The 144,179-nt window shown below is 40.3% G+C and overlaps 1 protein-coding gene across 1 annotated transcript; it reads left to right on the plus strand.

The window, feature by feature from the left end:
• Positions 1–29,608: 29,608 nt before the first annotated feature.
• Positions 29,609–96,846, plus strand: Rab2a (RAB2A, member RAS oncogene family). The gene is made up of 8 exons (XM_090338854.1): positions 29,609–29,895; positions 55,376–55,447; positions 59,852–59,919; positions 66,555–66,637; positions 67,256–67,348; positions 70,541–70,652; positions 93,273–93,341; positions 95,539–96,846. Exons 1-8 carry the CDS (start codon positions 29,850–29,852, stop codon positions 95,632–95,634), a joined length of 639 nt encoding a protein of 212 aa, XP_090194980.1. The 5' UTR covers positions 29,609–29,849; the 3' UTR covers positions 95,635–96,846.
• The last annotated feature ends 47,333 nt before the right edge of the window (positions 96,847–144,179 follow it).

Genomic DNA, 144,179 nt, shown 5'->3' on the forward strand with positions numbered 1-144,179 from the left:
AAGAGAGTGAGGAAAGGGGTGACATGGTCTTAAAAGAATTGTACTCTTGAAGTGGCACTGTGCTTCAAGGAGTAGGAGGTGGTAGCCTTGAGCTGAAGAACTCAGGGACAATGCCCAGGCCCTGAGTTCAAGTCCTAAGACAGACAAAAAACAAACAGCCATGGTAGCTCATTCCTGTAATCCTAATTACTCAGGAGGCTGAGATCTGAGGATCGAGGTTCAAAGCCAGCCCAGCAAATAAAATAAAAAGAGAAATGCACTCTTTATCTGACTTAGGTTATTGTAAACACTCTATACTTGCCTTTATAAGAACAATTATTTTAAGAATTCTGAGGCTTGGAGGTGGCACTATGGCTCAAGTGGTAGAGCACTAGCCTTGAACTGAAGATATCAGACAGTGCCCGGGCCCAGAGTTCAAGCCCCACAACCGAGAAAAAAAAAATGACTGAATGCAGTTTTCGAGTCATGTTTCGAAGTGTCCACAATCACACTGAGAGTATTAGAAGCTGTGGAATTTACATCTGGCTGTTCTCTTCCTACCAATTCTGTACAGTGTAAGAAATAGAATCAAGGCCAGGCAAGGTAGCTCACGCCACCTGTAATCCTAGCTATTAAGGAGACTGAGATCTGAGGATCAAAGCCAGTCCAAGTAATACAGAGCTTAGAGACTCTTATCTCTGATTAATCACTAGAAAACAGAAAACGGAAGTGAGGCTTTGGCTCAAGGGTAGAGTGGTAGCCTTGAGCTGAAGAGCTCAGGGACAGTGCCCAGGCCAGAGTTCAAGCCCTATCACCCACCCACCCCCCCCCAAAAAAATGGGAAGTGGGGCTTGGCTCAAGATAGGGTGGCCTTGAGCTGAAGTGCTCAAGGACACTGTTCAGTCCGAGTTCAAGCCACATCACACACACACACACACACACACACACACACAGAATCAAATACCTGGAATTTGTGTGAGTATAAAGCAGTACTGAGGCTTGAACTCAGATCTTAAGACACTATACCTTAGACTTTCAATTCAAGTTTGGTGCTCTACCGCTTGAACCACAACTCCACCTCTGGCTATTCTGGTAGTTAATTTGAGATAAGTCTCACAAATTTCTCTACCAATGTTAGCTTCAAACTGAAATCCTCAGATCAGCACTTGGCTACACCTGAAATTTTATCACAATTTTTTTTTTGTGTTTTAGGTATATTGTTCAAATGTTTGAGCTGAGCGTGTAATATTTGGAGTTTGAAATCCCACATTATTATTTGCTAACCCTGTTTCCCTTAAAAAAAAAAGAAAGTTACATAGCCTTATCACATAAGATTTCTGTAAAATGAAGATAATTGTGGCATTTCTCTCATAGGATTAAATGAGTATCAACTTAATCCAAAGTGCCAACAACAGTGGTAACTCTAAAGATTAAGTTGAAAAAACGTTCAGCTGAGTTTGGAAATCCTAACATTCAGAAGACTGAGGCAGGATGACTGGAAGTTCAAGGACAGTCTGAGCTAAATAACAATTCCTAGTCTCAAGTGTATAGAAGTACTAGCAAACTCAATACTAGCTTTAAGGAAATCTATGCCTAATTGTCACACAGAAGAAGTGGGCAATACTGGGCCAGGACTGTGGCCTAGTAGTAGAGTGCTTGCCTAGCCTGCACAAAGCTCTGAGTTTGAATCCTTGGTTCCACATACATAGCTGGAAGTGGTGCTGCGGCTCCATTGGCAGAGTGCTAGCCTTGAGCAAAATGTGTCCAAGGACAGTGTTCAGCCCTGATTTCAGTCCTTAGGACTGGAAACAGGAGAAGAAGAAGGAGGAGGTGGAGGAGAAGGAGGAGGAGGAGGATGTTGGCAGTACAACCAAGTTCACAAGCTACAGTGGTGCCCTTTAGACATGATTCTCTTGGCTCAGTGCATCTTATGTGTTTCACACAGACTTCTTTATAGTTGTCCCAGCAACCTTCTGCCCTGTAGTGTGAACACATAAAAGTTGCCTTTCGCACAGTTCAAACTAAGGTCTCACATTAGGCCCTTCCCAAAGGCAACCACAAAATGCATACAATGCTCTGATTAACTCTCCTTGAGTGTTGTGCCATCACCTGGAGCACATGCTCAGAAAGGAAAAGAAGGTGAGAACCTAAAGAACATTAAATTCTGATACCAAAGGGCATGGATGCTAGGCCAGTAAAGCTACACACATCAAACTATCATTGGTATACATTTTTCTTGATGGATATCTCATCCCTGGACTGAGGGCTTACTTGGCACCATCCAATGGCAGTCTATTCTTCCTTCCTTCCTTTCTTTTCTTTTCTTTCCTTTTTTTTTTTTTTTGCCAGTCCTGGGGCTTGAACTGAGGGCCCCTGCATTGTCCTTGGGCTTTCTCGAGGCTACAACTCTACGTATATAGTCCTGAAGAATTGAACCTGGGTCTTTGTGCATGCTAAGCAAGCACTTTACTGCTAGGCCAAATTCCAGGTCAGGTAGCGCTTTCTCATTTAAGGATAGAGCTTGGTGTTCGGGATCAGATGTGGTTCACTAAGTTGGATGGTCATCAGAGAGTCACTGAGTGGTTAACACCATGAGAGGATGGTACAAAAGGAAGCAGTATGGAGTAAGGGGAGAATTTAGGACACAATGCTATCCCAGGGCCTGCCTGCACAAACATCCAGCCCCCACCACTGTGAGGATCTCTGGAACTCTCTTCAACCAACTCCTAAGCTGGCACAAGAAGTGTTCTTTATATGCTAGCATCTATTAATTAGGTGTGCAAAAACTACTTTGAGATGTGAGTAAGATTTTGAGGAGGGCAATTGTCTTCTGCTGAGTACATTTTTAAAGAGACATACAGAATGGCAGTAGAGTGCTTGCGTAGCATGCACTAAGACCCAGGTTCGATTCCTCAGTACCACATATGTAGAAAAAAACCAGAAGTAGTGTTATGCCTCAAGTGATAGGGCTCTAGCCTTGAGAAAGCCCAAGGACAGGGCCCAGGCCCTGAGTCCAAGTCCCAGGACTGGCAAAGGAGGGGAGGGGGAGAGGGTAAGGGGGATGGGGAGGGAGAGAGAGAGGGAATGGGGGAGGAAGAGTTTCCTAAAAACAGCAGGGCCAGCGAGTGGGGATTCAATCCACTCTACCTGATGGAGGATCAAGGCCATAGGTTAAAAACCACTATGGGAACACAGAGGTAATAATGAGGTGGCAAAGCTTTGTCTCACACTACCAAAGTGCAGAGAATACCATTTTAAATCATTATTTTATGGTTGAATCTAATAATAAAAACTATAAGATTATAAAGCTTAGTTGCTGTTTCCTGCGGAAATTCTTAGTCATGGATGGTGGCTATCTGAGATCAATATGCCATTTTCAAGGAGATAAAGATGAGCTGAGTCCTCTGCAACCTGGACACCTGTGATTCCCAAAGCTGGAAGTAATAGCCAATACTTGGGGTACAGCTGTGGCATGTTATTCTGGTTGGGTTGTCTCTGGTTGATTGATAGGATGTTTAGTCAGAGAGTGGGCTGAATCTTTTCCACTGTGGTCCAGTATAACTCACAGATCTTCTGATATCAGCAGAAAAGCCAGGCCTTCTCATAGTGTGGGGATGGAGTAGGAGGTAGATATAAGAGTTGATTCCCAAGCTGTCACCAGTGGCTCATGCCTGGAATCTTAGCTACTCAAGAGGCTGAGATCTGAGGCTCCCCAGCCACCAGAAAACTGGAAGCAGTGCTTGGCTCAAGTGGTAAAGCACTAACCTTGAGCTGAAGAGCTCAGGGACAGCACCCAGGCACAGAGTTCGAGCCCCAAGACCAATCTCCCCCCCCCCCCCCCAAGAAAGAGAGAGCTGGGAGTTTGGCCTAGTGGTAGAATGCTTGCATAGCATGTACCAAGACCCAAGTTTGATTGATTCCTTGGTACTACATACATAGAAAAAGCAGGAAGTGGTGCTGTGGCTCAAGTAGTAGAGCTCTAGCCTTAAAAAAAAGTCCAAGGACAGAGCTCAGGGAGACAGAGAGAGAGAGAGAGAGAGAGAGAGAGAGAGAGAGAGAGAGAGAGAGAGAGAGAGAGAGAGAGAGAGAGAGAGAGAGAGAGATCCCTCAGTGTCTCCCTTCACCATCCAGGCATGTAATAATTCATGATCCCCACAGGTTGTCAATGAAAGGTCATTACACATAGAAAAAATGGCAAAAAGCCAGTGCAGAAATGAAATGAACTTGTAGAGGTAGAGGATAAAGAACAGCACCAGAACTTTGACATACTGGAAGCAGTTGGTTGGCCAGAAGCAGAAGTAGGAAAAATACTCAAATGCTGAGCCAGTAAGACTTAGAATAAATAGTTTTAAAGGCTTTGAGTTCATGTATGGATCTCTAGCTGATTAAGTAATTGGGCCATTTCCAAGTACTGAATGTCAGAGGTGAAAAACTGATTCAACAAACTACCACGAATCTGTGGTCCACCAATGCTTAGAAAGTATTTTTGCTTAGGAAAAAACTTGACATCCAAAGGTGCTTTGTGGATTGAGTTGTTGGTTTCTGGTTGTTTTTTGTTTTTGTTTTAGTTCTGGGGTGAAGCATACACCCTACCATCATTCCTAATGCCTAGTTTGTTTTCCTTTTTTTTTCCAGTTCTGGAGCTTGAACTCAGGGCCTGAACAATGTACGTGAGCTTTCTCAAGGCTGGCGCTCTACCACTTGAGCCACAGCACCACTTCCGGCTTTATCCGTGTATGTGGAACTGAGGAATTGAACCCAGAGCTTCATGCATGTTAGGAAAGCACTCTACCACTAGGCCAAACTTTTGGCCCCTGTTTTTTATTTTTTAAATCTGAAAATTCTAGCCAGGTACCAGTGGCTCACACCTGAAATCCTTCTAACCTGTTCAGTCATCTGTAATGTGCAAATATTATTTTATTGGGCTTGGGATGTAGTTCAGTGCAGAGTACCTATTTAGCATACCTAAGATTCTGGATTCAATAACCAACACCACCAGAGAAGGGGGTGGAGGAAATGGGAGGTGCTTCAAGCTTGGTAGGCAAATGCTCTGACACCTCCATCCTCCCCTGTTTTTTTGCACTAGTTATTTTAAGGTAGAGCCTCAGTTTTTGCTTGGCACCTAATCTATACAATAATCCTACTAATTTATGTTCCCTTACATGGAATGACAAGTGTGCATCACCCCAGCCAGGTTCTTCCATTACTAAGGAGTCGCACTTACCTTTTGCTCGGGCTAATCTAGAACTGCAATCGTCTCAATGCCAGATGCCAGCCGTCGATAGTACTATAGGAGTGAGAAACCATGTCTGCTCTGCCCTTTTTCTTCCTTGTATTCCTCTAGGAAATACCTTCACAGACACACCTAGAAGTCTGTTTCACTATTTAAGTTATCTTCACAATCCTATCAAGTTGATAACAAGATTAATCATCACTTGAGATGCTGAGGCAGAAAGATCAGCCACATAGTAAGGAAAAAATAAAACACTCACTCTCTATATGTATGTCCTATACTCATTTTGCATGTGTGTGCTGGTCCTGGAGCTAGGACTTGAACTTAGGGACTGGGCACTATTCTTGAGCAATTTTGCTCATGGCTACCACTCCACCATTTGAGCCACAGCTCCAATTCTGCATTTTTGTGTGGGCTTTCCTGCTCAGCTGGCTTTGATCCACTGTACTCAGATCCCTGCCTCCTGCATCAGTAGTTTTACAGGTGGTGGTCACCAGTGTCTGGCATGATAGATGAATGTTGGCTTTATATTTCTGATGATAGCATCTTCTAAATTTTCTTTTTCTTTTTCTTTTTTCCAGTCCTGGGGCCTGAACTAGGCCTGAGAGCTATCCTTGGGCTTCCTCAAGGCTAAAGGTCTATCACTTGAGCCACAACACCATTTCCAGCTTTTTTTCTGTGTATGTGGTACGGAGGAATGGAACTAGGCATGCATTACTAGGCAAGCACTCTACCATTAGGCCACACTCCTTGCCTAAATTTTATTTTATTTTTATTATTATTTGCCTGTCCTGGGCTTGAGCTCAGGGCCTGAGCTCTGTCCTTGTGCTTTTTCAAGGCTAGAGCTCTACCACTTGAGCCTCAGCACCACTTCAGGCTTTTTGCTACGTATGTAGTACTAAGGAATCGAACCCGGCACTTAGTTCATGCTAGGCAAGCACTCTACCACTAGGCCATATTCCTGGCCCACTAAATTTTCTTTTTTAAAACATATATAGGGACAGGAATGTGGCCTAGTGGTAGAGTGCTCACCTAGCATTCACGAAAGTCTTGGTTCCATTCCTTGGTACCACATACACAGGAAAAGCCAAAAGTGCTGTGGCTCAGTAGAGCACTAGCCTCAAGAAAGCTTAAGGATAATACCAAAGCCCTGAGTTCAAGCCCCAGATTGGAAAATGTGTGTGTGTGTGTGTGTGTGTAATTTTTATTGGTACAGCAAATCGAACTCAGGGCTTTCAGTCTTACTCACCTTTAAGGTCATAGCTGATGCTCTGCTACTTGTGTCATGTCTCCAGCTTAGGCTTTTTGCTAGTTAATTGGAAATTGTGTTTCTTAGATGTGTCTGTTCAGGCTAGCTTCAGTCTGTGGTCCTCCAGTCTCAGCCTCTTGAGTCTGTATGATTGTAGACATGAGGTTCCAAAACTTGGGTTTGGTTAATAGTAGTGGAATTGAGGGGTTTTGTGTTATTCTAGTGCTGATTGAACCTTTTTAGCCATACACACACACTCTTACAGAGGGTTTTTTAACTCTAGAGGGTTTTTAAAATTTATAAATCAGAACGAATGGAAAAATTATTGCCAGTATTCATCTAAAAGAAGACTGATATGGAAACAAGAGCCATATAATGTGTGATTGTTGTTCTTGATGTACTATGTTATTTCTCATCTCTTTTGTTGTCCCTTGTTTATTCTCATATTGTTACAGTATCTTACCTTGTAATCTGGTATATTGTAAATATGATTATTTGTTTATTTGAAATAGGAAAGGGAAGGGAGGAAACAAGATGAGGGGAGAGGGTGGGGGAGGGAAGTGGGGACAAAAATATGAGAAGGAATATCAATGTGTGTGAAGTAATGCACCTTCTAGATGGCAAATATAACTGTAACACTTCTATTAATTACAATAAAAAAGATTAATATTCATAATATGTAAAGAACTCAAAAATGAAAAACCTAAGTAATAAGATCCAATCAATAAATGGACAAATGAGCTACAAAGACACTTCTCAAAAGGAGTACAAATGGCAAATAAATACATGAAAAGTAATGTTCAACACCTCTACTCATCAGGGAAATGCCAAACCACATTGAAATTGCATCTCAGTCAGAATAGTATCTTCAAGAAAATCCCAAACAAGTGCTGACAAGAACTAGGCAAAAAGGAACACTTGTGTTATACACTCTTAGTGGGACATAAATTAGTAGAGCCACCATGGAAATCAGTACAGAGGTTTCTCAGAAGGCAAAAAAATAAAACTATGATGTAATCCAGCTACACCACTCCTGAGTATATGCCCAAATGACTCCAAGTCAGCATATGATAGTGGCACTGTAATGGCCCAGATAACAACCTAGTTATGGAATCAAACAGGTTCCCATCACCTGGATGAATGGCATATACACACAATGGAGTTTTATTCAACCATAAAAAATACTAAATTATTCCATGTGTAGGTAGAAAGATGCAACTAGAAATCTTCATGTCAAGCAAAAACAATCCGCAGTCAGACAAGCATTGCATGTTTTTCTCTCATAAGTAGAATCTAAAAAAATGGATGGGATGGGTCAGGAGTTCGGCCTAGTGGTAGAGTGCTTGCCTAGCATGCACAAAGACCCAGGTTCGATTCCTCGGTACCACATACATAGAAAAAAGCCAGAAGTGGTGCTGTGGCTCAAGTAGTAGAGGGGAAAGCCCAAGGACAATTCTCATGCCCTGAGTTCAAGCCCCAGAACTGGCAAAAAAAAGGGGGGTGAGGATATGAAAATAAGAGAGTATTTGGGGGGTGGGAGAAGAGGACCAGGAGGAGCAGGAGTAAGAGAGGGTACTGGGGGAATTAATATGAATAAAGTACATCATAATCATGTATGAAATGTCACAATGAAACTTTTTACTTTGTTCAATTTGCATACACCAATTTAAAAGAAAAAACCTTTTGGGGGGCTGGGAGTGCTAGTGTACTTGTCTAGCATGCACAAAGACTAGGGTTCCATTCTTCAATACCATTTATATATATATATATATATGAAAGGCCGGAAGTGGTGCTGTGACTCAAGTGGTAGAGCTCTAGCCTTGAGAAAGTCAAAGGACAGTGCTCAAGCCCTGAATTGTAGCCCAGGACCGGCAGGAAAAAAAATGTCAATTGTTTGAAATAAATGACATTCAAGGGGAAAGATGTATTAGAAGTAGGGGGATCAGAGACAGAGATTCTGGCCTATCGTGAGGAGGTGGCTACTTCTGGAGAAACTGCTAGAAGGGAACAGAGGCAGGATAGGGTTTGGTTTGTTTGTTTTTAAATGAGTTTTTTCTAATCAGGAAAGAGCATTACAAGACAGCATTATAAGACACCCACACAATGGAGCACTGACACAATACACCCGGGAGACAAGACTCCCATCATGGAGCCTCTGAGCAAGTCCCATTATCTTTAGAAGTTTCCATGAATCATCTCTCTCAGAAAGGTGACTCCACGATCCACCCTCCACTTTGTCCAGTTTTTCTTTGGCACTCACCCACGTATACTCCACATTACCCCAGACCTTATTCATCCATGCAAGCACAGTCTGATCTCTGCTGCTTCATTTCAGCTCCTTCCTCTCAGTCGGGACTATTGTGCATCCATCCTTCCCAGAACAGAAGCAGCTTAACTGCCCAGCACTCTACCATCTTTCTGGACTACTTGGACACCATAATCTAGCTCCATGGTCTTTCAGTTACCAGTGACTCGTCTTTCCCTGCATAATATTAACTCTCCTTATCCATCTTTATGTACTGTACAGCAGGGAGCACAGTGCTTTATAAATGTTTGTTGAATTTCACTGAAGATGGCCTCAGACTGAAGGTACCAAACAGTGATACATCCCGAATACTTGTACAATGGAGTGATCATTAAATTAACACCAGGTTCAGGTGAGTTACAGAAAAGAAACTGCATTTGTGATCTGTTCTAGAAATTCTCAGAAATGGTCTACCAACATAGAACTCCAGTATAAATATAGCCTAATTAAGATGTGTTTTACCTTGGCATTGTGGTGCACACCTGCAGTTCCAGCCCTTGGTAGAATGAAGTGGAAGCTAGAAGATGAAACAGAGGATGGAAAATTCCAAACAAGCTAGAGCTATGTATTGAGACTATCTCAGAAAAAAAATAGACAAATTTTTAAAAGATCTGTTCAAACCATGTTCACAGTTTCTTCTCTTTATTAGTTTCTTGTCTATATTAGTTTTGTTTGGGGGTGTTTCAATGTAACATGTCCACACATATATACAGTGAATCAACCATACCACTTCTATTGCTTTTTGCTGTCCCACTCCCCCTTTTCCAAAATATTTTCAACATATTTCATTGTTCTATTTTCATGTAAACTACTTCTACTATATTCATCCTTTATCATCCCTAACACCAGCCCTCCCCTCCCCTGCCACCAGTGGCATCTTCTTTCTTATTGAAGCATACGTCTTTCAAGTCTGTACCTGTTTTTAAGTAAGTTTACAAGAGCCAATTCTAGTTTATTTTTTATTTTTACTACTAAATATCATATTAACATACTCTGTGAGAAAAGATCTGGCCATATATGTGTGTGTGTGTGTGTGTGTGTGTGTGTGTGTGTGTGTGTGTGTACATATATACATATTTATATTCATGGGGTTCTGTGGATCACAAATTGGCCAACTGTGATATCTATTTCTTATTTATTGTAATTAATACAAGGGTTACAGTTATATTCGCCAGATAGAAGGTGCATTACTTCACACACATTGATACCCCTTCTCATGTTTTTGTTCCTATTCCCCTCCCCTCATCCCTCCCCTCATCTTGTTTTCCCACCTTCCCTTTCCTATTTCAAATAAACAAATTAAATATATACAATATACCAGATTACAAGGTAAGATACTGTATCAATATGAGAATAACCAAGGGACAACAAAAGAGATGAGAAATAACATAGTACATCAAGAACAACAATCACACATTATATAGCTTTTGTTTCTATATTCTGGAGGTCCTTTCATTTAGCCTCATCGTATATGGCCTTATGTATCTAGGTTTTGAGCTATTGTAATCCTCTGCTAGGAGAGTCTAAGGTCTGTACTAATTATTACCTGTGATATCTATTTCTTACCTATAAAAGTATAAGCAAGGTGCTGCTGCTGGTGGCTCATGTCTGTGATTCTAGCTATTCAGAAGACAAAGATCTAAAAATCTCAGTTTGAAGTCAGCCTAGACAGGAAAGTCCATGATTTATTTTTTTTTGGTTGGTCGTGGGACTTGAACTCTGGGCCTGGGCATTGTCCCTGAGCTCTTCAGCTCAAAGCTAGTGCCCTACCCCTTGAGTCACAGTGCCACTTCCAGTTTTCTAGTGGTTAATTGGAGATGAGTCTGAGAGACTTTAGTGCCTAGGCTGGCTTTGAACCTTGATCCTTAGATCTCAGCCTCCTGAGTAGCTAGGATTACAGGCATTGAGACACCATGCCCAGCCCCATGATACTCTTTATCTTAACTAGAAGAAAAGAAAAAAAAAAAGCTGGAAGTGGAGCTGTGACTCAAGTGGTTGAGTGCTAGTCTTTGGCAAAAAAGCTCAAGAACTGCTTCAAGGCCCTGAGTTCAAGCCTAGGACCAGCACACACACACACACACACACACACACACAGAGTACAATTGTGATGTCTAATGCATAGGCATAGAGACCCCATGTCTATACTTCCTATAGCTGAGTGACCTGGAATCACAAAATGTAGGCCATAAGTAAATCTTGTCTACCTTTTCATGCAAATCATTCTTACAATCATGTTATTCTGCAGCTTGTGGGAGAGGGGGAGGGTTGTTCACTTAGCCATATACAGAGTAAGCAAAGCTCAAAAATGTAATGAAGACTCTCACAGCAATCTGACCTTAGCTCCCAGTAGATGGCCTGCATGATCCACTGGCCTTGTGATTGTCTTAACTGCCTCAGCACAGCAACCCACACCAAGAGAATCAGCAACCCTCTTATCAGTCAAGAGTCATGAGAAGCAACCCCCTGTTATGCAGAGCGGTGTGTGACTCAGCAATAAAAAACACACACTTAGCTACAAGAACAAAACCAGAAAAATGAACACAGATTGGAAACTTGGAGAATCCTTTCCAGAGGAAATCTATTATTTACATGAAATCTGAAAAAAAAAAAAAAGAGAGAGCAAAAGCCTGTACTTGAAGAGAAGTCTTTAAAAAACAAATGAAGAAAATTTTCATCTTTTCCTAATGATGAATCATATAGAAAGGAAAACATGTATTATGCATACTGATATATTTTGTCCAGTAATAGTAGAAGGAAATGGAAGCCCAGAGCTAAAACTGTCTATTCTTGCTTATTAATATAGACTTGCTATTATGAGCCATCTGTGACACAAACACATTGTGCTGGGACCATCTGTGATGTTCTTAATCTAATGGTTGAAATAATGGCTCATGCCCTCATTAAAAGATATTAGCACCTCAAAATATATTGACTGGAAATGGCAGGACAAGGTATTACACTGTAAACCTAAGTGCTGGAAGAAAAGAAGCCGAAAGATCTTGAGGCCTTTCCACAAGCCAGGACAATTCTTTTATCCATCAATTGTCTCAAAAGTCTCACAAATAAGTATCATTACTTTTTTTTTTCTAAAAGAAAAAAGCTAGTGGTAGAGTGCTTGCCTAGCATACACGAAGCCCTGGGTTCGATTCCTTGGTACCACATACACAGAAAAAAAAAGCCGGAAATGGTGCTGTGGCTCAAATGGTAGAGCTCGAGCCTTGAAAAAGCCCAAGGACAGCGCTCAGGCCCTGAGGTCAAGCCCCAGGACTGGCCAAAAAAAAGAAAAAGAAAAGAAAAAAAAAGAAAGAAAGGTTTTCGGAGGTTCATTAACTTACCCATGATCACACAGCTCAAAAACGGCAGAGCCAAGATGTAAATCCTAGGCTCTCTGCCTCCAAAGTCTATGATCTAAGCACAAGTCCTTCGAGGACATATCTCTTGACTATAGCAGAATTTCTTAGGAACAGGTGCAACTGGTATTTCAGGCTGGCCCATTCTTCGCTATGTAGAGAGGTTTTACACATCTGGGAGATTTAGCATGAATGACCCTCATTAGAAATCATTCTAACAACTCAAAATGCCCAGTGCACAGATATATGCCAGTGTTCTGCTTGAAAACAGCTGTTCCACAGGGTGTGTTATATCTCATGACAATGATGGGTTTTACCCAGGAATTTACCCAGGGGTGGGTAAGCCAACCACTTGAAAGGAATGTCTGTGCCATAATGACTAGCCTAGGAATGGGAAAACAGCTTGGGCCAATGAAATCCCTGCCCAGGACCTAGAAGTACATATATTTGTGAAAAAAAATAATAACCTTACCCAATTTTCTGCTCAAAATTTCCACTGCTTTTTCTGCATCTGCCTTCCACATTACTCCCTCTTCTCTATAGTTGTTCCCTTTCTGATTCAGGGTACATTTCTTTGCCTGCCTATTTATTTGTTCCTGCCTCTTCTCACCTCCAAAAAATTCTCTGCCTCAGGTATTTTTGCTTTTCTTAATTCAGTAGGCTCTCCCTTTCTGCTGCTCTATACCAAAATTACAGGCATATTGCCAGACCCCTTTCCGTAGTAACCAGTCTTTCTCTCCCTGTCTTGCCTTTTATAGCCAAATCCCTACAAATGATATCTCCACTATCTTCTCCACTCCCTCCTCCATTCATTCTTACTGTTATCTCATTAAGGCCTCTAATTTGCCTGATGAAACTACATGCCAATGTTTACTGATTATCTATCTACCAAAGAAGAATTTTCATGTTTCCAGTATCTTCTACTGTGATAGCCAATTCTTCAGTCAACAATTCTTCGTTCCTGTAGTGTCTGTACCACCATTGCTCTGCATGGGGTTAAGCAACAATTATAGGAGGCATTACTTTTGGACTAAGCTCCTGCAGTGGGCCACAGGAGACCAGGCTACCAACCAAAATGGACTCTTTCATGCTAAACTGCCCATCACCAACTGCTAAATCCATCTTCAGGAAAATCAGGATTAGAAAGACAATAGCCAAATTCCCAAGTAGCCCAGTTGGAATTTACTTGGTATGAATGATTCCTCTACTTTAATTTTTATATAGACATAATCTGAAAAAAAATGAATCACTTATTTTTCTATTGTTCATTCTTCCTGCCCTATAGTAAAAAGAAAGTAACTTTGAAATGATCAGTTGGCTTTTTTTGGGGGGAGGGTCTTTTGTTTTGTGGTGCTTTGTAAAACTAGGTTGTCAATCACTTGAATCACACCACCAGTCCTTTTTACTCTAGTTATTTTTTGAGATAGGGTCTTGAGTTTATGCTTAGATTGATCTGGACTGTAATCCTGTTTCATAGCTGAGATGATAAGTATACACCAAACACCCAGGTATTGCTGTTCAGATGGATCTCTGTTACCTGTAAAGTTCAAGGCCCTGAATTCTGGCCTCAGTTCTGCAAATTTTAAGAAAAAGAAAAAACAAAGATGGATATCTGCAACTTTCCAGATATTATTTTTTTTCCAGTCCTGGGGCTTGAACTCAGGGGCTGAGCACTGTCCTTGGGCTTTCTCAAAGCTAGAGCTCTACCACTTGAGGCACAGCAACACTTCCAGCTTTTTCTATGTTTATGGTACCAAGGAGTAGAACCTGGGTCTTCATGCCTGCTAGACAAACACTCTTATCACTAGGTCAAACTTTCAGCCCCTCCAGATGTTTTTGTTTTTGTCGTTCTTGTGGTTGTTGCTTTTGGCTGAGGCTTGCCTGAAAACCTTGATCCTCCCAATTACAGAATGGCAGGTGTGAGCCATGACACGTGTTCTCTTCAAGATTTTTACTGTCTATAAAACCAACCTTTCCTCCTTGGATCACACTTGTGTTACCTCTACCAAAACAAAGGAAATAAATAAAACTAGGAAATTTTGAAGGAATGTATATAATTGCCTGATTTCAAGTATCACAAAATGCTTCTATAACCACAAGCCTGCACAGAGGCCACCACAATCTTATAAAAAGAACTTCTGCAAGGTCATTGCTCAACCTTGTTATTAACCAGTGTGAACAAAAATTGCTATTTCAAAATATCTTATGTGATGTTGTTCATTTTGTTATTAAAACCCTCCTCTGGATTAAGGATATGACTCAGGGGTAAAGTGTTTGCCCAACATGCACCAGGCCCTAGATCTAATCTTCAGAAACACACACACACACACACACACACACACACACACACAAACACATATATTATGCTGACACAAGATTCTGTGTTTTGAACCTCTCAATAATTTGCATATAATTTAATTGTCTTATAATATTCTGGTTTTATTTGGAACCTTAGTTATTCTTAGAAGATATCCAAGGACATTGCCAGATTGCCAAAGTATCTGTTGTTAAAAGATGGAAAATAATATAAACAAAAATATTGCCTAATGTTTTCTGCTTGGTGTTTTCTTTTGGTACTGGGGCTAGAAAGACTCTTTGCACTGTTAAGCATGTTCTTACCACTAGGCTACACCCAATTCCACTTTGGAATCTTTTAGAACAAGTCTTCTTGGCTTACTCGTTTTTAATCCAGATTTTGTTTCTTTTGATTTGTTTGTTTGGAGACAGGGTCTCATCCTGTAACCAAGTGGGGCCTGGAGCTATACACGCTCTTCCCCACCTTGTCTACGTGCTGCAATGACAGGCGTGCATCACCACATCCAACTGCTCCTTCCATTTTTTTTTTTTTTTTGCCAGTCCTGGGCTTGAGCTCAGGGCCTGAGCACGGTCCTTGGACTTTCTCAAGGCCAGAGCTCTACCACTTGAGCCTCAGCACCACTTCCAGCTTTTTTCTATATATGTGATACCAAGGAATCGAACCCAGGTCTTTGCGCATGCTAGGCAACCACTTTAACCACTAGGCCAAACTCCCGGCCCCTGTTCCTTCCATTTTTAAATGAGGGACCCCTTATCCCTTGCCTCCGCATCGTGTGTGTGTGTGTGTGTGCCAGTTCTGGGACTTGAGTTCAGGGCCTTCATCTCTCACTTGGCTTTTTTGTTCATGGCTGAACTCTACCACTTGAACCACATCTCTGTTTTGCATATTTTGCTTGTTACTGGAGATAAGAATCTCTCAGATTTGTTTACCTGGGCTGGCTTCAAACCTTGATCCCCAGATGTCAACCTCCTGAGTAGCTAAAATTACAGGTGAGAAGCACCAGCACCGAGCTGTTCTCCATCATTTTTAAATTTTCAAAGTCACCTTGGACTGATGTAATAGTCATTGGAATTTTTTTGCCAGTCTTGGGACTTGAACTCAGGGCCTGAGCACTCTCTTTGGGCTTTCTCAAGGCTAGAGCTATACAACTTGAGCTACAGCACCACTTCCAGTTTTTCTAGGTATGCGGTACTGAGGAATCGAACCCTGGTCTTCATGCATGTTAGGTAAGCACTCTACCACTAGGCCAAACTCCTGACCCTTAGCCATTATATTTTACAGCAGTGTTTGGGCTAAGAATTTTTTTAAAGTTTGTATGCTCAGAATTAATGTTACAAAATAGCGTATATATATACATATATACACAGATACACATAATACACAGATACGTAGATGCGTACATACACACATACATACATACATATATACATACATACATACACATGCATACATGCGCGTGTGTGTGTGTTTGTGTGTGTGTGCGTGTGTGTTGCATGCCTCCCACATCCTGCGAACTGAACAGAAATCTTACCACTGACAGGATTATGAAGGTTAAGAAACTGAAATACAAGCTGGGCACTGGTGGTTCATGTTGCAATCCTAGCTATTCGGGAGGCCGAGAGCTGAAAATCACAATTTGAAGACAGCCTGGAAAAAATGTCCAACTTACCAGCAAGAAGCCAAAAGTATAGGTATGGCTTATGTTGTGGAGTGACACCCTTGAGCAGAAAAGCAAAGCAAAAGTGTGAGGTTCTGAGTTCAAGACCTAGTACTGACACCAAAAAGAAAAGAATAAAAAAAACAACCCTGAGGCATAGATGGAATCCACAGCAGGCCACTTGGTCATTAATTAATTAAGTTAAATACTCACTAGACAGCAAAAATGAAGTTGTAGGCATGACTATAGTTCCAAACTGGCTTCAAAGACTAGAATTTGAGGATGATTGGATTAAATTTTTGAAAGTATTTAAATGTCGATTCAATAGTAATGAAATTATTCAGCCTTAGTGCTTACAAGAAAGATCTGAAGCTAGGTGCCAGTGGCTAATACCTATAATCCTAGCTACTCAGGAGGCAGAAAGATCTGAGGATCATGGTTCAAAGCCAGTCTGGGCAAAAAAAAAAAAAAAAAAAAATCGATGAAATTCTTATCTCCAATTAACCACCAAAAAGTTGAAAGTAGAGTTGTGGCTTAAGTTGTATTCAAGAACACTCTAGGCTTTTGCTTAAGCTCTGGAAGAGCACCCAGGCTCTGAGATCAAGCCACAGTACTGGCATAAAAATAAATAAATAAGTAAGTAAATATACTAGGAGCGTAGCTCAGCATAGAGCACTCGTTTAGCATGATCAGTGCCCTGAGTTCCGTTGTGAGCATAGAAAAACAAAAGCAGTTGAAATGTAGTCTGAAGCGCCCTTTTCTCTCCCTTCTTGGCTCTAAGGTCAGAAACACTGAACCTCACCTGCAGTCAGGGAAAGTATTTTATGCATCTGCCTATTGGGTACTGGATACAGCAATAGGGCCAAAGTTACAAATATTTTCAAAGGCCAAAAGTGTCAAAGTGAGATAATTGGGGCTAGTCACTCTTGATGAAATGAGAGAACAAATGAGCCAATTAAAGACATTGGCTGCATAGATTGTGTTCCCTACAAAAGTCATTTCAAAAGGACAATGGAGCCAAGCATTGTGGTGCATGCTTTTAATCTCTAGCACCTAGGAGGCTGTCAGGAGACTGAGTTTGAGACAAGCCTGGGCCACACAACAAGACGTTGTCTCCAAAAATGAATAAACAATTAGATAAATTACTCCAATTGTGTGCATTTATATTGTTAAATACTCCACACACTCTACTCTTCTCCAAGATTAAAAAGACAAAGAGAGAGAGAGAGAGAGAGAGAGAGAGAGAGAGAGAGAGAGAGAGAGAGAGAGAGAGAGAGAGAGAGAGAGAGAGAGGAGGGAGGGAGGGAGGGAGGGAGGGAAGGAAGGAAGGAAGGAAGGAAGGAAGGAAGGAAGGAAGGAAGGAAGGAAGGAAGGAAAGAAAGAACGAAGGAATGAAGGAAAAGAGGAAGGGAGAGAAGGAAAGGAGGGAGGGAGGAAAGAAAGAAGGAAAGAAAAGAAAAGCTAGTTGTGTGCATTTTGCCTATCTCTGCTTCTGTAACAGCGATTTCTCATTGCAATTTGACCTTCTGTTTTGAAAATGCAGTCTCATAAACCAGACTAATGTGAGTCCATTCTGAAAGATGGATTTGCTTCTACTGAACAGAGAAATCCAGTTTGTACACCTGATTTATGGCATGAACCATCCTGTGAGTTCTCTTGAGAGACTCAATACAGCCCTTCGTTTCCAACAGAAAGCGTACATCATTTCCTTCTGGAGGACAAGTGTATTCTTCTTCTGTGCTGTGTGCAGATAACTTCCAAATATGTCCATGGAGGTCAGAAGTCTCATTAAACTCCTGATCCAGCTTCCAGTGTTGTCGTGTCCTAGCTGTCTTGACAGGAAAAATTATGCGATCTCCTTAATCCTCAGTGTCTCTTTCTATATCCTAAAGATATTTTTAATATGTGAGGTTTACTGTGGAGATTAGATGATTCGAAGTAATTTCTTGCACATGTTTTTAGAATTGTTTTGAAAAACCACTAGCTTTTTTCCTTTGTTGGTTATGCCTTCAAAGTACATTCTTGATTCAACAATCCCAGAATTTCTTTTTAAGATGACTGTTGATGTATAAATATCACATTTATATCCAGAAATATACATGATAGATTATGAAAAAGATACCAACTTTCTTAGAGGCTGGAAGGAGGTATTTAGCTTACTAAATAAAAGAGACCTTAACCTAGACATGATTAAAATGTCTGACTTAATACAGAAGTACATCATTCAAAGTAAGGTTTAAATTCAGTGTGAAACTAGCATCACTCATCTATTCTATTGAAACAAGCAGAACATATTCTCATTTAAAAGGAAATACAAGAAGTCAGGCACTAAATACTAACTTGTAAATTTTACATATTTTAATTATATAGCCTATTGTTTTTACATATTTTGTATGTGTTTCAAATTTCTTTCAAGTTTACTTATGGTATAATTATGAGTAACAGATAATCTCTAGACTTCTTTTTTTTTTTTTTGCCAGTCCTGGGCTTGAGCTCAGGGCCTGAGCACTGTCCTTGGGCTTTTTTCAAGGCTACAGCTCTACCACTTGAGCCTCAGCACCACTTCCAGCTTTTTTCTATGTATGTGGTACCAAGGAATCGAACCCGGGTCTTTGTGCATGCTAGGCAAGCGCTCTACCACTAGGCCCAACTCCGGGCCCATAAACTTCTTATAATACAATTTGTAATTAAAATATCCAGACTCACTCTCCATTAAGAAGAAATGTATGAGACACACTTTCTAATGGCTGGCATCCTCTTCCAATTTCTTGCACATTTTAAACTATGTTAAATTTATTGGGAATTTTTGGCATTGCTCTAGTGGTAGATAGAGCAAATTCTTAATAGACCCTAGATCCTGCATGCCAAACGCTTACCCCCATACCACAAAGAAAAAGATAAAGAAAAAAAACTTTATAGGGAATTTTAAAAATAATTGGCAGAGGCTCAATAGAATACACAAACATATAATCCATAATTGAGGAACTGCAAACATCTATCAGATTTAACATTTCTTCCCCACCAAAAACATATATCAGCTTTCTAAAGCCTCAACTCTGTCTCCTTTCTCTTGTTGCCTTTGGGCTTCTGGGGTCCTTCATTACTTCTGTTACTCCTGTGTCCAATCACGTTTATATTTAATTAAAAAAAATTGAAGTGATGCTGTGGCTCAACAGTGCCAAAGCCCAGAGTTCAAGTCCATATGACCAAAAGAAAAAATAAATTTTAGGTTGGGCACCAGTGGCTCAAGCCTGTAACCCTAGCCAGTCAAGGCATGAAAGTCCATGAGACTCTTACCTCCAACTAGCCACCAGAAAACAGCAAGTGGAGATGTGGCTTAAGTGGTAGAGCACTAGCCTTCAGCTGAAGAGCTCAGGGACAAAGCCCAGGCCCAGAGTTCAAACCTTGTCAGCGACATAAAAAAAAAAAATTGGGTAGTGCCAGGGTTTGAACTCAGTACCTTGTGTTTATTAAGGCAACAATCTATCCCATAAGACTTATTTTTTTATCTAGCCACTGTCACAACTACCACTAGTTAGAGAAGAGCCTGCTTCTGCACGCAGCTTTGCTGTCCTGTGACTATGACCTTATGCTCACTATCACTGCTCTTGCTGCTAGCTGGGATTTGCCACCAATGTCAGCTATTGCTGCCAGGAGAATGGCTCCAGCTATGCCCACTGTTGCTCTCACCTCCCCAAATGCCTCTTCCCTTGTCTATGTGTTACCAGCTCAGCTGCTCTACTAATGATGAGAATTAAGAGTAGGCAAAAAAAGACCATTTTTTTAAAAGCCTTTATTGGATCTAACATTGACACCAGGAAGACAGCATGGGAGAGTCACAAAGTGAGCTGTGCAGTCTGCTTCTATAACCATAGTTTATGTAGCCATAGGAGTGTGGCCTAGTGATAGTGATTGCCTATCATGAACAAAGCCCTAGGATCGATTACTCAGTACCACATATAGAGAAAAAGGCAGAAGTGGTGTTGTGGCTCAAGTGGTAGAGTACTAGCTTTAAAAAAGCCCAAGAACAGTGCCCAGGCCCTGGGTTCAAGCCCTAGGACAGAAAAAAAAAATCTAGCTAGCTAGCTGGCCATAAGGGGACGGGGGTGCCACAATGACTGGACCAATCATGGCAGATATCTCATGTGAACAAAGGACCACTTGCACCAATCATGATATGGTCCCCAGGTAGGGGCCTTCTGCTGGGGAAGTGCTCTACCTCTGGCCTGAGTGGCCATAACTACAGGATCATTTAGAATTCCCTGAGTCTTGTCAGACAAAAGGGTCCTGTGTAAACTATTTGCTAGGGTAATACTTTCAAGAGCATGATTGTGTTTTGAGTTCAAAAGAGCAGGTACCCACACAAATACAGTCTAGATGCCCAGTTATATTAGTTCTTCAACTCAAGGCAGGCTGGGCCAGGAAAGGGTCTAACAGCTGTCAGAAAGTCAACTCTCCCTATAGGCCAACATCTCCATATATTTAAAGGAAAATAACTACACAAGGTTGGTTACTATAAAGTTTTGTCTTTCACATTATCACGGCAAGGTCTGTCTTTTGCAATGCTCTGACAACATGTAACACCTGCCACAATGCCCCAGGGAGAGCTGGGTCCACACCATCTGTAGAACATAATCTAAGCAGGTGTGATGATCTGGGTAAAATTCCTAGCACTAATGCCCAAACAAAAACAATACATATTTTTTAAAGAACCTAAGATTAATTGGCTTAAAATATTCATATTTGGGGCAGTTGACATTGATCCATGTGTCTAGCTAGAGAAGAATTCATGCAAGTCTAGAACATAGTAAGATGATATAGGAATATAGAAATATTTATTAGAAAAGCAATATGTCACAGAAAGAGGGTATGTGGTACAGACATGCCAGAAGACAGTATTTCTGGCCATTTCAGCCATCTTGTATCATCTTTGGGGTTACAGAGATTGGTTTTGAGCTAAACAGAAAGAATTGCATCCTTGAAGATGGCATTCTGTTGGAGGGTCTTCTTTCTGTTCCCTAGTAGTATGTGGCACCAAAGATTAGTATCTTACTTCCTCATTCCTTTTATTCCCATGACCACATTTCCTGGAAGAGGTTTTGGTTTATCAGCTTATCCTGCCATCTGCAAGTCTGATTAGACCTCACTTCCTGCTTGTCTACTATTTCCTATCATTTGCAAGGAAAAAAGAAAAGTCATTTCTAACATTGCTGATGGGTCACAAATAAGTCCAGAAAAGAGATATAAAGCATGGAATGGCACAAATGGAATACTACCCGACTGCAACAGAAACTAACAGATAAGGTAGATTGTTGAGGAAAACAAAACATACCAAGAGGGCGTTGATTTGCTTAGAAAGATTCCTGAAAGTCATTGCTATAAAAGAGAATGCTCCAGAGACACAGTGTAATTGGTTCTCTCTCTGTAAAATTTCTCTTATTTCCTAGACAAAATTCTTTCCTCTAAATAAAGCACATCTCCAGTAATCTCCATCTGGCCAAAGCTATTCACCACCCAGTACAATGAAACTAATCTCCTTTAAGTTGAGATCTTTGTTGGGCTCATTTCAGTCCTCTGAGATCTTAAGAACACAGGTTAAGTGGAGGACCAGGGGTGGGGACATGAGAATCAGGAACTGTCATCAATGCTTATCATCGACGGTGCACTCAGCAAGACAACTTACATATTTGATCTTATGCGGAAAACATAGACACAGAGACTTAAATGACTTATCTACTTTATTATCTAACTGATAAGATAGGAAAGCCAATATTTGAATCTAATTCTTTCTATCTCTAAATCTAGTACAGAGCTTATTAAGTATTTACTGGAAAATGAGTCTTGTCTTGCTACTTAGAAATGGCTGAGAGAAGGCATTTCACATTGGTTCTCCATTATTTCCAAATTACTGTTCCCAACAAGAATCTCTCTCATAAAATTGCACATATGCAAATACATACATCATTTTTCATATCATTTTGGGCAGACTAGTTACAGAACCATGTAGAACAACTTAAGAAATTCAACATTACAATCTTCCAATCTGGCATAATCAAGACAAGAAAAAAAAATGAAAATACATGGAAGTTCAGTTGGAAATAGGAAGTTCAAAACTCTAATATTGTCCTGTAGTTTTCAGTGTCATAAGAGAACTTGAATAAGGGACATTAAGAAATGTAGGTTTAGTAGACTTACACTTCACAGTTCTGACCATATAATGTAAAACTGCGAGATGAGGTTATTGGAATTCAACCCCAAGAGAATGAAAAGTAATTGGAAACAGAATTCAGTGGAAAACCCTACTAGGCATACTACCACTTAAGAAGAGAAGCGTTTATTTCTGTCACTTCATCTGGGAAATTTTTCCTGAAAAGTGTTTGAATTTTATGGATTTAATAAAATGTTTTAAATGGTATTTATGTGGTTTTTATTTATATCCTCTATTGTTTTTCAGAGATTTAAGAGAGTTTATAGGTTTAGAAGAAATATTATGAATTATATATAAAATGAGGCAAAAATAGAGCCAGGAAGGGGCTGATTTTAAAACATGAACCTATATAGTGATTATACATTACAAAGTAATTTCAAAAAATTATATAGCACTAACTTTTGTGTACTAAGTGTGTAGTTTTCATCATGTGTAAGAGAGTTTCAATACATTACCTTATTTGATCCTAAATTGACTGAGGCAGTTAGCATCTACATTTTCCAAATAAAGAAAATTGCACCTTGGGGAAGAATTGAAAACCAAGTGGTTGGTGTTTTCATTACATTAAGTGGTGCAGACATTCTTCTTTACAGTTCTTGGCACAAAGAAAAAAGAAGTCTGTGCAAGCATAGGGCACATTTGGTGTTTTCACATGGGAAGGATTATCACCTTTGCTATAGGTGGCTTTAGATCTAGAGGGTTAGACAAATACAAGAAAAAAGAAAATACTGTGTATATGGATTGATCAAAGTACATGCATGGAAACATCACAAGGCAACCTCTTTCTATAGATAATAATTTAACTATATACACATATGCATTTATACATGTTACATATAATATAGAATGGCCATTATCAAGAAATCTAATAACAACAAGTGCTTGCAGAGATGTGGCCAGGAGGGATCACTACTACACTGTTGGTGGGAGTGTAAACTCATTCAACCACTATGGAAAGCAGCATGGCGATTCTTCAGAACATAGAGCTCCCTTATGATCCAGCAATTCCACTACTTGGCATTTGCCCAATCATCCAGAAACAAGGTCATACTAAACCCACTAGCACAACAATGTTCATTGCAGCACTATTTACCATAGCGAAGATGTGGAACCAACCCAGATGCCCTTCAGTAGATGATTGGATCAAAAATATGTGGTATTTATACACAGTGGAATTCTATACTGCCATCAGAAAGAACAACATCGCCCCATTAGTAAGGAAATGGAAAGACTTGGAAAAAATCATACTAGTGAAGTAAGCCAGACTTCAAAGGAATATAGGTTCAATGGTTTCCCTCATTTGTAATAATCAGTACAAACCTTGGACTCTCCTAGCAGAGGATTACAATAGCTCAAAACCTAAATACATTAGGTCATATAGGATGAGGCTAAATGAAAGGACCTTCAGGACATGGAAACAAGGGCCATATAATATGTGATTGTTGTTCTTAATGTTCTATGTTAGTCTCATCTCTTTTGTTGTCTCGTTTATTCTCATATTGTTACAGTATCTTACCTTGTTATCTAGTATATTGTATATACGATTATTTTTTATTTGAAATAGGATAGGGAAGGGGGGAAAATGAGATGAGGAGAAGGGACAGAGGAGGGGAATGGGGACAAAAACATGAGAAGAGGTATCAATGTGTGTGAAGTAATGCACCTTCTATCTGGCGAATATAACTGTAACCCCTCTATTAATGCAATAAAAATAAAAGAGAGGAAAGCCGGGTGTGGTATCTCATACCTATAATCCTAGCTACTCAGGAGGCTGAGATCTGAGGATCATGGTTCAAAGTCAGCCTGGGCACTAAAGTCCGTGAGAGTCTTATCCCCACTTAACCACTAGAAAACCAGAAGTGGCTCTAGAGGTAGGGTGTCTCATGAGTAAAAACGGAAATTACCAAGATCCAGAGCATCATAAGGGAATACTTTTCAAACTCTATGCCAACAAATTTGAGAATCTAGAAAAGATGGACAAATTTCTAGCAAATATTGACATACCCAAACTAAACCAAGAAGTTCTAAACCAAATAAACAGACCTATTTCAAGTAAGGAAATAGGAATGGCAATAAGCAACCTCCCATCCAAGAAAAGCCCAGGATCTGATAGATTTACAGCTGAATTTTATAAGGCCTTCAAAGCAGAGCTCATACCAATATTCCTCAAACTCTTTAATGAAATTGAAAGGGCATAATCCTCATTTGAAAACCAGACAGGGACTCATCAAAAAAAAAAAAGAACTATAGACCCATTTCTTTGATGAATATTGATGCAAAACTTCTCAACAAAATACTGGCCAACTGTCTTGAGCAACTCATCAAAAAAATTATACACTATGATGAAACAGGATTTATAATAGGGATGCAAAGTGGTTCAATATAAGCAAGTCAATATAATTCATCACTTTAACAGGACCAAGGACAAAAATCACATGATTATCTCAATAGCTGCAGGAAAGTATTTGACAAGACCCAACACCCCTTTATTCTAAAAGCTCTGGAGAAACTAGTAATCCATGGAACATTCCTCAGTATAATAAAGGCTGCGTGGCTGTGTGTAATAAACCCACAGCCAGTATTATACTTAATGGCGAAAAGCTAAAGCCATTTCCTCTAAAATCAGGAACAAGGCAAGGATGCCCACTCTCTCCACTCCTCTTTAAGATAGTATTAGAATTCCTAATCAGAGCAATAAGGTAAGAAGCAAGCATAAAGGGATCCAAATAGGGAAATAGGAAGTGAAACTTTCCCTCTTTGCAGATGACATGATTCGGTATTTAAAGAAACCTATAGACTCCACTCCCAAGTTGCTTGAGCTGATTCGAAACTTTGACAAGGTAGCAGGGTATAAAATTAACCCTCAAAAATCAACTGCCTTCCTGCATGCCAACAACGAGAGGAGCAAAGAACCAATCAGGAAAGCAATTCCTTTTGCAATAGCCTCAAAGAAAATAAAGTACTTAGGAATTAACTAAGAAGGTAAAGGACCTTTATGATGAAAACTTTAAAAACCTGAAAAAGGAAATTAAAGCAGAACTGAGAAAGTGGAAAAACCTACCATGATCCTGAATTAGAAGACTTTAACATCATGAAAATGGCAATACAGCAAAAAACAATCCTTAGCAGAAAAGAACAACGCTGTAGGAATATCAATACCAAGACTTTATTAGACTCTATTACAGAGCTATAGTAACCAAAATACCTTGGTACTGGCACAAGAACAGGCCTGAGGACCAATGGAATAGAACTGAAGACCCAGAAATGAGCCACAGACCTATGGCCACCTAATCTTTGATAAGGGAGCCAAAAAAAAAAAAAAAAAGAAAATAGAATGGAAGAAAGACAGCCTCTTCAACAATTGGTACTGGCAGAATTGGTTAAGCACCTATAGAAAACTAGAGCTGGATCCTTATATGTCATCCTGCACCAGAAATAATTAATTCCAAATGGGTCAAAGACCTTGAGGCAAAAGCAAATAGCCTGAAAACTTTACAAGAAGGAATAGGAGACACACTAGGACTCCTTGGCACAGATTGAAACTTTCTTCATAAAGTCCCAGAAACACAACAAATTAAAGAAAGTTTGGACAACTGGGACTGCATTAAACGGATGGACAGATGGATAGACAGACAGACTGGCCAACCAACAGATGGATGACAGACAGACTGACAGACATATGACAAACGGATGGACAGATAGAGGGATGGATAAATAGATAACAGACAGACTGACAGATGAATGGGCAAATGGACAGACGGACAGATGGACAGACTGATAGATGAGAAGACAAATGGACAGACAACACACAGCTGGACAGACAGATGGACTGATGGACAGATGGGGGGAAAAAAGAAATTCTCCTCTATTCCTTTTCTTGTGGAATATAGTGTTTGTTTCCCTGCCATTTGTCACTCATGGAGTCATATGGAGAAAATAACATAGTCTGCCATCCTGCGTGGTCTCCTAATTTCAACTCATTTCAACTCAGTAAAGTTATACCCCTAGTCATAATACTGGTTATAGAAGTGGTGGGTGGGAGATTAAGAAATTTAGTGGCAAAAAGGAAAGTTGGGAATCCACAAGTTTGTTACTTTACTTGAGTCATTTTGCAAAATTGATTAACTTGTGTTATGGTTTTCAAAGGCTAGTAAGGTGTAGCAATAAATATTAGGAACAGATAAGCATTCTCCATGCTTCTTATACAGTTAAATATCATCAAGAATTTATTTCCAGGTGCTAGTGGCTGTCATCTGTAATCCTAGCTATACAGGATGGTGAAATCTAAGAACTATGGTTTGAAGCCAGCCTGTGCAGGAAAAAAAAAGTGCAACTATTATCTCCAGTTAACAGCAAAAATCTGTAAGTGGTAGAGTACCAGCAATGACTGAAAATTTCCAGAGAAAGTGAGAGGTCTTGAGTTTAATCCTTAGTCTCACAAAAGAATGGAAGAAAGGAAGAAGGGAAGAAGGGAAGGAAGAAAGAAGGAATAGAAGAAAGGGAAGGAAGGAATGAGGAACGAAGGAAGAAAAAGAAGGGCTGGCGCAGTGACGCATGCCTGTAATCCTAGTTATTCTGGAGGCTGAGATCTGAGGATCAAGGTTCAAAGCCAGCCTGGGCACAAAAGGATCTGAGACTCTTATCCCCAATTAATTTCTAGAAAATGGGAAGTGGGGCTTGGCTTAAGGGTAGAGTGGTAGCCTTGAGATGAAGAACTCAAGTACAGTGCCCAGATGAGTTCAAGCCCCATGACCTACAAAAAAGAAAAAAGAAGTGGAAGGAAGGAAAAAGGAATAAAAACAAAGAGAAAGGAATTTTCCTTTAAATAGTATTATAGCAGTAACCCTAAACTAGAGGTTTATGTGTTAATGATTTTATTAATATAGTCTCAATGTAAGTATTTTCTGATTTTGCACACCTAATATTTTACAGAATTAATGCAAAGTACAATATAGGTTACTTATATGTCCTGCTGCATTACAATTAGAATCGAGGGAGAACTCAAATAGTATAATTCTTTAGAAAGGCAAAGTCAAAGTTCAGCAAAAGGAAATACCAGAAGAAGAGAAGACAGGGAAAATGCAGTCAAGAATGTGATGTACATCCTACCAAATAAAGAAGCAAAGGGTAAGGGAAGGGGTGAGTGAGAATGTTGAAAGAGGTGACATTTATCAAGATACATTATGTTTATAGACTATCTTGTTAAATGACAACTTCATTGTACAACTATAATGATAATTTAAAAACTGAAAAAATAGGAAAAATTGATGAAAACTTTAAAATGTCAATGAAATGTGGCAGATAAGTAAAAATGTTATGCAATATTTGTAGCATAATAAATGAAAATATACATTGTATTAAAAAAAAACTTATCCTCTACCTTTTCCAAAACCTGACATTTTTTGTCAGTCATGGGACTTGAACAATGGGCTTAGGCCCTACCCTTTGAGCCACAGTGCCACTTCCGGTTTTTGGGTGGTTAATTGGAGATAAGAATCTCATGGACTTCAGTGCCCAGGCTGGCTTTGAACCTCAATCCTCAGATCTCAGCCTCCTGAGTAGATCAGATTACAGGCATGAGCCACCGTGCCCAGCAAAAACTGACATTTTTTATTTAAAAATAATTTTTTTAACCAGTCCTGATCCTTGAACTCAGGGCAGGAGAACTATCCTTGGGCTTTCTCAAGGCTAGAGCTCTACCACTTGAGCCACAGCACCACTTCTGGCTTTTTTTTTCTATGTAAATGGTACCAAGGAATCAAACCTGGATCTTCATGTATGCTCAGCAAGCACTCTACCACTAGGCAGAACTCCTGGCCCCCAAATCTAACATTTTTTATTAGCATAGATTAGTCGTACAAGGGGTTTCATTGTGACATTTCCATGTATGTGCATATGTATCCTAACTCAACCTGACATTCTCCCCATCCCACCACCCCTTAAACATTTTTAAAGGTTTCATTGTTCTGTTTTCATATGCCCAAATAAACTCCAACTATATTCATCCTCTTTGTTCATTCTGTCCACCCTCACAAACCACCTTATTCCTTTATGCTCCTGACCTGCAAAACTTGTGCTTCTTTAGAATGGGGCCTGACTCTAGTTGCAATAACTAGCAACACAGGAAACATAGTTTGTATTCAATTAATATTAGTTCAATGCATAGGTAACACTCTTTTCCTTTACCACTATTTTGAAGTAAGTGAATGCAGGAAAAGTTTTCTGAACTTGTACACACAAAAAGTAACTGAAGGGGCTGGTTATGCTCTATGACATATAACACGCAAATAAATACACACCGAATTTGAGTATGTATTTAGAAACAGAATTTTCCCTGTGCTGTCAGATTTACTTATTAATCTATCTGGTGGTACTGGTATTTGAACCAAGGTCTCTTGCAAGGCAAGAATTCTACTACTAATGGAGGCACACATCCGTCCGTCTCCTACTCAATGCCCTTTCGTTTTTTAATTTTGTGACATTTGATTCCTGCCCCATCCTCGCCCCACCCAGTCACACGGAGATCCTCGATCTACTCCTTTCACCCTGCCTGCTTGGCCTCTATTTAAGAGCAGTATAATATTCCACTGTATTCCACGCTATATTTTTTTTTTTTGCCAGTCCTGGGCTTGAGCTCAGGGCCTGAGTCCTGTCCTTGGATTTTTCTCAAGGCTAGAGCTCTACCACTTGAGCCTCAGCACCACTTCCGGCTTTTTGCTATGTATGTGGTACCGAGGAATCGAACCCGGGACTTCGTGCATGCCAGGCAAGCACTTTAACCACTAGGCCAAACTCCCGCTCCCCACGCTATAATTTATTTGCCGTCCGATTCCATTTTTGCAAAACTATTCTTGATGTCTACTGTGAAACTACACGGGCCCAGACACAAATGCCAATTCTCCCCCGCATCTCCCCTCTCCTCCAGCCCCAGCCACACCCAGCACCGCAGGCCTAGGCCGCCCTCTCGCTCGGGTCCCCTGGCCCCCCATCGCAGGGTCAAGGGCCTAGACGCCAGCGCGTGGGGCAGCGACGGAATCGAATCCTCATTCCTCCCCCCCACCTCCCCGTCGTCATCCGGGCCGCCGGGGCAGCCTGCTCAAACGTGCCAAAGGATCAGTGCTCGCCTCGCCGGGCCGGCAGGGAACGGGGCGCACGGGGAGGACCCGGCGCCGCAGGCTCCGCGGGGAGGGCGGGGCTCCGGCGTGGTGGGCGGGGCTCCGGGACCGGCGGGCGCGGCCGGCGTGCTGGGCTCCTCCCCTTTCCTCCGGCCGCGCCGGCGGCTGCACCACTTCCGGGTCGGCGCGGAGGCGGGGCGAAGGCGCCGCGGTGGCTGTTATTGTTCGGCTGGGCTCGGCCGGGCGCTGTCTGCCTGGTCTCCGCGCTTGTCAGTTTGTCGTGCTTCCTCTCGGCCTCGTACTCCCGGCGACTGACGGCGACGGCGGCGGGCGGGGCCTGGTGTTTCGCGGCTGAGCGGCGCCGGGGTGAGGGGCGCGGAGGAGGAGCAGCAGCAGGAGGAGGAGCCGTGTGCCCTGGCACGGAGCGGCCGCGGCCATGGCGTACGCCTATCTCTTCAAGTACATCATCATCGGAGATACAGGTGAGGGCCCTGGGCGCGGCCGGGCCAATGTCGGCGGCCTCCGGGTCGCAGCTGAGGGGCAAATGGCGCCGGGTGGCGGCGCCGCGGGCGCGGACTCCGCCCGGCGCCTCCCGCCCGCCCGCGTCGCTCCATTTCCGCAGTGCTGGAGCTGGTGACGTGGGCGCTGCGAGCGGCCGCGGCCTGGCCCAGGCCTGGCCTGCCACCTCCGCCCCGGCCGGGCCTGCAGCCCAGCCCCGCGGCAGCCGTTTGCCACTCGAGTCGGGAAAGTGTGTGCGACAGCACGGGTGACCCGGCCCAGAGGCGTCAGAGCCCGGACTCTGATGACTGGCACCCTGTCCCTGGGGCCGTCACCTTGGCCTCCTGCTGCGCCCCCTTTTCCCCCCTCTCTTCCCCCAGGGAAGAGGGAGGCCGGCCGAGTAGAGCAGGTGACAGGGCCGGGGCCGGATTTCCCAGCACGGTCCCACCTTTCTGCTACCTGCACCCACAAAGGCCTAGACCCGGCGCACCCGGATGAGAGCGAGCCAGCAGAGGGGAGAAACCTTTGAAATGGTTATTTTTAACCCCTTCTGTGCCCAAGTCAGACTGTCATATCACGTGACCTGCCGGCTGAGCAAGCCCTTTAAAACACTGTAGAGTTCTTCGACTTGCCACGTGTAACCTGGGGTTATTTGGTTTGGTGGTTAAAGCAAGGCCGCTCCGTGCTGTGCTCTGGGTGTGTGCGTGTATTGTGTATGTTGAGATTTTTTTAGTTAGTCTAGTCTGTGATCACAAGCTTGAAGCAGAAGAAAGAAAAACAACTCACAGATAAAGCAATTGTAAAATATTTTTTTTAAAATACCTGTGATTTGGATTTTACTTTGAATCTAATAATAAACCTAAGGCTTGTGCAGGTGTTACAACTATTAATATACCAGAGTCTGATTTCAGTGGTGACTCTTGCACAACTTTGGACCCTTTGCACAACTTTGGAAATGTAAGCAGCAGCTTTGTGGTTGCCCTAATGATAAAGCATGTTCTGTAAGTAACTGTGGAAGCAAGTTGGCCGCCAGCAAGAAGAAAATTTTTCTGCTGCCTAGTAGGGTTTTTCAGCAAGATTTTTCTGTGTGTGTGTGTGTTTGCATTAGGGACTGGACAGTTTTCTATACACAATGGTGAAATTCTGGATAAAGCAATGTTTTGCACATGTAGCAAATTTATAAACTTTTAAAAAAATATTGTGGTATATTTGGAAGGAAAAAGAGGAGAGTTCTAAAACCATGTAAGTTATTAAATTGAAGTTGCAGAGAGGTGTTGAGAAATAGAAGAGTGATTCTGGCCACTTGGTTATATGAGCAAGCAGTGACCTTAAATTTTGCAGATTGTCTTCCAATGTCTGTACAATGGGTAAATAAAGTATTGTTACAAGAGTACCAGGGTTCCATTTGCATGAACAGTGCTCTATGTCATTCAAATGGAAGACATTCTTTTCTTGGCAATGCTCCTGTTATGACCTAGTTCAGACGCTGAATACTTTTGACACTATACTGTGTAGGGTAGCAGTACTTCCCACTCCAGTTCAACCAGTACTCTTCACTCATTTTAATTTTCCTGAAGCATGGGTGTCAGGATGCAGCTCCTGGAATTTTTCTAGTTTACTCACATTTCTCTAGCTTGACCTTCAGTGAACTCCATATTTCAGTCTGTACTTTCCCTACTCCTCATCTTGCTTCTGCCAGTATAGTCTAGCCATTGGTTTCTGGAGATTTCCCTGGACCATGGTGCTCTCTGTACTAGAAATGCCTTCTGCCAGTTCTCCCTGCAAAACAGTACCTGTCCTTTAAATTCTTTTTTTTTTTTTTTTTTGCCAGTCCTGGGCTTGAACTCAGAGCTTCTTTTGCTTGAGCCTAGTGTGCTACCACTTGAGTCAGCACCACCACTTCAAGCTTTTTCTGTGTATGTAGTACCATGGAATCAAACCCAGAGCTTTGTGCATGCTAGGCAGGCATAAGGCACACTCCTGGCCCCTATCCATCAAATTTTTACACAAGATATGCAGATTGAACATACATCAAACTATGGCTGTATGCCAACATTTTCCTGGTATCCTAGCTGTCAGTGATTGTTTCTTTTCTGAGGTTAATATCTTTCAAGTTGTAGCACTCTTCTAATATTGTACTGAGTCTGCTTTATTTTGTGGATACTTATGTAGGCATCCATATTTGATCATAATCCTGATGGCTCTGGTTCAGAAAGAGCCAAGTTGAAAGTAGACCATATGGGCCAACAATGTGGCCTAGTGGTAGAGTGCACACCTAGCATGCACAGAGTCCTGCGTTTGATTCCTTGGTATCATATACACAGAAAAAACTGAAAGTGGTGCTAAAGCTCAAGAGGCAGGACACTAGCTTGAACAAAAGGAGCTCAAGGACAGTGCCCAGGTCCTGTCAAGCCCCAGAACTGGCACACAAAAAAAAGTAGACTATATAAATGTAGTTAAATTAATAACTGGATGCCACTGTGTTCCTGTTAATATACATGAATAACAGATTTCTGTAGCACACTTTTGTCATTTCCTTGTTTATTGATTGTGCTTAAAATCTTTTACTATATTTACTTAATTTTAAGTATACCTATAGTTGTAATGCCCTCTCCTGAAAAATATATTAAATCAGTAGTTTGTGACCCATTTTGATTTTTTAAAAATCATAATGTAAAAAAAGATGCTTTTTTTTTGCAAGTCCTGAGCTTAAGCTCAGGGCCTGAGCACTGTCCTTGGACTTTCTCAGGGCTAGAGCTCTACCATTTGAGCCTCAGCACCACTTCTGCCTTTTCTTCTATACATGTGATACCGAGGAATCAAAACTCGGTCTTTGTTCATGCTAGGCAAGCACTCTACCACTAAGCCCAACTCCCAGCCCAAAAGATGCATCTTAAATGGAAAAAAAATGCTAATTTTCCTATCACACATTTTTCCTTGCCTTTTTCTTGACTTTTCCTGCTGTTAGTAGTATGTGTTATGAAATGAGAATAAAAGTGTGACTATGTCTATTTTTCTTTACATAAGATCCCTCTTTCATAGAAACAGTTTAAAAACTTTTACAGGAACATGCTGATAACAATGTTCTTACTGTACAACTACATACAGTTTTAGTGTAGCTTTTATTAGTAGTATCTTAAAATCAATTAGGGTAGTATCATTTAAATCTAGATATAAAGTGCAAAGCTGGGGCCAGGAATGTGGCCTAGTGGTAGAGTGTTTGCCTAGCATGAATAAAGCCCTGGATTTGATTCCTTGGTACCACGTACGCAGAAAAAGCTGGAAATGGTGCTAAAGTACAAGTGGTAGAGCACTACCCTTGAAAAAGCCCAAGGACAGTGCCTAAGCCCTGAGTTCAAGTTCCCAGACTGGCAAAAAAAAAAAGGTGAACCCTTTTGCCCCTTTGCCAAGTACTTAAAAGGCACAAACTGATGATGCCTTTACTTCTATCTGTGATGTCCTTGCCCTGCTGCAAAAAAAAAGGAGAAAGATTGTAAAAACTTGATATTTATTCTTATATTTTTGTTCTCTATGTTTTATTGTTTTTTTTTTTATCTTGGTAGAGGGCAGGGTCTTATTATGTAGATAAGACTGTGAAGATTTTTTCCATCTCCTCCCATGTACTGGAATTAAAAGCTCTGGCTACATTGGCTGCCTTCTTTCATTTAAAATAATGACAAATTCCACCTTTCTCTCTTGTATTATACTAGTTTCTTTCTCTTTACCAGAATCTTGTGTTCCAGTGCTTTCCCTTCCCTATGCTTGGATTTTAAAATAATTTTTGTTTGAAATATTTTTGACTATGTTTTAGATAACAGTGATAGGCATTCAGTGATTTTTAAAAATAAGTCTATGTGCCTTTGGGGAGGTACTGCCAAACTTTATTGAGAAGGTGATGTTTGAGTTGAATTTGAGTGATGAGATGAATTTGTCATATGGTCATCAGTTCAGAGGAAGTATACATTTGGAGCTAGGAGAATAACCTGGGTTAGACATTCAGGTGCTAATAAAAGGAATACTCATCTGAGAGTTCATCCTCAGAACCATTGGAATTACAGAGGTTTATTTAGTAGGGTAATAAAAATTCTTCCAACAAGTAGTTATTAATAAGCTACTACTCTTAAGAAATTCCTCCCCAGATTTCTCTATCTGTCCTCTCCCCTTCTTTGGCATAGAGACTAGTTGATTCTAACATGTTTCAAATAGCTGCAGAGTGAAAATACATATCATGCTCCCAAAATGCAAGCTCCTGTTTATTTGACTAGAATAATTATGGCACCCATGGAAAACCATTGACAAATGGAGAACTGATGAATATTGACAGAGAAAGCTTGAGTGTGGATGGTAGGGAATGTTATCAGGTGAGGAGACTTAGAAGTATGAATCAAATAGAGAGAAACATCTGAAATTACAGTATTGAGTCGACAGAAGAGACTAATTCCAGAGAATGAATGGTCACATTGTCACATGCTCTGGAAGTCAGAGCCACTGGTTAAATGGCAGGAGTGCCATAGTATCTCACCACACTGTTGGCACCACCAGTGCATGGTGGTTCACTTCAGTAATCCCAGCCCTTGTGAGGCGGAACCAGGGGAGCCGTAGTGTAAAGTTAGTCTGGGCTACATAGTAAGTTACAAAAGTGTAGCATGTAGTTTAATTTGTGTTTTTAAAAGAATTATGGGTAGAATATGTAAAGTTAGTTACTTTTCGGGATGAAAAAATTCTACTTGTAGGAAAGCTGGTATTGGTGAGATGGGCCTTTCTGTATTGTAAGATTTCTTTTTGTTTAGAAGTTTTTAAGGAGTTTCAAATATAGCATCCATACTTTAATAAGAGATTGGAAAATTAATATGCAAAGCATGGGTTATTTCACTGAAGAGTGGGTGTGAAATTTAAAGAGTAGGAAGACTTAGTTGCAATATCAGTTAAGTAGTAGTGTGTTTGTATGTGCATGTATTTTAAAATAGAAAAGACTTGAGCTGGTGTGGATGGCTCATACCTGTAATCCTAGCTACTCAGGAGGCTGAGATCTGAGGATCAAGGTTCAAAGCCAACCAGGGCACTAAATTCCATGAGACTTACATCTCCACTTAACCACCAGAATACTGGAAGTGGTGTGGCTCGGAATGACAGCTGGACAGCTCCGGGATAGAGTACAGGCCCAGAGTTCAAGCCCCATTACCGAAAGGAAAAAAAAAAAAAAAAGACAAGACTTGAGATTGAAAATTTTAAAATAGACTCTTAGTGGGGGAGGAGCGAAATCCCTGGGGATTTGAGGAAGGAATGGGAGTAGATTAGATTATGGAGGGTGGGGGGTTTTGTTGTTACTTACAAAATAAATTCCTCTCTGTCTGGCCCCTCCGCCCTCCCCCTCTCTTCTTTCCCTCCCTTCCCTCTCTATTCCCCTCTCACTGGAGTTAAGAGTCTCTAGAATTTGTCTGCCAGGGCTGGCTTCAAACCTCTGTCTCAGGATTACAAGTGTGACTTGCTAGCACTCCTCCCACCAATAGCTCAGTAGAATTTTTCAAGAAAAAGGATTCTTGTGAAATACTCAAATTTGAAAATTTGAGGGTGTTTTGTTTTGTGAGTTAACTGGAAAAATAATTCTGAGGTAAATGTTGGTGATGATTGTACAAAGTCATAAATGCAGTTGTTACTTCTGAACTGTATTCCTAAAAGTGGTTGAGATATTTGAACTTTTATTTTGCATGTTTTACCGTAATTTAAAAAAATGCTTTGACTGAATCCCCAGAAAATTTCATTTGTTACACTTGAGATAGAGCTAATTGTTATATCTATAGTAAGAAACACTAATTGTTTTACTTATTATATGAGCAGATTTGTTAAAAGTATTTTTAGACAGTTGGAAAAAATGAACTGGGAAGTTTAGATCTACAAAATACCCATTTTTTTTATTCTAAGATACATCATGCATATAATAGAACAATAATATACATGCATAGTCTAATAGTTTTATAGAATACTTTTTAAAACCCTGTGTTTTAAGGAATATATGTTAACATACCTCTTCCTCATTTCTGCTGGTTCAAATTTTATATTGATACACCCAGGTCTTTCTCTTTTTTTAATGAGGTTTGGAGATTGAACTTAGTGCCTTGTTTATGCTAAGTAAACTTGCTAGCACTGAGCTACTTCCAAGACTTTGACTTCTTTTTTTTTTTTTTTTTTTCCCAGTCCTGGGGCATGAACTCAGGGCCTGAGCGTTGTCTTTGGGTTTTCCTTAAGGCTGGCGCTCTACCACTTGAGCTACAACATTATTTCCGGCTTTTTTATGTATGTGGTACCAAGGAATTAAACCCTGTTTTTTGTGCATGCTGAGCAAGCATTCTACCACTAGACCAAACTCCCAGCACCTTTGACGTTTTTGGTATGGTACTTCATAAGTGGCTGTGGCTGACATAGATTTCACTATGTTGAGAAAAGCTGACATCCTGTTGCCATTGCTTCCTGAGTGCAGAAATTACTCGAGTTCACTGCCATTTGTTAGCTCTATGCTGCTTTATAGTTTTACCTTCATTTACTGTATTTAGTTGTTTGCCTCATAAGATAAAAATTGAAACGTGCACTTGTTTGTTAAACTTGTCATTTGAAATATGATGTAAAAATCAATGTTAATAAATCCTTTAATAAAAAAAAATGCCTCTAAAAAAAATTGAAACATGTGGGGCCAGGAGCATGGCCTAGTGGTAGCTTTATGGCCTAGCATGCACAAAGCCCTGGATTCAATTCCCTATAACTACATACACCAAAAAGCCAGAACTGGTGCTGTGGCTCAAGTGGCAGAATGCTACTAGCCTTGAGCAAAAAATGTTCAAGGACAATGCCCAGGCCCCGAATTCAAGCCCCAGGACTGGCACCAAAAAAAAAAGAAAAAGAAAAATGTTTGAAACATACCTTTTAGTATCATCTTGACTTTAGTTAATATGCTTTTTTTATACTTGAATATCTACTATATGTATGTTTTGTATAGTCTGAGATTTTTGTTGTTTCTAAGGCATTTTTTTTGTAATTCCTAACTCAGTTATTTTGCTCCTTCTCTGCTTAATATTTGTTGCTCTTGGAACTTCATAGTGAACCACAGAGGCTGTTGTCCTTTCTCATTTCTTTTTACCTTTCCGCCCATAATGACCTTCACTTCAAATAATGTTCCTCCTCTTCCTTGTTGGTGTGCTTTTTCTTTTTGTCCTACTTGTTTCTGCTGCAGCAAGAAATTAAGTTTCTCCTTTATCTCCTTCCAGTCTCTTTTCTGATCTCTCTAAGTGCTCTAATTTTGTTGTTATGTTTGCCGAGACCCTGATTTTCACAACTCAGCTGTTTTTTGCTTTCCTTCTGGCCCAGCTGTGCTTGCTCCATTTTGTTATTCTCTGCTTATACTCTTGCTGTGAGGCTGTGTCCTTTTCTTTTAAAGAGGCAGCCATATGTGGATTTCCCTTGACTCCTTTTTAGTTTGTTTTCTGCATAAAATGTTCCCATTTGATTTTATCAGCTTTTCTTATTTTCTACTTTTAGCTATCATTTTTGACTTACAAGCAAAGGGTATCTCAAAAAGATGTTTGATTCTCTGTGATACCATACATAACTAGTTGTCCCCTTTTAGTTCCTGCCATATTTCTCACTGCAAATCACTTGCTGTCTTTGTAGCTCTACTGTAAGTTTCGGCCATCACTTTTTTTGGGGGGGGGGGGTCTTGGGGCTTGAACTCTGGGCCTGGGCTGTCCCTGAGCTCTTCAGCAATAGGCTACCACCCTACCCCTTGATCCACTATGCGACTTTCGGTTTTCTAGTGGTTCATTGGAGTTAAGAGTCTCACGGGCTAGCTTTGAACCTCTATCCTCCATCTCAGCCTCTTGAATAGCTAGGATTTACAGGCATGAGCTACCAGTGTCTGGCTAAAATACACATTTTTGTAATAGTAATACTATAACATTCATTTATTGTCAGTCCTTTTTGCCTGCTGTTCTAAAATTAGTTCTTCCTTTCCTAATGTCAAATTTTCTTCTTTCTGAGATTGTATTTAAGTAATCCTAAGGTATACCAAGCTGGCTTTATATGGAATTCTCCATCACAGTAGCTTTTGGCATTGTCTCAGTAGTAGATTCTCTTGGGAACTTGTTCATACTTTTTATAGTTCTTTATATACTGTCTGAGTTATATTAACTAATCCTTGTCCATGCTGGGGAAGTATTCTACTCTGGAGCTACATCCCTAGCCCTTGGTTTTATAAGTGAGGGTCTTGAAATGTAGTCCAGGCTGGCTGCAGATTTAACCTTGCCAGTTACTGGAAGTGCTTCCACTGCTTCCTAAACCAGGAACAAAGGATTGCTAAAATCCATTAATACTTCATGTATGAAGTTGTTCTTTTAAAGGTGAAAAAATTATTACTATTATTATTATTATTATTATTTTTTGCCAGTCCTGGGTTTGAGCTCAGGGTCCGAGCACTGTCCTTGGACTTTCTCAAGGCTAGAGCTCTACCATTTGAGCTTCAGCACCACTTCCGGCTTTTTTCTATGTATGTGGTACCGAGGCATCGAACCTGGGTCTTCATGCATGCTAGGCAAGCACTCCACCAGTAGGCCAAACTCCTGGCCCCTTAAAAAATTATTTTTACTCATTGGTAGAATGAAGAGTTAGGGCTGTCTATGCCAGGGCTATACCCTGACACTATAAGATAGCCTGTCTGTATTTCCCGTTGTCTTCCTTGCCCCTACCCCCTACCACTTAGCTTTTAATTTTTGTATCTATGATGAAGCTTATGCTTCCATTTCCCTTTTTAAAATGTTCCCCTTTCAGGTATGACTGACAGTTGCTGCTTTTATGGACAAATCTAAAGGAAAAAGGAAGAAATGCGTATTGATGGCTGCATGGTACAGCCAACTCTTTGAAAACAGGATAGTGCTTGGCATGGTTAATGCTTCAGTGAATGATGAATGGGTGCTAGGTAGCCTCTGATGAGTAGGCTTGCATGGCATTGACTAATCTGTTTCTCCTTATTTCCAGAAGGATTTAAGAGCATAAGAAAATTACCATTTTATGTAAATTAGGGAAGGAGACATTAATTTTCTGTTACTATAACAAAGTATGAGAAAATTAGCAGCTTCAATGGAGCTAAAATTAAGGTTTCAACAAGGTCAATTTCCTTCTAAGGAGTCTGATTTCATGTTGTCTAACAACTTTAGTTCCATATTGCTATAGAGCTTTGATTTGTTTCTTTGCTCCCTATCATTTGAGAACTCTTTCCCCATGCACAGGGTTTTGGTCACTGGTCCCCTTTCTCCATTTTCAAAGACAGTAACATGAACCATATTGGTCTTAATGTTTCATCTCTTGAACTCTTCTTAGGTCATCCTGCTTTTCTATAAGAAAGGTTCACTATGTGTAAGGATTAGATTGGACTCACCTGTATAATCCAGGATAATCTCTATCTCAAGGTGGTTTTATTGGTTTGGTTTGGTTTGGTTTTATTTGGTGGTGCCAGAAAAGGAAATGGAATCTAGGGATTTACCTGTGTTAGTCAAGTGCTTTGCCACTAAGCTACATACATAGCTCCTCAAGGTCTAGTCTTATATTTGCAAAGTTCTTTTACCCTTTAGGGCAACATATACATAGGTCCCGCTCTGTACTTTTTCATCCTTTTTTTTTTTTTTTTTTTTTTGGCCAGTCCTGGGGCTTGAACTCAGGGCCTAAGCACTGTCCTTGGGCTTTCTCAAGGCTACTACTTGAGCCACAGCACTACTCCTGGCTTTTTGTCTGTATATGTGGTACTGAAGAATCAAATCCAGGGCTTTGTGCATTAAGCAAGCACTCTACCACTAGGCTAACTTCCCAATCCCTTTCATCCTTTTTTCTTCCATTATTTTTAATTTGTTTTGATTGGGAAATAAACACTACATAAACCTCTCATATACCTTTCACCTCTCTTCTTCCCAGAGATATCGTTTGAATTTAGTGTTTATTATTCTTGTGAAGTTTCCATACACTTTACTACACATGTATGTATGTATATCTAAAATATGTACAGTGGTAGTTTTTGTTGTTGTTTTGGTTTTGGACAGTTATGGGGTTGAACTCTGGGCCTGGGCACTGTCCTTTGGCTATCTCAAAGCTATTGATTTACCAATTGAGCCACAGCACCATTTCTGGCTTTTTCTGTGTATGTGGTACTGAGGAATCGAAACCAGGGATTCATGCATATTAGGCAAGCACTCTATCACTAGGCCATCCTCCTGGCCCACTTCTTGATTTTGAGTGGTTAATTGAATATAAGAGTCTCACAGGTACTTTTCTGTCTTAGCTGGCTTCAAACCATGATCTTCAGATCTCAGCCTATTGAGTAGCTAGGATTACAGGCATGAGCCACCAGTGCCCAGGTGTATTTTTTTACTTAATGGAATGTTATGTTCTCTGAATCTTTCTTGTTCAGCATTTTGTATGCCTATATCTATTTTTCTCTAGTTCATCAATATTAATTGCTTGATTGGCTTAATTTTAATTATATTTATAGCTCTGCCATAGTTTTCTCTATTTCTTTGCTTAAGGAAATTTTAAGATTGTTATGTTGTTGCCAAAGACAATACTATGTAGAATTTATGTGTGTGTGTGTGTGTGTGTGTGTGTGTGTGTGTGTGTGTGTGTCTCATTGTGGGACTTGAATTCTGGACCTGGGTGTTGTTCCTGAGCTTTTCAGCTGAAGGATACAACCCTACCCTTTGAGCCACAGCACCACTTCCAGTTTTCTGGTGGCTAATTGGAGATAAAAGTCTCATGAACTTCAGTGCTCAGGCTGGCTTTGAACCACCATCCTCAGATCTTGGCATCCTGAGTAGCTAGCATTACAGGTGTGAGCCACTGCACCTTTCTCTCTGTGTGGAATATTTTTTATATTATAGAATTGATTAACATTGATTTTTACATCATATTTCAAATGATTTGTTTAACAAACAAGAATTCAAGAAGGGAATCTCTATATACAATCACTGGCACTTAGATTTTAGAACCAAATCAAAATTAGACTGAGGGTTTGTATATCATAGATACATATTAATCTATGTAATAAAACATTATGTCTATAGAGTCATAAGTTTTTATGTCTGTGTAGTTGTGTTTATATTTCCAGTACCATGTCCATAGCTTGGGTATGCAACTGTTCAGTCCTCGCTCTTGTACTGTTTGGATCTAATAGCCACACATATTAAGGATACCCATGCGCCTTTTTTTCCTTTGATCTTCACTTGTTTCACTCAACATAATTCACTGTAGATTCTATGTGGAATATTTTTGTATTGACTTCCTTGAGATGTGTGCTATAGTTTTGGAAATAGAGCCTGCAATGGAACTGGGGATAGGAGTATATGTACATTTTTAGTTTTTGCAGGTATTGGAAATCAATCTTTAAAATAGTTATCAGTTGACCCTCATTCCCATCCTGACTATCTTTCTCTGTTCTCTTTTAAACCTGTATTTTTTTTTTCAGTCTAATCTATTGCTATATATGGGTCTGACTATATGGCTCAGGCTGGCCTTGTGAGCTAGCTGTGTAGCCCAGGCTGGCCTGAATCTTGCCTGCCTCAGCCAATAAGGGCTGGGATTACAGAATGAACCAATACACAATACAGCTAGCTACCAGTGCTGTATTTCTTAAAAAATTAAATCAAGGGCCAGGAATTTGGCCTAATGGTAGAGTGCTTGCCTAGCACAAGGACCTGGGTTTGATTCCTTGGTACTACATGCATAGAAAAAAGCAATAAAGTTATTTCGTTTTTGCTGGTCCTAGTTTTTGCTGGTCCGGGAGCTTGAACTTAAGGCCTGGGCACTGCCCCTGAGCTTCTTTGTGCTCAAGGCTAGTGCACTGGAGCCACAGTGCCACTTCCACCCTTTTCTGGGTAGTTTTTTGGAGATAAAAAGCTCAGACTTTTCTGCCCAGGCTAGATTTAAACCACAATCCTCAGATCTTAGCCTCCTGAGTAGCTAGGATTACAGCCTTGAGCCACCTCAGAGCCAGCTCAGAGTTTGTATTTTATTGAGAAAATTTAATGCTATTGTATGTATTGTAATTATTAATTTTTATTGTAATTAATAGAAGGGTTACATTATATTCACATTCTTCACATTACGTATGTGCATTACTTCACATACATTGATACCCTTTCTCATGTCATGGTCCCCATTTCCCTCCCTCCACCCCCGCCCCTCATCTTGTTTTCCCTTTTCCCTATCCTATTTCAAATAACCAGATAAACATATGTACAATATATCAAATAACAAGGTAAAATGCTGTAACAATATGAGATAACCAAGGGACAGCAAAAGAGATGGGAGATAACATAGTACATTAAGGACAACAATCACTCATTATATGACTTTTGTTTCTATATCTTGGAGGTTCTTTCATTTAGTGTCATACTATATGGCCTTATGTATCTAGGTTTTGTTCTATTGTAAATCTCTGTTAGGAGAGCCCAAGGTTTCTACTGATTATGACAAATGAGCGAAACCATTGAACCTATGTTCTTTTGAGTGTGGCTTACTTCACTCAGTATGATTTTTTCTAAGTCTTTCCATATCCTTAAAAAAGGGGTGATGCTGTTCTTTCTGACAGCAGCATAGAATGCCATTATGTATAAATACCACATCTTGCTAATCCAATCATCAACTGAGGGGCATCTGGGTTGGTGACATTGGATTTATTTTTACAGTCAGGTGGCACTGTGGTTCAGTCAGATAGTCAGGGATCTAGCCATAGGCTGCAAAGACAGCCAATGAAATTGAACAATTAATTTAAATTCTTGAGACTAATCTTTGAAATTCAAGTTTTAGATTTTTGAAATTCAAGTGTAACACTTAAAGGGAATATTTAACTGATTTAATAACAATAAAGGGCTTCCCAATAGATAGATATACCTTACTTATAGTAGGTATGTCTGTGTAAGCAATGTAGTCATGCTTGCTTTGCTGCTCTCAGCATTATTAAAATAGATAAATAACTTTTACATTTGCCCATTTTTAGCTATGAATGATAATACCTGTGAATCAAATATTATTCCAAATCCTCTCTGGTTATTTTGCTTAGATAACATTCTTGGATATTTTCCAAGAGTCTGGTATTTGTAATTAGACTTATCTTGATTAGTGTTATGGCTCTAATTCTTATTTATGATGTTGGTAAAGATTAATCCTCTTCATCTTCAGTTTTCTTAAAGAGAAAAAGCAGTAGTAATGCCTGCCTTATCTACTTCACAGGGTTTTTGAGAACTTGGTGTAAATAATGTGCAGGTGTCTTGTAAGCTGCAAAGTGCTTTATTTACTACTAATAATGATTTTTTTCTTTCTGTTGAGCATCCTAAAATTAAGTTAGTGGGATAGGTTTTGATTATAGTCACTTTGCTGACTTTAGACTAATTGTTTGAAGTGAAAGAAATGAGATAATGTGTAAATTACAAAATTAGCAGCTTTTTAATTCTGATATCCTCCTGGACTCAGTAAAAGAAAAAAGTCCTTTCTGTCTTACATGAACCACTTGAAATTGAAAAGACTGTCAAAAAGAAAAAAAAAAATGAAGTGGTGCATTTTTAGGAAAGGTATGATGAGGCTAGTTAGTAGTCATCTTGTACCTTGATTTCCTGTTGCTACCATGTGATAGATATTGCTTAAGTGATCCTCCTCTCTCCTTTTTCCCCACTCCCCCTCTTTTTTTGTGTGCATGTCCTGGGGCTTGACCTCAGGGCCTTGGCACTGTCTCTCAGATTTTATACACCAGGGTAACACTCTTATCACTTTGAACCACAACTGTGTCTCCTGACTTTTTAGTAGTTAATTGTTGATAAAAGTTTCATGGACTTTCCTGCCTGGGTTGGTTTTATACTGTGATCCTCAGATCTCATGTCTCTGAGTAGCTAGGATTGCAGGAGTGAGCCGCTAGTACCTAGCTTCTCACAATTTTGAACCCCATTGGGAAAAGGTTTGTAGATCTACAAAAGAAAAATTTGTAGGTCAATGGTTATCGTATCACTTTGGATAAAGTATTATTAGTTTAGCTTCAGAGACTAAAGTTCACGCGTTCTAAATTACATAATATGAAGAGCTCTACTTGATACAAGAAATTAATAAGAATGAAGACTAGAAGTGTGTCTCAAGTAGTAGAGTCTTTGCTTAGCATGTGTGAGATCCTGAGTCCAGTCCCTTGTTAAATAATCATTCAAATTTAAAATAATAATGATTATATGACTGGAGAGTTGATTCACCAGTCCTATAAGAAAAGGTGTTAGTTACATCCTTTCAAGATTAACCTTGGATTTAAGGTGAAGAAGTTCTACTGGTTTTACAGCTATGGAGATATTTAACTGATTTAATAACAATAGATAAAGTGTTGCCCAATAGATAGAGGCAAGCTAGAGGAAGCTAGCTGCCACTTGAAGTCCTGGATTTTTGCATTTAATATTAGCAAATTGGATAAAATCACATTTGGGTGAAAGAAATAATGCACGATGTGCATTATAACAGATAATCCAAAATGACATTGATAGTCTGACTGATTGGCTAAATTTAGCAAAGTAGAATTAAATAAAAGCGATGTTAAAGGCACGTATGTATGTATGTATGTATGTATGTATGTATGTACGTACGTACGTACGTACGTACGTACGTACGTATTTTTGTCAGTCCTGGGGCTTGAACTCTGGGCCTGGATGCTGTCCCTGAGCTCTTCAGCTCAAGGCTAGTGCTCTATCATTTGAGCCATCGAGCCACTTATAGTTTTTTGGTGGTTAATTGGAAGAGTCTCACAGACTTTTCGTGCCCAGGCTGGCTTTGAACCTTGATCCTCAGCTCAGCCTTCTGAGTAGCTAGGATTACAGGCTTGAGCCACGGTACCCAGCCCCTGTATTTATTTTTTAAACAACTATATTACACAAAAATACAAGATGAATGGCCCCTGGTTACATAGCAGTAGATGTCTAAAACTTATTCAAGTCTTACATACTTTGATTCATATGAGTTAGATTGGTAGTAAAACCAACAAAATAATAAATGTGGTGCTCAGTGAGTGAAAGTGTATCTCACACATATAAGGCAAAGTGACAGTTTTATCCTGCCAGGACCAACTGCAAATCAATTATAGAAACTCAAGTTTCAGTAGCGAAATCTACAAACTGGAGTCTGTTTTAGGAGTCTAGTAAGGATACCATGATGATTCTATCAATTATGACAGTGTAAAAACATAGTCAAAACTATTTTAAAGAAAAATACAGGGCCAAGAGTTTGGCCTAGTGGTAGAGTGCTTTGCCTACCATGCACAAAGACCCAGGTTTGATTCCTCAGTAACACAAACATAGAAAAAGCTGGAAATGGTGTTGTGACTCAAATTGTAGAGCTCTAGCTTTGAGAGAAAGCCCAAGGACAGTGCTCAGGCCCTGAGTTCAAACCCCAGGACTGGCAATAAAGAAAGAAAAATACAATGGCTCACATACTTGGGAAACTGTCATATAAAATGAAGCTTAGACTTTTACCCTACATGGCTTTTTGTGGGCAGAACCAGGACCATGAGTAGAAGGAAGATTATATACCTTACGAAATGGAAAGAGCTTGTTATGGGGTAAATTGGTTTATACTAGAGCTTTGCAAGCATGGATTTTTTAATTACTTATTAAGACTTATTAAGAGTGGCATATATAACATGTAGCGGGTTGGATTTGATTTTTTTTTTTCTGACCCGTTGTGGGGATTGAACTCAGGGACTGAGCACTGTCCTTAGACTTTCTCAAGGCTAGAGCTCTCCCACTTGAGCCAGAACACTACTTCTGACTTTTTCTATGTATGTGGTACTGAGGAATTGAACCCTGGTCTTCGTGCATGCTAGGCAAGCACTCTACCACTAGGCCAAACTCCCAGCCCTGATTTCTATTATTTTTTAAATAAATTTTAAGTCTATTCTCTTAAAAAGGGCTATTCATGAAGAAAAACATTGAACTTCACCTTGATGGGAAATGAAGGAATCATGGCATGGAAATCTTTTGGTAAAAACTTACTGGCTTAAAAAGTAAAATATATTCCTGTGAGTTAGAAAAATGAGCAAGACTTTAAAAGGAGAACAGTTTTTCACAATAGTTATAAGCAAATATGTTAGATATTGGAACAAAGTACTAAAGGATCATGAAGGGTACTATTTCTAACTGTGAATGACTCATAATAGATTTAGATTTTTTAGTAAACACAGTGCACATGGTTAGTTTGTTGGGGACAGACTTTTGTGTGTGTGCATGCCAGTCCTGGGGCTTGAATCCAGGGTCTGAGCACTATCCTTTGGCTTTCTCAAGGCTACATTTCTACCACTTGAGCCATAGCACCACTTCCAGCTTTTTCTATGTATGTGGTACCTAGGAATTAAACCCAGGTCTTCGTGCATGCTAGGCAAGCACTCTATCACTAGGCCAAACTCCTGGCCCCTGGAGAAAAATTCTTGCTAGATTTTCCCAGGCTGGCATAAAACCTGAAGTCTTCCTCCTCTACTTCAAATGCTAGGATTACAAGTGTGTACTACATACAGTCCCTGAATCTGTTGAGTATGTTTTTTATGCAAGTACTATACTGTGGCTATGATTCACATTCTTCAAGTAATCCTACTTACCATTAATCCATTTTACAAGCAAAACATGCAGATATAGTAATTCTCTTTTGGGTAATTTTCTACATAATAGTTTTATATGATTAGTTTGTGTTTTTGCCCCTCTTCATGATAGTTATGTAGTAGCAACTAAGCTGAGTTCCCACACTTATTTTATTTTACTATGAAAGTGTAATGACTTTAACAAGGGTTGTTATACAAAGTATGGTAGTAGTAAATAGTTCTTTTCTTAGAGGAATAGAGGGTACAAATACTAAAGGAATTGTGGAACTATATTATGAAGAACATTTTATGACATATATAGGCCAGTGGATTGGGTTTATTCTCTAAAACCCTTCAAAGAAGCTTTGTTCCCCATTTTCTAGAAAGGTGCTAGAAACTGTATAAATTTTTAGTCTTTGCTTTGGAAAAGTCTTTTTAAAAAGTAGTGGAATAATTGTTTTCAGAGACTTTTGGAGGAATGAAGGAAATCAAAATCTTCTCTGTCACTAGTTATAGGCATTTTTTTTTTGTAATTTTCTTAGCAGACCACCATTTAATGTAACCTCTTTTTTTGTCACAGAAAAGTAGGTGTTGGTTTTTTAAATGCCGTGTCCAAAGAAGGGAGTTAGATGTCAAAACAAGCATTGCGAATATACTTTTGACATTAAAATAGATCTTAGATGTTTTTAAAGTTCTTTATATTTTATATATGTAAACCTGGTAATTTTTCTGTGCATCTATAAGCCCAGGGTGTGAGAGGAAGTACATATATGTATGAATCCTAATCCCTCCAATAAATTATACAAGTAATGCTGTTCTGTGGCTTTATTTTTTCACTTAAGTAAGTTTTATGTGACCTCCTAGGTTACCACATATAGATCTGTCTTGTTCTTTCAAATAAATTCTTCCTAACTGAATCATAAATTAATCAGTTTCTTGTTCTGTTTGAGTTTGTGGACTCCAGTAACAGAAAACAGTTTAAGCCAGTTATATTGAAAATTAGTGATGGTTAACAGAATTGCTAGGTAGGGAGTACAATCAGGCTTGGAAATGGGCAAACTTACAGTTAAGTTGTTGTGTCAGTATAGCTTCCTTAAGATAACCCTGGGCATGTGCCATTGGATTCTGCTAGATCTTGTTGGACCCTGACATTGTAGCACCCTCTCAAAATTCCAAGTTCTGAACAGGAGCATCTGATTGGTCCAACTACTAGGCAGCTCTAAACCCAACTACTAGGCAGCTCAAAGAAGATTATTGTAGTACTTGGTTGCCGTAAACAGCAAATATTTACTTATATCTTTGGATGAATAACAACATTGTTGTTAGCATTCTTGCGTGTTTATGTAAGATGTCAAATTTCTGGGTCAACTCCTATTTATATGCATTTTGATAGTGCCAGGTAGTCCTTCATTAAAAACATACACTTAGCATATGTAAGTTTAGCTTACTACTTTTTTCATGTGTTTCAGTTCAACAGCCTAACCTTAACATCTGTGTATGTTAACTGAGGCCTGCTTTGTATAATTTAGCAGTTTAGTTTTGTCACTGTTAGTATATTACTGCTTTAGCTCTTACTGATTTAATCTGCCAATTGCATGAAATCATTCTTTCACTTGCAAAGTTAGCTCTGACACAAATCATTTATATCATAACATATTACTTAGAAGCCATGTGCAATACTGTGTAATAACATGTATGTATCTTACCATGGCATCATTGGAAGAAAGGAAATGTGTTTTTCAAGCCACTTCATCAAAATGTATTTCTGAGATGCTGTAGTTTTGGTGAATGGATGTATGCTGAGACCACAGTGTCTTATTATGGTCCAGTCTGGCTGACTGTTCACTGTCTTCCCGGGTGGTAGGATTACAGGCTTATACCACCATGCCTGGTAGAAATATTAATTAGAAAAAAAATTTTTTTCTGGCTGGGTTCTGGTGGCTCACACTTCCAATCCTAGCTACTCAGGAGGTTGAGATTGAAGGTTTGAGCTAGATTGAGCAGGAAAGTCTGTGAGACTTATCTCCAGTTAATGATCAAGAAACCCAACTCAAATGGCAGGGTGCTAGCCAAGCTCTGAGTTTGAGCCCCAGGACCAGCACAAACAAAAATAAAAACAAACAAAAAGAACTTCAAACTTCTTTTGTCAAATTTCTGCAATTATTTCTGTTATTTCATCAAAATTATTCTTTTTCCTCCAACAAAAATTTTCCAAATATCTGGGCATGCTTGCTCACACCTGTAATCCTAGTTACTCAGGTGGCTGAGATCTAAGGATCGCAGTTCAAAGCCAGCCCGGCACTACAAAGCCTGTGAGATTCTTATCTCCAATTAATCACCAGAAAACTGGAGGTGGCCCTGTGGCTCAAGGGGTAGGGTAGTAGCCTTGAGCTGAAGCGCTCAGGGACAATGCCCAGGTCTAGAGTTTAAGTCCCACAACCAATCAAAAAAAAAAAATCCCAATATTACTTTTTCTAGCCTCATGGAGCAAAGTTTAATGTTTGCTAATTTATTTTACCTTTTTTTGTGTGGTTGTTTTTGTTTTTATTTTGAAGTTCTGGGAAAGGGCTTCATATTTGCCCAGCAAGTATTCTACAACTTTAGCCACGCCCTAAATATTACCCATTTTTTTAATAGCAGAAAGAGTATACTCTAAAATAATGATGTTTTCTGCCATGTTTTGCTTAGATTTATTACAGTACTCTTACTATTAAAAACTTTGATCCTTGCTGGGTGCTCATGGCTTGGGCTTATAATGGCTAGCTACTTAAGATTAAATCTGTGATGTGGGGATTGTGGTTTAAAACTAGTATGGGCAGAAAGTCTTTGAGTCTCTATTCAATTTGGTAGAGCACTTCCCTTGAGCAAAAAAGCTTAGGGAAAGCACCTAGTCCATGAGTTCAAGCCCTAGGAAAGCTCACATATGCTGTACTTTTTTTTTTTTTTTTTTTTTTTTTGCCAGTCATGGGCTTGAGCTCAGGGCCTGAGCACTGTCCTTGGACTTTCTCAAGGCTAGAGCTCTACCACTTAAGCCTCGGCACCATTTCTGGCTTTTTTCTATGTATGTGGTACCGAGGAATTGAACCTCGGTCTACCTGCATGCTAGGCAAGCACTCTACCACTAGGCCAAACTCTCCGCCCCTGCTGGACTTTTTATACAACTGACAGTGCAGTGAGTGTCTAGCAGCATCACTGTAAATAAAGCACATGAACGATTGGTTGTACTTTTATCCTAGCTGCAATGTCTGAGATCTATGAAGTGATAGAAATTTTTCAGCTGTATTATAATTTTACAGCATCATTGACTTAATGTAGTCCATCATTCACTGAAACATTCTGTCATACATGACTGTGTATTCATGCTGTAATATAACAGCAGAGGTATATTAGGTATTAAAGCTATTTAGAGCCCAGGTGGGAGACTAGGCATGGTGACTTACATTTACAAATTTCAGCTACACTAAAGGTAAAGGTCAAGAGAATTTCTACTGAAAGCCAGCCAGGCAAAAAAGGTAGCAAGACCTCAACCAACAAGCCAGATGGTAATGAACATCTGTGAGGCTAGCTACTCAGTCATGGGTAGAAGGATCTTGGTCCTCAGACTGGACCCTGAGAAAAAATGAGACCTTACCTGGAAGTAAAACAAGGGCTAGGAGGCTAGGAGCATGGCCTAGCAAGCACAAAGTCCTGAGTTCAGATCAGTGCATGAACCACTTCAAGAAAAATGGTCATCTTTTTCCCTGTCTCCTTTATTCATCCATCTCTAATAAAGTCATAAGTGCTGGCGATTAGGAAGATGGTATGTAGTTATTATAATGGTCAAAAGAAGTCAAAGTAAGGGCCTTAACTAAGGTAACTATTCAAAATGAAAAGATCATAGTTAAGAGTTGGAATTAATAAAGGATGTTATAGGAAGTGATGAAACATTGAAAGTGAAAAGTTTTTAGGTGATTTTTCTACTTTTAAAGAATATATACTGGCCAGGTGCCAATGGTTCACATCTGTAATCCTAGCTACTCAGGAGGCTGAGATCTGAAGATCACAGTTCAAAGCCAACCCGGGCACAAAACTCCATGAGACTCTTATGTCCAATTAACCACCAGAAAACTGGAAGTGACACTGTGGCTCAAAGTGATAGAGTGCTAGCCTTGAGCTGGAAAGCTTAGGGACAACACCCAGAGTTCAAGCCCCATGACTACCATCATCACCACCAACAGCAAAAAAAATAGTGCATACTTAAAATACAAGCTCTTTTTCATTTATTTCTTAAAGAATTTTATGCATACACATGAAAATACTCAAAACATTATGAAGGGCTAAAGGGCAGATACGGGGATTGAAGATGAGTCTATGCTAAAAGTAGTAAATCAGGTTAAATATAGATGTTAAAATATTTAAGGAGATCAGTGTAAGTGTGAGCCGCACTGGTAAATTTCTCCAAAAATAGGGTAGTGGCAGGGGTTCTTTGGTAGAGACCCTGACAAACTGATCAGTCACGTTGATGATATGTACTCTTGATATGATAAAAAGAGCACTGTGTCTCTGCTTTGCTTCCCAAACATTGATAACACTAGTCTCATCATGAAAAAGAAAAGAAAAGTCTAGCACAGGACAGGCTATGAAATATCTTAGCAGTACTCCTCACAACTATCAAGATCAAGGGCAAAGACTGTCTTGAGAAACTCATCACAGAGGGAAAGGAAGGACATGACAACTAAATGTAATATAGTTTTCTAGATGGGATCATAATGGCAAAAAGTAAGGAAAAGAAAATGAGAACTTTGAGGAGTTAAAGACAAAGAATTTGTATAAAGAATATAGAAGACAATGGAGCATGTAGCTCAGTGGTAGAGTATTTGCCTCTAATATGTATAAAGAATATAGGAGACAGTGGAGCATGTAGCTCAGTGGTAGAGTACTTTCCTCTAATATGTATAAGATGCTTTATTTGATCTACTACAAAACATGGGGAGTAATGTAGGGGAATGACTAAACTACCAAATCCTTTTCAGTCATGAGTCTTTTATAGTTGCTCAGCACAGAGTTGCTGAATTCATAATGTTGATTACAGCTCGTTTTTTTTTTTTCTTTTTTTGCCAGTCCTAGGGCTTGAACTCAGGGCCTGAGCACTGTCCCTGGGCTTTCCTCAAGGCTAGAGCTCTACCACTTGAGCCATGACACCATTTCCAGCTTTTTTCTATGTATGTGGTACCAAGGAATCAAACCCAGGTATTTGTGCCTGCTAGGCAGGCATTCTAAAACTAGGCCAAACTCCTGGCCCCTAATTTTAAAGACTTTTAAAGGAAAAGTAGAGAATATTGATCTGAAAAGTAAGGGAATAACATTAGTGGTGCCAGCTTGAAAACAATTCTGAAATCAGTCTGTTTAAAAGAAAATGATAGATTATAGTTTTAAAATTCTTTTTTAAATATGTTAAAGTTTTTATTCAGGTCAGATGGGTTTGATTAGAGGTTTTTCTTTCAGCTGTGTTATTCTTAAAGATCTTTAGTTTTAACATTTGTGTTAAAATTGAATTTGTAGAATACTTGAACCTTTCAAGTAGGAACATCATGTTTTCTTTTCCTCATTTTATAAACAGAGCTCAGCTTCTTCCCGGTCCTCCCCACCCCACCCTAGAGAGAAGATCTTATGTCTAGACCAAGTTGGCCTTAAACTTCAGATGCACTTATCTCAGCCTCTCAAGTGCTAGGATAGTACATCCTACCTGGATGATAGTTGGTTTTGACCAAGGTCTCAGGTTATAAAGTAATCCAGATAGATTTTTGTTATTACACAGTAAAACCTTTATTCTTTTCATCCTTTCATTCTAAATTTGTTAATTTTGTAATTTAAAGGGGCAGGCTTTATTGTTTTTCATGTGCTACATTTTTTCCCCTCAATTTGTATGAAAACTAGTACAAGTCTCTGGTAGTTGTTAGGCACACTATCAGCACCTCCAGAGGCTGAGGCAGGTTAATCATGAATTTAGGTCTAACTTAGGCTACAGAGTCAGTGTGTTTTGTTTTGTTTTGTTAACGAATTTACTAACATTGATTTTTATATCATATTTCAAATGACTTGTTTAACAAACAAGTATTCAAGAAAGGAATCTATATATAATCACTGGCACTCAGATTTTAGAACATAATCAAAATTAGGCTGAGGGTTTGTATGTCAATACATATTAATCTATGTAATAAAACATTATATCTATAGAGTCATAAGTTTTTATGTCTATGTAGTTGTGTTTATATTTCCAATACCATGTCCATAGCATTGGATATGCAACTATTGAGTTCTCACTCTTGTACTGTTTGGATCTAACAGCCACATATTAAGGATACCATGCGCCTTTTGTTTCTTTGGTCTTGACTTGTCTCACTCAACATGATTCACTCTAGGTTCATCCACTTCCCTGCAAATGCCATTATTTTATCTTGTCTGTTGGCTATGTAGAATTCCATTGTGTGTGTGTGTGTATACATATATCACATTTTCTGTATCCATTCATCTTCAGTAAGGCATCTGGATTATTTCTATCCCTGGCTATTGTGAATAGTGCAGAGCTAAACATAGCTGAGCAGGTGTCCTTATCATATCTTGGGTCATGGTATGTTTTTTGTTTTTTTAATTTTGTGGTTGCAAAATAAACCAGGCTTGCCACTCTCTGTTTCAGTGCTGACTATTCTTTGGTATGAATTCAAAATACTGAAATTTTTTTTTACTGGTACCAAGGTTTGAATTCAAAGCCTCACTTTTGCTTGTCTTGCTTGCTGTACTGGGACTCTACCACTTGTCACACTTCTAACCAAAAACTTAGAATTCTCCATGATTATTTTTAGTCCCAAGACAGTGTTCAGTCACAGATTCCCTTTACTTCTTCTTTCCATTTTCTCCCTTTACTCACCTGTCAAAGATATTCACATAAAACTCATTGGCCCTGGCTCTATACCTTGTTTTTATCCCATATATTTCAAATGAAGGTTTGGGGTATTGGTTTTTTTTTGGTCTTGTGTTCATAAAAACAGGGCTACCAACCAATTTTTAAGGATCGTAGAATTGTCAGAAGACAAGGGAAAGGAAATTTAGCACATAATCTAGTGTTTCTTGTGGAGAAAGATCCTTTGCCTAAAAATCACTGGAGGACTTTCTAAAAATATCCTTCAAAGATTACTGGATCTCTGATACAGAGCTTCAAGTGAGTAGATTGAAGCCAGTCGAATAAGGCAATTAGCTGTTAACTAAGATTTTATAGGTTTAAATCCTGTCAGTCTAGAAAGACTTCTGCATTTCTAATGTATCGGACACCAGACACCGACTATATATTTGTCACTACACACTCATACCACTCTGTCCTATAGTTGGACAATAACTTCAGAAGTCTTCTTTAAGTCCATTCAGGGTAAAATTACATGCAGCTATTGGGAAGAACAAAATAAAACACCAGAAGTCTTCATGAAAAGTGATGACTGTGGGCTCAGGAAGAGATGGAGCCTAGGCAATAGTTTTCTTCAGGTTGTCTGAGGAAACAGACAACCTTTGCCCTCTGAATACTTCTGTAAAATCTTAAGACAGTTCTTTGTGTCAGACCCCCCCCACCCCCTTTTTTTTTTGCCAGTCCTGTGGCTTCAGAGCCTGGGCACTGTCCTTGGGCTTTCTCAAGACTAGTGCTCTACCACTTGAGCACTTGAGCAACTTCCGGCTTTTTCTGTGTATGTGGTACAAAGGAATCAAACCCAGGGCTTGCATGGTAGGCAAGTACTCTACCAATAGGCCATGCTTCGGGCCTCCTTTTCTTTTTCTTAAACCTTCTCAAATACAATTTTGATTTAAAGTGTAAGTTAATGATAGTTCTATTTGTAGAAGTTGACTGATCTTAACTTGAAAAAAGCTGGTATGTTTTAGAAGATGAGAGACTTGAGTATATGTGTCCACTAAGGAAAAGACTCAATAAGAGAAAGTACAAAAGATTCAGGCGGGAGAAAAAGGATTTGGAAGATCTAGAATGGGTGTAATTTTAATAGTAAAGGGCAGAATAGTTATAATAGATATGATGGACATTTGGAGAAAGCGCCGGAGGACGTAAAGAAATAAATGCTTGAAAAAAGTATGTTGAATTTCATCTCTTTTGTTGTTTATTACATAAGATATCAGTGCTTTTGTGTGTGTGTGTGTGTGTGTGTGTGTGCACGCGCACACGCACACACGTGTATATAAGCGCTCATGTGCCTATCCCCGCTCCTGTGTACCTGTGTGCCTGTGTGCCTGTCCTGGAGCTTGTACTCAGGGTTTGGGAGCTGTCCTTGAGCCACAACTCTATTTCTGGCTTTTTGGTGGTTAATCAGAGATGAGAGTCAATATCTGATGCCCATAGAGGTCAAATAAGATGAATATAGACACTATTCCCTTTGAAATTAGGAATTTAGAAGTTATCCAAGGTCAGATTTAGTAGAGCAAAGAAATGAAATTAAGATTGTTTTGGATTATGAACTGAATTTGCAATAAAACGAAGCATGCTGCTTTCCCCCAAACTACTACTGGCATGTATGTATGTATGATAAACTAAACTACAAGAATAAGAACTTGGTATTTTAAAAATATTTCCACTGTTACAAAGAAAATACTGTGGTAGAGGCTACAAGGAGGGACCTATCTAGATGTCTTCTAGGGTTAAGCTCTCACATCTGATTCTCACATTGAAATGCTGAGTGAATAAGGAAAAGAAAGCAAGTCATTATTCACAGTATAAAAACCTTGGCTGCTTATTTTCTATATGCCATTGGAAAAGAATTCTTCATTTCTGTGAGTTTTGGACCTTACTGTTTTCTTTTTTTTACTTCCAGGTGTAGGCAAATCATGCTTGTTGCTACAGTTTACAGACAAGAGGTTTCAGCCCGTGCATGACCTCACTATTGGTAAGTTTGTGCATGGACGTTTTTTGTTTTTTTATTATTATTTAGAGAATACTTTATTAGTTTCTGTAATCAAACGCACGTTAGATAAGACTTTACATATTTAATACAGTGTGTTTACCCCCATACAAATGGAAAAAAATTAAGTTTAACGTTTCTAGACCAAAATGGCTATTAATTTCTGTACAGTGCCAACTCAACACGGTAAACTGGGATACTTTTTTCCAAAGTTGACAGCACAGCTAAATTTTTCAAAAATTCAAATTATATGTATGTGTATATGTAAGGTCTGCCGAAAGGAAACTCCATGCAGTTCAGAAGAGGGTTTATTGCCTGAGGAAAGAGCAGACTCCTGCCGCCCAAGATGGAGTCCAGCGAGCAAGTGAGTTTAGGGCGGGAAGTGAGAGATTATATAGGGGGAGGGGTATAGACACAGCAGAAGTGGATGTGATCTAGGGGATGGGGAAATACCACAGTGGGGACCTCCCACTGTCCCCAGCATGCCAGTTGCCAGGGTTACAGGTGCTGGGCGGGGATTTCCAAGGTGCAGTGGGAGAGAGCCAAGGGAAGAAGTCATTTCTTCCAGTTGGACCTAACAATAAATATATTTATATAAAAAGATCAAGCAGTATGTTATGCATCAATAGCAGCAACAGCTTTTCCAGGTTCTGCAGTCATCTGAACAAAATTGGACATCCAGCACACTCCATTAATCAAAAGAAAAAGATAAAAAACAAAACCCCGAAGTTCTGTTACTGTTGTGGTAGCTGGCACCATTTTTTTTTTATTAATTTCTCAATCATCATATGGAAAGAAAACATTCTTGAGTAACATCATTAAAAACAGCTCTGATACCACTACTACATATCATAAAGCGGGTACAAGGTATTTTATATTCACAGAGGGATGATACAGTACTGTCCTACGTCTATAATACTAGAGGATACAATTAAAAAGGCATTGTTGAGACTTGATTCTATTTTTCCAGCAGAAGGCCCAAAGGATGGTATGACACAGCTCTGTAAAGAAATGCACTTTCTTAGATAGGATTTCCTTCCATTAGATGCACACGTTTTTTTGCCAGTCTTGGGGCTTGAACTCAGGGCCTGAGCACTGTCCTTGGGCTTTCTCAAGCCTACAGCTCTAGCACTTGAGCCAGAGCACCACTTTCAGCTTTTTTCGACCCAAGTCTTTTATACGTGCTAGATAGGCACTCTACCAGTGAGGCAAACTCCTGGCCCCAAGATTGGTAAGTTTCATAAAGAAGAAAAAGCATAAAAAATTTAAAGTAATTTTTTAAGCTGTGGGATCTATTCTGTTAATGTTGATTCCAAAATCAGAAAAACTAGATTTGTTCAGTTTAGTCTCTTATCATTTTTGTGTGTGTTGGTGGAGGGGGGGACGGGTCATGGGGATTGAACTCGGCCTGGGCACTGCCCCTGAGCTCTTCAGCTCAAGGCTTCCACCCAACCCTTGAGCCAAGCCCCACTTCCCATTTTCTATAGGTTAATTGGAGATAAGAGTCTCAGGTCCTTCTGTGCCCGGGCCGGCTTTGAACCTTGATCCTCAGATCTCAGACTCCTGAGTAACTAGGATTACAGCATGAGCCACTGCACCCGGCATCTCTATCGTTTTTTTATAAATAATATATAGTGTTCTCCACTCTATTCCTTCTCACAAGGTCTTGCTCTGTATTCCAGGCTAGCTTGGAACTCATTCCTCCTGCCATAGGCTTCTGAGTGCTAAGATTGCATGCACCATTATACAAAGCTTGAGAAATAATATTTAATAAAAATGAGTACTGCCCAACTTTTCACATCAGTTATAATGCAGTAGGCACTAAATTCTTTAAAAGTTTCAGTTGTATTTAATTAACAATAAAACAGACTTCCTCCACTTTCTCTAATGCTCCCACTGGGAGGATAGAATCCAGGGCTTCAGGAATGTTAGGCAAATATTCAAATATTTTAATTTTCCTAACAAGTTCAATTTGAGCCACACTCTCAATCTTTTGGAATTTTTAATTTTGTATTTGGGGTTGGGTCTTGGTAACTTGTCCAGGTTGGTCCTGAACTCTTTGTCCTACTGCTTCCACTTCCTAGTGGCTGGGATTATGGGCAAGAGTATTGAAACTATTGATAAACAATGTAACATTATCATGGGAGTAGAGATTCTGGATCAGCTCATTGGAAATTGAATCAAGTCCTTGATACTACTATCTGTGCAAGTCCCTTCACTCTTCCATCTTTGTTTTTATTATCTGTACAATAACAGTAGTGTCACGCCTACAAAATTATTGTGAGTATAAGTCACTGACAATTAAATGTAAAGCATTGGTACAGAGCTTGGCAACTTAAGAAATGTTGTAGGCTTACATATAATTATTAAACAAAAATTATTGTGAGGCTATTGTGAAGAATAAATAAGATACTTATAAGAAATACCTAAGCTGGGCGCAGTGGCTTACGTCTGTAATCCTGGCTACTCAGGAGGCTAAGATCTGACAGTTGCTGTTGAAAAGCCAGTCCAGGCACTAAAGTCTGTGAGACTCTTATCTCCAGTTAACCCCCAGAAAACTGGAAGTGGCACGGTGGCTCAAGGGTAGGATGGTGCTATTGAGCTGAAGAGCTCAGGGGCAATGCCTAGGCCCAGAGTCCATAAGCCTCATGGCTTACAAAAAAAGAAAAAAGAAAAACCTAGTAAGTAGTAGCTGTTGTTATTTAGAATAGTTACTGCCTACTTTTGTTAATTGGTATAAAATGTAATGAGTGAGTGGTACTCATTAGACTGTGTGTTAAAAGTGAACTGTACAACTTAGGGGTAGGATTGGGAGGAAAAAATTGGAAGAGCAAGGATAGGGTGACATTGTCTAAACGGAAGTGCTCTACCTGATTTATGTAACTGTAACTTTGGTAACCCTTTTTACATCACCTTTTAATATCAATTCAGAAATTAAATTTAAAAATTGAAATGAGTAAAAAAGTAAGTTTTCAGTATTCGCTCTGTTTGTTTAAAATTTGTATTTACCAGTTTGGTTTTTTGGTGCTTAACTAGAAATAAGAGTTGCATGGAGTTTCCTGCCCTGCTGGCCTTGAACCATTAATTCTCAGATCTCAGCTTCCTAAGTAGTTAAGATTGCAAGTATGAGCCACTAGCGCCCAGTAAGAAATGTATTCTTTACCTGACTTATGTAACTATAACCCTTCTATACATCACCTTAATAGTAGTAATAATAATCATAATAATAGTAAATATTGGTACCACACTCAGCCAGTTTTTTTTCTTCCAATATTTCATTATCATGTTATTGATAGGTGGTATGTTTAGGTGAGTCCCTACCATAAGGCCTTAGATGTAAATATATTTTATGTATGCATGTGTAGATAACTATATAGGTAAACATCATAAATGGTTTCATGTGACATATTCTGTAGTTTACCTTTTTCATTCTAGTACATGCTGACTCCTGAGTCACTCTTCTCTAGATTTTCTATCACGACCGTCACCATCAGTTTCTTGGCACTATAATCCAGGAACGAATAAGCATTGAAATGTAGAGTTTTGTATTATGGGCAGACAAATTACTTTTATTATGTCTAATTATAGTAGAAGGAATTATAAGAGAAGTTGTGATGGATTTTTTAAAATAAGATTTAACTGTAGTTTAAGCTGGCTTCAAACTGGGGATCCTTCTGTTTCAGCCTACAAAGTACTGACATAACATATGTGAACTACCACGTCCAGTTAACTGAAAGAGAACATGACGTAGAGCAGGATGTCCTTTTCTGGGAAGCTAGAAGCAGTTTTTCTCCTTGGGTTACTAACATCTGTAGGGACTATATGTGCATTGCCATCTTGACTTTTGATCTAAATGCTGGTAGAAACATATTTCAGGAAATAATGTTTTTATATAAGTGATAGCTTGCTTTCAGAATCTTCTCTTTTTCTGTTCTGAAATTACTCTATTCTGTTTTCATAATTAAAACTTTTCTTTAATGCTAAATACAAGTAATAAGAAGAAACTTGCACATTCTGTATTCCTCTAACCTGTAATCTTTGAAATATGTAGTAAGTTGAAAAAATGTATACAGAAAATTAATTTCAGCATTTACTACTAAAAATATGGAAACAACCTAAGTTTGAAGCAATTTTAAGCCTTGTTAGTGAAGACCACAGTAAATTGATATCTATTTTGTCAGACCTTTATATTTTAGCTTAAGTTTTATTAACACCTCTGCCATAACTTTGATAGTTTCTAAGAAGAGCGATTGCATTTGTCTGAGTTGATCTGTTATCATATAGCATAGCATATTCTGGAAATAAGCATTCTGTGTTTTAATCCCTGAGTGTGAGATATAGTCCAAGTATTCCAAGTATTTTATGTAACACATTTTCTGTTCTATGTAGGTGTCGAGTTTGGTGCTCGAATGATAACAATTGATGGGAAACAGATAAAACTTCAGATATGGGATACAGTAAGTATAGTAAAATTAATGTTTTATGACCACAATGAAAAGTACCTGGATGTTTGTTTTGTTAATTTTTTTTCCTACTACAACTTTTTGTTTTGTTTTAGGGTTTTTGTTTATGGTTTTGATTTTACTTATGTGGTACTTTCACAAAGTCTTCCCCAAGGTATTGGAAATGAGTTTTTTAATCTCAGGAAGTATTTCATTATGATGTCTAAATGGAAATGCTCTAGAAACTATCTTTAAGAAAAAGATAAGATGCCCAAAGTACATATGAAGTAAAATAAAATTATCAGTACCATAAATAACTTATCCTGAAGCTTATTAATTTAAGTATGGTTTGCCTAACCACTACTTAGAGCCACCTTGTTCCTAATCTAATGTCATAATTTTGTTACTACCCTGTTCAGTGAGTACCTGCTATAGGCCAGGCTATATGGGTATATGGTTTTTAATTGTGGTTTTTCATCTGAAGTTCAAAATAAGAAAATGTTTTTTCAGTGACTGTTTTTCTTTTCTCCCATTTTACATACGTAAGATTGCATTATACATACTCTAGACGCTCTTAAGGCAGCAGTTTTCAAACTTATTGATTTCAAAACTCAATAATGATCCCAAACAGTTTAGCTTATATGGCTTTATAGTTATAAGTATTTACTGTATTAAAAAGTAAAGCTGAGAAATGTTTTAGACATCCAATCTTTTATTTTTCCCTTTGTGATTCTGGAGATGTAGCCCCAAATATAGCTACATACATAGTAGGCAAGTGCCCTACCACTAAGCTATCCCCTCAGCCCCTATTCATTTAAAAATAACAATATTAAATTCATTACTTAATAAGGTAAACAGTACAATTTTTATAAAAATTAACTGTATTTTTCGAAAACAAAGAACAACTATATTTTGTAGTGAGAAGAGTGGTATCATGTTACGATTTTGAAATCTCTCTACTGTCTACCTAACACAAGACACTGGATTCTCGTATCTGCTTCTGCATTGAGTCTTACATGATTTTAGTTGAAGTATATGAAGAAAATCCAGCCTCATACAAATAGGTACGTAGGAAAAAGAACCACATGGACCCTTAATGATTCTCAGGGACTCCTGGGGGTTCTGAGATCACACTTTGATCATACCACTACTTTAGAGCATTAGGACTTTTTCAAAGACCCCCAGAGAAAGAAAACCAAAGTTCTTTTATCAGAGAAGATAATCTAATGAAATAGTAAAATATGGAGTATATACCTCTGATCTGTTTCTTACAGTGATTTAGTTTCTGATTTGTTTATACAGTAGCAATTAAAAGAAGGGACTGTGGGAAGTGCCTAGTGTCAGAGACAGGATATTTGAGACTCAGCAAGTTGCTAAAGGCAGTTGAAGAACCCTAGCTCTCTAATATTTCCTATGTATCCACCAGTTGTCCTTTAAATGGTAAACTATGTCTCTATACTGCTCTGGCTAGAGTTCTCTACTGAATTCTTAGTTTTATTGTTTTCTGACCTTTATCACCACCCCACTACCACCTCCTCCTCCTCCTCTCTAATGAAGACTCATGTTATTTCTTACCTAACCTCACTGGGCCTAAAGTACCTGAAAACTTCTTTGATTTTAGTTCTCTCAGAGGGGATTTCGAAACTGTTTGTATGGCTTAGGGTGGAGAGAGAAGATATATATTTCAGAAATAGAGTGCTTGCTTAGCATATTTCAGGTACTAGGTTCAATCCTCCAGTACTGCCAAAAAGAGAGCAAAGAGGAAAAAAAGAAAAGATACATACAAAATCATTTTCTTTTTTTAATTAAATAATTTATTAACATTGATTTTTACATCATATTTCAAATGATGGGTACAAAATCATTTTCTAGAGGTTTGATACTTGGATCTTCAGCCAAAGTTAAATATTTTCTACTTCTATATTAAGGGAGCGTTTGCTTTCAGAACTGATAGCTTTGTACCAAATACATTATTTAGGGTGGTGTAATATGAACTGGACTACTTGCTATGCTTAATAAACAGTTTTCATACAATAAGTACATGAATACTTGCTTTGCTTGACATACCTCTTTTTTTTTCTTTTTTCTTTTGCCAGTCCTGGGGCTTGCTCATTTATATAGGTTTCAAAATCATTTAATGATAGCAATTTTAGAAGTAACTGAGAGTTAATACTTAAGTAGTGAATAACTTGATTATCCACAATTTTTTGTTTTGTTCTTATTTCCTAACTTTTATATAGCTAGAGTTTTGAGATAAATAACTAGAAATGAGAAAGAAAAGTGTGATGGTAATATTGACTCACCTAACTTTAAATTTCTACCTTTATTGGCTTGTGGAGATTGATCATGATAACATATTTCATTTCCTACTATAAATGCACTTCATGATTGTCCTTCAAGGAAAACTGAAGAGGAAAAGCACATTTGAACAGTATGTTTCTTAAACACATTTGAAAAGTGTGTTCCTTTTTTCTAATCAGTAGCATTAGGACTAAAAGAACACATGAAAGTGCTTTTAGATTTGTGTGGAAAAAATGATAGCTGAAAATTATAATAGGCAAGCTACCTAGCTTGGTGAGAAAAAAAAAATTAGAGGTTGAAACTAATTCTTTAAGGGAATAAAAATCGTACAGGTGGAGGAAGAAGAATAGTTTTCAAGCAGGGAGTTAATGACATACATGAAAGCAAGAATAGTCAGGTACCAGTAGGGGGAAATAACTACATGAACAAGCATATTTATCCATTTACTTGTCTATTAGGGTTTTGGTTTTGTTTCGTTTGAAAGCTTCTCACTAGAGAATAAGGTAGATAGTACAGGGTAGCCTTAAACTTGTGATCTTGCAGGCTCCCACACCTGAGAGTACAGGTATATAATAGCTCACCTGACTGCAGAGTGTTTATTAAGTCAGAAAATAACAATTTTTTCCTTTCCTTTTCTTCTTCATTTCCCCCCCCCCCACTAGTCCTGGGGCTTTGACTCAGGGCCTGGACACTCTCCTTGGGCTTTTTCAAGGCTAGTGCTCTTCCACTTGAGTTACAGCACCATTTCTGGCTTTTTCTGTATATATGGTACAAGGGAATCGAACCTAGGGCTTTGTGCATGCTAGGCAAGCACTCTACAACTAGGCCATGCTCTCTGCCCCTTTGTTGGGATAATGTATAGAGGGGTTACAGTTACATTTGTCAGGTAACGCATACATTACTTCTGAAACCTTGATAATACTTCTCATGCTTTTATCCCCCTTTTTGCCCCCCTATCCCCTCTCAATCATCTAATTTTCCCCCTTCCCTTCCCTAAGTTAACATTCTTTCTCACAACATGGACGAGTCAGTTTAGACAGGCATGTATAAAACACCTTTTAAAAACCAAATTATTTTTAGTATGGTCAAGAAAATTCACCCCTGAATTACTTTTTTGCAGTAAGTTTGGATATGTTTATAGAGAAGCCATAACAAAACACAAGGCTTTTGTACAGGCTTTTTAAGCTTCTAATAGCATTACTAGAAATCAGGCCAAAATGTCTGATTCTCATATAAGAAGTCAGGCTTCTAAAATCTAGAAACTCTTCTAAGTATGGCTCTTCATTTACTATAAAGTAATCATAAATTTTAAGATTCATAGCTAAATTTATAGCTTTGGTTAGAAATACATTATTTTCTTTAATTTGCTTGTGTTTGATTTTCTAATAATAAGCAAACTGCAGATTCAGGACTGACATTGAGATGCATTGTACTCATAACATGACTCAGGGGATTGTAACTCCTTGTACAGTTGCTTAATACAACTTTTTTTTAATCCAGATTAATTGGATTCAGTATGAATTGGTGCATTGTAGAAATCTTCTCCATATTGAAACAAATTTTCTGTTCTTTCTTTGCAAAAGAATTTGAGAAGAATGTGAATGATTTATAGGAGTTTGCTTTTTTTTTCTCTTTTCCTAAGTTTATTTCCCTTTTTTGTTGTTTGTCATATCTGATCTATAAATACTAAAATTTTACAGTTTTACCTATAATTTTTATTGTTATTATAAAGGTCATGTACAGAGGGATTACAGTTTCATAACTATAGTAATATTTATCTAGCAATGTACTCTTTTTGACTCATTTGATAGAATTTGTTGTTGTTGTTGTTGTTGTCAATCGTGGGACTTGAACTCTGGGCCTGGGTGCTGTCCCTGTGCTCTTCAGCTCAAGGCTACTTCCCTGCCCCTTGAGACACAGCACCACTTCCAGTTTTCTGATGGTTAATTGGAGATGAGTCTCATGGGCTTTTCCTGCCCAGGCTAGCTTTGAACCATGATCCTCAGACCTCAGCCTCCTGAGTAGCTAGGATTACAGGTATGAGCCACTGACACCTGGCTTGGAGTCTTTGTTAAAAGGCCAATGACTTCATGATGAACTCATAAGACCAGCAGCCATAAAATAGGAAAGAGACCAGAGAGGAAAAAAAGAACAAAAAGAGTACCAACAAGCCAATTCAGCACTAATGGAGCTTTCCTTTGGAGCTGAATTGGGATGCCATAGTGCCAGGAGAATGGCCAGAACACAGGATGTGAACATGGGAAATGTGGGGCATGGCATAGTGGCACCTGAGCTGGTCCAGGCCTAAATAGGGTCAGGTCAAGGGGCAGGGTCACAGGAAACTCAGTCCCAGGCACTGGACTACCGAGGTCTTAGTAACCTATCAGTCAAGTGCCTGCCCCTGCCTCCAGGGATTCAGGCATGTCCATCACCTGGGAATCAGTGGGAGTCACTTTGCTCATCATAAAGACAAGTTGCCAGACCCTACCTTAGTCATGTGGCCAAGATGGAGCCTGCCAGATCTGACTTCCTTACCTCATTCCCATGTTAAGCAGTTTTTTTTTTTTTCATGCTTCAGTGTTTCATTAATTTTTTTGGTGGTGGGGGTTAGGGGGAGCTGTTCCTGAGGCTTGAACTCAGGGCCTTGGCTCTGTCCCTGCGCCTGTCTGTGCTCAACTATGTGGCTATACCACTTGAGCCACAGCTTCACATCTAGCTTTTTCTGAGTAGTTTATTGAATATAAAGTCCCACAGACTTTCCTGCCTTCAAACCTTGTTCCTCAGATCTCAGCCTCCTAAAGGAGCTCTGATCACAGGTGTGAGCCATCAGCACCTGGCTAGTATTGTTGATTTTTAACCTCAAAATGTGAAATAAGTTGGCTATTTTTGCAGCTTTTTATTTGATGGCTTTCTCACTCTAATTTAGAATAAAACGTTCTAAGGGCTAGCCTTTGTTGGGCTGGGATGTAGCTCAGTGGCAAAACACTTGCCTAGCAAGTACAACATCCTGGGTTCGATCCCAATACCAAAAAAAGGAAAGACAAAAAAAAAAAAAAATACAGTTTAAGGTTAGCCTTTGTTACCAAGACAGGGTTTAGTTGTGAATTTCTACATAATTATATTTATTGAGTTTTAGTATGACCACCTATTTAAGTAAAATAGAGGCTTGTCAATGTTGTGCAGGTAGTTAAGATATTTGGATTTATTCTTCCATTCAGTAAGCTTTCTATGTAGTAAGCCCAGTGCTAAGCACTGAGGATAGGTGATGCTAAAGGAAATTTAATTGGGAGAGGCAATAGGAACAGTTCTTAGTACTATTGGGGCAGAACTAGACTTTATATTTATATTGGAAAATCAGAACGGAGAGTATGTAAACCTGACAGTTTTTCAAGTCAATAGCCTTTGAAAAAGATGTTAAAACTGCCTTTATGTTTACCTAATCATTCTCAAAGATAAAAGTTAGTAGAGCCAGTGATGGTGGTTCATTGGTAGGTGCTTGCCTAGCATGTACTATCCCCAACACTACAAGAAAAACAATAGTGATTAAAAATATAAAATAACTTCTAATAGAAGCTGTCTTGGTTTTAAACTCAGGCAATAGTCATACCCCTTATCAATTTTTCTTAAAAGCAGAATGTTAGTACTGTGAGTTAGAAAAGAAAATTATTTGCATAATCTTTAGGGTCTGTTCATAAGTGCCTTTTGATGAGCATTGTATTATCAACTACAGGAGAAAATAAGTATACAGAAAAAATTCAGAATCATTTTCTTTTTTTATATTAAAGTGATTGCTCAAACGATTCCATCTTGTGACTATTGAAAGCTCACTGCAGCTTATGATATAACTGATAAAATCTGCATCCTTGGCCTTCCAACAACCTTTATACCAGCAGATGGTGGGCGTAAAGATGTCATTCATCATTTATTTACAATGGGCTTTATTTATTCTAGTGTCAACTGCTGCCCCAGGGAATTGGTTATTGAATTCAAATATGAGGCTCTGGGTTATTTGCTTCCTTTCAAATTTGTCTTCAGAGCCTAGTTGCTAGGAGTCCATTCTGTGCTTTAATAATGATTCATGTATTGTGAAGCCATTCAGTAAATTGGGTTGTCAGGGATTGCCAAAAAGGGTTAAGGGTCTTGTTTGAGGTTGTGAAGAGGATTGGAGGAATGGCTGCCTGTACATCTCAGTGACTTGAGCAGTGGTATTATGTGACTGCTGCGTAAGACTGATGAAGTCTTCTCCTTTATTCTTTCCTTCCCTTCCTCCTTATAGACTAACGTATGAATAACATGAAAATGTAGAGGATGTCATTTTAAGGGAAACTCAACCTTTTCTCTTCTCACAGGCAGGACAAGAGTCCTTTCGGTCTATCACAAGGTCATATTACAGAGGGGCAGCGGGGGCTTTACTAGTGTATGATATTACAAGGTGAGTACTAGTTTGCCAATTAAGTACAAGAGAATAAATAAGCATGGTTAATAGTAATAAGTACAGCTTTTCTTCTTTCCCATGCTTCTCATCTTTAAAACTGTGTGTCTTGAATCCAATTTAAATTTACTGTAGACTACTGCAACGAATTCCATTCGTTATTTATGCCCATTCTAGAGGTTGATAACTCACTCACAGCTGATAACTCTACCACTTGAACCATACTGCCAGTCTAGCATTTTTGCTCATTAACTGATGATAGTCTCAGGAACTTTTCTGCATATGCTGGCTTCAAACCATGATCCTTCAGATCTTGCCTTACTGAGTAGCTAAGATTATGAGAATGAGCCACTGGTGCTTGGCTCCTTATTTAAATAAGCACCCCTAAATTAATTGCTTTGATAAAACTTATTCATTGCAGTCTTCTCAATTGTGATTGTATATAATTTCCAAACTGATAAGTAATCAGTGTCCTCTAAGCCCAGACATGATGGGTAAGCTCTGCTTCTCATTAAATAAGTAAATATGACTAAAATTGGCTAATGTAATATACACTGTTTATTGTGCACTTCTAAGGGAATAGTTTGCAAAAGTAACCACTGTATTTCTTTTGTTTAGGAGAGATACATTCAACCACTTGACAACCTGGTTAGAAGATGCCCGCCAGCATTCCAATTCGAACATGGTCATTATGCTTATTGGAAATAAAAGGTAAAATGATAGACTTGGATCTTACTTGACATTAGTGATTAGTGACCACCATGTAAATCGCTATATATGTGAGGGTTTTTTTTTTTTTTTGTATGTTTGCCTACGTGGAATTGATTGACTTCAAAAAATTAGCTGAAGTATTTCTTTTTGTTTTTAAAATACATACAATAAACAATCTTAGAAATGACTGTTGCTATTATTATTTGACATAACTTTTGTTCAAAGGTATATTTTTAAAATAATCTGAAGGAGTTTTATTTGACTACTAATTTAAGATAAAGCTCATCTACCTATGAGGGAGTAAGTGTTAAGAATTATCCAAATTTGGGGGTTTTTTTGTTTTGTTTTGTTTTGCCAGTCTTGAGGACGGAACTCAGGGCCTGGGCACTCACTGTTCTTGGGCTTTCTCACAGCTAGCACTTTACCACTTAAGACACAGAACTACTTCTGGTTTTCTGGTGGTTAATTGAAGATAAGAGTCTCACAGACTTTCGTGCCAGGCTGCCTTTGAACTTCCAAGTTTAGAAATATGTTTGCAGAACTCATAACTTGCTACTTTTTATTATTTAATGTTCATTATTTCTATTATAACTATGTACAAAGAACAAGCAAGTATATTTTTAAAGTCCTAAGGCGCTATTGATGTTTAGTAATTATTAGCTGTATATTAGTGTCATCCTGATACTATTTATTTTTTTAATAATTGTATTTTATTGTCAGGGTAATGTATAGAGGGGTTACAGTTACATTTGTCAAGTAGTGGGTACACTGCTACTTGGACATTCATACCCTTTCTCATGTTTTTCTCCCAGCCAGTTTCTCTCTTTTCCCCACCCCAGCTTTTTTTTTTTAACCAGTCCTGGGCTTGAGCTTAGGGCATGAGCACTGTCCTTGGACTTTCTCAAGGCTAGAGCTCTACCACTTGAGCCTCAGCACCACTTCCGGCTTTTTTCTATGCATGTGGTTCTGAGGAATCGAACCCTGGTCTTCGTGCATGCTAGGCAAGCACTCTACCACTAGGCCAAACTCCCGGCCTATTTTTATTTATTTATTTTTTTAATGTTAGTTTACTTGCAGAGATTTTTTTAAAGGAAATGCTAGATGTTGATAAGGTGACTTTAAACTTTGTATAAAAATGCCAAAGCCAGGCCGGGAGTTTGGTCTAGTGATAGAGTGCTTGCCTAGCATGCACGAATATCCGGGTTTGATTCCTTGGTACCACATACATAGAAAAAAGCCGGAAGTGGTGCTGAGGCTCAAGTGGTAGAATGCTAGCCTTGAGAAAGTCCAAAGACAGTGCTCAGGCCCTGAGCCCAAGCCCAAGACTGGCGGGGGAAAAAAAAATGCCAAAACCATACACTATGAACTTTAAGGGGAACAGAATTGAAGGGTTTACTTATTTCAGTACTGTGGATTTTAAGATTTATTATATAAAACTACTAAATCCAGTATTGACAATAACTTTTAGCTTTCTGTTGCTGTGGCAGAATGTCTAAGAAAAAAGTATTTAAAAACAAAAGGTTTGTTTTAGCTCACAGTTTGATATCTCAGGCTTTGATGACTTTGCTCTGTTGCTTTTGGTTCTGTGGCAAGGCAGTACATCATGGCAGATGCACTTGACAGAGAAAACTCTCATAGTAATGTGAGAGGAAGAGGAGGTGGAGTGGGCCATGGGTCCCATAATTCCTTGAAGAGCCCACCCTTGCTGAAGTTTTCATCACCTCCCAGTAGCACCATCTGCTGGAGGCTAAACCCTTCAACACATGAACTTCTGGGGAGCAGTGACAATCCCAGTTTTATTTACAAAATATATCACTGAAACAACATTTGTGTCAGTAGCTCTCATCTGTAATACTAGCTACAAAGGAGGCTGAGATCTGAGGATTGCAGTTCAACACCAGCTTGGACAGGAAAGTCGGTGAAACTTATCTCCAGTAAACTACTCAGAGAAAGCTGTATATGGCACTGTAGCTCAAGCAAAAGAAGCATAAGGACAGAGCTCAGCCCCAGAGTTCAAGCCCCAGGACCAGAAGAAACTTAAAAAATAAAATAAATTGGATATATAAGAAATAGGAAGCAGAATGTAAAATGAAAGTTTTGGGGGGGGTTGTATTGTGGGCGGGCAATCTACAGCTTTAGACTCAGGATCTGATCAAGACCCTGAGCTTATGCTAAAGGTTGCCTGCCACTGTACCACTTGAGTCACAGGTCCGCTTCTGGATTTTGGGGGGGTTAAATTGAAGATAAAAGAGTCTCACATGCTTGCCTGCCCAGTCTGGCTTCAAACTGCTATTCTCAGATCTCAGCTTCTTGAGTAGATAGGATTATAGGCATGAGCCACCAGTGCCCAGCAAGGATGAAACTTTAATCGTAAATGTACTGCAATTGAATCTAAAGGAAAATAAGCAGAAAACAATAGCTTAAGAGGTAGATAAGATGAGATGAACGAAATCTGAAATTAATAAAATTGCATGTTAAATATAGATGGAATTTCACAGCAATTGTAAAATAATAAACAGTAAAGTTGTTTAAACTTTCACACACAGAAAAAACCAGTAGAAAAAGATTGCTACTTTTCCTTCTGTACTAATATAGTTGTAGTATTGTGAAACTGAGTAGTGTAGTTTCTTCTGAACTTCCTGGTTTGGCTCAGGCTTTGTCTCTCTGTCCTTACCCTTTGCCCATAGTTTTGCTCTAAAAAGAAACAGAATTAAACTAAGATTCATGATCTAATTGTTTCTTGAACACTTTGAATTGCATTGAGCAATTTCTAGGGCTTCTAGGAGTTGGATTGCTTACTTTTAGTCGTATTTCATAGAAACTCAGAATGATCAGAAGATGAAACGTTTAAGAGTCCTCATCTTTCAGATTCTTTATTTGAGCAGGATGTTTTTCTTTGGTAACCCACTGCTTGAAAGAAGAATGTTGGACTGGAGGTTCCCTTCAGGTGTTTGCATACTGCAACTAGGAATCATTCTTTGGCTGGATTGTTAGGTTTTTGTTTTTGTTTTTTAAAGTAGACAGTGTGTTCTAGGCTTTTTGGCCTTTGGAATGTATGAATAATGCATTTATGTGTTTAAAAACTAATTGAAAAGAATGATCAGCTTAACTTGGAATTCTGTGGTACACTTGCCAAAGAAGCCTTTGTTCCATGTTGGTTAATAATTCGGTCCTTTTGTATCCTGGGTTTAGTGATTTAGAATCTAGAAGAGAAGTAAAAAAAGAAGAAGGTGAAGCTTTTGCACGAGAACATGGACTCATCTTCATGGAAACTTCTGCCAAGACTGCTTCCAATGTAGAAGAGGTAAAAAATAAGAGGCCCTTTTAAATGTGTATTTTTTTACTTCTAGAAATGTTTCTTAACATTTATTTGCATTCATTTTCTATGAGATTGTTGTATTCTGAAGCTTTCTTAGAGCCTGTATGTGTTATATGTCTATATAATATTATTGCTGGGTAACACTATTCAAAGCATGGATATTCTGCCATCTATACTAGATGAAATTCACATTATCTCAATATTTCCACTAATTAACCTGCACAATTACAAGTTTTTAATGCATCATTTTATACTGTATATTTTAATACCGTGTGTGTGTGTGTGTGTATACATATATATATATGCTACCTAAGGTAAATTGTATTACTGTGTTCTTTATTTTAACAAAAGGAAAATAACCATTTTTTTACACACACACAAAAGTGAGGAGCTATATGTACCATCTGTAGATGGGTTTCTCACCATTATTTGACAGTAATGAAGTTACTGTCAAAGTCACTCCTTTGTTACAGAGCTGTCAGAGGAAGCAAGTTAGAAAGGGGGCTTAAATAAGATGCAGATCTTATAGCCTGAAAAATACTCAAGATTCCAATGAAAATGTCTCTAATTCCTAAAACCAGGAAGATCTCCAATCAAATGAAAAGAGCTGTAGATTCCAGTACCAAGATGAGAAAGATAGTAGAATTACTAGAGTATGATTTTGTTTTTAACTTTATAAAGAAAGATTTGTTGTAGTTCATGGTTCTAGAGGTCCAAGATTGAGTGGTTATAGTCCTATTAAGATAATAGGTGATAAGATACGGGGAGGATATATATGTGTTGTTCTTAAGCTAAGATTTTTTTTAAAAAATCTTTTATTAAAGAATTGATTAACATTGATTTTTACATCATATTTCAAATGACTTGTTTAACAAACAAGTATTCAAGAAGGGAATCTCTATATACAATCACTGGCACTTAGATTTTAGAACATAATCAAAATGAGGCTGAGGGTTTGTATGTCATAGATACATATTAATCTATGTAATAAAACATTATGTCTAAAGAGTCATAAATTTTTATGTCTATGTAGTTGTGTTTATATTTCCAGTACCATGTCCATAGTATTGTATATGCAATTATTCAGTCCTCGCTCTTGTACTGTTTGGATCTAATAGCCACATATTAAGAATACCATGTGATGGGCCGGGAGTTTGGCCTAGTGGTTAAAGTGCTTGCCTAGCATGCACGAAGACCCGGGTTCGATTCCTCGATACCACATACATAGAAAAAAGCCGGAAGTGGTGCTGAGGCTCAAGTGGTAGAGCTCTAGCCTTGAGAAAGTCCAAGGACAGTGCTCAGGCCCTGAGCTCAAGCCCAGGACTGGCAAAAAAAAAAAAAAGAATACCATGCGCCTTTTTTTCCTTTGGTCTTGACTTGTCTCACTCAACATGATTCGTTCTAGATTCATCCACTTCCCTGCAAATGCCATTATTTTATCTTGTCTGCTGGCTATGTAGAATTCCTATAAATACATATATACATATATATATATATATATATATATTACATTTTCTGTATCCATTCATCTGCAGTAGGGCATCAGGATTGTTTCCATCACCTGACTATGCACAGGTGAACATAGCTGAGCAGGTGTCCTTATCATATCTTGGGTCATGATGTTCAGGACAGATGCCCAGGAGTGGTGTGGCAGGATCGGAGGGAAGGTCAATTTTCAGTTCTTTAAGAAACCTCCACACTGCTTTCCAGAGTGGCTTTCCAGCAGTGTAGTAGGGTTCCTTTTTCTCCACAACCCCGCCAGTACCTGTCATTGTCTGAGTTCAAAATCTTGGCCATTCTTGTTGGGGTAAGGTAGTATCTTAGGGTTGTTTTTATTTGCATACCCTTTATGACCATGGATGATGAGCATTTTCTCATGCTTTTCTGTCATTTTAACCTCTTCTTTTGATAAGTCTCTCTTTAGTTCCCTTGCCTATTTATTTAGTGATTGGTTTGTTGGGTTTAGAGGAGATTTGTTTCTTAAGTTCCCTGTAGATACTGGATATTAAGCATTTGTCTGATGTATTATTGGTAAATAGCTTTTCCCAGTTGGCTAGCTGTCTCTCTACTTTAGTGGCTATGCTTTTATGTGTGCAGAAACTTTTTAGGTATTCCCATTGATCGAGTTTCTTTCCAATCTGTTGTGCCCCTGGGATTCTGTTCAGGAATCTTTTGCCTGTGCCTATGAGTTCCAGTGTCTCTCCAACTCTATCGTTTAGTAGTTTTTGTTAAATAATTCCTTTACATCTTTGGTTAAGTTAATTCCTAAGTATTTTATTCTTTTGGGGGCTTTTGCAAATGGGATCATTTTCTTGATTTGGCCTTCTGTTTGCATATTGTTGGCATACAAGAAGGCTACTGATTTTTGCAGGTTAATTTTTGTATCCTGCCACTTTGCTAAAGTGGTTTGTTAATCTAGGAGTTTGGGAGTGGAGCTTATTGGGTCACTCAGGTAGAGGATCATGTAATCTGCAAACAGGGATTGTTTAATTCCTTTTGATGTCCTCTTGCCTTGTTGTTGAGCTAAGATTTTTAAATGCCTCAATTAGAAACATACTTGAAACAAATGAAAAATACTCTCAGCAAAGGTAGAAAGTTTTAGCAAACGGAATGGTATACACATGTCCAGGTTCAAGAGGCATACCATATACAACCAGTCTTGAGAGCAGTCTAGAGCTAGCATAAGAAATTCTGAGCATGCAGATATGGCACATAGGATTACAGGCAAAAAGTTAGTTAGACCCTATCTCAAAATTAACAAGCCAGGAATGGTGCTACATGTCTGTAGTCTCTACTCTGCTGGAGGCTGGAGGTGAAGGTAGGATTCTGAGCTGAAGCAAGCCCAGGAAAAACATGTGGGCCACAGAAAAGTTGGCTAAAAGAAATGATTCAAATTGTAGAGCACTTGCTAAGGAGACTCAAGACCTAAAATGTGTAGTTACTGAATATAGTTATAAGATATTTAAAGCGGAGGGCTGATAGAATAACCGTGTCCATATTTACAGTTTGAGATTTTATCTACGGTACACTTAGAGCATGCACCAAAATGGACCACATGGGAGACCATAAAATAAACCACAATATGTTTCAAAGTATTCAGTCATAAGAGATAACTGGAGAAACCTATAAACACAGAATTCAAATATACTTCGAATGTATATGTCAAAGAAGAAATCTCAAAATACAGAAACATATAGAATTAATTGAAAATGCAGTATGTCTCTTTGACAAACTCTTGAGGTAGCCTTATAAAAGGGCAATTTATAGTATTAAATACACACAGTAGAAAAGTCTCATTATTTTCACTGCCTCAAAAATGAAAAGGAAAATAAAACTAAGGAAAATGAGAGAAATGAAAACATGTCAGTGAAGCTGAGAACAAAATCAGTGAAACAGGCCGGGAGTTTGGCCTAGTGGTTAAAGCGCTTGCCTAGCATGCATGAAGACCCAGGTTCGATTCTTCGGTACCACATACATAGAAAAAAAAGCCGGAAATGGTGCTGAGGCTCAAGCGGAAGAGCTCTAGCCTTGAGAAAGTCCAAGGACAGTGCTCAGGCCCTGAGCTCAAGCCCAGGACTGGCAAAAAAAAAAAAAAAAAAATCAGTGAAACAAAAAGCTGGATCAACAAATTTGAATCAACAAATTTGTAGCAAGACTGACAGGAGAGAAGTGCAGGTTATCAACATCAATAACAAACTGAAAATTTGGTCTTGTAGACACAAAGGAATTAAAAGAGAAGACTGTAAATAGGCCAATTTCTCAAAAAGAAAAGAAAAAACACCAACATATTAACCTTACCAAATGAATAACCAGGTCGTATTTTTTTTTCCTCAGCCATTACTGGCTATTTCATTATATCCCGTAAGTTCAAATATAGGGATTCAAAGGTTCTGCAGCCTGTACTGTCTTTAAGGACCTGATTTCTCTTCATCCTCTTCTGTGTTCAGCTTTCAGTTCTTTATATACCTATAATTACTACAAGGTGGATGCATTTATTTAGGCATCCCATAATCCTACAGTAACATCAGAAGCTTGCGTGTGACTTTGTAAAATCTAGTGAGCCAATGCAGACTTCGGACTTCTTAGGGAAATTACCCAGATCTGGTAAATACTTGTTAAATAGTGGGTACTTCGACCTCAGCTCTAATTAATTGAGTATCTTTTACTATGATTAACCTTACTAGTGAAATATAGATGAGATGGTAGGAAAATGAGTGGCTAGGTACGTGAAGAAATGGATAACTTGAGTGTAGGCAAAGGAGTTGTAGGGAGCTTCCCTGCCCCCTCAGGGCTCACCAACTCTCTACAATCTTCCATGTGTTCATCTGTCTGCAAGCTTCTGAAACAATCTGAATAGCCTATGAACTATTAAGGAAGTTGAATTGATAGTTTTGAAACTTCTCCCCTCTAGGTCCAGCTAGTTTCACCAGAGAACAATACCAGATATATGTATTTTTTCTTTTTTTGCTTGCTTGCTTGTTTTAATTTTTGTTGGTTGTGGGGCTTGAACTCTGTGCCTGGGCATCGTCCTTTAGCTCTTCAGCTCAAGGCTAGTGCTCTACCACTTGGGCCACAGCACCACTTCCCACTTTTTCTATATATGTATGGTACCAAGGAATCAAACCCAGATCTTTATGCATCTCGGCAAGCACTCTACCACTAGGCCAAACTCTATAGGTGTGCATGTGCGCTCGCACGCGCTCGCGCGCTCTCTCTCTCTCTCTCTCTCTCTCTCTCTCTCTCTCTCTCTCTCTCTCTCTCTCTCTCTCTCCTCTCCCCCTCCCCCTCCCCCTCCCCCTCCCCCTCCCCCTCCCCCTCCCCCTCCTCCTCTCCCTCTCCCTCTCCCTCTTTCCCTCTCCCTCTCCCTCCCTCCCTCCATCCCTCTCTTTCTTTCTCCCTCTCCCTCCCTCCTTCCCTCCCTCCCTCCCTCCCTTCCTTCCTCCCTTCCTCCTCCTCTGCCAGTTCTGGGCCTTGAACTCAGGTCTTGATTACTATCCTTGGGCTTTCTCAAAGCTAGCACGCTACCATTTGAGCCACAGCACCACTTCTGGCTTTTTCTGTGTATGGGGTACTGAGGAATTGGACTCAAGTCTGTGTATATCGTAGACAAGCACTCTACCACTAGGGCACGGTCCTGGGCCTTTCTTTTTCTTTTTTTTTTCCCCTCTAGTCCTGGAGCTTGAAATGAGTGCCTGGGCACTGTCCCTGACCTTCTTTTCTTTTGCTCAAGGCTAACACTCTAACAGTAGAGCCACAGCACCACTTCCAGCTTTTTCTGTTTATGTGGTTCTGAAGAATCAAACCTAGGGCTTCATATATATTTTTCATGTGTGTTTGTATATATAAAATATATACACTGTACACAGTTCCACTGCTGGCATTTTGGTAGTTAAATTGAGATGAGAGTCTCACAGACTTTGTTGTCTTGCCTGCCTTAGCCTCCTGAATAGCTGGGATTACAGGCATGAGCCATTGATGAAGAATCGAATCATAATGACAAACAGTGTGGTGGTGCATAGCTAGCCCATCTGTAACCCTGTCTAGAGAGGAGGAACAAGTCCAAGGCTGGCCCTGAGCAAAATGCACAGGGCCATGAAAAAACTGTTAAGCAAAAAGGGCTTGGTGCATGCCTCCAGCAGTAGAGCATTTGACTAGCAGGCTCAGCATTCTGAGTTCAAACCCCAGTATTGCCAAAAAAAAACAAAAAGGCATGTAACTCAAAGGAAGAAATAAAACTGTACTGGTGAATTGCATGATTGTTTCAATAGAAGATCTTGAGAATTTACAAAGAAAGGCCAATAGATAGTTCAGCAAAGTTAATAGACACAAGATACAAAAACTGTACTTATGTACGCTAGCAACTTATATATGAACAACAAAATGCAATGTAATGTATAGTCACAAAAGCAAGATGAAATATTTAGATGTAACCCTAGGAACATACACAGACAAGATATAAATATGCTGATAATTAGAAAACGCTAATGAAGAAAGAAAAGTACTAAATAGAAGGACCTACTATGTTCATTGTTTTGGATATTCAAACTTAGAAAGATGGCACTTCTTTACAAATTGACATAAAATTTTAATGTTATTCCTATTAAAAACAAAATTCCAATGTGTTTGTGGCCTCTCATAATATTATATTATATTATATTATAAAATGTATGTGGAAAGGCAAAAAATTATGGGAGATGAAACAACTCAGAAAAGGAGATTCAAATGAGATAAATCAGTCTCTTAGACTTTAAGGTGATAATTGGTAAAGGGTTTGCAACTTGAGTCTCACACGTGACATAAAAGCTAAGTCAAAAATGTATTGTGAGGTTAAATGTGAAACAGTGATCAGTGAGAGGGGGGAAAAATCTGGGGAAAGTCTTTGAGATCTGGTCCTATGCATTCTTGTCACAAAAAAAAAATTATAAGCAGAAAAAAATTGATAGATTAGTCTTTAAATTTTTTTGCATTTTGAAAGACTTGTTGTGTAGCTTAATCTGCAGATTGAGAGAAAATACATGCAAATCTCATATCCAACAAAGGTCTACTATCTAGAATATAAAACTCCCCAAACCCAGTGGTTACGATTTTTAATATAATGACTAGAAGTGGAACAAAAGACTGGGCAGCCATTATATCAAAGAAGATGTACAAATGTCAGATGAACACGTCAGCATCACTAATCATTGAAGGAATAGATGTGTTTGGGAGAGATGGAGAATGACAAAAGGGGTGACATTGATAAAAATGCATTGTACTCACAAACTGACATCTTGAATTGAAACACCTTTGTACAACTACTGAAAAGCAGTAGTTGTAAGTAGTAAATAAATCCTTAGTGAGATATCACTAAATGCCTGTCAGAATTGCTAAAATACTTTTTTTAAGTGACAGCATCCAATGGCTGGTGAGGAGGTGCAGAATCATTCATTGGTGATGGGAATGTAAAATTATGTATCCAATAGAAAGACTACCATTATGAGACCTAGAAGTTGTGCTCATGAATACTTACGAGAAATAGAGTGTTTATACAAAAACCTGTCAATGACCAAATTAGAGACATGGACACAGGGCCAAAGAGACCTTCCAATAGGAAGGAAGTGGGTGAGGCCCTAAAGAGACAAGCAGGTTCCTGTGGTAATAGTACTTACTAGTCATAACAGGGTACTTTAGCTTTCTAAATCCAGGTCATAGTCACACAGAATCCTTTGTATTATTTCTTAGACTTGCTTCTTTAAGAATCTGTAATTTTCTTAAAAAGTTTAGTAAAAAATAATAACCATGTGTAAGTAATTTGACTTGGATTTAATTCTTTAACACCACAATGGCAATTTATAATATAAAATTTCGTAATGAAGCCTTCCAGCCACAATTAAATATTAATGTAGGAATATGGTTATAAAGATGAAGTTGTTTTGTGACTTCATGAGGAGTACAGCATTTATTTTACAAGTATTTGTTATTAAATTTTTGTTGTGTAGCCTTTTAATGATCTTTCTGTCATATTTTTTGTACCAGCACATTTTATACAGTAATGTCTCTTAAATGTTAAGTGTTTAGCATATGCCTAACATAATAGAGTTAATGTTTTTCATTGTGCATACTTTCTTAACATTTTTTAGAAGTTGCTGAAGATGAAATGACCTAATATTCATTTTAAAAAATGAAGACAACTAGACCATATGGAGACACCTGGTTAGAAGATAAAACAAACTATTCATTCACAGTGTTTACACATGTCAGATGTTCAAGCACAGTTACTGATACCATTAAGTAAAAAGTGTTTTGTGACAGTATATTTCAATTCAGTAGCTTATTTCTCTATATTGTCTGCATAAGAAAGCATTTGGTAAGCTCACAGTGAAGTGATGTCTTAAATCTTTTTAGCCAGTGTTACCAAGTGTTGTTTTTTGTGTTGTTTTTTTAAAGAAACAGAAGCATATGTCTAGCATTCCCAAGGCTCTGGATTTATTCCCCAACCCAGTAAACAAACCCACAAACCTAGCTCTACTGATATTTTTTTAAACCATCAGTTTTCCAAACGTGATTTAGCCAATGTTCCCTACCTATGCCATGATTATCCCCAGATAAAAGGGGGAAATCCTGTGACAGCTGCTAACAAACCTTAGATTGATATCTCTGGTTTTGTTTATTCTTGTACTTCATAGTTGCATCTAAGGTTACTATAAGAACCACTTTAGCTCAGAATGTCTGAGAAGGTTTGTTTTTGTTTTTATCCTTTAGAAGAGTACTTCTCAAAGGTTAATGTATAAACAGATTAACTTAAGAATCCTGTTTTATAATTCAGTCTGATTCAGGAATTGTCTGGTACGGACTGGGAGCCTGAATATGAAACAGTCCATCTTCATTAATGCAGGTGCTGCTGACCTGGAATCACTTTGCTGAGTGGTAGAAACTGGAAGTTCAGAGGGCACTACTACCTAACAGGAAAATCTGGTGTGATGCTCTTCTGTGCAGTCCTCCCAGAAACATTTTTATAAGCCTCCACTCTTTCCTACTCTGTTGACTCTTGGCACCTACTGGATAATCATCCCATCAAGTTTTGACCATCTTAAAACCCTGCCACGCCTATAATCCTAGCTAATCAAGAGGCTGATAATCTGAGGATGTGTGAGATTCTTATCTCCAATAAGCACTAGAAAGCTGGAAGTAGTGGGTGTCTTCAGGGATAGGGCAGTAGCCTTGAGCTGAAGAGCTCAGGGATAATACTCAGGCCCAGAGTTCAAGTCCCATGCCTAACTAAAAGAAAAAAAGTCAGCACTCCTTTTTTGTTCTCTCACTAGCTGGCAAGTCTCACTACTTTCCTTTCATGGCTTTCCTTTCACTTTCAAATAAACTTTCTCTGTTTTCCTTAAAATTCAATGAAAACATCCTATTCCAAGCCAGGCATGATGACTCAGGCCTGTAATCCTAGCTACTCAGGATGCTGAGATCTGAGGATCAAGGTTCAAAGCCAGCCTGAGCACTAAAGAACCCGAGACTCTTATCTCCAATTAACCACCAGAAAACCAGAAGAGACACTGTAGTTCAAGGGGTAGGCCTTGAGCTGAAGACAGGGACAATGCCCAGACAGGCCCAGAGTTCAAGTCCCAGACTGACAAAAAAAAAAAAAAAAAAAAAAAAAAACATGCTATGCCAGTTCCCTCCAGCTTCCCTAAGGGCTGTTTTTTTTTTTTTCATGCCTCCAGTTCAGACTTAATGAACTTCTTGCCCCATGGCATAGGTCATTCTGGACTTCCTCTTTCCCTCACCTAACATAGTTTTTTTTTTTCTTTTGAAAGTCTGTCTGAGGCTATGTTTGATACTTTTGACCTCTCTTTTTTTTTTTTTTTTTTAATTTATTTTTGCCAGTTCTGGAGCTTGACCTCAGGGCCTGAGCACTATCCTTGGACATTTTCCTCAAGGAAAAAGCCACTTGAGCCACAGCACCACTTCCTGCTTTTTTCTATGTATGTGGTATTGAGGAATCGAACACGAGTCTTTGTACATGCTAGGCAAGCACTCTATCCCTAAGCCAAACTCCCAGCCCCTTTCTTTCTTTTTCTTTTTTCTTTTTCTTTTTTTCTTTTTTCTTCCAGTCCTGGGCCTTGAACTGAAGGCTTGGGCACTGTCCTTGGGCTTTCTCAAGGCTAGAGCTCTACCACTTGAGCCACAGCACCATTTCTGGCTTTTTGCTATGTATGTGGTACCAAGGAATCGAACCCAGGTCTTCATGCATGCTAGGCAAGCACTCTACCACTAGGCTAAACTCCCAGCCTCTCTCTTTTTCTTTTAAATAAAAGGAAAAAGTATGGTGGGGTACTAAGGGTTGAACTCGGGCTCATGCAACACTACCACTGGAGCCTCACTTCCAGCCGTTTTGGCTTCAGTTATTTTTTCATGTAGAATCTCAAGTAGGTCTGGACCTACTTGAATCCTTTTTGTGCTTCTTGAATAACATAGATGACAAGTGTGTGCCAACAGTTTTATTAGTTGAGATGGGATCTTACTAACTTTCTGCCCAGGGATGACTTTGAATTGTGACTAAACCGATCTCAGACTCTTGAGTAGGTAGAATTGCAGGTGTGAGCCCTGTGCTTAGCACCTTTGACTTTTTATTTTATTTTATTATAAAAAGCTTGTAGCTTTCTTCATTCATATCATTTTTCTAACACATCTTTGGATCTCTCAAGTCCTTTTCAAAGTTGATATGCCATATGGATCCATGTCTTTAGATACCCTTCAGTTCCATTCTGAAAGCTGCCATACAGCAAGCTCTATATGAGTATTCTTCAGACCTGTCTAGTATATTAACCCATCCAAACTGAACCCTACGGCTCTGTTTTACTCTAGTCTACAAGTTGGTGTCCCATATATTTCATTTTCCTTACTTCTTCATGTTGATGTATTCAATTTGCATCGCTTTTAACCTTATTGTTTTGACCTGTTAACTATCTTTCCCAGTTGTCATCTATCAGAATTGCTTCACAGTTGGACTTCCTATCTACACTGTTAGCTATAAGTTCTTTCAAACATTAAATTGAATGTCACTCTCCAGTGTTATTTGAATTCTTGCCCACAGCTTCAGCATCAAACACCTTATGTTGGTCAACCAGGCCCTTTGATTGCCAGCTTCCTATAATATGATCTGCATACTAAACTAAGAGTTGATAAGCTTGTAGTGCTTTTCCCCTCCTACACAAACTGTTCTCTGCTCTTGAAATGCCCTTATTTCTTGCCTTCAAGGATTTGGTCAAGTCTGAACCCCTCTGGGGTGTTTAAAATGAAACACTCTGTATTTCACCTCTGCTGACAGCCACTGCACATGTCACCTATATTCTGAATTGGTAGAATCTTTTCTGTGAAAAGATAGCTTGTCTTTTCATCTCTACATCCCCAACACCTAGTGCACTACCTCTCACATATTAGGTAACATAGGTTTTAGTGGTTACGTGTTTTGTTGTTGGGTTGCTTGTTTGTTTTATACCAATACTGGGGCTTGAACTCAAGGCCTAGCATTCTCGCTTGGGTTTTTCACTCAAGGCTCTGGCACTCCAGCATTTGAGCCACACCTTCACTTCTAGCATTTTGCTGGTTAACCAGGGATGAGAATCTCACAGTGCTTTCTGTCTGGGTTACCTTTGAGCTGCAATAGTCAGACCTCAACCTCCAGGGTAGGCAGGATTGAAACATGAGCTATGCCTACCTTTGTTGCTTCAGTTCTTTTAGTTGGGTAATGCTTGGTCCCATGTTAAGTGTAGGTGGAAGTCTATCACAGCATTGTCTTTGTTTTCAGCATTCATAAACATTTTAATGGTTGGGTATTTGGCCTACTGGTAGAGTGCTTGCCTAGCCTGCATGAAGACCTGGCTTCTATTCCTTGGTGCCACATACATAGAATAAGCCAGAAGTAGTTCTGTGGCTCAAGTGGTAGAACTCTAGCTTTGAGAAATCCCAAAGATAGTGCAAGACATTTTAGAAAATTTAGATAAGCATATTGACTCCTCCTTGAACAGGTAGCTCCTCATGTAGCTGCCTGCTTTTGCAGGGAGGTCTGTGTTGAAATGATTAACAAAAGTTATAGAAGGCATAGACAAACACCCTTCTCAGAAGACTCATGCCATCTTTATGAAGATACTAAAAATACCCTAGAAGTAATACGTTTCCTTCCAAAATTCTGCCTATGGGGGGAAGGAGGTGTTGTTTTGTTTTGACTGGTCCTGGGGATTGAACTTAGAACTTAGGGCCTTGACATTGTCCCTGAGCTATAGTGAGTACTGTACTACCTGAGCCACAGTTCCACTTCTGGTTTTCTCGTGTGTGTGTGTGTGTGTGTGTGTGTGTGTGTGTGTGTGTGTGTAAATTGGAAATAGAATCAAGAGTGTGATGGACTTTACTGTCTGGGCTAGCTTTGAACTGTTACCTCAGATCTCAGCCTCCTGAGTAGCTATGATTATAGGCGTGAACCAGTACCTGTCAACTTTTCAGCCATTTGATGGGCTCTTTTCCAGTTTCAGTAATTTTACCTAAAAGATTATAAACTCAAGCTGTGGGCTGGGGCCCACACTTGTAATTCTAGCTTCAGGAGGCTGAGATCTAAGGATCACTGTTCAAAACCAACCCTGGGCAGGAAGTCAGTGAGACTATCTCCAATTTACCTCCAGAAAACCAGAAGTGGTGCTGTGGCTCAAGTGGTAGAACGCTACCCTTGAGCTGAAGAGCGGAGGGACAGTGCCCATGCCCAGAGTTCAAGTTCCACAACTGACAAGAAATAAATAAATTCATATAAAACCATAAAAAAATGACAAAACTTTTTTTTTTGCCAGTCTTGGGGCTTGAACTCAGGGCCTGGGCACTGTCCTTGAACTTTCTCAAGGATAGCACTCTACTACTTGAGCCACAGTACCACTTCCAGCTTTTTCTGTGTATGCAGTACGGAGGAATTGAACCCAGGGCTTTATATGCATGCTAAGTGAGCACTCTACCACTAGGCCACATTTACTGCTCCTAAAACATTTAATTTAATATATTTTTTTAGGGTTAACGTTTATTTACTTTTGCCAGTTCCAGGGCTTAAACTCAGGGCCCAAGCATTATCCTTGGGATTTCTCAAAGCTAGAGTTCTACCACTTGAGCCACAGAACCACTTGGCTTTTTCTATGTATGTGGTACTGAGGAATCGGATTTTCATGCATGCTAGTCAAGCACTGTATCACTACGCCAAACTCCTGAGACATGTTTTTAAAAACAACTTCTTCTGGGCCAGGAGTTTGGCCTAGTGGTTAAAGTGCTTGCCTAGCATGCATGAAGACCCGGGTTCGATTCCTCAGTACCACATACATAGAAAAAAGACAGAAGTGGTGCTGAGGCTCAAGTGGCAGAGCTCTAGCCTTGAAAAAGTCCAAGGACAGTGCTCAAGCCCTGAGCTCAAGCCCAGGACTGGCAAAAAAAAAAAAAAAACAATTTCTTCTGACACAGGTTCCACTGTGTCTGAGACTGCCTAAGAACTCAAAATCCCAATGCCTTCTAAGTATTGAAAATATAGGCATGCATTGTCACACCTGAATCTTTTATGTAGTGTGTGCTATGACCATACATATACAGTAGAGATTAAATCCAGGATCTTGCCCATGCCATGCCAGTCAAGTGCTCTACCATAAACTACATCACCAAATAACACCAAAAGCTAAGGCACGATTCATGAAGATTTGGGAAAGAAATGCTTTCTCTAACACACTATAATCTTTGGTTATCTTATAACAAATTCGGTGAGGATGTGAAGACAAGAAAACATTTTCACATTATATAGAAATTCTATGATGGAGGTTCCTTGGAAAACTAAAGTAGAGCTACCATGGAATCCAACAGTCACACTAGTGGGCACATAGCCAAAATAAATGAATTGAGTACGTCAGCAAGACACCTGCATTTTCACGTTTATTGTCCCATTATGCACAATAGCTAAGTTTAAAAGAACAGTTTATGTGCTTACCAATAATTGAATGGATAAAGAAAGTATAATACATATACATAATAAAATCCTATTAGATTACTACAAAGAAGAAAAATCTATCATTTGTAATAACATGAATGAAACTGGCAGTCATTATGTTATATGAAGTAAACCAGGCACAGAAAGACAAATACCACATCACCCCACTCATGTGGAATCAGAAAAGTTCTGATTTCATAGAAGTGAAGTTAAAAAGAAGGGTAGTTGCCAGACACTAGGGAGAACAATGAAAAGGATAACAGTAAGGAGGTTCGGTGTACAGTTGTAGAAGAGGATGGAGGTATTAGTATGTATCTCATAAAGGTAGAGGAAATAATTTTATATGTCCACCATAAATAAACAAAGTATGGTGATACACACCTGTAGTCCCAGCACTCAAGAAGCAAAGGCAGGAAGCCTCTGGAGTTGAAGCCAGCCTAGACTTCATAGCCCCTGTTACAAAAAATGATTAGTAGATTCAACCTGATTTAATAAATTTTTATGGTCTGGGAGTTTGGCCTAGTGGTAAAGTGCTTGCTTAGCCTGCACAAAGACCCAGGTTCAATTCCAGAAGTGGTAGAGCTCTAGCCTTGAGAAAGTCCAAGTCCAGGCCCTGAGCTCAAGCCCAGGACTGGCCAAAAAAACCAGAACAAAAAATAAAATAAATTTTAAACATATACATATGTTTGATACATATAAACATGTATCAAAATTTCACAAGGTACCCCAAACACAACTTTTGTTTTTATTTTTATTTATTTATTTATTTTTTGCCAGTCCTGGGCTTGAGCTCAGGGCCTGAGCACTGTCCTTGGACTTCTCAAGGCTAGAGCTCTACCACTTGAGCCTCAGCACCACTTCTGGCTTTTTTCTATGTATGTGGTACCGAGGAATCCAACCCGGGTCTTCATGCATGCTAGGCAAGCACTTTAACCACTAGGCCAAACTCCCGGCCCCAACTTTTGTTTTTAATATATTGCTTAAAAATTAAACAACAACAAAAAAAAGGCACCTTTGAAGTCCAGTGTAAAGCAAATGTTGTTGGTGATCCCAAAATAATTAATTAAAATATTTCAAGCTATTGGAAATCAGGGATGGAAATTGCCAGCATACCTATTAAAGTACTAATGATAAGCCCAAGGTAAAATAAGAATGCATCCTGTCAATCCTAAGACAGATGGTGCTGTCAAGCTATTTAGCATGCAGGATAGATGTGTAAGAGGACATATGACATAATAAGGTGTTAGCAAGTAGAAGAAGGCTAATTTCAACATCCCTCGCTTATGCTTGTGTTCTTTCCCAGGACTTGGATATCTACAGACTTAATATACATTGAGAAGTCATCTTACTTGGGCTTTGTTGTAAGTGGTAGAACAAGTATTTTTAGATAGCTACAATGTAATTGTAAACTGCTGAAGGCCTTTTGTTCCCTTAAAAGACACTACTGACTGGCCTTAACTTCTTCACCTCTGCATGGATCAGCATTCTTGGAAACTTCATTAGTGACCCAAACCTAACTCTCAAAAGTTGCATCCATTTTCTCTATCCAACCCAGGGTAGCTAATACATACATTACACACAACTTACACATAAACCTAAGTGTACACATGTAGTTATATAGATTGCCAAGACCATCCTACATGTAGATGTCATAAGCATTAGAGTTTTGTCTAGAACTTTTCATTTCTTCTTCAAAACTTGCTTTTCTTCCATTTTAAATTTACCTCAATTCCTTCTATCTCGGTTATTTAAACAAAAAGTGGAGTAATAAGCACCTTACCATTTTTTACCTATACTTTACCAGCTCTTGTAAAAAATGTCTTGAAAGTACTTCCTTGCCCCCATTCTAATTCCTCAGCTCATTGTTTCTTACCTGGATCATTGTTCTAGAGTGCTCACTGATCTCCATGTTGCCAGCCTTGCCTCCTTACTATTCATCTTCAAAGCTGTCCTCCGTTTATCTCTTGCCTGCTTTTGTCCAGAGTTCCCTATTGTCTGTAGGGGCAGCTTACATATTTGCCCGAGCTTACATATTTGCCTGTTTCCTACTTTCAGTGGATTTGAGCTGACCATCTCAATTTTTCCTCACCTCAGTTGTTGAAAATTGAGTGAGAGCTTGTTGTCATCCAAGCCTTCTCACACAGGGCTTTCTCAGTAATGATCGTGCAGGTTTCCATACTGTGTTCCAGTTTTACATTTGTATCTGTCCTAATCTACCACATACTTTAGGTTTGGGATATTCCTACACTTGAATATCCTCTCTACCTAGTACAAAACAAGTATTTGATACATAAATACTAAATGGAAGAACTCGATTAATAAAGATATCTTTCTGTAACTCTGACAGAGGCAACAGGAAATCTTTAAATACTATGTAATTTCCAAGCCCTTTTAATCTAGTAGTTCCAGAGTGTTGTTCTTCTGCTAAGATTGTGTGTGTGTGTGTGTGTGTGATTATAATATGGGCCGGGAGTTTGGCCTAGTGGTAAGAGTGCTTACCTAGCATGCATGAAGACCCAAGTTAGATTCCTTGGTACCACATAGATAGAAAAAAAAAAGCTGGCTCAAGTGGTAGAGCTCTAGCCTTGAGAAAGTCCAAGGACAGTGCTTAGGCCCTGAGTTCAAGCCCCAGGACTGGCAAAAAAAAAAAAAAGATAATATGTAAGATTTATATACATATACAATTTTAGATATGTGTATATATATATATCTGTTTATCTTTATATAGATATAGATGGACAGAAGGTTTCATGGATTGAACCTAGTGTCTTACACATGCTAATGAGCACATGCCTTACCACTGGGTTATATATCCTTCCAAAGATAATGTTAGAAATCTAAATAATTTCTTTTTATTATTATTATAAAGGAAACATACAGATTTTTTATTATTATTATAAAAATAACATACAGAGGGGCTACAGTTACTAAATCAGGTAAAGAGTATTTTATTCTGTTTTGTTTGCCAGTCCTCTGGGCCTGGGCACTGTCCCTGAGCCTCTTTGTGCTTAAGTCAAGTACTTTACCGCTTGAGCTACAGTACCACTTCCAGCTTTTTCTGAGTAGTTTATTAGAAATAAGAATCTCATGGACTTTTTATCCTGGACTGGCTTCAAACCACAATCCTTAGATCTCAGCCTCCTGAATAGCTAGGATTACAGGTATGAACTACTAACATCCAGCTTTTTGGGCTATGTTACCCTTTCCCTCATGCTCTTCTTTATAAATTATAATTATTATCTCATTAATTGTGTAGATTAATAGATTTCAATGTGACATTTTCATAGTGCATATATTGTACTTTCATTGTCCCTACCTCTTACCTTCTTTTGCCCCATCCCTATCTCTTCCCTTCTCTTAAGAGTCCCTCATAGGTAGAGGTTTGTTCAGGATGTAGAAAATATATGCTTTTTATGTTCAGTTTAAACTTGGACATAAAACAAATGAGAACTTTCTTTGTATTGTATTATCCGAAGATAAGTAGTCCTACTAAAAGAAGGATAAACATGGTGAAAAGAGTATTAGATTCTACTCCTGCTTCTGATATAATTGTGAATGGTCTCAGGCAAATAATTCTGTTTTTGCAACTCAGTCGTATGAGACAGTTATTATCGATCAGCAGGGTAACCAATGAGCTTCTTTCAGTGAAATACAAGGAAAGTATGAAAGAAGCAAAAGCAGAACAACTCTGATAGCAGACTTGCAGATTGTATGGAGAATGAAAGGGACAAGGAAGAGCTCCCTCTACTGAGCTGTCCCTCCTCCCTGCTTCATCCTCAAAAGGCAGCACCAGCAGTATTGCAACCCATGTGTTACAAGTCATCTTCTACTAAATTTAGCTATATCAAGTGAAATCAGATCTCTTTCTCTCTTTTTTTTTTTTTTTTTGCCAGTCCTGGGCCTTCAACTCAGGGCCTGAGTGCTGGTCCCTGGGTTCTTGGGCTTTCTCAAGGCTAGAGCTCTACCACTTGAGCCACAGCACTACTTCTGGCTTTTTCTATGTATATGGTACCAAGGAATTGAATCCAGGTCTTCATGCATGTTAGGCAAGCACTCTATCACTAGGCCAAACTCCCGGCCCAAGATCAGAACATTTTAAAGTCATAGAATTTGGAATGTTTATTTAAGGTTCCTAATTTTTTTTAAGCCTGTTTTCACAGGGTTTACTATCCTTGCATAATGGTCTGATTGCAATACATCTTACTGTTTTAGAGTTCATGCTACACATGATTCTGCTAATGTTTTGGTTTACTTAAGGTATTTGAGTTGAATAAAGAACACAATGTGATTCAGAGCACATTGACACATTGATAGGACAACCTATGTCCAGTTCTGTGGTTCCCCAGTGTCTTAGTCCTAAAATATTCATGAGCGCTGACCCACACGGAATAAGCAGTGCTTCACACTGCATATTCACTGGCACAGGGAGTGCCAGCCTTCCTGTGGAGCAGGTGCCAGTGGTCCCCTCATTTTATAGACAGGCTCTTGCAACACAGCTATACCATGGTGAAACTGGAGTGTGAGACAGGAAAGGCCATTTAGTTCATTTTAAAGGCATGCTTTCACTCACAGCCATAAGTTTTCTTGAAAGAACTTTTTAGCTTTTAGTATTTACATATATAATTTTAATTTTTAAAGAAATCACTTAGTATACTGACTAAAATGCAGTCTATTGCATTATAGTCAGTATACTGACTAATCAGTACTTGAGAAGTGCTGATTCTTGCAGGCAAATGGATACCTGTTACTTTCAGCAACTGAGAAAACTAGTCACTTTGCAAGGTGCCTTACTTTCTAGTAACTGTTCAAGATATTTATACAATCATCTAGCAAGTCCACGGCTTTGAGTTCAAACCCAGTACCGAGACAGATACAGAAAGATATGGGGGAGAGGGGAGGAATGGAGGGAAAGAAGGAGAGAAGGAGAGGGAGAGATTGAGTTAAATGACATTGCCCAAGAACTTCCCCTGGCTTATCCTAGTTACCTATCAGATGCCATTGTTTTTTAATCTTGCCACCAGGTGGCAGCATATTGACTCCATGGAAAACAGTTTTTGTTGGTTTTTTTTTGGTCAGTCATGGGCAGTTTTTTGTATTTTAACAATTGTTAAATCCTAAGGAATGCTCCATGTTCTCCCCTACCCCTTGCCTTTTTCTAGTCAGTTTAGAAGGCCGTGCACTTGCTTCTGGTAGCTAATACAGAAAATCTTTTTCCTCTGTCTTAAACTAACATCTGAGCTGGTATGCTGAGCCGATGTGCTTAGATTCTCCCATTGGTTTTGTTCGGTAACAGAAGAAACTGTGTTCTCTTGTTTATATCTTCCATGGGATCAAGAGAAGTTCTGGGTATGTGGTAATAGTAAATATCAAGGCCTAAATGTTTGTGATACCTAAGATGCACAGCAGCATGTGAATTCACTTGAGTGTATATTTGAATTACAGCCCATTTACTGTGTTTTGTGCTTATATTTATTTTAATTTTTGCTATAGAAGTCCCAGAAATTTTATCTTAAGTTTAAGCATTGCCAGTACCATTCAGGTAATTTGCTGTCAAGGGCTCAAACATCATTGTCGGAAGTGAAAAACAAGAGAATTGATGGCTAACAAAAAAAAAATGAAGGTAAAACACTGAACATGGCAGTTAATCAAAGGGTGTTAAAGGGGGAGGGCTGGCAGCAAAATGAAGACAGACTTCCAGTACTGGAGTGGAGCACACACTATACAGGAAGCAAGAACACCAAGGGTAGCTGCTGTATAGAACCAGAAATCTGTTCCTACTTAATCATGGGTGGGTATGCCTAGACAATGTTTCACAGTGGCTTAAAATGAAATAATTTGGCATCAGTTTCCCAGCAGTTTTTGTCCTACGCTTAAATTTTCCTATTGTTTTTCCTTTAGTAACATCTTAAGAGAACTTGCTCAGGTCTAGCATAAATAAATATTAAATGCTAACCTTTATCATAAAGAATCTAAGATAATCCATTTACAAGTTATTTTCTAGGATTATACTCAGATGGATAAGACGTATTTTAATTTGGGATTAGAGTTGCAGAGGAGAAAGGAAGCATCCAAAACTAGTCCATTGAGCTGGGCAGGTGTCTCACGCCTGTAATCCTAGCTACTCTGGAGGCTGAGATCTGAGGATCAAGGTTCAAAGCCAGCATGTGCACAAAAGAACCCTGAGACTCTTATCTCCAGTTAAGCTCTAGAAAAGGGAAGTGGGGCTTGGCTCAAGGACAGGATGGTAACCTTGAGCTGAAGAGCTCAGGGACAGTGCCCAAGCCCAGCGGTACAGGTACGGCACTAGTCTTGAGCTGAAGAGCTCAGGGACAGCGCCCAGGGCAAGTGCAACCTCCCCCCACCCCCCCCAAAAAAAAAACCTTCCATTGAGGTGATAAAAAATGATGATAAAATAGAACCAGTTTTTACTGGGGCACCTGTGGCTCACACCTGCAACCTTGCTACTCAGGAGGCTGAGGTTCAAGGACTGTGTTTTAAAGCCAGCCCAGGCAAGAACATTCGTGACATTCTTATCTCCATTTAACTATCAAAAAGCTGAAAATAGAACTGTGGCACAAAATGATAGAGCATTAACTCTGAGCACAGAAACTCAGGGACAGCACCAAGGCTCTGAGTTAAGCCCCAGAACCAGCACAGAGAGAGAGAGTGGGGGGGGGGGAGGGGCATTAATTGCATGTCTTTCAAATGTGGAGTACTTCCTAAGGTTCAATTATGCTTTTTATTTTTTGTTGGCTTTTTAAGTTTTTGTTGGTTTTGTTTTTTGTTTTTAGTGAGTCATGGAGTTTGAACATAGGGGACCTGTGTGTTGTTCTTGAGCTCTTTCTCTCAAAGCTCACACTTTACCACTTTGAACTACAGAGCCACTTCTGGTTTTCTCATGGTTAATTGGATGAAAGAGTCTCACAGACTTTTCCTACTCTGAGTGGCTTTGAACTATGATCCTCAGATCCCAGCTTCCTGAGTAATAGAGTATTTTTATAAATTTTATATACCACAGCTTTGTGTGTGTGTGTGTGTGTGTGTGTGTGTGTGTGTGTGTGTGTGTCTGTCTGTCTGTCTGTCTGTCTGTCTTGTCTGTCTTGTCTGTCGTGTGTCTGTGTCCTCATGTCCATGCATGTGTGTGCAAACATGCTGGTCCTGAAGCTTGAACTCAAGGCCTGGGTGCTCTCACTGAGCATTTTTGTTCAGTGCTAGCACTTTATCACTTGAGCCACAGCTCCAGTTCTGGCTTTTATTGTGGTTAGTTGGAAATAAGAGTCTCACAGGCTTATCCTGCGGGACTGGCTTTGAGCCATGATCCTCAGATCTCAGTCTCTTGAGTAGATGGGATTGTAGGCATAAGCCACAGGCACCTGGCTATTACCATTGCTTTAGCCAAAGAGATTCATGAATGGATTGGGGGGAAAAAGACCATTTATGTGCATGTATTAGCACTTCTAATAATGACTTTGCCATATAGAACTGCTTGCTTCTATGAAGGTGCAGCTCATTTCTAGAACCTTGCAATTCTGGTCAACATTGTAGTGGAATGTGTACATGTGGGTGGTCCCTCCATGGAATTCCAGCATTTGATGGATATATTTATGTCTGAAGATTTATGTCTGTTGATTTCAGTATTTACTTCCCCTGTTTTCTAGGCCATCATGGTAATTGACATGTTATTGGAAATAAAGCTAAATTTTCCCCTTATTTATAGGGATAAGTTCAGTTTTGAAGAATGTGAATCAATTCATGGTTGGCTGAAAGCCAGTTTCCCCTTAAAGCCTGCACACACATGAAAAGTGCACTCCCATCCTAAGAGCCTTCTGAATCTGCAGTGATTAATTCTTCTCATTATTTTGCTGCAAATTCTCATGACCCTCTGTGATGATTCGATCAGCCACTTAGACTTAATGCATATTCATGTTTCTATGCTCCTGCCGCAGTCATTCAAGTCCCATGCACTGACTGGTATGTGCTTGGTGCAGTAATTGAGCTGCAATAGATTGATTACTCTAGGGAGCTGTAAGGACTTTAAAGGTGAAAACATATCAGTCCTGTTAATTAGGAAACAAAAGCTCTGATAACAAGTTCAATAGTCAAATGTTTCCAATGTAAAAGAGATGGGAGATATGATTTGTTCCTCTGTAATTACTATTTACTTCTTTAAATTTGAATTAGGTCTTTGCCAGTGGTATAAGAGAGTACCTTTCTTTCTTTTTTTTTTTTTTTTTAATCATCCAAAAGAAAGCTCATCTCATCATGGAGGGTACACAGGCTACCTAGATGGCATGCATGGTTTTCATGTGTCCTGTGTATTGTGATGTGCATTCCCCCATCCTTGGTCATGATTTTTTCTTTTACTAATTAGAGCTCATACATCATAACAATTCACCATTTTACACTGTACTATTCAGTGATCTTTATTCACAAGACTATGAATCCATCACTATAATCTTAATTTCAGAACATTTTCATGACTCCCAAAGAAACCCCACAGTTATTAGCAGTCCCGTTTCCTCCTCTTACAGTCCCTAAGTAACCAGTCATCTGCTTCTGGTCTCTGTGGATTGGTCTGTTCTAGACATTTCATATGAATGGAGTTGTACTGTATGTGATCTTTTCTGTCTTACTTCACTTAACATGCTTTCAAGATTTGTGGCGTGAATCAGCACTTCCTTTCTTTTTAAGGCTGAATACTATTCCATTATATCAATAGCTTACATATTTGTCTTCATTTATTGATGAGTGAATGTTTCTGCATTTTAACTATTTTGAGTAATGCTGCTAACAAAGCTCAGTTTCCTTATGTCATTGCTCTATATTTGACCTTAAAGAGAAAACATCCATCTTCCTGATAGAGTGTGATATTAAGTGTGGTTTTCTTTGTTGCCGTTTATCAAGTTGAGGAAAGTTCCCTTCTGTCCTAATTTGTTGAGTACTTAAGATAAAGCATTGTTGGATTTTTTTTCTTTTATTAAAATGATTGTGTGGTTGTCTTTTACTAATTGTGTGTGCCTTTACATCAAATGATTTCCATGTGCTAAATATTTTGATACTGTAGAACTTTTATATATGTTTATTTACTCTTGTGATTTCCATTCTTTATATTTCAGGCATTTATTAATACAGCAAAAGAAATTTATGAAAAAATCCAGGAAGGAGTTTTTGACATCAACAATGAGGTATATACATACAAAAATTACTGGCTAATATTAATTTACAATTGGCTTTTACTTACTATTTGGAGTCATCATTTTATACTTTTTAAATTTCTAAAGCGGATCAATGATCCCTTAACACATTGCAACTGGAAGCTTGCGGTATGTTGTACAGTAGTTAAATGTTTGTGTTCTGTTGGATTCTAGTAGAGCATCACTTACGTAAGTGTCCCTATGTATTTATTCCAAGCAATGTAAAGTATAAAAATCCCCTAAGAGCAAAGAAAACCCACTTTTACCCACGTATCCATATGGTGACATCTGTTTTGGGGAATATTATTCTGATGTGGAAACGCGTGTAGTATGTCACTATGCAAGATGCTCCCTTTTCTGGAATGAAAGAAGGAAATTCCCAATTTGAAATTACTCCCAGTATAGCAGAGCATGTTTTCAAGAGACTAAATTAATGTGCATAATTGGCGAAGATGATGGGTTTTTTTAATGTCACTTTTAACTCATTTTGTTCAACACAATTAGCATAATCTATAAAGCTTTGGAAAATATGATTCAGAAAATGTATAAGCCAAGGGAATTTTTTGGGGGGGTAGGGGCTTGATTATGGGGTTTGAACTCAGGGCCTGGGTTTTAGCCCAAGCTCTTTCACTCAAGGTTAGCCCTCTACCATTTTGAGGCACAGTGCCACTTTGGTTTTTCGGTGATTAGTTGGAGACATGATCCTCAGATCTCAGCTTTCTGAGTCGCTAGGATTACAGGAATAGCCACTGGCGCCTGGCAGCTAAGAAATTTTTACCTAAATTCCTATTGTACATTTATTTCAAAGTATTCATGTGAATAGAATGTATTCTTTCTTTACTTACACATAAAACTTTTGCCAATCTGTATTAAGTATTAACACTTCTGGCTTCTAAGAGAGAAGCCCTTGTTCAGAGTATAGTTGCAGCTAGAAGTGTTTTCTACTTGGGAGCCATGACAGTAGTGATACATCTCTTGGCCTGTACTCGGATGAGGCTCAGCTCCCTACCTCAGTGGTTCTCACGAAAATAAACAGCATTTTGCCTAAGGTTTCCAAAAAAGAAAAAAAAAAACATTTTACATTCATTCATACCCCTTCTTTCATAGCCCCTGCTTTCTCCTGCTGTCTGTTAGTATTGAGGTTTGAACTCCCAGCCTGAGACCTATCTTCTAGACTTACATGGTAGAACTTCTTGAGTTAATTTAAAGGTAACACCATTCAGAAACTAATGCCCTATAATTTGAACAGTAATCGAGCCTCTGTATAAGAGAGCACGTTTTGTTTTTGTGTGGTTTCATATAGTATCTGACTACTTTACCATGCCATTTGCAGCTTTGATTGTAATCTGCTGTCAGGAGCCAACAGTCCGTGCAATTTATTTGGCCTAATGCCAAGTCTGACTCCCTGATTCCTCAAGAAGTTGCTACCAGCCCAGAGGGGGCAAAACCAATGAGCCATAGGGCATGCTTTTTATTAAAGAGGAGTCAAAAGAGCGAAAAGAAACCACATCAGCTGCTGTCAATACTGAGCCAGTGCCAGAAACCCCAAGGCTACTACTGTTGCAGAACAACTGCCAAGCACTATAAATCTGAGATTTACTGTGACGTAAAGTTTCCTTAAGAGCTTAATTTCTGAAGCTACTGTATTACTTTTCTCAAAGTGTTGTATTTTTAGGTAAAATCCACTTGAGGGAGTGAGGGTTAAGACATGTGTGAGTTTGATGAATGAAAGAACTACTCTGTGTGTGGGTTCTTGGCAACCTGCCATGTCTTTGGGGATCATAGAAATTATTGATGACACAGAACACTCATATGCCCTCAGCCCGTACAGCTGATTCAACACAGAACAGAAATGCTGTCTACAGAAAAGATTTTACATGGTCTCAGAGCAGCAGGGGGTTTGGATATTTTTGCCCTTTAAAGGTTTCTTGTAAGAAATGTTTTAAACAGTTTCTTCATTCCGCAGATTCCCTGAAAAGCAGCATTATCCCATTTCTGTTTGCCTACTATGATAAAGGTATTTTCAGAAACAGTTCACAGAATACTATTTTAAAGGAGTAAATTGTTAGTCGTTTCTAAAGTCTACTTATTTTTCAGAGTTGTTTGATCAAATTATATCATTAAGCATGATTGTTTACTGACCAGTCAGATCCCCTGGTCTTTATTATTCTGTTCTCTTATGTCTCAGGCAAATGGCATTAAAATCGGCCCTCAGCATGCTGCTACTAACGCAACCCACGCAGGCAGCCAGGGAGGACAGCAGGCCGGCGGAGGCTGCTGCTGAGTCTTTTCCCCGTCTAGCTGCCCTGTGGAGCTCCTCCTTCACCCTCTGTCCTCATGCTCAGCTGAGACATGAAACTGTTTGAAATGGCTTTATGCCGCAGAAGACTTTAATCCTTCAAATTCTTGTATAACTTTGAATAAATGGTTAATGTTCACTTAAAAGACAGATTTTGGAGATTGTATTCCTATCTATTTGCATTTGATTTCTAGGTCAATCGATGTGATTATTTTTGTTAAATGTTGTCTTGTGCCCTTAAGAACTGAGTTGTATTAAACACTACAGAGTCATCTTGAGTATTTAAATCAGTTTGTGTAGTTAGGTTTCCCAGCCCCAGTGGTTACCTAATGTTTAATATTACAGAACTGTCCTCAAAAAGTTTGTCAATTTTCACAGCTATAAGGAAAACCAGAAGGACCTTTAATTCTGTATTTATCATTTACTTTCTGTATATATAGTTTAATAACCTGCTTGGGTGTAATTTGCCAAGCTTGACTTCTTAAATGCATTTGCATAAAATCTATACTGTTTAAAGCTTGAAGCTACAGAAGCTTTGTTAGGAATTGCTTGGACACTGAGTTTTAAACTTTTTGACATTGTTAACAAGCATGTTCATCTTTTCTTGTCACTAGTCCAAGAAAAAATATGCTTAATGTATATTACTAAAGGCTATCTATGTCTGTGTTAACCTGTTTTAATGCCAAAAGTTTGCTATTTGTCCACAATTTCCTTAAGACCTCTTCAGAAAAGGATTTGTTTGCCTTAATGAGTACTGTTGGGTAGAAACGCAGTATGATGAGTGAAAGGGCAGAAGCAAGAAACCCCTACCTGCAAGCAGCCTGAGGAGAGTGAGCCCACGTGTAGATGGCACATTATGAGGACTTTTAATCTTTCTTTAACCACAATAATGTTTTCCTTTTATTCACATGATTTCTAAGTATATTTTTCATGCAGGACAGTTTTTCAACCTTTGTACAGTGACTGTATAATTTTTCTTTCAGTGGCAACTTATAATCTTTAAAATATGGTAAGCACCTTGTCTGTTTGGAAAGGGATATGACAATAAATCTACCAGATGGAAATTCCTGTTGAAAAGTAGAAAAGCTTTAGTAATTTACTCAGTGTGGTGGTTTTATCCTTCTTTTTCCTTTTTCTCCCTTGGTCTATAATGAAATTGTTACAGCAGTGCAAAATAAAATCCTCTGTATAAAAGTGTTCCCTTTTTTTTTCTGACACCTTGTTTTTTTAATAGATTTATACATTTCTGTACATTATTCGTCTGTTTACAGCTTTTACCTGTAATTGAACATGTTCTTTTCTACGGGTCAGAATGCTTTTTAAAGTACTTTAAATGGTTTACTAAAGCATAAAATTTTCACAGTATGAAATTCTTACTGACATGATGCGCACGGGCACTTCCTACTCATCCACACCAGATCATTCCTGCAGTACGAACAGAGCACAGAGCAGCTCCCGGCCTGAGGCTCACAGCGCCCAGTGTGCTCGGGCCTCCCTCTCTCTGCAGCTCTCCCGTGATGCGGCTCTGCTGTCAGACCTCGGATGGCCCTCTTGTGCAGAGTTGCCAAATGCTGCCCTACTTCTGTTTTCTCAACCTCCTGGAGGGCAAAGGGAGGGTGAAAAGAAATCCAGTGTCATGAAGTAATTGTGTTCCAAGCTTTTATTCTCCTGAAGTAGTTATGACAAGTTTTCTGAGCTCAGTAGTTATTCTTTTTTGCTTTGTTTTTTTTTGTTGTTGTTGTTGTTGGCTATGGGGCTTGAACTAGGGACCTTGAACTGGGTCCCTGAGCCTTTTTGTCTTTTTGTGCTCAAGACTAACGCTCTCCTACTTTTGCCACAATGCCATTTCTAATTTTTGAGTGATTTATTAGTGATAAGATTTTTCTTCTGGGACTTTTTTTTTTTTTTAATGTCAAATGTGGGGCTTGAACTCTAGGCCTGGGTATTGTCCCTGAGTTCTTTACCTCAAAGCTACCACTCTGCCCCTTAATCCACAGTGCCACTTCCGGTTTTCTAGTGGTTAATTGGAGATGAGTCTCATGGATTTTAGTGCCTGGGCTGTCTTCAAACCTCGATCCTCAGATCTCCTCCTCTTGAGTAGCCAGGATTATAGGCGTGAGCCACCGCGCCTGGCCAGGAACTTGTTTCTAACCACAGTCCTCAGATCTCAGTATCTAAAGATTATAGCCATGAGCCAATGGTGCCGGCATCAGTCATTCTGTGCTGATAAATGGAAAAAGTTAAGACAGCTAGGAGATATCTACTGTATACCAAGATGAAAATGATTCATTAGAAATTTTTTAACTTGTTAAATTTTCTACAAGTTGTTTTTTTTTGTTTTTTGTTTTTTTTTTTGCCAGTCCTGGGCTTGGGCTTGAGCACTGTCCTTGGACTTTCTCTCTACCACTTGAGCCTCAGCACCACTTCCAGCTTTTTGCTATGTATGTGGGGTACCGAGGAATTGAACCCAGATCTTTGTGCATTGTAGGCAAGCATTCTACCACTAGGCCAAACTCCCGGCCCCAATTTTCTAGAAGTTTATAATGCACTTTTTTTTTAAGGCTCTACTCCCTAGTCCTCTGAATTAACTAAAAGAAAAATTAATGCGAAGAATAAGTAACAAATAAGCACCCTGAGAAGATGGCAGTCTGTGGTTCTGTTCCCACTGCAGGTCTAATGTGCCTTGTAGGGAGCGGAGCTAGATGCTCTGAGGCTAGTTACCGCTTTCTGCATAGAGCCATTCCACCTCAGGGAAGCATGGTAGGAGTCCATGAATTGAGGACGCAATGTTAATAATGGCTTCTACTCCTTGCTTATTCTCCCTATCATGCGGTAACTTGGGGTCCTATGGTTGACTCTAACATGCTACTGTTGAGGGGCTGTGGGGGGGTACACTTGCCCACTGGTCCCTTGAGCCTGTGGCCTGGACTCTGTCCCTGAACATTTTTGTTCAGGGCTCGTGCTTTCCCACTTGTTACAGCTTCACTTGTGGTTTTATTGGTCATTATTTGGAGATTAGAGGCTCAAAGACTCATGCCCAGACTGGCTTCAGATCTCAACCTCCTGAGTACCTAGGATTACAGGAATGAACCACCAGTGCCCAGCACTGACCAATGTTTTTAACATCTATGCATCGGATAGAAAATCAGTCACAGGAAAAAAAATGCAGCTTTTAATGTCTCAATGTGTAACGCTCCAAATTTGTAGTCTTCATAAAAACTGCTGCTTCTCATCTCTGAGCCTAGAAAATCCAACAGCCGTATGACAACACCCACCATGTTCTGGTGAGGCACTCATCTTTTGGTGGTGAAGTGCAAATTGGAAGTATTTCTGCTGGACAGGAGCAGGGGCAGTGTTGAATAAAATACATATACACTTGACCACCGACCCAGCCATCTCAATTGCAAGACCCTAGTGACACTCCCAACAGTGCAGAAGTTCCCATGCACAAGGTCCTCATTGCAGCATTGATGCTACCTCAGTGTCTGCATAGGAGAGTGATCCAGTGACTAGTATATAGCTACACAATAGAGTCTTAACACCTGTGAAAGAAAGATCACCATGAACTGATATGACTTTCAAGATAGAAAAGCAACGTGTAAGAATGTTTACCATAACTTTGTACAAGGCAGTTTGAGAACGTGTGCTTATGGTGCAAAATAAACTAGAAGAAGCTGGTTAGCTACAGAGGCTGGATATACAAGGGTGAAAGTAAGAATCAGGAATGGAGTGCCTAGAATGAAGGGACAGCAATCAGAATACAATTTTGCATAGCCCTGAGTCCAGCCTTGTTTCACATTCTCCATAATTAAAATCAGCTGTGACCTCAAAAATAGGGAGTATAAACTAATGCGTGTACCACAGTAAAGGGAGTACAGATAAAAACAACATATAACTGGAAAATAGTGTGAACACTAAATATGTCGTAAGACTACAGACAAAAGGAACTATATCCATATGGCTGCCACAGTAAAGGGAGGTGGATTAACAATTCCCAAATTGCCTTCATTTATACTAATATTGAGCAGATAAACTAGTATGGGGGGCGGTGTACACAGCACACACATCAGTCCTGGGAATTGAACTCAGCACCTGGGCATCTCGCTCAAGGCTCTACCTCTTGAGCCATTGCTCTGCTTCTGGTTTTTTCTGAGTGGTTTATTGTTAAGTCTCACAGACTTTGCCATCCTAGCTGGCCTCAAGTGGTGATTCTTGAATCTCAGCCTCCTTAATAGCATTACAAGCATGAGCCACAGACACCCAGCAGTTTCTTATTCTGGAAAAGTGCCAATAAATGTTGATGTCCAGGATGAACACTGTGATATCAAATCAAAAAAGAGATACTGCATGCTTTTGGGTTTGGTTTGGTTTTTGTTTTTTGTTTTTTGCCAGTCTTGGGGCTTGAACTCAGGGCCTGGGCACTGTCCTTGGACACTTTGCTCAAGGCTAGCACTCTACCACTCGAGCCAGCTCCACTTCTGGCTTTTTCTGAGTATGTTGTTCCGAGGAATTGAACCCAGGGTTTCATACATGCTGAGCTAGCACTCTTAACAGTAGGCTACACTCATGGCCCCTGCTTGTGGGTTTAAGACTGGAGATGTGGCTCAAGCCATAGAGCACCAAGCGAGGAGAAAGCCCTGCTGAGTTCAGCTGAAGTATGGGCAGATGGAGGGAAATCCACTTGAGGATTACAAGTATCTTATGTGCTGAGAAGTGAGCATTTTTGTGGTCTTGCCTAAAATATATAAACTCAGCTCAATCACGGGAAAACTTGAGACAACCTCATATTGACCAATATTCTACAAAGTGGCCATTGCTTCTCAAATACAACAAATGTGAAGGAAAATACACTGTCATAGGTTGGAGGTGATAAGGAGACATGGCGTGTAAAGGTAGAATGCTGTCCCAAATCCTGGACCCATGGTAATGATATTTAATCTGTGGCTTTGATGATAGTTCCTGGTTACTTACTGAAGAGGCTAACACTGAGTAAGTTGATTATGAGTATATAGAAATGGCTACTTTTGGCATTTTTTGTGGATCTATTTGAAACTAGTGGGCTACAAAAACCAATGTATTAAAATAAAATTGCAGTGACTTTTTTTCTCCTAATTGCTTGTCTTCAAATAATTCCCCCCAAGTAGAAGGAGAAATAGGCATATATTATACTTTCAAAAGTAAATGTTATTTTCCAAATGCTCTTAAAGTGTTGTAGAACCAAAGTACCTACTCTCATAGGGGTTAAAAGCTAGTATTTATTTGCATGGATGTTCTGAGGTATTATTCCCATCTTGCTTTACAAAGCTCCTCAGTTTGTTTTATCTAGTGTTTCCCTTACCTACTGATGCTGACACAGGTACCTTAAATACAACTTACAAATTTCTCACCTTGATGGTAGAAGTCTCTACCTACGCCCCAGGTGTGGGCAATACTGGGCTCCTTTCTTGGGTTCTATGAGATTATCCATTTTCTTGACTTCCCCAGCATTTAGAAATGGCCCACAATGCTTGATTTGTTTGCTTTTCCTGTAGTTTCAAACCACCAATGGCCATTTGAGTTTTTCTCAGCATATCATTTTGATATTGTTTCCTCCTCTCTCCCTCTTTGACTTTTAAAATCCCTCATACTTAATACCTTTAAGTTCTAGCCAGATAACCCTAGGATAATCTTCCACTTCCGGGTAAATTGACTGGCAAACTTAATTCGGTCTACAAGTTTAATTCCTCTTTTCCATGCAATATGATATAACCAAGAGTTGGAAATGAATGTATCTTTGGGAGGCCTCTGGTCTGCCCCACCCCTTTATTAATCATATATATATGTATATATATGTATATATATGTCCTGGGGCTTGGACCCTGGGCCTGGGCTCTCTCCCTGAGCTCTTCAGCTCGAGGCTACCACCTTACCCCTGGGGCCACAGTGCCGCATCCAGTTTTCTAGTGGTTAATTGGAGATAAGAGTCTCCTGGTCTTGCCTGGGGGTTTGGCAAGTAGTGGTAGAGCACTCGCCTAGCATGCACAATGATCCAGGTTCAGTAACTGTACCACATACATAGAAAAAGCCAGAAGTGGTGCTCTTGCTCAAATGGTAGATGACTATCCTTGAGGAAAGCCCAAGGACAGTGCTCAAACCCTGAGTTCAAGCCCCAGGACTGGCAAAATAACAAAAAGTCTCCCGGTCTTTAGTGCCAGGCTGGCTTTGAACTGAGATCCTCCTGAGTAGCTAGGATTACAGGCGTGAGCCACTGTACCCAGCTTTATTAATCATATTTTAAGGAAAACAAATGCACTGGCACTCACAAAGAATACATGGTATCTTTCCTTCCCTTGACAACCTTTCATTTGATTAATAAAATTCTGCCAGGTGCTTGTGGCTCACATCTATAATCCTAGCTATTCAGGAGGCTTGTATTTGAGGATTGTAGTTTGAAGCCAGCCCGAGTAGCAAAGTCCTCATGAGATTCATCTCCAGTTAACCACTCAAAACCTGGACATGGGGCTGGAGTTTGGCCTAGTGGTAGAGTGCTTGCCTTGCATGCATAAAGGTTCAATTCATCAGTAACACATACATAGAAAAAAGCCGGAAGTGGTAGAGCTCTAGCCTTGAGAAAGCTCTAGGACAGTGCTCAGGCCCTGAGTTCAGTCTCCAGTTTCACTGGACGTAGAACTGTGGCTCAAAGTGGTACAGTGCTAGCCCTGAGTAAAAGCTTAGGGACAGCACTCAAGCCCTGAGTACAAATCCCACAACTGTCAAAAAAATAAAATTCATTTTCTCATAAACGAATGATATAGCTATATATGCATGCAGATAAGCATAAAAAACTTTTGAATATTTAAAATTTATTCAATGAAAGATTCATTTTTGTGTTCCTCTGATTTCTTGTGTGTGTGTGTGTGTGTGTGTGTGTGTGTGTGTGTGTGTGTGTATGTATGTGTTAGTCATGAGACTTGAACTCGGCCTGTGGGTTGTCCCTGAGCTCTTCAGCTCAAGGCTACAGCCCTATCCCTTGAGCCACAGCACCACTTCTGATTTTCTGGTGGTTATTTGGAGATGAGTCTCATGAATTTTAGAGCCAGGGCTGGCTTTGAGCCGCAATCCTCAGATCTCAGCCTCCTGAGTAGCTAGTATTACAGGCATGAACCACTACACCTAGCTCTTTGATTTCTTTTTTCTTTTTCTTTCTTTTTTTTTTTTTTTGCCAGTATTGGGCTTGAGTTCAGGGCCTGAGCACTGTCCTTGGACTTTCTCAAAACTAGAGCTCTATCATTTGAGCCTCAGCACCACTTCCAGCTTTTTTCAATGTATGTGGTACAGAGGAATTGAAGCATGCATGCTAGGCAAGCACTCTACCACTAGACCAAACTCCCGGCCCTGATTTCTTTTTTTAAAAAAAAAAGTAAAAATACTATGACCCAGCAATTCCACTCCTTGGCATTTACCCATTCGTCCAGAAACAAGGACATACTAAAGCCACTAGCCCAGCAATGTTCATTGCAGCATTATTTACCATAACTAAGATGTGGAATCAACCCAGATGCCCCTTGGTAGATGATTGGATCAAAAAGATATGGTATTTATACACAATGGAATTCTATGCTGCCATCAGAAAGAATAACATCACCCCTTTTGTAAGGAAATGGAAAGACTTAGAAAAAATCATATTAAGTAAAGTAAGCCAGACCCAAAGGAACATAGGCTCAATGGTTTCCCTCCTTTGTAATAATTAGTACACATCTAAGATTCTCTTAGCAGAGGATTACAATAGCTCAAAAACCTTTGTACACAGGTGATAGAGGATGAGACTAAATGAAAGGGTCTCTAGGATATGGAAACAAGCTTTATCTTGTGTGATTGTTGTTCTTAATGTACTATGTTATTTCTCTTCTTTTTTTTGCCCTTATGGTTCATCTCATGTTACTGTATCTGACTTCGTTATCAGGTATATTGTATATATGTTTATTTATTTATTTGAAATAGGGAAGGGAAGGGGGAAAAACAAGATGATTGGGAGGGGGTTGGGGGAGGGAAACGACATAAACATGGAGAAGGGGTATCAGTGTGTGAGAAGTAATGCCCCTACTACCTGATGAATGTAACTGTAACCCCTCTATACATTACACCGACAATAAAAGAAAAAAAGTAAAAATAGCAAAAGAAGCTGGATAGGTTGTAATCTTAGCTACTCAGGAGGCTGAGATCTGAGGATCATGATTTAAAGTCAGATAGAACAGGAAAGTCTGTAAGACTTGTCTCCCACTGAATACTAAAAACAACCACCCCCCCACCCCCCCACAAAAAAGAATCCAGAAGTGGAGATATGGCTCAAGATCACCACCCTTGATCAAAAAAGCTAAGGGACAGAACTTGGGCTCTGAGTTAAAGCCCCAGTATTGCAGACACAACACACACATACACACACACACACACACACACACACACAGAGAGAGAAAATTCCAGTAGACCCTATTTTATATTTAGTGAGAGTGTGTATTGTACCTTGAGCTTTTTTTTTTTTTTTTTTTTTTTTTTTGCCAGCCCTGGGCTTGAGCTCAGGGCCTGAGCACTGTCCTTGGACTTTCTCAAGGCTAGCGCTCTACCACTTGAGCCTCAGCACCACTTCTGGCTTTTTTCTATATATGTGGTACCAAGGAATCGAACCCGGGTCTTCATGCATGCTAGGCGAGCACTTTAACCACTAGGCCAAACTCCCGGCCTGTACCATGAGCTTTTAAGGAGGGAAAATCTATTTACCTAATGCTCAAACATTGCAGGGCTGCTGATTTCCACCTCCCCCTGCAGTATCTCTTCCCAAAGGAGCAGGAAGCCTATGCTTCCTTGGATAGCCCAGCAATTGAGGGGAAAGCAGAGAAACACAGGTCACGTGATGGTCCGTTCCTTGTGCAAGCCAGAGCTCATCCTCCACTAGCTTCTGTGCTGATACCGCAGAAGAGGACCTGCCATTAGTGGGAAAGTGCAAAGTAGGAGACAGAAGGTGAGAATGAAATGGAGACTTGAGCTGGTGGCCACAATTGGCAACAGGATGAATGAAAAGCTCATGTTCTGACATGAAACAGGAACGAGGGGTTGGTGGAGAAGGTAGGTCTGAGTGTGTGCCTGTGACATCTGTGTCTGTGTGGGTGGTAGGGGAAAACTAGTTCACAGATGGTTGTTTGCATATCAATAGCTCCCGACAATACTGTGCACTCAGGTTCAAGCTCCCCTCCCCCTTACAGCACATCACAAGGAAGGTAGGGGTCCCCTTAGCTCTAATATTCCTGTCAGAAGAAAACAAAATGTAGCCAATGGGATTTTCAGTTTGTTTGTTTGTCTGCTTTTCAGCAATGATGGAGATTGAATCCAGGGCCTCATGCATGCTAAGCAAGCACTTGGCCACTGACCTATATCTGTCAAACTTCACAAAGGAGTCAATCACTTCTGTTTGGTTATAAGAAAGAGGAGCACCAAGTATTTAATAGATCCCTATAATTAAATAATTCAATTACTTGCTACTCAGGACACTTGCAAGATTTATTTACCTAATTTAAAAAGTAAACTTGGATCTGGGCTCTGGTAGCTCATGCTTGTAATCCTGGGTCCTCAGACTGAGATTGTTCTATCCCAGTACAAAGCCAACCAAGACAGCAAAGTCCATGAGACTCTTATCTCCAATTAACCACTAAAAAGCTGGAAGTGAAGCAATGACTCAAGGGATAGAGAACTAGCCTTGAGCAAAAAAACTAATGGGTCATGCTCAGGCCCTGTGTACAAGCCCAATACTTGTACGTAAAGAAAAAAAGCTGGGGGCCAGGAATTTGGCCTAGTGGTTAAAGTGCTTGCCTAGCATGCACGAAGACCCAGGTTCTATTCCTTGGTACCACATATATAGAAAAAGCCGGAAGTGGTGCTGAGGCTCAAGTCGTAGAGTTCTAGCCTTGAGAAAGTCCAAGGGCAGGGCTCAGGCCCTGAGCTGAAGCCCAGAACTGGCAAAAGAAAAAAAAAAAAAAAAAAAAAAAAGCTGGGTTATCAGTCTCTCATGCCTATAATTCTAACTACTCAGGAGGATGAGATCCAGACCTGGCAGGAAAGTCTGAGATGCTTACCTCCAATTAACCACCCAAAACAGTCAGAAATGGAGCTGTGGCTCAAGTGGTAGACAACTAGCCTTGAGCATAGTGTCCAGGTCCTGAGTTCAAGAACCAGGACTGGCATCAAAAGAAAGAGGGCAGTGGGGGGAGGGCGAGAGGGTTCAAAAAACCTGAAAGACTTCATCTCTAAAATAACCAGACAAAAAACTTGCACTGAAGATATGACTCAAGTGATAGAGTACCAGCTGAGCGAGCACGCTGATCAAGTACATGAGTTCCTGAGCTTAAATCTCACTACCTAAAGAAAAGAAAAACCGTGTAATCCATGGGTGCAAAAAAAAAGTAGAAGTCTGACACTATCAAGTGTTGGCATGTTGCAATGCTGTGATACATCCAGAGAAAGACTACAAACTGGGGCCCGTCATGTAGGATTCCCTGTCTCAGAAAATGCTTAATTTGGAACCAGTATACTTCTTCCAGAATATTCAATGCCGTATGTATTATGCCCAACCTGGAAACTGACCTGGTAGCCTTCAGTAAAACCAGTGAGTCATGATGTGTTCCCAGCTCTGGGTAATGTACAATGAAGAATGTAAGCTTCACTGTAATCACTCAGGAAGATGGAGGAACTCTGCCAAACATTGAAAAATAATGGCAAAAAGAACTTATGTAGGGTTTGAATACATGGCCTGCAATGGAAATCACATCTAATCAGGATGATCAGGCCAACCAGGGCAAAATTGTTTCAAGCTCCACCCCACAAACTCAACAGAAGAAGTTAGGTGTGGTACATGCCTCTTATCTGAGCTATAGCAGGAAATGTAAATATGAAAACCAAGATCTAGTCCGGGAACGAAGGAATATGCTATCTCAAAAAGCTGGAGACAGGCATGTCTCAAGTGGTGGAAAGCCTGTTATGAAGCATGAGGCCATGAGTTCAAACCTCAGCACCACTTAAAAAGGAGGAGGATTGGGGAGAGGGGTAAGTGAAAAAGAGAGACAGGAAGAACTAAAGATTACTGGGTGTTGGGCCTGGGATGTGGCCTAGTGGCCTCGGAACCACATACACAGAAAAGCCGGAACTGGTGCTGAAGCTCAAATGGTACAGCACTAACTTTGGGAAATCCCAAAGACAATGTCCAGGCCCTGAGTTCAAGCCCCACGACTGGCAAAAACAAAACCAACCAATTACTGAGTGTTGACCATTCATCAAGTTGAATATTTGGGAGGAAGCAAACCCTGTAGACACCTTGACTTCCTGATTCATCCAGAATGATCAAAGAATCTATGTCTCCTATCTTTAGCCATGCATTTGCCTCATGTAAAGGCAGCTCCAGAACATGAGAAGCTGGGCAAGAAAGGCACAATACGCAAGTACAACAGAAAGCCTCTTTCTGGCAGCCTGTCTGTGCACCTAGCATGAAAGGTCTCATCAAAGCCAAGGGCTTCTAGGGGCTGCTAAGAGCTGCCTTGCTGCTTGACATGCGTAGAACTCATCTTGACAGAAGCAAAATTAATCTCTTGGGATATTATTTTTGCCTCTTCCTGATGTATAAGAATTTAATTTACATACCAAGATGCTATTGAGAAAATCAGAACATAACAGAATTTCATGAACAATCATAGATACTACCCATGGGGCTTTTTAATAGAATGTGAAAGGTGGAGATTTTCATGTTACTTGTGCCCAGAATTCGGTTTAAAATGGAAGCAAGAGTCAGATGTGACATGGTGGGATCTGTGATGATAACAAAAGCAACCATGTCCTGGGAGAAATAAGGCAAATCTGGAAAGGACATCAATGTGGTGCTGAGCACGAGTGGGAGGGGCTGTTGTGGGGGCTGAGCTGACTACATGGTGTCGTGTGCTGTGTTTGAGATTCTGCAGTCATCATTTAGAACGATTTGAATATTCTAACTAGGTGCCAGCATCCAGGCCAAGACTGGAGTGGATAGCTTCAGGGCGAGGCAGTCACTCGAAAGAAAGCCACAAGGTCTTGATTTGACAATTAATTTTGCATTAAAATAGCTGTATTACAACCCCCTTCTCCCATCATGAGACTGCAAGAGAACTTGCACTGGGAAACAAAACAGCCAGGGACCACAAAGCCAGCTTCCATCTGCTGCATCCCTGTGCATGTGGCCAGAGTGAGCGCAGAGGCCCAGGTTCCTGCTGTCAATCACGGGAGTTGGTGCTGTGGTGCTGGTGTGTGTGTGTGTGTGTGTGTGTGTGTGTGTGCTGGTCCTGGGGCTTGAACTCAGGGCGCAGGCATTTTCCTTTGCTTCTTTGCTCAAGGCCAGTGCTTTACCATTTAAACTATTGCTCTACTTTTGGCTTTTTTTTTTTTTTAATACCTAATTAAATAGGAGTCTCACAGACTTTTTTTGCTGGGCAGGCTTCAAACTTTGATCCTGAGATTCAGCCTCTGAGTTACCAGCACCTGGCCAGATGTAATATTTGAAAAAAAAGATTTTTTGCTCCACAGTTGGAGAGTTGACTCTAAGGACACACAACCCACAGGTACAGAGGCCAAGTTTATTTCTTTCTATGAATTTGGACATGGATGTGTTTAACGAAAATACAAGCCTACCCCAGGTATAATCTGCTTCACTTTTTATACTATATTATATAAGTCTCTCCACATCATTGCCCATTCTCATTAGCCTAGTGGTTAGGAATACAACTCATGGTTCAAATACTGGCTCTGCCACCTAGTTACCAGGAAACTGAGCCTTGTCCTCAGGTTCTTGAGGCAGGGGGGAAGTTAAAATCACCCCCTCTCACAGAGTCACTGCGAGGGTGAGTCATGTCACGTTCTCAAAAGTTGGCTTGGTGCATAGAAAGTACTCAATATTTGCCAGCTTCCTGTGCATTTCTAATTTTCATGGCTGTGTGGTATTCATGATGTTATGTGAGTGTGCTATAATTTATTTCATCCTTTCTTGCAGGTGGCTGTAAATTCCTTAGGCAAAGAAATCAATGGTCAGTAACATCCCTATTGTGAAATCTATGAACACATCAATAATAATTTCTTTTTTTTAATATTTTTATTGTAATTAATAAAAGGGTTACATGATATTTGCCAGATAGAAAGTGCATTAATTCACATACATTGATACCTTTTCACATGATAATTTCTTTTTGTCAGTCCACAATGCATTTAACACACATAACCTAAAGCACTCTGTGTTTTAGCGGTGTGAAGAGTGCACTGTAACAGTGCTTACAATCTCAGCTTACAGGACACTGTGACCTAACCACAGCTCTACTAGGGCTGGAATAGAATCTTTCTGGTAGCATCTGGGTTAAGAATGTATTTCTCAGCTAAGCATTGGGGGTTCATGCCTGCAATTTTTTTTTTTTTTTTGGTCAGATGTGAGGCTTGAACTCTGGACCTGGGCGCTGTCCCTGAGCTCTTCAGCTCAAGGCTACACCCTACCTCTTAAGCCACAGTGCCACTTCCAGCTTTCTAGTGGTTAATTAGAGATAAGAGTTTCATGGACTGCCAGGAGTTTGGCCTAGTGGTTAAAGTGCTTGCCTAGCATGCATGAAGACCCGGGTTCGATTCCTTGGTACCACATACATAGAAAAAAGCCAGAAGTGGTGCTGAGGCTCAAGTGGTAGAGCTCTAGCCTTGAGAAAGTCCAAGGACAGTGCTCAGGCCCTGAGCTGAAGCCCAGGACTGGCAAAAAAAAAAAAAAAAAGAGTTTCATGGACTTTAGTGCCTGGGCTAGCTTTGAAGCATAATAGTCAGATCTCAGCCTCCTGAGTAGCTAGGATTATAGGCATGAGCCACCATGCCCAGCTCACGCCTGTATGTTTAGCTACTCAGAACACTAAGATTTGAAGATGGAGGTTCAAAGGTGATCTCTCACACTAAAGTCTTCTCTCTAGTTAACTAGAAAAAAGCTAGAAGTGGAGCTGTGACTCACGTGATGGAGGACCGCCTTGAGTGGAAAAGCCAAGTGAGAACATGAGGCTCCAAGTTCAAGCCATATTACCCCCCCAAACACATAAAATATATTTTTAACATGTAATTGTCATGTAATAATGATTGTTACATATATGATATACAGTGTAGATACCTAATGTATATTATATAGTATTAATATTGTGTTCTATAATATTAAATATTGTATATTATTAATACTATATAATTCTAATTATTAATATTAGCAATTAAAAGATACTGTCTGCAGCTGCTAAGTCCCATTCTGGTCCCTCTTCTCCCTCCAAGCTGTACCTCCTGGGGAGCAGAGGTCAAGACTTCATCCCCATGGGATATGTTGGTGTTCTTGTCCCAGTACCTCCTGATGGGACTTGAGTGGACTTCATTAGGATGAAGTCTCACTGGGGTCGGGGCTGGAAACCTCATCCAATGCCACTGGCTTCCCCCTAGGGAGAAGGGACAAGCAGTAAGATGCTGTGTGACCCTAAAGGCAGAGCCTGCAGTGCTGGGCGACAAGCAAAGGCACAGTAAAGATGGCGGGAGACCCCAGAAGGGCCACCCAGGATTCTATCGAGCTTCCCAGAGGGAACCCAGCTCTGCTTATTCCTGGGTGTCAGACTCCAGGATCCAGACTGGGCGACAGAATTTGTGCGTATAGTTTGCAGCCACCAAGTCTGGTGCTTTTTATGTTAGTTCTCAAACAACGTCTTGAAATGTAGCATTCAAACAATCCCCCAGCTTGGAAGATGATCATAGAACTGGAGCCGTGTGGAATGAAGGTGTACAGCGAGGCCCATCTGCCCCATATCTTCCTGATGAAGCGTGCTCAACAGCTCAGTCAATGTCCACGTCACTGCTCGTACTGTGGGACTTCCGGCTGACCTGCTATTTGAGATTTGGGCATCGCCAGCCATCTGCACCTCCTTGAGAGGAGCACTTGGATTCAAAGGGTCCAGGTGTGACCGGAGGAATGTGGATGCCACCTTCCTCTAACCACACTTGTCACAGCATGGCCAGGTCCTGGGAAGAGAGTGGACTAACTTGAGATGGATTTGGAGAAGGAAGGAAGAGCTTTTCCCAGTATGGTGTGAATCAGAGGACAGATTCTGAATAATCCCTTCAGTAGCAGTATTATTTTTATTGGGCTCCAGTTTACTGGTAAAGAAATAGTTGAAATACCTTGCACAAAATCATGAAGGTTAGCTGGTGCTACAATTAATAGCTTGTCAGCTGCCTCTAACCTATCTGCTAGATGTGTGTTCTTCCTAAATTCAGATGACTTAAACACTTAATGATGCTTTAATAATAAGATCGAAACTAGGGTGATGTGGCTTGAGCCTGTAATCTTAGCTACTTGAGAAGCAGAGATTATGAGGTTGTGGTTTTCAGGCCAACCCACTCATAAAAGTGAGAGATTTTTCTTCACTGGCTGGGTGAGGTGATTGTGACTCTTACCCCAGTGATAGGGGAAGTCCAAGGTGAGGCATAGGTGTGTGTCATCCTAGTGACATGGAGAAACACAAGTAGGAGGATCTCAGCCAAGCCAGATTGGGCATAAAAGAAGAACCTATCTTGGAATTAATCAATGCAGAAATGGAAGAGAAATGTGGTCAAATGGTAGAGTGCCTGATTGGCAGGTGCATGGGACCCTGACTTCAATCACCAGTACTGCCAAAGTAATCATAGCAGGGGTGATGATAATTTTGAAATGAGCAAATTTGTAAAGGAAGCCTAAATGTTTTCATTTATCAAAACATCTAATTACTAAAACAATTTAAAGAAATTTATTGCTGAGACTAACAGTATGATGGCATGGATGATTTGTTGGGTTGGGGTGGGAAAAATAAAAAATTGCTTTGATTTACGTTTGACAGTGTAAACAATTTATCGCATCAGATGAAGAACACACCTCATGACTTTCATCAGGCAAAAGCTAAGCTTTTGTCCTTGCAGGACCCAGCAGCCTGTGTAATGCAAGCTTCTACTTTCATCCCTAAGAGAAGTGTGAGACACTGGGGTGACCCCAGCAAAGCAGGAGTGTCTTCCATGGAGTCCAGAGCAGAGCATTCCTGCTAGCCTCTGCTGACAGCCAGTCCTCCCCAGCCCTGCACAAGGCCCACCGATGGCATCTCCTTGGTTTTTATTACTGTGAAGAAAGCGTTTTTATTTCTACCACCTGATTGGATGCTAAAAGAATTACTTAAAAGAACGTAACAAAATCAAAGCCATAACCTCCCCGCAAAACCCAGTGTATTACATATCATTTTTATTCCTGGGACTAGTTTTATTAGTTTTGGAACTATTACAAGACTTCTGTAAGACATGTTGAAAGTTAAGAGGAAACAGACTCTTGGCAAGTGTAGAAAGCCAGTTACAGAAGACACTCTGCTAAAATTTGAGCCACACAAGGAGACTGGGGAGAATCTTCCCTTCTCCACTGCTAAAACACAGACTATGGGGGGTGGGAGTTTGGCCTAGTGGTAGAGTGCTTGCCTAGAATGCATGAAGACCCAGGTTCAATTCCTCAGTACCACAAACATAGAAAAAAGCTAGAAGTGGTTCTGTGGCTCAAGTGGTTGAGAAAGCCAAAGGACATTGGTCAAGCCCTGAGTTCAAGCCAGGACTGGCAAAAGAACAAAACAAGACCAAAAAAGAAAAAAGAAAAAGCAAAACCACAGACTATGCAAGCACAGAGAAGAAAAACAAAAAAAAGAAAACAAAAAATAAAAGCTGCTGCTCACTCTTGTGCTTAGATTCCTAGGATATACAGTAAAACAAAGTATTTGGGAGGGTTGTTATATATTTACAATAACATAGAGGGGGTGCCTTTTTAAGTTAAATCTGATATAGAGAGGACTATCTCAAATAAGTTAACTTGGAGAATGGTTATTTACTACACAAAAAAGGAGAAAAATGCTGCTAATGAAATGAAATTACATTAAATGTTACAATGCTTGACTTTTAAATATTAATTTGCTGAGCTTTCAGGGACACAGCTGCTACATTGAACATGGCAAAAGCATGTCATCATGTAAATATGGATTGAAGTTTTGTCTCCTTAAATACTAACAAGACAAGAAATAAAGGAAACTTCAGTTTTGAATTGGCTACATTATGAAAAGGGAGAAAGTAGATCTAAAGAAAGAATTACTTGAGGAAACAAAACTGATTTTCCACTAACATCCAACATCCTTTCATGATGCTATACTGTGCATGAAGCCCCCTCTTGGTCCCAAAACAAGTACTAAACACATGTCCAGCAGTAAGGAACAATTTTTGACCTCAGGGAACTTCCAGTCTTAGGAAGCAAAGGAACAATTTTGATATGTATTAAAATACAAACAAACAAACAAAGCCAGGCATGCTGACTCATGCCTGTAATCCTAGCTACTCAGGAGGCTGAGATCTGATGGTTCAAAGCCAGCCAGGGCACTAAAGTCCCTGAGACTCTTGTATCCAATTAACCACCAGAAAACCAGAAGTGGCACTGTGGCTCAAGGGGTAGAGCTCTAGCCTTGAGGAAAAGCCCAAGGACAGTACTCAGGTCCCTAGTTCAGTTCCCAGGACTGGCAAAAAAAAAAAAAAGAAAATAAATGAAACAATTGCTTTGGTCAATGGCAGCTTCTTTGTACACAATTTAAAGATAAAAAGGAAACTTTTTTCTTGGGCTTGAACTCAGGGCCCAAACACTGTCATTGGGCTTTCACAAGTCTCGAGCTCTATCACTTGAGCCACAGCCACAGCACCACTTCCAGCTTTTTCTATGTATGTGGTATCGAAGAATTGAACTCCAGTGTTTATGCATGTTAGGCAAGCACTCTACCATTAGGCCAAACTCCTGGCCCAGGTCTGTGAAATTCTTTTTTCTTTTTTTGCCACTCCCAGGGCTTGAACTCAAGGCTTAAGCACTGAAATTAAATTACATTCCACAATGCCTAGTGTTCTACTTGAGCCACAGCACCACTTCTAGCTTTTTTTTTTTTTTTTTTTTTTTTTGCCAGTCCTGGGCTTGAGCTCAGGGCCTGAGCACTGCCTGAGTCCTTGGACTTCAAGACTAGAGCTCTACCACTTGAGCCTCAGCACCACTTCCAGCTTTTATTCTGTGAACCCAGGTCTTCGTGCATGCTAGGCAAGCATTCTTACCACTAGGCCAAACTCCTGGCCCAAAATGCTTATCTCCAATTAACTACTAACAGGCTAGAAGTCCAGCTGTGGCTCAAGTGGTGGAATGCTAGCCTTGAGCACCAAAGTCCAGGGACTGTGTCCTGAGTTCAAGCCCCAGGACGGGCAAAACAAACAAACAAACAAACAAACAAACAAAAAGAAAGAAAGAAAAAAGAAACACTATGACAAAGATAAATAAAACTAGATATTTATTAGATTTCAAATGTTTTATTCAATTTTAAGAGACTTCAAATGTAGATCCAAATTTAACCATGGTCCAACTTACTATTTTTCAACTTGATGAGGGGGCAAGAACATACACACTTAACCATTCTGTTTTATTTTCAGTACAATACCCAATAAATCTCAGGAGCTGTTCCTCTACTTTATTATAAAGTAGGCTTTAAATTGGAAGATTCTTTCTGAGTGTATGCTGACATAAGCTTTCTAGGCATACAAAGGGAGGCTCGGCTAAGCTAGAATGTTCACCAGAGCCATGCATTTAATGTAATTTGGACTTGAGGGTTTTTTCTTACTATAGAGTTATGGGAACATAATTCCATCTTAAGTAGAAAGACAACTAAATGTGGGTGCCTAGTGCCTGTCATCCTAGCTACTCAAGAGACTGACCTCAGTCATGTGAATGAAAATCATGCTTCAAAGGCAACCCAAGTAGACACATTCAATTGTTTTTTTTTTTTAATGTGCAATTAATTAGGGGGGGGAAAAAAGGGACAGCCAAGCACTGGTGGCTCACACCTGTAATCCTAGCTACTCAGGACGCTAAGATCTGAGGATTGCTGTTTAAAGTCAGCATGGGCACAAAAATCCATGAGACTCTTATCTCCATTTAAGCACCAGAAAACAGGAAGTGGTGCTGTGGCTCAAGGGGTAGGGTGGTAGCCTTGAGCTGAAGAGCTCAGGGACAACACTTAGGCCCAGAGTTCAAGTCCCACAATCTACCAAAAAACAACAACAACAACAACAAAAAAACACCAAAGAGCTTAAGTCCCTGAGTTCAAGCCTTAGTTCTGGGAGAAAAATAATAATAATGATGCTGAGGAACTATTTGAATTGAAGAAATATTAGATAGTGAAAACTTAATTATGGAGCTTAGTTTGGGGGCGGGGGAGAAAGAAAGAAAAAAATACACCACCACTAGCTAGGAGGCAGGTGGGCATATTTGGGCCTGCACCTGGGATGCCTCAGGTACAGCACAGTGTTTACCTGTTGGCGTCACCCTGACTCCATGGCTTGGGATGGCAGCTCTGTCTCTTCCTCCACTCTTCCTCCACACAGCTGCATGTGCTTCCGGTCAGTGCTTCCGGTAGGGCCTGCATGGCCACCTGTTAGCCAGGGATCAGGAGCACTGTGAATGCTATGGTGCAGATGGGAGGAAACGGCTGGGTGGTCACAGTCCTTTGGTCCTCAGATCCTTTACCACAAAAGTCCAGCACACCTAGCCAGCTCCAGTGATAATGAGCATCTGAAATCACATGCATTAATGAGTCACAACTGATCCCCCTCAGAATAATGTTATTTCTAACTTTTTAACCTTTCTTATGCCTTGCTAGCATATAACAGCTGGGAATGATTTGGCATGAACTACCACCTGCCTATTTTTTTTTTTTGGCAGAACTACAGACTGAGGGGGGTGGGAGGGGGCGTCTCATACCTGTAATCCTAGCTACCTAGAAAGCTGAGATCAGGGGGTTTCAGTTGTAAGCCAGTTTGGGCATAAATGTAGGACAACTATCTCAAACAATGGCTGGACTCAATGGGCTGTACCTGTCACCCTAGATACATAGGTAGTGAAAATAGTCAAACTGTGGCAAAGGATGGTCTAGGCATAACTGTGAGACCTTACTTAAAAAAAAAATAACCAAGGTACAAAGCGTGAGGGCATGGTTTCAGTCATAGGGTACTGGCCTAAGAAGTGCAAGTACCACCACAAGGTAGTGGGGATGGGAGGGTAAGGGAGAAAGAGTAAGGAAATGCAGGGGCACAGTCATAAACCATTAGTTTTGATGCCAATTAGATAAAAGTACAGACTGAATAAAAAAGGTGAAAAAGTCTGTCTCAAAGAAACACTGTATCTTCAGCTTATGCTACTGAGACCCCTGGCAACCTTGAGTCCTCTCCCTTTCTCCATTTTCTAGGAAAATGGACCCTGGGCAAACAAACAAACAAAAATGGAGAAGGCTAACATTGCTTTTAGAACCACAAGAATGACCCTCAGGTACAGAGGTCTCTGAAGCAGTACCAGAGTCTCACATGTGCGAGGCAAGTGCTTTACCACTGAATGATACCTCCAGGTCCTGCCATTTTGTATTGGATCTTTTGGAGCCTTTACTCATTTAAACATTGTGTGTGTGTGTGTGTGTGTGTGTGTGTGTGTGTGTGTGTAAGCCAATCCTAGGGCTTGACTCAGGGTGCTATCTCTGAGCTTTTCTTGCTCCAACTAGAACACGTCTTTTTTCTTTTTTAAAGTTTATTAGAGATAAGAGTCTCATGGGCTTTCTTGCCCAGGCTTTGAACAGTGATCCTCAGATCTCATACTCCTATGTAGTTAGAATTACAGGCATGAGCTACTCTGTTCCTTTGCAAATAAATCATTGTCATAAATAGTGGCAAATGGGCAAATCTTCCCATCCTGGCTATCTGTCCTCTTTCCCTTTTCATTTGAGCAGCTTTGAGCAGCCAAATAGGACCTTAGGACAGAATCCAGCCAATCAGGGAACCTTGAGCAAGAGACCAAAGTCTAAAGCTTTTAAACCATGTTTAAAATACAAAATAAATATGCCCGTCTCCTTTAAATTTTTGTAAAGATTAAGACACTTCGAATTGTGTTTGGTATATGCCAAGTGTTCCATAAGTAATATTACTGTATCTAAATAAATGTTTTATATGTGGGATACAGACAAGAATCATAAAGGATCTCAGGATTATTTTGTGAGGCCTCAAATGTTACCTGCTGCTTATGATTAGTACAAACAACTAAAATTTACTTCACTCAGCTTAAATTTTAATCATTTACTAGCTTATACTAAAATTAACTAAGTTATGAAATGCAACATCATTTTAATTCTAGAAAGCATAATAAAACTAAATTTGCTTCACATACACAGTTACTCTTGTTTCACTTGTAGGGAAAGTTGCGATCTTTACTGTGATGAGTTCTGCTTTTTTTAAGTTCTGACATTGGGATGCTTAAGGGATCCTGAAGAGCCCAGAATAACTGTTACTTGAGGAAACTTGTAACAATGCTTGAATTATTCTTTGCATCTATTCCCTTTGCCATATCTTAAAAATGGGAAAGGGATTGCATTAACACAAATTGAAGAAAACTCTGTAAAATAACATCAAATCTAGTCAGAATCTCTCTATGCTTTGTCCCAGTGGCTCATGCCTGTAATCCTAGCTATTTAAGAGGCTGAGATCTAAGAAACACAATTCAAAAGCAGCACTGGCAGAAAAGTCTTTGAGACTGTAGTGAAACTGTGGCTCCAGTGGTAGAGTGCTAACCTTGAGCAAAAAAGGTAAGGAACAGTGCCCAGGGCCTTGAGTTCAAGCCCCAGATTTCCCTGACCCCTCTCCTCGTCCCCCCACACAATCCTAATAAGAAATGAGGTCATATGTCTTATAATGAATCATATGAATGTAATTAAATTTACCATCTTTTTTTGATACTTCTTTTCCTGCATCTGTCATTTTCAAGCTTTTAATTCTGGGTTACTCATTTAAATATCACTACTAAAAAAATTAAATCATGAAACTGATGCTAAAAAGAAACCCACCTCTGTATCAACATGTTGCCTCTAATTTTACAGTATTTCACCACTCAGTTTCCTTAAAAAGCAGTTACTAAGTTTATTTGATTCAAAATCCCCCTACATTTTCAATTTGTGTATCTCCTATTCCGTGTGTTTTCTTTCCTTTGCAGTCCTTCTACTCCTTTAGAAATATACTTTTTCTTTTTCTTTTTTTTTTTTTAATCTCAGAACATCACGATCTCATACATCTCAAGATATTGACAATTCAAAATGGCAAGAAGCAGCAAATGTATCTGGTGTCACAATTACATCTGATTCTGGAAAAAGTGAATGAAGTCCATCACTTTCTGCAGCGAGTTAGGAATTTTTTTTTTTTTTTTGCCAGTCCTGGGCTTGAACTCAGGGCCTGAGCACTGTCCTTAGACTTTCTCAAGGCTAGAGCTCTACCACTTGAGCCTCAGCACCACTTCCGGCTTTTTTCTATGTATGTGGTACCGAGGAATCGAACCCGGGTCTTCATGCATGCTAGGCAAGCACTTTAACCACTAGGCCAAACTCCCGGCCCCAGAAATATACTTTTTCAATCTATTTTTTCATACTGGGAACAGAACAAGAAAGTCAGCCATTCTTTATTATGTTTCATTTCCTAGAAAATTTGGTTAAGAGAAAAAAAAAATCTTCTTTACATTCACTAATGACCGACCTTTTTCTATGTGCTTATCTACTGTTCTAATTTTCCTTTACTCCCAAATTACTTGTACGAGATAATAAATCCACTTGAATAGCTCCCATGTATTCCCTCAAGTTCTCAAAAAATAAAAATAAAAAAGGATAGATGGAGGTTTGAAGAGCCTAGACTCTGAATCAAAGACTATTTTAACAATAGAGGCAAACTTGCAAATCTTCCAATGTAGTGACCTCGTTTTACACATGGGGAAACTAAGACCCCAAAAGCCAGGACTATTGTCCCCTGCAAGGAGCTGAAGATAGGGTGGTTTTGTTGTTGTTGTTTTTAAATACCTATTTTGCTTTAAGACTTGACAAGGGGCATTCCGGTGAGCCGTCATTGGTCTGGATGTAAGGAATTTTTGAATATGAAACGTAGCTGGTTTAATAAGTCGGTCCCGTTCAATTCCCTTAATAATAATATCCATTTTAAAGGAAACCTTTCTGTCCAACACAATGACTTCGTCTGCTGGTTGAAGACGCTGCCGATGTTGTTGTTTTACACGGCACTTCGATGTCATTCTCAAAAATCTACGATTACAAGAGAAGTTCGTGTTTTCCCTCCCAGGTGTTCGCACCGTCTGGAGCACCCCCGGGCGCCGTCCGCGCCCCCCCCCCGTGCCCCCCCCCCCCCCGCTCGCGCCCAGCTTGCCCGGCCAGGGCGGCGCGGAGAGGACAGAGACGGCCGCCACCAGACAAAGTCCTGCATTCACCGCCGCCTCGACCAATCACAGCCCGGCACCTCCGGCCTCCGCGCGGCGCCACGGGCCACGGCCGCGGCCCCGGGAAAGCCCGGCCTCAGGGCGGCCCATCGGCGGCCATCCCGGGCCGGGGCGCAGCGCTCCGACTGCAGCGGACTGGGAGGAGGGGAGCGGGTGGCGGGAGCCACGACGGTCCCCCTCCGGGGACGCAGGTCGCGCGCAGGGAGGGCTGGACGCGCCCTGGCTCCGGCTGGAACGCGGCCGCTGTCCCTTTAAGACGATCCTCCTCCCGAGGCCGAGCGGCGCGTCGGCGGCCCCGCCGCTGGGGGCAGCGACATCCGGGCTACCGGGCTGGCGACAGCCCCGCGGTCAGCTCGGGGGGTCTTCGCGGAGCACCGTGGCCGTCGGTCGGGGAGTGTCACCAGGCAGGAGGACAGGCGAGCCTCCAGTTAGGGGTCTTAACAGACTGCCATCACTCCCTGTCCGGGTCACACGGACCACCACCTCCGGACGCCCCGGACCTCACGCGGGTCATGGGCGCTCAGCTCGCGGGGCCGCGCGGCGCGCGCCCGCCCGAGACCCGCCCCACCGCCTGCGCGTGCCTGGGGGGCGGGGCCGTGCGGAGACAGCCAATCAGCGCCTGGCAGCTCGGGCCCGCCCCCGAGGTCCCCGTGGAGGCGGGGGAAGAGGGAGTTGCGCGGGGCGGGAGGACTTGGCGAGGGGCGCGGTGGCGCCGGGCGGGTGGGATAGGAACCCGGCCGTGGGGCGAGGGGCGAGCGGCGGGCTGAGCGGACGGGCTTCGACTCCCGGGCCCCGCGGAAATCAAAGGGGAGCGGGGAGATGGGTGGGGGCGCGCGTGAGAACCCGCGCGAGCCGGAGGAGGGGGGAGGCCTGGGGGAGCAGGTGGTGCGGGCGGTGGGGGGTGGGGTGAGCGGAGCACCGGTGGTGCGTCCCGGAGGTGGCTGGCTGTTCGGGCTCGTTCGCGCAGGCCGGGGCTGGGGGCGGAGAGGGGGTGTCCGGGAAGTTGGAGGGGGGGCGGTCCTCCTTTCCCGTGGAAGTGGCTGCTCCGTGTGGGTGCCGCTGGGTATTCAAAGACGAACTTTTCAAGACAGTTTACGAGGCAGCATCCACTCCTGTGATCTGGCTTACCCAGAAAGGGGCGGGTGTGTGTGAGCGGGAGTGTGATCCGTCGCGTGCGCGGAGGTGACGGCCGGGCAGGGTGAGGTGGGGTGGGTAGGTTACTGCCGAAGTTGGCTGATCCAGGCACCGACGAGCCCCAACTCCCAAGGTCTCAGACCTGGCAGAACCCACGGCCTCGGAAATCCCGGACCGCCTGAGATGCCGGGGTGGGGGTGAGCTGGGTTCCTGGTGGGGAGCAGTTCCTATCGTGGGCTCCCCCCCCCTCAGCACCACCCTACCCCCCCCCCCGGCCGCCCTGGTCCTGGAAGGCCCCGGGACACGTGCCGAGCGCCTCCCACCTGCCCGGCCTCAGTTACCCGCTCTCCACCCCCCACCCTCCCCGGGCTTCGCCCCACCTTCACCGGGCTAGCCGAAGCTTCCTTCTAACAGCGGTCGCGATGCTTCTAGGATGCCCCGGGGATAAAGTGCCTTTCTTCTGAAATGTGTCCCTTAAGCTGCTTTTCCTCTCAGCTGCATCTTTTCCTGGGTCCACTTTCCCCCTCGCTTCCCCAGGTTCCACCTGACCTTCTTCTCTGCTGTCTCCTGGCCTTGTCTGCTGGCTTCCCTGGGCGCAGTGTCTTCCCCCAGTGAAGCATTCGGGAGACTCACAGCCCTGCCTCTGAGTGGAGGTCACCTGGTGTGAGGTCAGTCCCCAGGTCCCAGCTAGTACTTGGTCAGAGGTCAACAACCCTTTTAGACTATTGAGTAGAAAACACACAAAAATTAATAATGAGTAGCCCTGGACATCAGCGGATATTCCCTTTTTTTTCCTCCCCTGCCATATTTTTGTCTTGAATCCTTAGTTAAGTTTCTCTTAAGAATCAACGAGGTTTTAAAAGATGATACAGGGGCCGGGAGTTTGGCCTAGTGGTAGAGTGCTTGCCTAGCATGCACGAAGGCCTGGGTTCAATTCCTCAGTACTACATACATAGAAAAAAGCCAGAGTGGTGCTAAGGCTCAAGTGGTAGAGCTCTAGCCTTGAGAAGTCCAAGGACAGTGCTCAGGCCCTGAGCTCAAGCCCAGGACTGGCAAAAAAAAAACCCCAAAAAACAAAAAAAAACTAAAAAAAAAAAAAAAAGATGATACAGATTGTAAAATGAATGGGTTTAGTCACATACAACTCAATCTCCTTTAGTAACGACAGGGAGAGTAGTTTCTTCTGTTTGTTTTGTTTTTAGCAACGTGGCTGGCTGTTCAGGGGTGAGGCAGAACTGTTCATTTGAAGGTCAGTCCCTGAAACTTAAAAATGGATCTGAAGCTTACACCTAGACCAAAGGAATACAAGAAACTTTTAGTTCCTTGCTTATTATTAACTGGGAAGGGGGAAATAACCAACATGTTACAGAAATTGTCCTGGCACTGTGGGGATATTTTTCCCGCTCCTGGTACTGTTACAATTCCCCCACTCCCCCCCCCCTTTTTTTGCCAGTCCTGGGGCTTGAACTCCAGGCCTGAGCACTGTCCTTTGGTTTTCTCAAGGCTAGAGTTCTGAACCACTTGAGCTGCAGCACCACTTCCAGCTTTTTCTATGTATGTGGTACTGAGGAATCAAACCCGGTCTTCGTGCATGCTAGGCAAGCATTCTACCACTAGGCCACACTCCCAGCCTCTATTTTTTCCTTTTTTATATGGGATGTCAGTGCCATAAATTGAAATTCCCATTTTTCGGTGTTTACTAGAGCTAGCAATACTATTGTATGTACCTTTAGATCTGTAGCATGTTTAAACAGCTCTGCTACACCCTTTCCTATGAGGTTAAACAAGAAATCTTTGTTGAGCAATGTAATATGCAGAGGAGAGGAGAGGGGCATAAATCTTAACTACTACAAATTGTTTCCCTTTCTCCTAACACAGAAGGCGATCCTTGCTGATTTTCTGACTATGCAACTAGTGTGTTGCCTCTGATAGGACACTTTGATGGGAAGGAGGATTTCGGGGTTTTTTTTTTTTGGCCAGTCCTGGTCTTGAGCTCAGGGCCTGAGCATTGTCCTTGGACTTTCTCAAGGCTGGATCTCTACCACTTGAGCCTCAACACCACTTCCAGCTTTTTTCTATGTATGTGGTACCGAGGAGTTGAACCCGGGTCTTCGTGCATGCTAGGCAAGCACTGTACCACTAGGCCAAACTCCCGGCCCGAAAGTTTCTTTAAAAAGAAAAGAAAATGTAAGGGAAGGAAGTTTGTTTAATAAAAGCACAGAGCAAATAAAATACAAAAGTCAAGCAACAATGTACTTTAAGCTAGGGAAAAGAAAATTTGTTTCAATACTTTTGTTCTAGAATAAACATATGGCCTCATTAAGTTAATGAAAACAATATTTAAAGCAGAAGTATGTATTGTAAAAGTGTTATCCAACTATGTATGTTATCTGTTTTCAGGACATACAACACAAATAAATAAATGTTAGAAAAATAGCTTCTCTTTGGTATGTAGCCTTGCATAATTTTAAATTTAGAGAACATTTCAGCTATTCTTAATTGATAAAAAAATCTTATAGTGTATGCACTTTAGCTACATTTTATCTCACTACATCTTTCACCTTTTAAACTGGTTGAAAATGTTGTTTCCAAGCTTGGTGAAATGTTAAATTGTTTAAATGTCTCATTAAAACTTTTTAACATCTAATTTTAACAGTATCTATATAATGGAAACACATTTCAGCCTTATTAAAGCCTGCCAAACTCAATTAGGTGACCAAACTTCATTAAGGGGAGATCTAAGATCACCATTTGCCACATCTGTTGGTTTTAGCAGAGATTTCCAGCTAATTGAGAATTGAAAAGGAACTGGTAAAGATAAGCAGAGTGATGTGGAGCATGGGACAGTGGGAAGGGGCTGTCATATGGAACTAAATGACTCAAGTGTGAGTCCTCCGTCTTCATACTTTCTGCCAAGTTATTTCTGGTACTAAGTACTGTTTAGTACTTAGTATTTCTAGTACTTCCATCTTTAGCATGTGGGCAGACCTTTGCCATTTTGAGCATCTCACAGTGCAGATGTAAAGCTTGAATGAGAGCAATGTGTACTAGTAACCAAAAAATGTTAAATGGATACTTTTCTATGTATTCCACTTTGGACTTAGAGGCATTTGATTTGCATAAAAATAATAATAAAAAAAAACGGGGCTGAGAATGTGGCTTAGTAGTAGAGTGCTTGCCTAACATGCACAAAGCCCAGAGTTTAAGTCCTCAGGACCATATAAACTGAAAAAGCCAGAAGTGGCACTGTGACTCAAGTGGTAGAGTGCTAGCTTTGAGTAAAAGAAGCTCAGGGACAGTTCCCAGACCCTGAACTAAAACCTCAGGACTGGCAAAAATAAAAAATGCCTACCTATACAGTTACTCAACACATGATGATGTTTTAATGAGCAATAAAACATATATGTGTATACATACATATAGTGGTGGTTCTTAGTCTATAAACTAACTTTGATGTTCATAATAAGGAAAAAATCAACAACAATCTAGTTTTGGAAATATATCCCTTTGTCAAATGGTACAGGACAAATTACAGGACAAATTATATATCTAATCCAAGCAGCATAAAAATCATCCTAAGGAGGAAATATTACCTTCACATAAACTCTGATATCGAAATAAGGGATCTGAAGGGATTTTTATGTATTTACATTTGCTCAAAGAACTTATGTTAGAGAAATTGAGGTACTCCAAAAAATAATTACAGTAAGTTTACAGTTGCTTCTAGAATAGTCTAGATTTTGTTCTGTTCAGGTATTAATAAGCAAAGGAATATTCATGAACAAAGAGAACCATACTAAAAATTAGACAATAAGACAAATATTTTTTTGATGAAGTCTATCTTGTTCAGTGACCACCACCAAAGATCAAAAAGGGAAAATATAACCAGGCACTGTGGCTCATTTCTAGGTACTCAGGAAGCTGAGATCTGAGGACGGCTATTCAAAGCTAGGCTGTGCAGGAAAGTCTGTGAGACATTACATACACACACACACACACACACACAGAAAGAAAAAGAAGAGAATATATTCTCATTGATAATATTTATTATTGATTGGCTTCTTTTGACTCAGAACCAATCTGAAGACTAGAGTAGCTAAGTAGCAGTAAGAAGAGCCGGTCTTGGACTGACCTTCACATCTTCACCCAACGTCAAAATATTTAGCCAGTGTGTAATCAGCCTTTGAGGTTTGACTGAGAGCTTTTAGGTGCAAAATGCCATAACACACTTTGTATTGAGGGTCCACAGAAAGACAAGATGTATTTTCTCAAGCTTAAAATGAAGTTGTGAAAAACAATTGAAAAGCATTTCCCATTTGTAAGCGATGTTCCCTTTTGCAAGGGAAGGGGAACGGATGTGCAGGTCACCTGGTTGCTTGTTTCTGCAACCTTGCAGTGCCCTCCTCTAGCAGAGGGGCTCATGCCCAAGCCCGGCCCACTCCTGGCGAGCAGCCAAGAAGGGCCCATCGTGGAGCCCCAACTCTCCCTGCTGCCATCTAGCGTCACAATCCAGTTGTTCGAGACCCTAACATTTTCACTTGTCTGAAGTTGCCCTGGAGCTTGAGCCCTAGGCATGGGTGTTGTCCCTGAGCTTTTGTGCTCAAGCCTTGCATTCTACCTCTTGAGTCACAGCTCCACTTCTGGCTTGTTGTTTGGTAGGTAATTGGAGTTAAGAGTCTTAGACTTTCCTGCCTGGGCTGGCTTCAAACCAGGGACCTCAGATCTCATCCTTCTAAGTAGCTAGAATTACAGATGTAATCTGTTTAGAGCAGAGTCTGTCCTTCCTGATCAGACCAAAAAAAGCAACAAGATTGGGTTTGTAGGAGAGACTGTGCACAGCAAAGGTACAGATACAAGAAGGCTTAAGGACCAAGACAGGAGGCCAGGATTATGGCCTGCAGGTAGAGTGCTCGCCTACCATGCACAAAGCCCTAGGTTCAATTCCTCACTGCCATGTACACAGATAAAGCCAAAAGTGGTGCTGTGGCTTAAGTGGCAGCGTGCTATCCTTGAGCAAAAAGTGTTCAAGGACAATACCCAGGCCCTGAGTTCAAGGCCCAGGACTGGCAAAAGAAAAAAAAGAAAAAAAAGAAGAAGAATCTCTCCAGTCTTTCTGACTTCTAGGATCTGTTTCTCTAGCCCTATCCTTATTCCTTTCCTTCCATGGAATTTAAGTGAATTCTAGCTTGGCAGTAAACTTGGGCACTGGAAGAAAAGCATATGGAAGGAAAAGAGACATGAATTCTCTGTGATTCTGAGCCATCTACATCTTGTATAGACTTTAGTCTCTACATTTGTGCCATAAACCAAGCAGTGGATGACTTTCTTTTTCCCTTTCCCTGCTAACTTCCCCATGGCTCCTGGCTCTTGTCCGCTAATTAAGCCTCTACCACCGGCAGTCAAAAACTTGCAAGCTTCAAATGTGGAAACAACCCAAATGCCCATTAATAGGTGAATGGATAAACAAAATACCCTATGTCCAGTTCGTACCATGAAGTATTATTCAGCTTTGAAAAGGAATGAAATTCTGGCAATATTGCGACATGCATAAACTATGAAGACCCCAAGCTAATTGAAAATAGCTTGCTACGAAAATATTGTAGGATTCCATTTAGATGAGGAACGTAGCACTGGAAAAGTTATCTGAAGCAGAGGAAGGGGGAAGGAGTAGTTATTGTTTAATGGGTAAAAGCTTTTAGTTGGAGAGGTTGAAACTCTGGAAACAGTAATGATGGCTGCGCAATATTGTGAGTGTACTTAATGCTACCACATGGAACACTTAAACTAGCTTATGTGGCAAGTACTGTATGTATTATGTGCATTTTATCACAATAAAAAATAGCAAACGAACCTGGGAGCCTTCAGTGAACCCCTGGCTGTAGACCTGTTTTGTGTGATCTGCACAATGCCCTTCACTTTTCTAAGTAGCTATTTGAGGTTCACCCTCTTTATCAACAACTCCTCTCCAGGCATTGTCTTCAGTCTCCTTTTCATCCCTTCCTAGGCTTTATCAGGTATCCACATTCCCCACGCCTTCTAAAGCAAAGCTCTGCATTGGCCGCCCTCAAAGCTGTCTTCCAGCTTGCATGCTCATCTCCGGAGTTCAGCGGAGGCATGGCAGCTAGCTGCTCCATTTCAGAAAGGCATGCATTTGCAGTAAACAAGTACAGCTCCCCATCCTTCTTCGCATGACTGCATTTTACTACCCCTGCTCTTGAGTATCATAGAGACCCCTTTCTTTTCCCATACCCTTCTTCCATTCGTTTCTCTTCTGAATGAGTTCTTGAACATTGCTGAACAGTCACAGTATTGTGTCCAAAGCAAGTTACTTCATTGCCACTCAACGTGAAATTCATCCGTCCTCTGCTGTGAATCCATTGGTGACTTCCTCTCCCACTCTTTGAGACTTCATTCTTTGTAAGCCTCTATCTCTAACACCATAGCAGCTACGAATATCATGTAAGAGAGCACAGCTTTGTGATGTTCTGGCATGGATGGATAGACAAAATGCCTGTGATCTTCTGTCACAGCACCAATGCACTGCCTGGAATGCTGTTCCCCTCCCCCCCCCAGCCTCCTCCTCTTCCCCTCCTTTTTGTTGCTGGAATGGAACCCAGAGCCTCCTCTCTTCTCTTTTGTTTAACAAACTCTTTTTGGTTCTTCAAGTCTCATGGGAGGCCTCACCTCTGACAAGCCATTCCCTGATCCCTCCCACTGGTTCCAAGAGGAAATCTCCATAGCATCCTCTGCGTATTCCAGCCATAACCGTATTATCATTCCCCCAGATGTGAGACTTAAGAAGGAAGGGATGGTACCTTGCTTATTTTAGTATCCCCAGAGTTTGAGACTGTTAAATAAGTCACTGAAAATATTTTACAATTTTCTTTATTAGCATATATAGCTGTACAGGATGGGGGGAATTCACTGTGACATTTTCACAGACGTATGCAATGGATCCTGATCAAACTCATCTGTTGATTGCTTCCCCTTATACCTTTCCTTCCTTCTTAAAACAATTTCAACACATTTCATCATTCTGTTATCTACATGTGAATTTCAAACTACTTCAACCATATATATACTTCACTGAATGTATTTCTAAGAAGACTTTGTTATAGATTTGGTGTGGTTGATGATAATTTGGCTGATAATTTTGTTTCTTTGATTTTATTATGTTCTTGTAAATATAACTCATTAAGTTTTACATTCCTTTCCCCCCAATGGCTAGCTAATTTTGATATTCTGTATATAAGTTAGAATTTGGTTTGGTTTTAAATAGCAGAGAACATTAGCACAAACAAAATAGAAGTTTTATTTTTGTTTTGCTTTGTTTTGAGATGGAATCTTCTCTGTTGTCTAGCAAATTCCAGAGCCTTATTGATCTGATGGTATCACTCTCTCAAGTAGCTGGGACTACAGTTTTGTACCACCATAGCTGGCAAAGTAAAAGGATAGACAGTGCCAGTCTGATAGATGATTCTGGTCCAACCAATTCTCTTCCAGTTTCACTTTCTTATCCCAAAACTATGATGCTGTCTTTGTAGCCTAAGATGGGGGCTGGACTGGAATTCTGGGCAACAGGGTAGAGGAAGGAATTTCAAAAACGGACTAGAGAGCAAGTATCAACTCTCCAGAAAGCTGCAGCCATTTTTCCTTTCCTTCTCTTTCCTCTTTTCCCTTTCCAGTTCCACTTTACCCTTTCTCACTTCTCCCTTCCCCTTCTTTTCCTTTCTTCTCCTTTCCTTTCACTTTTTCTCTGTTTCTATTACTCTCTCTTTTCTTTTTCCTGTTTTGTTATTATTTTGTTTGTATTTTTTTCTTTTTCTGAGACAGGGTTTACTATATAGTCGAGGCTAGCTTCAAACTAGCAGTCCCCTTGCCTATGCTTTTCAAGCACTGGGAATTCAGGTGTTTACAATCACATGGGGCTACTATACAATAACAACAATGACAACAACAATAACAATGACAAAGATGATGAGGACTACTTGGACTATTATGCTGGACCAATTTAATTCACATCTAGCTGTGAGGGAGAATGAAATATAGATATTTAAATACACATCCCTCTAAAAACTCTTATTATGGAAGGAGAAGAACAATAAATATTGGCAAGGAAGATAGTAGGAGTAGGTCATATATTTATTCAAAATAAACCTAAATAGGACATTTTATCCAGATACATTTAGTCTTCAAGTATCTTCTTCCCATATGCCAATTTCATTGGTCAAATAGTATTACTTTTAGACTCAGTAGTTTTACAACCAACAAGTTAATGAGCTTCCAGGTCTCTCCCCTCTCTTAGCCGGTAAAGTAAGGAGTTATCATTGTGATCTTGCCATTTAGATGTGCCAGTCCGGGGGCTTGAACTCAGGCCCTGGGTATTGTCCAGCATTTTTGTTCACAAGGCCTGCACTCTTCCCATTTGAGCTCTGCTTCTGGCTTTTCAATGTTTAATTGGAGATAAGAGTGTCAGATTTTCCTGCCCAAGCTGGCTTCAAACCACAATCCTCAGATCTTAGTCTCCTTAGTAGCCAAGATTATAGACATGAGTAACTGGTGCCTGGCTTACATTTAAACACTTTTGTTGTGACCCTAGAGTCTTACTGGTTGGATTTTCTTTGTCTTCCTCCCTTACCCGCCTCTACTTCCCAGGCCTGTTCCTTCCTACCTCTGCTCTATATGGACTTGCAGTTCCACTGGGAGGCAGCTGGGGGGCTCTGTCTCACCATGGGCCACTGTACACACAGATTTATTCTCGGGTGTCAATTAACTACCTTTTTCCAATCACCCAACAAGAGGTGCCTTCAAAGGCCATAGCTCCATCTCCTCATCAGGACAGCATGGAGATCACACTGCTCAGTTATTTGACACTGGAGGACCGCAGCCTGCACTTGAGTATTTGCATCTCCTCTTTACCAGGCTCATCAGAGGCATCTAGCTCCTTGCTCCCCTCTCCCCTCTCTCCTCATTTTCACATGTCTCTGTTCTTCCTCCTCCCCTCCAACCATTTCTTCTCATCTTTTCCCTCTCTTTCAGTGTCTGTGGAAATCCTGGTACCTCTCTTGACTTTGTCCTGTTAGTTGTCAAATTGATTCCACTGTGAAACAACTTCTGGGAACCTCTCAGCTTACTGCATGCAGGACCAGCCTCTCTGCCTCCTCCTTGGCTAAGGACATACTGCTCCAGCCCCTATCTTTGGTTACTCTGTAAGCTGCTTCCTTCCTTCCTGCAGGCTTGTGAGAGCGCCTTCCCTTTGAAAAAGGGCTCCCTTGTCTTCTCTGCCCTGTTTCTGTCATCACCAAATAAGGAAATTCACAGTATGCTCTGTTCCATTACTCCACCACAACTTCTTGCTTAATTCCTGGTCATCTGGTTGCACCCAGCACATCTTTATGAAACTAACGTCATGATGTCATCCTTGGCCTCCAAATGACCTCATCTGATGAAGGCATTGGATTCCTTGATTCTAGCATGGCATCCTTGCCACTGCCCTTCCACTGACATCTCCTTTCCTCTAGGTCATGCTGCACATCCGGGTTCATCCTTACCTTTTATGGCCCTTCTATTTAGTAATGGAACCAACATTAATAGAGAATATTTCATGAACATTTGTTTTGGATGGGGTAGAATATTAGATGTGTTACGTGTATGATACCATCTAGTTCTTATGATGAATCTTATAAGAGGAATGCAATTACTAGCCCCGCTTTCAGATGAGAAAATAAAAGACTTGGAGGTTTTCAGCGGTTACTGAGGTGCTGAAGGAAATAGATCTAATAAATTAGAGCAACATTTAAGCCCAGGTTCAAAGAATCTCAAAGCAATGCCTTTTGCCAGGGATGTTTTCTCATGTTTCTATTTCAGGGAAACAAAAAGTCAAAACTGTTGTCTTTAATTAGAGAGAAGTCCCATGGAGCTGGATGCTGGTGGCTCACATCTGTAATCCTCACTATTCAGGAGGATAAGACCTGAGGATCACAGTTTGATGCTAGCCCAGGCAGGAAAGTCTGTGAGACTCTTCTCTCCAATTAACCACCCCAAAACTGAAAGTGGAGCTGTGGCTTAAAGTGATAGAGCCCTAGCCTTGAGTACAAAAGCTCAAGGACAACACCCAGGTCCTGAGTTCAATCCCCATGACTGACCAAAAAAATAATAATAAGTTGGGCGCAGTGGCTCACACCTGTAATCCAAGCTACTCAGGAGGCTGAGATCTGAGGATCACAGTTCAAAGCCAGCCAGGGCACTAAAGTTCATGAGACTCTTATCTCTAATTAACTTCCAGAAAACTGGAAAATTATGCAGTGGCTCAAGGGGTAGAGCACTAGCCTTGAGCTGAAGGTCTCAGGGCCAGTGCCCAGGCCCAGAGTTCAAGCCCCATGACTGACAGAGAGAGAGAGAGAGAGAGAGAGAGAGAGAGAGAGAGAGAGAGAGAGAGAGAGAGAGAGAGAGAGAGAGAGAGAGAGAGAGAGAGAGAGAGGGGGGGGGGGGGAGGGAGAGGGAGAGGGAGAGGGAGAGGGAGAGGGAGAGGGAGAGGGAGGGAGGGAGGAAGGGAGGGAGGGAGGGAGGGAGGGAGGGAGACAGAAACAGAGAGAGTGTGTCTCATAGACTTTCTTCTTGCCTGGGCAGGTTTTGAACCATGACCTTCTGATCTGTCTCCTGAGTAGCTAGAATTACAAGTAAACACTGACTCCCATACCTTTATCATATTTCTTAGACTGAAACATTTAAAGTGTATACATAAGCAGAAAGAATTGTACAATTCTTCCTAAGTACCATCAAGCAAGCCTAACAAGAACAACCATTCTCCTCCACCTGTCCTGGTTATTTTGGCAGTCTTGGAGTTTGAACTCATGTTCTACTATTTGAGCTATAGTTCTGTCTCTTTCCACCAGGTTATTCTGAAGTAAATCACAAAAATCAGTTCATTTGTAAGTACAGTCATATGTACCATAATGACAGGTTAGTCAAGGACAGACTACAAATATCTTGGTTATCCCATGGGATTATGATGGACTTGTGAAGTCTTTATTACACACGATGTTGCAGCCTTCTGAAAGCCATACATAAGGCATCTCTCAGGTGTGTGTGGTAATGATGCTTCAACCATTACAACCCATTGTCCTGTCAAGTACCCAGCACACACAGTACATACTTGACAATGACAATACATCCTGATGAAAACTGGGTTAATCATTTGCTTTTTATTTTTATTTTATTTTTATTTTTTGCCAGTCCTGAGCTTGAGCTCAGGGTCTGAGCACTGTTCTTGGACTTTCTCAAGACTGGAGCTCTACCACTTGAGCCTCAGCATCACTTCTGGCTTTTTTCTATGTATGTGGTACAGAGGAATCAAACCCGGGTCTTTGTGCATGCTAGGCAAGCACTCTACCACTAGGCCAAACTCCCGGCCCTATTCATTTGCTTTTTAATTATCCTTTAGTCAGTATTGCAGGTGATACCAGCAACACCCATTTCATGTTTGTCCTGCCTTGTCACTGCATCAAGCCACCATGTCAGGTGATGGTTCTCAACCATCTAGGTCAGTGGAGGTCCATGTTAGGACGTCCTTTGAGTGAAGAAATAGCTTAATGATACTTTTTTTTCCCTGAACATGTTCTGGAAGTCAAGTACAACATGGTTGTCTTGTGATATATTACTTAGAAATAGGACTCATTCTTTGATATGTATTTGCTAGTACTGGTACCTGAACTCAGGACGTGGACACTGATTCTCAGCATTTTTTTTTTTCCAGTCCTGGGCTTGAGCTCAGGGCCTGAGCACTGTCCTTGGACTTTCTCAAGGCTAGAGCTCTACCACTTGAGCCTCAGCACCACTTCCGGCTTTTTTGTATGTATGTGGTACCAAGGAATTGAACCCGGGTCTTTGTGCATGCTAGGCAAGCACTTTAACCACTAGGCCAAACTCCCAGCCCCTGATTCTCAGTATTTTTCTTCCAGGGCTGGCAGTCTACCATCTGAATCACAGCTCATTTCTGACTTTTTGATGTTTAATTAATTGTAGATAAAAGTTTCATGTGCTTTTTCTACCCAAGGTGACTTTGAACTGCTATCCTCAAACATGAGTGGCTGAAAAAATTAGTGCCTGACTTAAACAATAAAAGGACTAATTTAAAAAGACTTAACTACAAAGTATTAATGTGCCCAATAGTTAAATAGAATTTCTGAATATTAGCAAATATGTAGCCAGATCAAATTTCCTCAGTTGTCTCAAATCTTTTTTTTTTGTTTGAGTTTGTTTCTGCAGATTACATCTCAAATAAATCACATTTGATTATGTGGTTCTTTAAATCTTGCTTAAACTCCAGATTCTCTTTTCCTTCTTTTTCTTTTTTCCATGCACTTGTTGGTAACAACATTTGGTCTGTGAAATAGCTCACATTCTACATTTTTCTGATGAATAGCTCCTGTGATTATCTCTCCAAACAATACAAGAAGCTGAGGGTAAGATCCAGGGGCTTGACCTGGTTCGAGTTCATGTTTTGGGTAATATGTATGGAAATTACATAGATAATTTTCAAGAGAAATCTTATCTACATAATTGATTATCTGCTTGATTTTTTTTTCTTTTTTTGTGGGCCATAGGGCTTGAACTTTGGGCCTGGGCACTCTCCCTAAGCTCTTCAACTCAATGTTAGTGCTTTACCACTTTGAGCCACAGTGCCACTTCTGGTTTTCTAGTGGTTCATTGGAGATAAGAATGCCCAGGATGGCTTTGAACCACAATCCTTAGATCTCAGCCTCCTCAGTAGCTAGGATTACAGGTGTGGGCCACCGGTGCCCTGCTAGGGCTTGCTTTATTCTTGTATCTGGCCAACTTGTAGATTGTTTCATTTCCTGTAGATAGTTAATCATCACCTCAAATTCAATACTCACAGAAATCAACTGTCCCTAGCTTGTGACAAGTATTTCCTCTTGGCACATCAGTTCTGTCATTTCTTTTGACCTTTTAAATCACTTAATTTTTAGGTCTCAATCACCTTCCTCTTCTTCTCACTCTAATCCTGTTAATTTTATTGGTTTCTTTTTTCTTTTCTTTTTTTCTCTCTCTTTTTGTTAGTCATGGGGTTTGAACGCAGGGCCTGGGTACTGTCCCTGAACTCTTTCCCTGAAAGCTGGCATTCTATTACCTCTTTTTCTTTGCTAGTCCTGGGGCTTGAACTCAGGGCCTGGCACTGTCCTTGGACAATTCACACAAGGCTAGTGCTCTACCACTTGAGCCATAACACCACTTCCAGCTTTTTTCTGTATATGTGGTACTGAGGAATTGAACCCAGGGCTTTGTGCATGCCAGTTGAGCACTCTACCATCCCTGTCCCACATTCTATCACTTTGAGCCACAGCTCCATTTCTAGTTTTCTAGTCGTTAATTGGAGATAAAAATCTCACAGATTTTCCTGCCCTGGCTGGCTTTGAACTCTGATCCTCAAATCTCAGCCTCCTGAGTAACTAGAATTACAGGTGTGGGCCACCAGAGTCTGGCCCTTTGTCTTTTTATTTTAGAAGCAGGGTATTGCTACAGTGTCCAGGATGGTGTGAAACTCTTAGATTCAAGTGATCCTTTTTCCTTAAGCTTTCTGACTGAATAGCTGGGATTGCAGATGTGCGCCACTGTGCCTGATACTCAAATATTTGAGTCTGAAGACCTACCAGGTCTTTTTAAATAGTTTCAGGGTCCTTTCTTTTTGAATCTTACATGCATTATGCTAGCACAATCTCCTACTCATCTACTCCACAAACTAACATTTGACAACTCACCTATACTATCTTGCATTCTTTTTACTTACTTGCTTACTTACCGGACTTCAAGGATTCCTCATGACTTTGGAAGACAATGTAAACCAAGGAGATTAAATCCACACAGTCTGGTTTCCATGATACTTGTTGCTCAACAGTAGATTCTCGCCCCCACCCCTCAGTGCTGTGGAAATTGATTTCCATTGATGTGGAAATCAACTGAGTTGGGTATATTTACACCCAGATCTGCCATCCTATGTTAATGTTTAGTATTGGAGATTCAAATGAATTTTCCAAATCAAGTCCTGGGATATGCCAAAACTTCCCTCTTAGGCTAACTCTGGATTTGTCCCAAGGAATATTAGAGGGAAGAAAAGGGAGGCCCTGTCAAAACATTGGTTGCTAGCGTTCTTTTTTTTTTTTTTGCCAGTCCTGGGCTTGGGCTCAGGGCCTGAGCACTGTCCTTGGACTTTCTCAAGGCTAGAGCTCTACCACTTGAGCCTCAGCACCACTTCCGACTTTTTTCTATGTATGTGGTACCAAGGAATCGAACCCAGGTCTTCATACATGCTAGGTAAGCACTTTAACCACTAGGCCAAACTCCCGGCCCTTGCTAGCGTTCTTAATTCTCATACTTGAGCATGCATACTTCCACCTGTTTGTGTGATTTACCATGGCTCAGCAGTAGAATGCCAGCCACCTAGCTCTGATCACCTACCTCCTGCTATTTGCCTTTTAGTACAAACCACCCAACATAAATAAGTGCCAGCTGAGGAAACATTTCTGGGAAATTTCTCTAGGAGACATGATTACTCATGATCTTCTCCAAGAACTTTGATAGATCACTGGACATCTTTATTCCAGAGGACTGTTCATCAAGGTGCCCTTGTACATTCTCCTGGCTTTCACTGTTTTGACCCTACCACAACTCACTGTGCCCAGGGATATGACTTCTCTGTGGCACTTCCTTAAGAAGTTCAAGAACAGAAACCACTGGTATAAAAGCTGCTATACCTACCATCTTTCTCTGATGAAAACTGTATCCTATAGTTCTCATTTCTGCTCTGTGTGTGTGTGTGTGTGTGTGTGTGTGTGTCCTAGAGATTGAACTCAGGGCTTGAGTGCTGTCCCTGAGCTTTGTTTGCTCAAGGCTAGCTGCCATGTGAGACACAACTCCATTTCTGACGTTGTTTTGTTTTTGGTTTTTTTGGAAATAGAGTTTCATGGACTGTCCAGCCTGGGCTAACTTTGAACCATGAGTCTCAGATCTCAGCCTCCTGAGTACTTAGGTTTATAGGCATGAGCCAGTAATGCTTAGTTTACATTTCTGTTTTAATGACTTAATATTACTCTACCTCTTACAAGCATCTCAATATTCACTCAGAGATGAACTGGTACATGCAATAAGTAGTAAAAGACTACCACATTCCTTTACTCCTGACAAATGTGAGGCAATTATGTCATAAGAATACAAGTTTGGCCTGGAGCAAAGACTATAGGCTCTGCCTCCTGAGGGGGCTGAGATCTGAGGATCCCAGTTCAAAGCCAGTCTGGGCAAGAGAGTCCATGAAGCTGTCATTTCCAATTACTTACCAAAAATGTCAAAAGTGGAGCTGTGGCACAAGTGGTAGAGTGATAGCCTTGAGTCAACAGGCTCAAGCATACCCATCCCCTCTCAAAAAAGGCAGGCCCAAGCTCAAGCCCCAAGATGGAAACTCCCCCACTCCACCCCCACACAAAATCCAAGTGTCTGTTGGGTACCATCCTCATGCCTGTGATTTGTGTGAGTTCTTAGCCTCTCAGGAGGCTAAGGTTTGATAGTCATCATTCAACATTTCCTCAGGCAGGAAAGTCTGTGAAACTCTTGTCTCCAACTACCCACCATAAAAACCAGAAATGATGCTGTGGCTCAAGGGGCAGAGTGCTAGCCTTGAGCAAAAAAGCTCAGGGACAGTGTCCAGTGTTGAAGCCCCAGGACTGGCATGGAAAAAAATCCAAGTTATGGGCTGGGAGTTTGGCTTAGTGGTAGAGTGCTTGCCTAGTATGCACGAAGACCCGGGTTCAATTCCTCAGTACCACATACATAGAAAAAGTCAGAAGTAGTGTTCTGGCTCAAGTGGGAGAGCTCTAGCCTTGAGAAAGTCCAAGGACAGTGCTCAAGCCCTGAGCTCAAGCCCAGGACTGGCAAAAAAAAAAAATCCAAGTTTGCATATTTTGTGCTTTCTAATTAGACAGTTTTTCCTCATTCCTCTCCTCCCTGTCCCCAAATTTTGCCTACCCTGTGAAGCTCATTCAAATACTCTTTCTTCATAAATTGTTTTGGTGTTAGTTTCCTATACTACTTTACCACTCATCATCTGTCACTTACCATACAGTGTTTTATTTTGTTCTAACTTCACAAACATTTTTTAAAATTTAAAAGCAAAATTTGTGAACACCAAAAATGTAAATCATACTAAAGAGGATACTTGGAAGAAAAAAGAATTCTCTTGCTCAGTGCTCGTGACTCATGCCTGTTGTCCTAGTTACTTAGCAGGCTAAAATCCAGAGGATCACAATTCAAACCCAGCCCAGGCAGAAAAGTCAAAACTCTATCTCCAAGATAACAGGTAAAAAGCAGAGATGGAGGCATGACTCAAGTGGTAAAATACAACTGAGTATGCAGACTGAACAATTATGAGACCCTGTGTTAAAATACTGGAAATGGTAAGAAGGTAGGAAGGAAGGAAGGAAGGAAGGAAGGAAGGAAGGAAGGAAGGAAGGAAGGAAGGAAGGAAGGAAGGAAAGGAAAGGGAAGGGAAGGGAAGGGAAGGGAAGGAGGGAGGAAGGGAGGACGGAAGGAGGGAAAGTATTCCTTCAAGTAAAACCCTTTGCATTAGAAGCAACTACTATTTCTGTTTTTTTTTTTTGTATATCATTCCAGATACAATCTCTACATTTGCAAGCACATATATCAATGCATACATAGTGTGTTTATGATTTTGTTTTGTTTCCCTCCATGCCCCCCCAGTACTGGGGCTTGAACTCAGGGCCTCAGTGCCATCCTCTAGCTTCTCTTCTTAAGGTTAGTTCTCTACTAGTTGATCCACAGCTCAATTTTCAGCTTTTTGCTGGTTAATTGGAGAGAAGAATCTCACATACTTTTCTGCCAGGTCTGGTTTTGAATTGTGATCCTCAGATTTCAGCCTTTTGAGTAGCTAAGATTACAGGTGTGAGCCACTGAAATTCAGCCTATATGTTTATGTTTTATGAGAGTCCTTTCTTTTCTTCACAACTAAGAACACACGACACATATTTTTCTGCATCTAGACTTTTTCTCATTTAATAGTAGAGTTTGGAGATTACAGCACATCAACTCATAAATACCTGTGTCATTCCTTCTAATACCTGTGTGATTTCTATTGTAAAGACAAACCATGTTTTACTTGATTTATTATTCCATTGTAGCATCTGTCTCTCTGATTATACATGCTCTAAGAGCAATGGAAGAAATATGTCTACAGATTCCCTCACAAATTCATATTTTAAAAAAGCCTAACGTATAGTAAAATACCAATAAATTAACCCACTATAGATTTTTTAGTTGTCAAGTAACAAATAATTCTACTTTATGATAATATTTAGAACTAACTTGAGAAAGTCTTAGAGCATTATTCAAATCAACTATGAGTCTTAAAGCTTTCTATGTTGTAATATACCTTGGTTATTATTAAGCATATTCTAGAAATTTGATCTCAAGACATTCAAAGTTTCAACACCTTAGCTTCTGCAGACAAGAGTAAGGGACCTGTTACACAGCAGTGACTCCCAGGGGAGGAACCAGCCTTGCTCCCAGGTCTAGAGAAAAGAGCAGGGAATCTTCAGGACTCAGAGGACCTCTTAAAGGGTAGGGTAGAGCAGGGCGTGAGGAAATGATGTCAATTTCATTTCCCTAAAGCGCAACTTTCACCATGATATGGTAAAGGAATGAGGAGAGAGGGGAGCTGGTGGGAACAAGGTTTGGGAGTTCTGGCATCCTCAAATTCTTGTTGGATAAGTTGTCTCTTAAATAGGCACAAGGCTACACCTATATTCACAGCAGCATTGTGAACAATAGCAAAAAGGTGGAACCATTCCAAGTGTCAACGGACAGATGAATGGATAAACAGAACTTGCTATAGCCATACACTGGGCTATTACTCAGCCTTAAAAGGGAAGGAAATTCCAACACATGCTGCAACATGGGTGAACTTGCACAATATTGTGCTAGGTGAAATAAACCAAGCACCAGAGGTCATATATTGTAAGATTCCACTTCTATGAGGCACCTAGAACAGTCTGATTAGAGAGACAAAGTAGAAAGGAAGTTTCGGGAGCTGGGAAGAAGGGAAATAGTGAGTTATTGGTTTTTTTTTTTAATGGGGACAGAGATTCTATATGGGGACATGTATATTTTGTCAAGAGGGATGGTGGTGTGTCGATGTGTAAATGTATTTAATATCACTGAATCCCATGCTTAAAATGGCTTAAATGATTACGTTTATTCTACATACCCACACATGTCACAATAAGAAAAAAAAAGGGCATGAGTCAAGGGCAACAGACCCCATAGATTATGGTTTTGTCCCATCAAGTTCAGTCATTCCTGTTCTACTGCCTTGATTTTTTTGCCACATTTGAACACACAGACTCAGGTATTATTTCTACCTATGAGTCACGTCTGGCAATATGACATTTTTTTCTCTGAGAGAGATAATAAATGAGTAGGCCATCCAGTGAAACATACAAAACCATATTTCATCAACTTCTGACCCAGGAGACTTAGCAATAGTCCAGGAGAAGCCTACAACAGTGACTGTGAGGATAGGCAAGGGCTGGGGGAAGAATGGTTGGCAACCTGGCATCAGGTCGGCTTCTGCCTTTGACTCCATGATATTCTACCCTGTGAGCTGAGTTTCACAGCAGCATTGCCCTCCCGGAAGATCTCCAGAGAGGAGCTGAGAAAACAGTGCACTTCGATGTCTTGCTAGCTTTCTAAATGAAAAAACCCCAGTATAGCAGCTCAATTATATTATAAACACATTATAAACATATTAAAAAGTAATTACTTTGGAGGAAGTTAGCTATGTCAAAATACAAATTAAGATAAAGTTAGGAACATTTCCTCTTTTAGACTCTTATTTTTTTTTTCAAACCATCACTGCTTTTCTGTATCCAGCCATCCCAGCACCTTGAATGTCACATTTAGTTCATGAGCATTTGTTGAGTGCCTCCAGTATGCCAGGCATCATACAACGTGCTGGCATAAACCTGGCCTCTTGCAAATCAGAGGAGTACTATGACTGCCATATTTCAACATGGAGCAGCTAGGTAGGGAGCTGGCAACATTTCTACAAAGAAAAAAGATTAATCATAATTACTTGCATAATTCTCCAGTCAGACTTACCATAACTGCAGCTCTGGGCAAGACCTTGTGGGAATTACAGTGCAGACTGATGCATCAAATGCAAAGGAAAAGCAGAGGAAAGTACAAACAATTGGATGGAGAGGAGTTCAAGTTTGCAGTGGATTGTGCCAATGGCAAGCAGCCTTCTGGCAGTTGATATATTCCATCATTATCAGAGGGCCAAAAGACCCGGGATTGGATCCCATCCTTGTCATTCATCACAAGGTGACCACAGACTCCTCTGTATACCTCACCTTACTCTTCTGTAAAGTGAGGGTTGTATCTATATGATCTGTAAAATCCAAACTCAGTGTTCCATTTATGATGGCTATTTGACTAGGAGGAAGAGGACTAGAATGTCATGTGTCAATAATAGACAAGTATCCAAGAACCACCATTTTGAATCCTTAACTCCCATTTCTGCATGAGAAAGCAGGCCATTAGAAAATATTTTCCATTTCTCCTACTTTAAACCTGTTATACTAAAATAAATCTTTGCTAAAACTTAAAAAAAATTGGCAAATATCTTATAGGTAGGAGGATCCTGAAGTCTGAGCCAAGAAATTAAGAACCCTTAAATGATGACTATTCTCATTTTATGTACCAAAGCACAACTTCAAGTATGACCAAATTTTACCTGACATTATATAAGAACTTATAGTACTAGCATTATGTCTCACTGCATGACATTAAGACTTCTGAGATTTTCAGAGTAAAATAGCAAAATAGTTCCTGGCTTAGTTAGCATTGTCCATAATTGAACCAAAGGGGCCATCCAACTATTTGGGATTTAGAGGTGTTTAGTTATTTATTTGTTGTAACTACTACCACCGTTGTTTCTCTGCCTCTGAAAAGGAAAAAAACATGTGGGATGAATGATCAGGATGATCAGGAATCCCTACCTATCATATGTATATTCTAATACAACTGCTGTTCTATATTTAAACAAAGGACCCATGACAATGGCTGCTTCCTAGCTCCAGCTCAAGCTGATCTCCCCTGGCCACTGGGGATGTGACACAGGCTATGTGACCAAGAGTCCATCTGGATCTCTAAAGAAGAGAGTGACTCCCAGAGTGAGTCTTCATTCACTTTGTGCTCTCCTCCTGGCCAGGGGCGATCCTTGCCTAAGAACATTGCATATCAGCTTGGTACTATTTCAATCTAGCTCCAGTGTTTGTTGTTGTTTATTTTTTTTTCAGTTTCTTTACTTCCTGTCACAATTCTTTCCAAGCCTGCACATTTTCATGTCTCTTGATCACCCAGGACCATTTCAATCTCACCAAGTGGTCATCACCTGAATTACTAAGAAAAATAAAACCTTACCAGTCATTGTGCTTAACTTTCTGTGCTCTTTCTCCATCTGTACCTACAAGCTTTTCGTCATTTTCAACAATCATTTTTTTTTATTTCAGAGAAATACATGGTATTACTCACAGAATTATCCCTGGCTCCTGTGTCTTACTCTAAAACAATTATCACCTTGATATTAAAATGACAACCAGAAAACAGAACAAAAGCAAATACAAAAATGGGCTCTTTAAAGTGATTTTTTGGACCATATTTTATTTTTCCCTTCATAACTAAGTTTCTAGTAAGCGTCTGGAGTCTACACTGATTGCACATACATCTATGAACTTTTCACCCTCAGCAATCTAACCTCTGCCCTCAAACCCAGAAACTGAAAATTTAACAATGATAAAAATCCAACAAAACCTCCATCTCTTCTCTATCTGATCTTGGACACTATCATTCATATCCTTCTACAGACTCTTGTCTTAACACTTCCGCCCCACCCCAACTAGATCTCTGTGTTTCCCTCTGTTATTATTACTATTCTTTTGGCAATACTGGATTTAAGCTCAGGACCTCATATTTGCTAGGAAGATGCTCTATTGCTTGAACCATATTTCCAGCACTTTGTTATTTTGTGTCCCCTTTTATCTTTCCCTTCCTTCCTTCCTTCCTTCCTTCCTTCCTTCCTTCCTTTTTTTCCTTCTTCCTCTTAGCATGCATTTCCATGGAGAAGAAAGGCTTATCAAGGCATGACTAAAGTGGTTGAATGGCAACTGTGTGTGGAAAAAATGTGAGCAAGAGTGCAAGGCCCTGAGTATGCATTCATACACGTGCACGTGCACACACAATATCCTCGATTCAATGTGCTTTGACACATTGATTTCAATCTTGGCCAATGGAATACTAGCCCACCTGAAACCTGATGCATGTGCACTAGAATACCCCTTTTTCTGGTGACTGTGATGTCACCAGGGTGAAAGAGAGAGAGAGAGAGAGAGAGAGAGAGAGAGAGAGAGAGAGGGGGGGGGGGGGAATTACTATAGCTTTTCCAGCTGAATCCAGCTGCCGACCAACTCACCTGATGAATTATAATTTGTTGCTTCGGGTCACTAACTTTTGGAGTTGTTTGACAGATAGTAAACTGAAAAAGTCTTTTCTCATCCCGTAAATAATCTCACGTAGATTCAATGCCATTCACACCTTATAATTTTCAACCTTTACCTCTAAATCAGGTCAATCTTCTAAGTTTCCATATATCACAAATAACTCTGGATTTGCACACCAAAGTCTTTTCTCTCTTTCTTTCTTTCTTTCTTTCTTTCTTTCTTTCTTTCTTTCTTTCTTTCTTTCTTTCTTTCTTTCTTTCTTTCTTTGTGAGTCATGGGGCTTGAACTCAGCCTGGGCGCTGTCCCTGAGCTCTTCAGCTCAAGGTCACTACCCTACCTCTGGACCTGGGTGTTGTCCTTGAGCTCTTCAGCTCAAGGTTACCACTCTACCCTTGAGCCAAGCCTCACTTCCCATTTTCTGGAGGTTAATTGGAGATAAGAGTCTCAGGTCCTTTTGTGCCCGGGCTGGCTTTGAACCTCGATCCTCAGATCTCAGCCTCCTGAGTGGCTAAGATTACAGGCATGAGCCACCTCACCCCACTCTTGTTTTCTTAGAAACTCATTGCATCTGCAGTTCCTTATCATACTTGGTGAGGCAATAAGGTATCCAGTCACTCAAGGCAGCAACTGAGAGATGAGGCTTCACCTCTCACTGTCCTTTTTTTTTTTTTTTTAATAGTCCAGTTAGCTGTGGAACCAGTGGTTTTCCTGCTTCCAGATTCCCAAGGCCTGGAATTAAAGATGGGCTCTCACACCTAGCAGAAGAACCACCATTCTGTATTGATTTTGAGACCTCAGAGTCATACAACTTGCACAATTCCCTCCCTCCCTCCCTCCTTCCCTCCCTCCCTCTCTCCTTCCTTCCTTTCTTTCCTCCCTTCCTCCCTTTCTTCTTTCTCTCTTCCTTACTTTTCTGCCTATCCTGAGGCTTGAACTCAGGGCTTAGGTACTGCCCTTGAACCTTTCATTTTTTTGCTAAAGGCTAGTCTTCTACCATTTGAGCCACATTTCCATTTTCCTGTCCAAGTGGGCTTTGAATCAGAGCCCGCAGATCTCAGTCTCTTGAGTAGCTAAGATTACATGAGCCACTGGTGTCCAGCTCCCATTTTGTATCTTATACAAGGTTTTGTTAGCATATACTAGTTGTTTGAGGGGGAATTTTATTGTGGCATCTCCATATGTACATACAATGTACTCTAATCAAACTCATCCTTCCAGTTTTCTTCCCTCCTTGAAACCATTTGAACAGGTCTCACAATTCTGTTTTCATACACGCATATAAATACTTCTATATTCCTCCTTATTCTCCTTCTCCCCCTTCCATGGACACCGATTGCCCTAACAGTTTATTTTTATTTATTATTTATTTATTTTTGAGACAAGGTCTTACTGTGAAATCCAGGCTACCTTCAAGCTCCCCACTTCCTGTTCCTGCTTTCTGAATGTTGAGATTATAGGGGTGTGCCACCACACCCAGCTCATAAAATGTTTGAATGTGTTCCCAATCCTTTCTGACCTGCCCTACCTTTTTTATTTCCATCCTCTTTCCTACCCACTGTGTGCTATGCTCTAATGCATCCAAATGGCTGCAGTGCTAACGCTAGACATCTGTCCCATGTGTGTCTCTCAGCTGGTTTTCCTGCCTGGTGGGTCTCCTCATCTCCTGCCAACTGCAGAGTCTGGTAAGGCTTGCTTTCTTTGGGAATCTTTTCTGGTATACCTAGGTAGATGTGGAATAAGTTATTTCTTCTTCTGAGTTGTCACTGCACCCAACAATACCACTGTGGTTCACTTTTTGATTGCCATGATGCTTAAAAGCATGGCTGCCCTGCCCTGCAGAGTTCATGAAGATCCTTCCTGCCAGAGCAAGGGTTTATTTTAGATTTGTGTTTTGGGGGCTCAGGGCAATGTGGGAGGAGCAGCAAGTTCCCAATAACCGTTGGAGAACAATACACTGTATTTTCCAGTTTTTTAAATTTTTTTTCTATTTTCCAATTTTAAGGCTTTGCAGAAGTATCTTTTTATTAAGTTAGTAGTATACATTTCCATGTGTTAGACTAGAAGAGGAGTGATATGCTTAGGGCACTGCCTAATAGGTAAGTTTGGAGGCACCAAGCTATGGACTGTTGGAGCTGATAATTGTGGGCCAGAGAGGTAAAGATGTAATGTGATCAACTGGATCATTACCCCCTACATTCCTCACTGCCCCTCCATCCAGGCAGGATACTGCCTTCCTCCAGCACAGGGTGAAGTGGTCTTTCATTGGTGCCTCTTCCTCATCTACCCAAGGGTGGCTCCAACAGGCATTTAGTGATGTCTTGACTCTGGATAGAATAAGCCAATTGACTTTGTTTCTTCCAACCTCTTCTCCACCTTCTTCTCTTCTTTTG

The sequence above is a fragment of the Megascapheus bottae genome, chromosome 9 (assembly GCF_031878675.1).
Source record: "Megascapheus bottae isolate mThoBot1 chromosome 9, mThoBot2.hap1, whole genome shotgun sequence".
NCBI lineage: Eukaryota > Metazoa > Chordata > Mammalia > Rodentia > Geomyidae > Megascapheus > Megascapheus bottae.

Excerpts from the sequence above, each read along its gene's own strand:
- Rab2a (XM_090338854.1), top strand. The coding sequence starts at position 29,850 with ATGGCGTACGCCTATCTCTTCAAGTACATCATCATCGGAGATACAG. Across the intron at positions 66,638-67,255 it reads CTAGTGTATGATATTACAAG|GAGAGATACATTCAACCACT; the intron begins GTGAGTACTAGT and ends TCTTTTGTTTAG. Across the intron at positions 70,653-93,272 it reads CTGCTTCCAATGTAGAAGAG|GCATTTATTAATACAGCAAA; the intron begins GTAAAAAATAAG and ends TTTATATTTCAG.